Genomic DNA, 142,115 nt, shown 5'->3' with positions numbered 1-142,115 from the left:
AAAGATCAGTTCCCCAAAGAATTAGAATCTATTAAAAATAATTGAGTGGAAAGATACTCTAGAACTGAAAAATATAAGAATTGAAATTAAGAATTCAGCAGATGGGTTTACTTAGTATAACTGACAAATTAACTGGAAGACAGATGAAAATATTTAGTCTGAAAACAAGTGGGAAAAAAAGAATGGGAAACAGGAGACAGTATCAAACCTGAAAGAGTGAAAAGTTCCAACATCCAGATTATTGGAGTCTCAGAAGAGACACAAAAAATGAGACCGCAACAATATCTGAATTATGTCTAAGAAATTTCCAAAATTGATTAAAGACAACCCACAAATTCAAGAAACTCTGTAAACCCCAAGCCAGAAAATAACCAAAAGAAACCCACACTAGGCACATTATAGTAAAACCACTGAAAAATCTTAAGCAGACAGCAGGGAGGGGACGGGGTTGTGGGGAATTTACTTTCAAAGAGCAACAAAAGGACAAGATAGATGAATTTTTAACAGAAATGGTGCAAGCCTGGAAATAATAGAATTACATCTTTAAGCTGGTTAAAGAAAAACGCAGGTGAATTTAATAGAAAAAAGAATAAACTAGAAAACAATTTAAAAATTACCCAAAATACAGCAGTTATAAAAAATATGAAAACAGGTTAAGAACTAAGAACAGTATGATATAATCTAATTTACATTTAATCCAAGTTCCAGAAGGAACACAGAAAATATTGAAATAAAAGAATAAAAATAAAATAAATAAAATAAAATAAATTTTAAAAAAAGAAAATATTAAAATAAAATGATTTAATAGTTTTCCAAAACTGAGTAAAGATACTACTGTACACTTTCAAGAAACGTGAAGACTATCAAACAGGGGAGGAAAAAACCCACCAATCATGCCAATAATTTTGTTGTTTCTCAACTCTAAGCGAATCTTTCTATAGTCTGCTGTTATATTGGAGTTGCAACTCCATAAACTGTGTTTCCCATATTCCCTTACCAGCTGGCATCCTGTTAGGTTCTGCCAATGGAAGATACTAGAAGATTACATGGTATTAGGTAAGTAGCAGGTGCCCAAATCCAAGAATTTTTTTCTTTTTGGAAGAGAGATAGCTTTATATATTAAAAACCACTGAGGTTTAGAGTTTTTTTTTGTAAAGATTGATTGATTGATTGATTTATGATAGACAGAGAGAGATAGAGAGAGAGAGACAGAGACACAGGAGGAGGGAGAAGCAGGCTCCATGCTGGGAGCCCGAAGTGGGACTCGATCCCGGGACTCCAGGATCGCACCCTGGGCCAAAGGCAGGCACCAAACTGCTGAGCCACCAGGATCCCCAGGTTTAGAGGTTTTATTATCAATGTAGCATAAGCTTATTCTATCCTAACAAAATACATAAGAATTTAAGTAGACCCTTGTACCAACAAAAATAAAACCCAGGTATATGAAAGACAAGATTATAATGCTTTTGGAAAACATAGGAAATACCATGATCATTTTGGAGAACAGAATAATTTCTTAAGATATAAAAAGCATAAATCAAAGAGGAAAAGCCTGATAAATCTGACATAAAAATCAAGAACTTGTGTTCATCAGAAGACAAAACTAAAACTGAAAAGACAAACTAGAAAAAGGAAAATAGGGATGCCTGGGTGGCTCAGTGGTTGGGCGTCGGCCTTCAGCTCAGGTCGTGATCTTGGGGTTCTGGGATGGAGCCCCACATTGGGCTCCCTGCTCGTGCTCGATGGGGAGTCTGTTTCTCCCTCTTTCTCTGCCCCTTCCACTGCCTGTGCTTTCTCACTTGCTTTCTCTCAAATAAATAAATAAATAAAATCTTAAAAAAAAAAAAGGAAAATAACTTGCAAAACCTATAACCATCAAAGAGTTTATGTCTATAAGATACTAAAAAATTCCAATCAGTAAGAAAAAGACTTGAAAAGACATTTAAAGAAAACTAATGACTAATAAAAAGGTATTCGATGTCATCAGTAATTATGTTAAAATAGATAACACTGGGGCACCTGGGTGGCTCAGCAGTTAAGTGTATGCCTTTGGCTCAGGATGTGATCCTGGGGTCGTGGGACAAGTCCCACTAAGTCTCTGCCTCTCTCTGTGGGTCTCTCATGAATAAATAAAATCTTTAAAAAATAAAATAAAAATAAAATAGACAATACTATGCATGTAACAAGTTAGCTAAAATGGAGAAGCAGGACAGTACCAGATATTAGAGAAAATTGGGATAACAACTCTCATTCACTCCTGGTGAGAATATGAATAACCACCCTGGAATATGTTTGTTATATGGTAAATTTGAAAACTACCAAGACTCCACATTTCTACTGCTAGATATATATTCTTCAGAAATGTGTTTATGTGTACCAGGAATCATGTATAAAAATGCAAATGGCAGCATTACTCATAACATACAAAGAATGAAACCAATTCAAATATCTTATCAACAGTATACTGGCTACATTAAGTACTGTCCTACCATATACATTTACAAAACTGAAGCAACTCTACAAATTAAAACAAACTAGAGCTATTTAACATAAATGAATCTTAAAAACAACTGTCAAACAAAAGAAGCCCAACACCTGCAAAAATAGATGATTCTATTTACAAAACATTCAAAATCAGGGAAAACAAAATAATCCTTAATTTAAGGATGTAGACACAGGTAATAAAATTACAAACAAACAAAGGAATAACTCCCACAAATCACTAGACAATGGTTACCACCAAGGTACCAGAAGCAGGATAGGAGGTATGATCCAGGAAAGGATTACAAGGGTCTCCTGAGGTACAGATTTGAAAACGATCTCTTCTCTAACCTGGTCACATCATTGCTCATGTTCACCTTCATATTCTTTACATTGTATATTTACGTTTCATAAACAGTTCTGTGTGTATCTTAACATTTTTAAGAAATTTCAAAAAAAATATTTCAAATTCTAACAGCAAAATAGTCATGAACATACACGATCACTATATTCTCTAAAAGGCAAGGTGAGACTATTTCCCTCACTTTCCAGAAAGGATACTGAAGCTTAGAAATATAAGTGTTGAAACCACATCTAGAACCCAAGGTCAAGGTTTTGCCACTAAAGTATTCACTACCCAGATTCTGCCTCTACAGAGGAGATGCATAGGAAAGAAATAGCAAACTTGGTATAAGTTCCCCCATATTTAAAAAATACTCCGAATAAGGCTTTTTAAGGCTTCCGGCAGGGACATTTTATTTTTTGGTTAAAGCCACATTGATAGAAATGCCATAAAAACAAACATGTAAACAAGGTATCAGAACTTTGGTTCACTGAAACACCTCACACCTAAAACATCTGAGGTACAAAGGCACCTTGCTAGGTGCTAGACAGCCTTACTCTGCTGCAGCCACTCTGACCCAAGGTGGCCAGAGGTGGCACAGGCTGACCAGAGAGGTCGGGACCCAGGTCACCCAGGACCCTCCCCAGTCGGCTCTCCCTTTGCTCCAGACAAACATTCACTCCAACAAAGACCTGAGTGACAGGGCCTGGAACATACAAGGGTGTCTGTCATGTGGAACTTGAGGACGACATGGGCTGTGGGGCCGGGAAGGGCAGAAAAGGAAGTCAGTCAACTTCTGTTGATCCACATGGCCTCAAGAATTCCTGTCCTCGTTCATGGAACCACTTATTGGAGACTGTGAACAGAAAGAAAGTATGTTACAATCCTGTTGGTTAGTTTAGCAGCCAAAATGAATGACTCCTCCATGATGAATCCTGCACTGGGCCCTGGAACTCAAACTTGAGTAAGATATGGTCTCAAACCTCAAGTTGCTCATGAGCTGGTAAGGAAAACCTATGTATAAATAGATAACTGTTCAAAGGTCTGCCCATGAAAAAAGATAAATATGTGTACATTGCCATGGAAACTGAACCAAAGGACACCTAACCATGTGAGGGAAGAGGAGACTCCAGGCTGGGACATGGTGCTGAATAGGAGTTATCCAGGGAAGAAGATGGATTACCAGATGATTCATGTATCAATGGGGTCCAGGAAGTGGGAAGAGGATGAGAAAGACATCAAGACATGAATAACCGTGATGTATATCAAGGACCCCAAGCAGCTTGATATTATTGATAAAGAACTAAGATATAGAAGCTAAGGATGAGGAAGTCTGTCAGGACTGTGGAGGGCCTGGATGTCAACCTCAAGACCTGTGGGTCAGCAGATCTGGTCTGTGTGCTGTGGGTAAGAGAGCAGCAGAGCCAGTGCTAGCACTGTCAGTCACCTAAAGCTGAGCCTCAAATCCACAGGAACCATTATTTCATTCCTTAACACAGACTCTTAGCATGATAAATAATGCACTACTGAAGCCATAGAGCTTTTAAAATATAAATGTATTTAGTTGAAAAAAATTAAACTGTCTACAAAGCTTATAGTGATAAATAGCAATCTCCTACCCACCCGCCCCTTCCCGCTGCCAAACCCCACTTCTAGAGGACACTCAACTCCTTTAGTTGTTTCTTTTGACATTCAACCACATATTTCTTTTTTTTTTTTATAACCACATATTTCTAAATAACATGCTGATACTGCTATCTCTTGACTTTCAATTTTGGAATTCTTCTATACTACCCCTAAGACACATTACATCTTCTATCTCCTCAATAGAATTAAATCACAAATTTTAATTACATTATCATTAATTGGGCAGCCCAGGTGGCTCAGCGGTTTAGCGCCACCTTCAGCCCAGGGCGTGATCCTGGAGACCCGGGATCCAGTCCATGTCGGGCTCCCTGCATGGAGCCTGCTTCTTCCTCTGCCTGTGTCTCTGTACCTGCCTATCTCTCTCTCTCTCATGAATAAATAAATAAATAACTTTAAAAATAAATAAATAGGGATCCCTGGGTGGCACAGCGGTTTAGCGCCTGCGTTTGGCCCAGGGCGCGATCCTGGAGACCCGGGATCGAATCCCACGTCGGGCTCCCAGTGCATGGAGCCTGCTTCTCCCTCTGCCTGTGTCTCTGCCTCTCTCTCTCTCTCTCTGTGACTATCATAAATAAATAAAAATTTTAAAAAATAATAAAAATAATAAAATAAATAATCATTAACTGCTTACATTAGCATATCACATAAATGTTGCTCATGCCTGAGTCACCTAATAGTGTACACTGACATTTCTTGTACAATTCTTTCTTTTCCCTAAAGTCAGCATTTGCTTCATTTAGATTCTAAATGCTTAATTTTCTGTGAACCTACCACTATTATCCCCAAAACTCTCCATGAGGGTATAAACTCCTCTCTGCAATCACTTCCTATCATCCTGGTTCAAGCCTCCCCCTCACTCACCACAGCTGCTTTCAGAACAAAGCTCAAAGCTCTAATTTCAGCCTCCATGGTCTGGTCCCAGCCTCGAGCCTCATCTCCAGGCCCCTGTACCATAGTCCTCCCCTTACGTAAATGACAAAGGCAGCTGGTCCCCGAACCCAACATGCTGGTTCCATGTGGGCCTTGCTTGCCTAGGAGACCTCTTCCCCATTCTGACTCTCTCCCACTGTTCCCTCAGAACCCCTACCAGAGTCTACTCTTCTGGGAGCCATCCTGGGCCATAAGCAACGCTTATGTAGCTATTCTCCTCCTTGTAGCCTCCTCAGCTCTTGTGGACATCTCTGAAAATATTTCCAACCAGCTGTCCTGGCACAGAATCAGTTTTGTGGACAGCTACATGGCTGGATGAAACAACCAGTTAGCAGGAAAAAAAACGAAAAACTCAAAAAGGAAGACATCTTGGCACTGTGAAAATACAGCAGCAGGTATCTCCCAAATCAGAGTCTGACCAAAAGTGCCCAGGCTAATCCACTTACCCCACTTGCAGCCCACAAGCACGGGACAGGCAGCGTGTCTTGTACGGTAGTCACCTTCCCCACTCCGCAGAAGGTTGTACCAGAATACAGCTGTACCCTAGGAAAAAAAGACAGCCCATCAGATAACACCTCCCTAAGCAGAAACACTCTCACTTTCCCATGTACAAAGGGACAGGACTCTGGGATTCCAACAATACAGAAGTATCCACCCTTCATGGTGGGGAGGATATTTAATAACCAAGCTTCTCCCAAAGGACTTCCCTTCCCGAACCATCTCCCCAGATGGACACTAAAGCCAAAAAGTCAGAGCTCAAGCAGGAAGGGGATAAAGCCCCTCACAGTAAGAATCAAGCAGGCCAGGGAATGGAACTGAGAGACATGAACAAGGTCTGAGCTATGCTCCAACCTGTGACCCACAAAAACTAGAACTTACCTTCTTAGGCCAAATTGCAGCCCCCAGATCAGGAAAAACAGTGGCACCACCAGCTTCTACATCACTCATCTGAGAATACAAGGCAAAAGATTGGCCCTTGTACTCAAAGTTCTCAGAGCAAGTGAGCCACAAAGGACCCAAGTATGCAGATTACCTTTCTCTGAGCAGGAGTGACACCACTTGAAGGCTCTGGTCCACAGCTGGCCCTCCCCCCAAGAAAAGCTCATCCCATACCCTAACCCTCCTAAACCCTGCTTAATCTATGCAGTTTTATTGGGATAGTCCCATGCCAGGGGTGCTTGAGAGCCGTAGCCCTGGGGAAGACCCATATCCTGGCCATCCTCAGATGGGAACAATCTGAGAGTGTACACGGAAAATGCCAGACTGATGCCTGCTCTTGAATCCCCATCCAGCCTGCGCCATACCTAAGGCACTCTGCCCTTTGAGCAGCTCTACCCTAAAGCTCCCTGCTGCTCCCAACACCATCTGTAGCCCCCACTGTGGGCTTTGTTTCTCTGGTTCTAGTGCCACCCTCACCTTCCCAGAACAGCAGTCCTCCCCGGGGCCAGCCAGGTGAGCAGACAGAGAAGGCTCCACAGGTCCTGCTTTCTCCCAGTGAGGCCTCAAACTAAGTGGAACACAAGTTCCATGGAAGGGAGGCTACATTTATGCCCACAAAGCGTGCCTCGACTCATGCCCCAGGCACCAGTTCTGTCTCAGCTGGCTGTCTTCAAGTTTTTTGTCTATAATATAATAAAATGTGGAGTTTTAAAAATATTTCCACAGGTTGCATGCCAGACAGACTAAAGAGCACTCAACAGGCATGTGGTAAACGAATAAGATGAAAACCTCTGATGGCTTCTCACAGCCCTGGGGATCAAATCCAGGCTCTTTTCTAGAACCCAAAGCCCCCGTCTGTCTCAGCAGTCTCTCTCTCTCTCCACCCGCTCTCGTCTCAATTACTACCTCTGAGTCACACCAGTCTTCTTCCATTTTTCCAACATCCCCATCTCCTTCCCTCTTCCAGGTCTCCACACATTCTCCTCTCTGCCAGAAAGCATGTTCCACCAACTAATTTCCACTCAACCTTCAAGTCTCCACCAACATATTACTCCGCAGGGAGGCCTTCTCTGAATCTCAACCCTGAGCCACTTTTTCAAGGCATTTGTCACTATGCTAACTAAATGAATTACTGGCCCTATGGTTAAAGCAAGTCCCTCATGTTAGGCTGTAAACCCCACGAAAGACCCCACATGTCCTGCTCACTAGCATGTTCACAGCCAGCCCCAGAACATAAATCTTAACTTAAACAAGACACCAAAGGAAAAGATGGCCATGGGCTGCTGTCTCTAAGTTACCTGACAGTTTGTATGCCTCTTTAGAATGGGCTAAGCAGAGGGGAAAGCAAATTGCTCCTCATATAGGATGTAAACCCAATGGCCTGTGGCTGGAGGATAGGCAGCAGATGAGAGGCAGGCCACCAAGCTCTGGGAAAACACAGGGAGCTTTCATTTAAAAGGGCCTCATGGCAGCCTCCTCACTCTTCCTCCAAGGAGGGGACTCTCCAGGGCACTCACCCCAAAAATCCTGACTAGCACTGGGCCCATCAAAAGGAGCCAGGGATATGAAAGTCAGGGGTGTGGGTGAGCACACAGATGGGAACATCTGTGTCAACTCCCTACTCCAGCCAAGAAGAGTGCTGAGGGCCAGAGGGGCCCAGCCACGGAGCAACAGCTGATGGTGTCAGCCCTGACAGGAGTGGATCTAATATAGCACTCTGGCCTAGGTTCCCCGAAGGCCCATTTATTATTGCATGCATCATACTTACGTAGTTTAAGAACGTGGCCACACGATTCCCCGTCCCTAAACGCTTGAAAGCATCTTGCTCATTTTTCTATAAAATTAAGTGAGAATGAACAGGTGGACCTGGCCCCAGTACTTACATAGTTAAGAAACGTCGCTAACCTATTCCCTTCCGTTTTGAGGCCGCTGTCAAAAGGTCGCTGCAACAAATAACAACTTTCACCCACATTTGCAGATAATTCCACCCCCCAACTCACAAGACTGGGGCCAAAAGGGTCAAGGGAAGGCAATAAGCATGTATTCCATACATCAGCCTGGACCATGGGCCACGGCTGCAAAGGAAACCCTGGCCAGGGCACAGGGAAAGGGGGGGCAGGAACCAGGAACAGCTTTCACAAAGATCTAATGAGGTCCTATGCTTTACAGGGAAATAGCCAGGGTGCACTGGGTTCCACAGGCCCCAGATTTCCTGATTTAGACTTTTCCAGTAACAAAGAGTTGGTCCTGGTAAGGTTTGTTGGGGGGGGGGGGGGAGGTTGCCTAATATAGAGACTGAAGTGCTCAGAGAAGCTCCAGCTTTCTCAAAACAGCTGGAGCAGCGCCCTCTAGAAGTAGCCATGGTTTGGGCCTTACCCTAGAGAAGTCAAAATGTGGCTCATATTGTCCTCCCATTCCATAATTAGCAACCTGGTGGGAAAGAACAGCATCAGACCTTGTCAGCAGGATGAACAGTCCTGAAGCAGCCCATCTCCCCAGGAAGACTATCTCCCCACAACAACAGAAAACACCTGTACCCCTTAATAACCAGAACCCCCAAGTGCATCTTCTCTAAGGTGGATGGTAACTATGCCCTGCCAGCACAGGCAGACCAAATGGTTCAAATGTACCTACAGTCATGTCCAAGAGTAAGGCCACAGCATAAATGGGGTTTCCCAAACACAAAATGGGGAACCTGCAGACAGCCACTGTGGAGAAACTCCAGCCCTTTAGGGACACTCAGATGGCAGCAGAGAGAGCTTTCCTTAAGGCAGGGCGTGGCCTATGTGTTTGCAAGACAATAGGAAGGTAATCCAGAGGAAAGCCAACAAACCCAAGACAGGAACTTTTTTCTTCTGCTAGTTTGGGAGCTCCTCAGTACCTGACACTGCTCCTGCCACCTGTGTCACTGTGCCCTGGTTACTGTTCCTGGTGAAACTGAGCAGGGAAAATGTATCCCACTCCCTTTCACAGTGGCTCACCGCATAGAGCAGTTCTGCATCCAAGTGAAACAGCAGGACAGGCAGCCGACAGTGGTCCCAGTGGGAGCCTGGACCTGAAGCAGCACCTGAGCCATCTTAGCTTCAGCAACTACCAGATTGGCATTGATTAGATTATAAACTATAAACACCTGACTGAGCAGTTTATCAGCACAATCTAAGTCTTAAGTCACAAATGGTTATTCTAGCCGCAGTGGTCAGAATGAGACAAAATTCAAGATGAAGTACAGAATTTGACATGGAAGCTGACAGATAAAGTGGTACCACCAATGTCCATCTGGGAACATCTGGCTACTGTTTCTTATTGAAGCCCTAAAAACATCTGGGGCTCAGCTATTAGTCTTCAGGAAGTTGGTATGTTTTGCATATCCTTTTTGGCGATTCCAAGAGTCAGATGTGAGATTTTGTAAAACTGGCAATAATGAAGACCTATAGACATGAGGGAGAGAGAGGGAGGGGGTACTTTACAAGAAAGAAAATCCTCCTATTTAAAAAGAAAGCAATATGCATCAAATGTGATGTAGTGCAGAATTTGGAAAGCATGATTTTCAGTGTCCACATAATTTAAAACTTTGGTATGAAGAATCAGTGGATGAAAATATACTATCATAGGCTGCTTTAGCCTTCAAGATTCCTGCACCAGAAATACCTGGAAATTCTATCAACAGTGTGAAGTGGCCAGGTTCAACAGGTGGCCCTAAGGCTGAACGTATATCTAAGGAGGGAAGTGCTACAGCAGTTGATAAAGTGATATTGCAAACACTTTCTTTGGGTCCCGTTGTTGAAAACTTGGAAGAAAATTTTAAAGATAACTGGAATTATCATGCCAATGCACTATGCAAAATTTGATCACCGCTTACTGCTGGAACTACAGGGTATGGCTGTACTTTCTAATATTCCCATTTGTGGGATGGGATGCTTTAAACTTGTAGATCCCTCGGAGAGAAAGAAGCTGCATTGCTATAGCAGGTTCATCTTTTTAGTTTTGGGAATCACATTTGATCGTCTGCTGATACTATTGTGTCTATACTATTTATTGTCCACAAAGAATGCAAGTGTCATAGGGGCTTCTGGATTTGCAATCAGCTTCACCATCTGGGCAAACTCAGAACTTTAATAACAAGCAACTATCAATCAAACCTGATTCCTTGGCTAAAATTAACAAGTCAGGAAATGATAGGTGTTGGAGAAGATGCGGAGAAAGGAGAACCCTCTTATACTCCTGCTGACAATGCAAGGTGGTACAGCCACGCTCAAAAAGTTGAAAATAGAGCTACCCTACAACCCAGCAATGGCACTACTAGTATTTACCCCAAAGACACAAATGTAGTGATCTGAAGGGGCACTTGCACCAATGTTTCTAGCAGCAATGTCCACAAAACCCAAACTATGCAAAGAACCCAGATGTCCATTGACAGATGAATGGATAAGGAAGATATGGTATACACACACACACACACACACACACACACACACAATGAAATATTACTCAGCCATTTAAAAAAAAAGAAATCTTGCCATTTGCAATGACATGGATGGAACTAGCGAATATTATGTTAACCAAAATAAGTCTATCCAGAGAAAAACAATTATCATATGATTTCATTCATGTGCAGAATTTAAGAAACAAGACAGAGGAGCATAGGGTAAAGGAAGAGAAAAATAAAACAAAATCAGAGAGGGAGACAAACCATAAGAGACTCTTAACTCTAGGAAACAAACTGAGGGTGGCTGGAAAGGAGGTGGGGGGGGAATAGGATAACTGGGTGATAGGCATTAAGGAGGGCATGTAATGTAATGAGCACTGGATGTTTTATACAACTGATGAATCACTGAACTCTGCCTCTGAAACTAGTAATATATTATATGCTAATTAACTGAATTTAAATTTATAAATAAATAAATCCCCCACCCCCTCCCACCACAAGAAAACTGATTCCTGTAAGGAAGCATTCATTTGAATCTTTAGATGTGTTGTTACGAAAGTAGAAGAGCCAGTCATTTGAAAAATGGGTAATTTATGATACTGAGATCAGAGTGAAGACCAAAAACAATGGTCAGAAATTACTCTTTTAGAAAGGCTGAGACATCCAATCAGAAGTGCCCTCAGAAAGGGACACAGAACATAAAGACTTCTAACTCTGGGAAATGAACTAGGGGTGGTGGAAGGGGAGGAGGGCGGGGGGTGGGGGTGAATGGGTGACGGGCACGGAGGGGGACACTTGACGGGATGAGCACTGGGTGTTATTCTGTATGTTGGTAAATTGAACACCAATAAAAATTAATTTATAAAAAAAATAAATAAATAAATAAATAAATAAATTTAAAAAAAAAAAAAAAAAAAAAAGAAGTGCCCTCAATCTTAGAGAATTCCTTCAGTGTAGCATCAGACAAGCCTTCATCCAATTCATAAGAAAGCCTCAATTGCTCTTTTTCTTCCAAATGATCTAGTGCAAACACATCAACTACAGATGAAAGAGTGTCAACAGGGAGCAGAAGAACCAACTCCTTTCCAGATCCCTAACATTCTGAGGGACCATGGAGTACCGGCTCTTGCTAGTGCCTAGGCACTGACTATACGTCAACCAATCCACAACAAATAAGCACTTAGAAGAAGGTGCTGACACCCAGGTTCTTGTCCCCCAGACCATGTAGGGTCAGGTCAAAGCTTTCAACACTGTTGGCTGGCAAAGGAAATGCCAAAATAGTTCACAGAAGAAGAAGGCAAACAAAAATAGGGCTTCAGCCCCTAGACAGCTATAGTCTGGGTCTTCCAGAAGAGCCTTGATTTTAAGAGTCAAATCCACAGGGAGTCCTGGCATTCAGATCCCACTCATTACAGACCTACAACATGATGAGCCAAACAAGATGGAGCCAGGGTTGTGGCAGAGAAGCTAGTCCAAGTTTTATACTGCCTTCTCAGCTGCATGTGAGATAGGGTACAGAGGGTGTAGCCCGGGAGCCAGCCAAGATAGCAACAGGGGCATAGATCCCATCTAGTCTTCTCAGCCCATTGGTCCAGGGTATGGAATCAGCCAATCAAGCAGAATGCTGTCCTCCATGGTGGTGGCCATGAGAGTCCTAACACTGGCTCTGAGAGTGGCAGATGTGTTAACAACAACAGATATGCTCCATGAATATATGAATCACAACAATGCCAACAGAAATGAACTTAGTGCAATGAGAATCTCTACTGCTCTTGAAATGGTGCAAGTGGGAGATGTGGCAAAAACTCCCTTCGATGTACTTATTTACAGAACTACTTTAAAATTAAATTAAGTTTGTGGTGCCTGTGTGGCTCAGTCGATTAAGCACCCAATTCTCGATTTCGGCTCAGGTCACAATCTCAGGGTCATGAGATCAAGCCCCATGTCAGGCTCTGTGCTTAGCACGGAGTCTGCTTGAGATTCTCTCTCCCTCTGCCTCTGCCCCTCCCCCTGCTTGTACACGTACCTGCACAGTCTCTCTCAATAAATAAATGAAATCTTGAAAGAAAGAAAGAAAGAAAGAAAGAAAGAAAGAAAGAAAGAAAGAAAGAAAGAAAGAAAGAAAGAAAGAAAGAAAAATGCCAGTGAAACTTCTCTGGAGGTGTCTCAGGTCAACACTTTACAACAGAACCCAGATGTTCCAATGTTCAGAAGGGAGCATGGCCAAAACTGGGTTTTTTTTTTTTTTTAAGATTTATTTATTCATGAGAGAGAGAGAGAGAGAGAGAGAGGCAGAGACACAGGCAGAGGGAGAAGCAGGCTCCACACAGGGAGCCCGACGTGGGATTCAATCCCGGGTCTCCAGGATCACACCCTGGGCCGAAGGCGGTGCTAAATCACTGGGCCACGGGGCTGCCCCCAAAACTGATTTGAACTCAATATATACCAGAAGATACATTATTAGGAGCTCTACCCAGCTGCCATGTCTTCACAATCACCTTTGAAATAAAGGCAGAAAGCCAGGGTTCCAAAGGGGCTACTTTGAAAAAAGCTCCTCACTCTCATCAGCCTCTTCAGACCTCACTTTTTCTACCAATGGATCACAGAACCCTTTATTTACCTCTAAGTGCATATGAACCATAGGCATCAGAACTATGACCTTTGCAGATATTTATAGCTCTCTTAGCAGTGTCTCTAAAACAACTCAGGATTTCAGCTTCCATAGTCAAGAGAGACAAATGGGTCTGCCATGCCCACCACTGAACCCTAGCTCCTAGTATGATACTCAGCACACAGAAGACAACCAATATCTGTTGAATGATAACTGTTGGAATGACAGTAGGCATGCTTAATTCTGGCTTCCCTGTGTGAGATCACTCCATATTCACAGCACTGTGCAGTCACACAGTTCACTGGGAAAGCTTCCCAACGCCTGGCTTGGGGCACCCTGGGAGACCATCTGCCCAGAAATGTTCCCACTTCCCAACTATAGGGTCCAGGCGTACCTGCAGCAGTTCTGCAGTCTTTACTGTCAGTCCTGTGATGTGCTGCATCCGAAGATTCACTCGAGCCACAACAGGGTCATCATCTTCCTCCAGCCACGAGCTAAGCCAAGAAAAGGAAAGTGGAGAAGGTAGCTTAGATGAGGTCTTACACTCTCCCCCTAGAGTCAGGGCCAGGACTACCAGGCAACACAGGGTGTGTATTCTAAGTAGGGAAATACCGGCAAGTAGAACAAGCCAAGCCAAGCTCCCTTCAGTAGAAACTAGGAAGCCCTGTAGATAGGATTTGAGCAGCCATCAACCCCCACCCCACCCCACCCCACCCCCACCCCCACCATCACCTCTGCTAACCTTTTGGAAACTCTGTAGCTGGCAACAGTGAGGACGCCTGTCTTGGGATCACGGACAGTGGCTCGTGCAAGCTGGAAGGCAGGAAGAGAGGGCAGACTTATCTTTCTTTGCCTTGAGTGTTTTCCTAGAGAGACGGGGACCAGATCTGCCATTCCGACCAACTGGGAAAACAAGTTTCTCAGGCAGTGGCACTAGACAAGGCACCATGATCCTGCAAGCCAGGGAAAAGCAGTAGTCTCAGGCCTCCACGTTCCTGTTCTGCTGTGAGACCCTGGCCACTGCCATGCTAAGTCACTGCCGAGCCCTGCTCCCACCCAGGTCTGTGCTGTCTGCAGAATTATGCCTATGGAGTCTCCTTTGTCCATTCACCATCTGCCTGGACAGATTACCTTCTCACCAGGCATACATACCGCCCCTGCCTGAGCACCACCTTTGCTTGACCTGGTCCTTTTGAACCACAGCGACCTTCTCTGCCAAGAAACTATCATCCTGCTGCAGCACCTCCCACTGGGCTTCCACCACTGTGAAGAGCAAAGAAGGGAGGCACACTTTCTACTCAGCAGCCTCACAAGATCAGATGGTAGAATCTAGAAAGGATCATACAGGCTGAAATATGTGACCTGCTGCCTGGAAGCCACTTATCTCACATGTATGCTAATGTACACACATCCACCAACACCCCTAACCTACCTCATAGGCTCTGAATCTCCACAGACAGGTACAATGATGCTCCCAGGAAGCACCTGATACTCAAAGCCATCTCTGCCATGATTCAGCTGTGTACTGTCCTAATGACCTCACATGGGTGGAACCAAAGACCCAGATACCCCCACCCCTACAGCACTTCCCCTTAATTTCCATAAATACTTAATGAGCACCTACTACGTGGCCGGCACTACACCGGGTGACCAAGACATGGCCCCTGTCCTCATGCAATTCCGTCAAGTGGGGAAGGCAGAAAACTAGCTGCCCAACTGCAGCCCAACATGAGGAGAGCGGCAAGTGGAGTCAGTTTAATGTTTGCAGGAGCTCAGTCTATACTATACTCAGGAATGGTCAGGGGGAGATCACCTAGCTGAAATATGTGCCGGGTAAGCAGGAGTTAGCCAAGTAGGGGAACATGACAGGAACAGGGAAGGAACAGCAATGCTGAGGCCCAGGGATGAAAGAGGGTGTGTGATACCATGACCGTGGATTAGATGTTAGAGGAAAGAGATGAGAATAGGCCAAAGAGGCAAGTGGGGACTGGGCCTGGAAGCAACCTTGTGGCAAATAACAAACAGAGAAGGCAGGTAAGGGACACTCACAATCAGAATGTGGACACCTCTGGGAAAGCTGAGTAACGTAGGGCAAAAGTGGTAACAAGGCAGCCAACGAGGAGCTCAAGCAGAGATCAAGGCAAGAGTTGATGGTAGAAGGGATGGAGAGGTGTGGCTGGATCAGAAGATTGGCCAGGAGATCCCGTAACCAGGATGCTGCACTACTGCAGCAATTTCTGGCAACCCAACAGTGTGCCCAGGGCAGAGGGCTTCCCCAAGCTCTTGTGTACGATTCCTACTGATGACAAGTGCAGCTGCAGCCAAACCCCCTCCAAATATCTGAGTCTCAACACTGGCTTGACATCCACAAGGAGGCTGTGGGGAAGTTATGTTCTGCTCCCAGAGACAGGCAGAGCTATTCTGAAAGCAGGCCAAGGACCTAAAAAAGCAGCTGCCAGGCATTCCCTGCAGACTAAGGTAAGCTCATGGGCCCTACTTCAAAGCCAGAATAGCATGTGTCCCTCACAGGTTCCAGAAAGGAGAGGTCAGCTTGTAGTGGCTCATGTCATGGCTTCAATTCAAAGACAAGTTCTCCCAACACTCTCCCCACACTGCCCCTGCCACACACATATGCACACACACACCCCACATGAATACACACACAGAAATGTTTCAGTGCCTTGGCCTGAGGGACAAGTGAGGAATCTCTCAAAAGGTCCTGGCATAACAAAGCTCTCTCACCTGACAACCAGGGAAACAGTTTTCTTCCTTGGAGGACTTTGCAGCTAACCCAGGGAGTGGAAAGGGTGGGTCTGGGTCCCCATTCTCCACACACTTTGGCTAGACCATCCCTCAGCAACCTCAATGATTGATTCTGGGCACTAGATGTCCTTGTACCTCAAGCCAAGGTCACTTCAGGATGAGGTGCAGAGGCCAGGATAGGGACCTATTTTCCATCTCCCCACGAGTGTAGGACCTCTTGCCACTACAAGTCTATTAGAAGCAGAGTAATAGGGGATCCAGCTAAATCTCCCCCACCCCCCACCGCCCTGTAATCACCAGAGATAGGAAAAGGGTGTGCACATGGCAGGAACTGGTTCTCTTTAAATGACGTCAAATGTGAACAAATCTTCCATGAACCAGAAATACAAAAATAATTTTATAGCCTGATGACGTACGTACAAAACCAACAGCCAACTGCATACTTAGCAGTGAAATAACAGAGGAATCCCCAGGAAATTCAGAAACAAGACCAGGATGCCAACAGTTAACAATGCTCAAGGAGTTCTGAGCAGTTCAACAAGATGATAAAAACAATGGAACTATAATGATTAGGAAGGAGAAAACAAAATTTTCCTTATTTGTAGCTGATGATCATGTCTGAACAACCCAAGAGAATCAGCTAAAAATCAAAAGAGGAAAAGTGAGTTGAACAAGTGGCAGCAATCTGCACAGGTCTGTTTGCTTGTGGGTAAAATGAAGACAGTGACACAACACAGTGTGCTTAACAGACATGATACTTAATATATGTTAAGCATTTAGAATAGGACCTGTCACACCTAAGAATTCAGGAACACAGGGGCAGCAGGGTGGCTCAGTCGGTTAAGCATCCAACTCTTGATTTCAGCTCAGGTCATGATCTCAGGGTTGTGAGAAGGAGCCCTGAGAAGGCTCCGCGCTCAGCGGGAGTTTGAGATTCTTTCCCTCTAACCTCCCCCCACCACATTCAATCACATGTACTCTCAAAAAAATTAATTTAAAAAAAAAAACCTCAATAAACATTAGCTGTGGGGGATCCCTAGGTGGCTCAGTGGTTTAGCGCTGCCTTTGGCCCAGGGTGTGATCCTGGAGTCCCTGGATCGAGTTCCACGTCAGGCTCCCTGCATGGAGCCTGCTCCTCCCTCTACCTGTGTCTCGCCTTTCTCTTTCTCTCTGTGTCTCTCATGAATAAATAAATAAAATTTAAAAAAAACATTAGCTGTGACTATAAAATATATTTTATAATTAATACTTCAATATATAATAGTAAACTAATACAACATAACCAGTAAAAATATGGTAATAAAAAAACAACAAAAAACATACCTAGGAATAAACTTAACAAGAAATGTACTAGGCATTTATGAAAAAGTTTACAAGATATAAATAAATGAGAGGCCTGGAGTGCTTGTGAATGAGAAGACTGCATACTGTTCTTCCTCCAAGTCAATCACTTCTTCACAGTACTAACTGGGACCTCCATATGACCCAGGCTGGCAGCATCTATGGCAGTTCCCCCAAAACTCACTCACACACCAGTCCCCACCAGGTGAGCTGACACTTCCTGCTGTGGACAGGCCCTGCTCCCAAGGAGTCCTTCTGTCATAGCACTCGGCTGTCCACATTGGTTTCTTCAGTTTTCTTTGCCACTGGACCATGAACCCAGAAAGTCATACTGAGTCTGCAGTACCAGAGCACCTAGACAGCAGACTTGTGCTAGGTATCAGCAAAGGCCAGAAGAGTAAGCAAACAAACCACCCCATGATACACCCCATGATACAAGGGATTAGGAACCCAGGAAGGAACTGCAGAGATACCTACTTTGGGTTTCGCGATCTCCTTGATCCTCTCGATTTCCTCATCAGACATGACATCATAATACCTGACGATATGCGGGCTGTCCCACTCATCCTCCTCTTTGAAGGGGGCGATGAGCAGCTGTGGCGTCCCGTTGCCATGGTGGTACCTACAGAAAAGCCTCTTCTGCCTCCGGGGAGTCTAGGGAGCATACACAGCAATAGGCTCTGAGCATAGTGAGTCCTAATCCTGGGTCCCAGGCTGGCTGGCTGGCTGGCTGCAGGTATAGGTCTCACACCCCATGTCCAGCAGCTGTCCCTCCTGCCCCACCACAGATGGAAACAAAAGCCTTTCAGCTTGAATGAGAGAAATGATACCCTATAAATCATGTCATGTTTTCTCTCTTGCAAGGTCCTGTGGCACAGGATAATCCCTGATCCTTCTCACAGAGATATGAGTAAGTCAGAAGGGCTGAGGCATGAGAGAGGCCATTCTAGGTGGAGAAGCCACTGGGAGGAATGTAGATATGCAGGGACAAGGCCCAGAAATCATCTCATACCTGAGCCTCCTGAGGAAGCACTAGGATCCAAGGACTTTCAAAAATCAGTGACACCAGAGACTAAGACTAAGCCGTTAGGTACTGCTGCATCTTAACCAAAGACCACAGTTTCCCATGGGGCACATCCACACCCATGGTTTTCCTCACAGCAGGAGTTGAGCAGAAGGTAGGCATGTTGGGGTAGGGAGAGGAACTCAGAAATAACTTAAGAGGATCTGAACTCTGCCTGGGACATCAGGGAAGACAATATCCCATCCTACACCTCAGAAAACACCCACCCATCAGTCTCACCAGACACTACAAAGAACTGGACAAGATACTGAGGAAACAGCCTATACACAGAGAAAAATCCTCCCCAAATCTGTCCATCCAGAGCCAAAGTCTAGATCCATATGTGGGACCTGGCCATGTGTCTCACCAGTTTGACACCCTCCCCACGACAGAGGCTCTCATAAACATCCCTCTCAGGCAGGTAGTCCACAGGCCTCTCATAGATGCTTTCCTGCGTGGCCAGTCCGGCTTCTGTCTGATTTAATAACATTTTTTCTCTTTCTTCCTCCAGCAACCGTTCAAAGTACCGCAGATTCCCTCCAGCTCGTTCATGGCTTGGGTCTTAGAAAGAGCAGAGAACAAGAAGGGAAAGGAAACCACAAACATCTGTTAGGTCATTTAAAGACATTACTCTGTAAGTGGTTTTATCTCCCAGCAGCTCATTTGCACACAGCATTTTGCTTTCCACGGCACCTAACCAGGGCTCACCGGTCAGAGCAGAAAAGCCAATATGGGTCTCCCCACTCTGTCACAGATGGGAAGGGAACAACAGAGGGGGTTGCTTAGCCAGCCGCACAGGGGACTCTCCTCTCAGACCTCCCTGGAGGGCCTAAGGGCACAGGTTGAGAAAAGCACCCAGACTCCTGCCGCCTCCTCCACACTTGGCTGTGAGTCAGTTCATCCATCCTCGAGAGTACATCCATTACTGGTGACCACATCACATGCTGGCCACAATGAGAAGGCAGGCTGAAATTCTGGCAAAAAGAACAGCCACGTGACAATGCCATAGCTTCATTGTGTGGGCTCCCAACACAAAGGAGCAAGCTTGGCAGGATTACTGTGCCACTCCATAGATGAGGAAACCAAGGCTCGAAGATATTAATAGATTTAGGTTAAGGTTATACTGAACAGGAAGCTAGGCGTCCTGACTCCCAGGACATGGCTCTTACTAACATGATAGCATCTACAAAGCTCTCTTCCCATATCAGTCTTGCAGGACACTTTTATGTTAGCTGGCATCATATCAGACTCAAGTCCCGTGAAAAGCAACAGCAAAAGAAAGTCTTTGCTAATCTGTGAAATTCCAGATTATGACAATCCCATATATTAGTAAGAGGTGGATAGGACAGATAGGTTTTAAAGACACAGTGCTGGGAAGCCTGGGTGGCTCGGCGGTTTAGCGCCGCCTGCAGCCCAGGGTGCGATCCTGGAGACCTGGAATCGAGTCCCACGTCAGGTTCTCTGCATGAAGCCTGCTTCTCCCTCTGCCTCTCTCTCTCTCTCTCTCTCTCATTAATAAATAAAATCTTTAAAAAAAATTGAATAAAGAACAGGGCTTTTAATCTACTTCAGTCCAACACCACAAGACACTTAAAATACTAATGCTATAGCAAGTTCCCAGGAAGACCTCAGACCTCTAAGGGGTCAGGCCATGGTCACTGCAGTCATTCTGTAGCACAACTTGCCTCCTGAGCTCCTTCTGACAATGTGAAGGCTCACCCTGCAGAGCGGCAGATGCACTGCAGCACTGGATTCCTATTTTAAAAGGGAGTGTGCAGAGCCACAGGTCAGAGTGTATCCATAAGCAACTGGGCAAGGGTTAAGGCCAGAAATGAGGCAAATAAAGAGCTAACTGGCAGCTAGAATGGGCCTGAGAGCAGTAAGGCATTGTCACTGGCCAGACTCCAACCCAGGAGAGGGGCCAAGTAGTGGCTAATAGAATGACCAGTTCTCTGTCCAGCCCCGCATTGGCTCTGACCTTCCCCTAGAACTTCCTTACCAAGAGAGAGCAGGCGGCGGGTAAGCTCCAGGGCACGGTGCAGGTCACCCAACTGGAAGACAGCATAGCTCAGGTAGTCTAGCACCTGGGCCTTGGATGTGGTGGCCTCCTCTCCAGCATCGAGCTGCTTCAGTACCTGCTCCATCCACAAGACTGTGTGGTAATAGTCGCCTTCATTATAGGCTGAGCGGCCCATCCCAAAGCAGTCATCCACACTCAGCATGGCCTGGTACTTGGTTCCTGCAGCAGGAGAAGCAAACAGTCAGGCTCTAAAGAGCCTCTGGAAAAAAATAAAATAAAATAAAGAGCCTCTGGGCTAGGGAGAATGATTCCCACACTGAGGAAGCCTGCGTCATGGGGAGGGGGGCATGATCCCAGCAGAGTCAGGGCTTTACACCATGCACTTCAAAGTGAGCACAACCAGGCTGGGCCTGCCTTGGACTGGGGTTTGCAGCCAACGTCCTGGCCACAGACTCCCCTTCTCCCATGTTGTGAAGAAGCCCAAGAAATAGTAGTATACAAGAGAATATGAAGGTCCTGTGAGCCACAGAGGAGATGTCTGCTGGGCAGCTGGCCATATGAGTCTGCAAGGTAGAAAAATCAGTTGAATATAAAAAACAGAACTGGGATGCCTGGGTGGCTCAGCGGTGAAACATCTGCCTTTGGCTCAGGGTGTGATCCTGGAGTCCCAGGATCGAGTCCCACCTCGGGCTCCCTGCATGGAGCCTGCTTCTCCCTCTGCCTATGTCTCTGCCACCCTCTCTTTGTGTTTCTCATGAATAAATAAATAAAATCTTAAAAAAAAAAAAAACAGAACTTAAGTGGCAGCTAAAGGCATGGATGAGTACAAGCAGTTCCAGCAAGAGTGTGAGGAAACAGTAGAGAAAGTGGCTAAAGCCAGAACCTTACAGACCACCTAGAGAGATAGGACAAAGAGTAACAATGAGAAGGACCTAAGAGGTAGCACAAACAGAGCAAGAATGGTGGGACAGATGCCAAGAGAGGTCAGAGCCAAGACTGCATTGCCAGCTTTGACCAGTAGGTGGCGGGGACATTGCTGAGCATCAATTCTGCAGGTCCTGTGACGGACCACAGGTTATTTGCCATGAGCTCAACACTGGAAAGTGACCTTGAAGATAGTCTTAAGTCAAGAAGGATGAAATATAATATGCTACCTATAGGAAAAATGTAGGATTTAGGGTAGGGGTAATATGAGAGGGACCATGAGTGTATTCCTCAGGGACGATGAAAAAGCAGGCCCCTTGAGGAGGTAGAATTCATAGGCCTCAGGATTCTGACTTGGGCTGCCAACGGATGGAGGTACTTTTGCTCAGGCAAGGGGGGAGTAGACATTTCAAAAGGCAATGGAGGATTTCAGTTTGAAACATGTGACCTTTGAGGAGCCCAGAGAACACCCAAGTAGAGATGCCCCACAGGCATTTGCCCTCACTGGTTGGAAGCTTTGGCGATAAGCCTTGAGAGGAAACACAGATGTGGATGTCATCCATATACATGTGATGGAAATGGCTGGGCTCACCTGGAGAAGGTGCTTAGGGAAAATTCTATGTAAGGGAATCCTAGGGATTAACTCCCTTCCACCCCTCCCTGCCTCTCCAGGACATGCAAGAGTCTGTTAACTGAATGTACAAGGTCAATGCTTGAGTGTGTCTCCCTCACCCTAACAATCACTCTACAGCTACAAGGTGAACACACCCTGCAGGTGCCCTGAGGGGCCTTCTCTCACTGGCTCCATGACCTGGCTTGATCAAACATGACTGAGGCAGAAGTATAAACTCTTTCCCTTCCCACTGGCTCACCATACTCCTCAGCACTAGAACTCCAGGCCTTGACAAGCTGACAGACAATGCCTCTTTCTCCCACACTTTGTGATTCCTGGTTTGTGCCTCCTCCGGGGTCCCCATGGGCAAGTAGCATCCAAAGTCTAATAGGGTCTAACTGAACCACTGGGTTTAGTGACCTCTAACAGTCCCCCAAACCCAATATATCTTCTTGTAAGCATACTGAGGCAATGAGGAGAAAGGGGCCTGTTTAAAAAAAAAAAAAATAAATAAATTTAAAAAAGATAGTAGAGAGCCGAAAAGAGAAGCAATAGAGATCAGTGCCCCAGAATTCAAAGGAGAGAGAACATCAGGAAGACTGGGACAATGAAGGTGCCAAATACTACTGAAAAATTAAAGAACATTATCTCTGAAACTCATCCACTGGCTTAGCAGCTGAGTGGCCACTGGTGACTTGGCAGAGGCAGGATCATTGGAAAGTGGGCAAAGAGGCCAGACTCTGCGTGTTCAGGAGGACCCGGGAAGCAAGGAAGTGAAGAGCAAGCAAGGAAGTGAAGAGTGTGGATGACTATCCAGCAGCCTAGCCAGGTTAGGCTAAGCAAGAGATCATTGAACAGCAGAGACTCAAAGGGCCTTGGATCCTGAGGGAGGGGTTTGTAAGATGATTAAGAACCCAAGGTGTGGGATCCCTGGGTGGCGCAGCGGTTTAGCGCCTGGTTTTGGCCCAGGGCGCGATCCTGGAGACCCGGGATCAAATCCCACGTCGGGCTCCCGGTGCATGGAGCCTGCTTCTCCCTCTGCCTGTGTCTCTACCTCTCTCTCTCTCTCTCTCTCTCTCTCTCTGTGTGACTATCAAAAATAAATAAAAATTAAAAAAAAAAAAAAAGAACCCAAGGTGTGTGTGAGCTCAGGGGGAAGAGCCAAGTGGGGTAGGCCAAGAATGAAATGGGTAGAGGCTTGTAACTGACGACACACAGGACACAGGGCTAAATCCAGAGATCAGCCTTTGTCAAAAAGAAGTCAGAGGGTGTGGGGACAGAAGCAGGTCTAGAAGCAGATCTAAGTGGTGCTCTGGGGGCAGAGGCCAGGGCGTCCTGAGCAGCAGCCTTGGGCTTCTCTTAGAAGAGAAAGGAGAAGGTGTGAGAGGAAGAGGAAGGAGCTGAGGGGAGATGGCTGTCATGGCGCAGTAGGGGGTGGGGGAAGACGGGCCTGGCACCAACTGGAAACCCAAAAGAGCATCACTGCCAACAGTGATGGTGTGCCTGAGAGTAGAGACCACAAGATGGCAGTGGCTCCAGCCCTGTCCAGACACCATAGGAGACACACATGCACTGGATGGGCAAAGCCTGAGGTGGTTAAGGTACCTGGAAGTTGCCCTTTGGAAATTGTGTCTGGATCCAGCTTGTATGTGTCCTGAAGTCTCATCAGGGCCTTGGCGGCTCCCATTTCATCCTCGTCCGTGGGGAAGAACTGCCGCTGCACAGAGAGGTTGGCAATAAAACCTTCCAAATGAGAGTGAGAACAGGAAGTTACCCTTGATCCAAGGGCACAGTTCCACCTGGGATCAGAAAGGTATCCACGGGACAGTTTCTCCCTGCCCCTTCCCTCAAAGGCTGTTTCCCCTTCCTCCAAGAAGCCCTCCCTGATGACTCCAGTCCATGGAGATCTCTTTCTTCCTCCTCACTGTACGGAATGCCTGTACTACTCATTTGGAATTGAACAAAGATGGCCCCACAAACTGGCTAGCAGGTCTGAGAGTCTTGGCTCCAAAGTGCTCAGTCAGATCTGGAGGAGATAGAAGGGACAGAGGACAGGAATGGTAATTGAAAAGGACTCAGGGAGGATCTGTTGATCACTTAATGGAAAATGAATCACATGAAAAACCTTGATCCAGGATCATTGCAGGGGGCAGGGGGGCAGAAAAACAGACCTCCGGCCCACATTCCAGGTCAAGAAGCCCAAGTGACAGAGGTGATTAACTCAGGGAACCTAGCTAGACACTCATTATTGACCACTGGCACTTACCATCCAGAAAGGTAATGATGACAGTCTCCGAGGGGATCTGGTGCTGTCTCCACCCCCCAGATTAAGGACTAGGGGACCATCTGGCCAGAACAAGCACTGAGGTAGGCTGCTCAAGCCCAGCATGGTACCCTGAGAGATCACACTGGCTCTTGTTCTTGCTCTCAAGAGGACTCCTACTACTCAAATCTGCAATGAATTCAAAAGGCATGAGCTCTCTGAATGTAGTGTTCAAGACCATAGCCTGGAACCTAGGCTAGTCCCTGACCAAAGAAATATCCAAGGAGGCTGTTCGAGGACTCCAAGCCCTGGCTCTGAAGCAAGACATGCACTCTTACAATCTCAGGTCTCCAGGTGGAGGCCAGGCCCTCTCAAACTGATTCAGGGGTTTTAATTCTGACTGTGAACTAAGAATTTGGGAGGGGAATGCCATGGGCCCTTCTTTCCTGGCCTCTTCCTCAGGGCAGCAGCACCCACAGCCACCTACTCTCAGGACCTCAGGCTCAAACACCCACTTCAAACCATGCCAAACCCAGGCACCAAGAAGCTGTAATCCTGCTTTTCTCCTGGCTGCACAGTCAGGGATTCTAAAGAGTCTGGAATTCAGGAAAAAGAAAACATGCCCCCAGAAAAAGCCACACCGTCAGCAAGTCCCCCTCATCTCAAGTCGGAGGTAAAAACAACCTATTGCTCTCTGGGCCAGTCCTGTCTGCCTTCTGTTAATTATAAGGTTTTCTAAAAGAACCAGATGTTGACAGGGGCTGGGGGGGGCGGGGGAGCTGGTGGTGGAAAGCAAGACCAGGGAGCGGAAGGTCATCCGGGAAGGCAGGCTTATTCTACTGCAGTGCAGTGCCTGCCCGCAGAACAGCCAGTTCTGAGCTACAGCCCCAGGCTGGAAGACAGGGGGCTGGGAAAGGCAGCCATGGCTTCTGGAGGCGGTGAGCTCACTGGGCACAGTTCCAGCCTGGCTGAACTCACCAATCCCTCCCCAGAGGCCACCCTGCCCCCAGCCAAGCCCAGCCCAGTCTGGCCACATGGGCTGAACTGCCTCAGCCAGAGACAACTAGTCTGAAGTTAATCAGAACTCCCAACTTGGGGAGAAGAGTCACTGAGTTCAGGAGGCTGAGCCCCAGGCTGGAGTCAGGAGGGCCCGCAAACATGCCTGCCCGACCATCTCCTGCTGAGAGGAAAATGTTAGAGCATAGAAAAATACCAGCATAGTCAAAGACATTAAGCACAGTTAAAACTTTGAAAAATTTCATACTCTGACTTCCAAATACCACTTCTAGGGATTTAAACTAAGAAAAATAATCAAAGGCAAGGCATAAAGATGTATATGCACAATTGCTGATAATTTACAAACCCCACATCCACTAACTTGACCAGTTTTATACTATATCTGTATGACTTTACCATACAGCCATTAAAGTCATGTCGTATAACATTTAATGGACATATAAAGAAGCTGAAAATTTCAGGAAAACACTATATGCTTATGGCACAAATCTGCCTACAGATAGGTTTTCTCTAAAAGTTATGAATGGGAATGGATTTAGATGAGACCCATAATCCCTGGCTTACAATGGCCCCATCACCCAGCCTGACTCACTTTTTGTTAATTCATTTGGTCCCTCAAAGCAAGTGAGTCTGCATTTCCTGCAAAATATGAATGGGTCCATTTTTTCTTTTAATGTAAATTCAAGTGTAGGAAGACTGGAATTTTAATAGCGCTGATCACTAGACAACTGGTTAAGAATTCTAATTTTCAAGGTGCCTGGGTAACTCAGTTGGTTAAGCATCTGCCTTAAGCTCAGGTCATGATCCCAGGGTCCTGGCATTGGGCCCTATATCAGACTCCCTGCTCAGCAAGGAGTCTGCTTCTCCTCTTCTCCCTCTGCCCTTCTCTCCTTCTCATGCTCTCTCTAAAATAAATAAAATCTTAAAAAAAAAAAATTCTAATTTTCTTACATTATTTTGTTTTCTAACTTTTCTACAAGAACACATTAGTAAAGCATTATTTAAAGAAGTATTTAAGGGGTTCCTGGGTGGCTCATTCAGGGGAGTCTGCCTTGGGCTCAGGCCCTGATCCCTGATCCCATACTGGGCTCCCTGCTCTGCAGAGGGGGGGGAGTAGCCCCCCTACTTCTCTCTCTCTCCTGCCCGAAGTTCCCCTTGCTTGTGTGCATGTTCTCTCTCTGTCAAATGAATAAAATCTTTTTAAAATAAATAAATGAATATTTTTTAAAAAAGGAAATGAAAACACTAGGAAAAGGCCAGAACTGATTATTCTCACATATTAAAAACAAAGACAGCCAAATGCTGTCCCTACAGAGAAGGGAGATGGCTACAGGAGTGGCAGTGTGCATATTCCCACACTGCCCGTGCCCACCAAAACCCCCACACCCAGGACAAACTCAGACACACACTCCCCAGACACAGGCACAGGGACATTCTGGCTCCCAAGCACCTGCTCACCAGTCCTCACCTGCAGCCGAGTTCTGCAGGACCAGATCCTCCAGTGCAGGCCAATCTGTGTTGAGCCGCTTCACAAGTTTATAGGCATTCACGGGGTGAGCCAGGTAACCTTCAGGGTCAGCAGCTGACTTGCTGGTCAAGGCTTCCATCTTGTTGGCCCAGCTGTGGAAACAGAGGAAAAGGAAGACTAACACGCCCCACCACACATACCAGTCTTGACCAGTAATTTTGCTGGTGAGATTCAGGACTCTTTTCTGTGGAGAGGCAATAAAAAATGAACACAGCAACTCCTCACTGACACTTGCAGTTCCTTAATCTAGAGAAGAGGTGAGAATCCCAATGTACATAAAAAGGCTTTTAAATAGGGAAACTAAGGTGTCCTTAGCCCATGCCCTGAGCCACTCTGGGGGACTGGCATGAAGTAACCTCCACAGCAACCCCTCACTGCTCTCTAAAGGGCACCCTGGATGGGTTCGGGGGTGAGGGTGGGGGACTTAGGACATCGGATACCTCTTAATCTTAGAGAGTTTGGCTTCCTCCACAAGGATGTACCCCTTCAGAGACTGCACCAGGTCCTTCTCTGCATAAATTAGGTCAGTCATGTGCCCTGTAGGGAGAGAAAAAAGGGCAGTAAGAAGTGGATGAGGGACGTCCATCCCCCTTCCTTGAGGCACAACAGCACAAGTCCTCTGGGCCACTGGCATATCACTTCTCTTGGGACCTTGAGGATTTGGGAGTTTAAGGGGACCTAGGCACTCCCACGGTCCTGGACCCCAGCTTCAATAAGACAGAGATGGAGGCTTCAAGGGGATGGTGAGATGAGTGCAATAGGAGTACCTAAAGGAAGAAGCCCTAATTCTCATTCACCTACTGGCACCCAGGTGGGTCATGGCACCAAGGCATGGACATCATAAGGGCTTCTTTGCTCAGAACCACTCTCTGAACAGAGATGGTCAGAGAGGCCAGGAAGCCCAGGAGCAACCTGCACTTCTCAGGGAGGAAACCTAGTTGAGACAGGTGGCTCCCAAGAAGGACATTCAGGTCATCGGGGCCTCAGAAGGGGAAACAGCAGCTCTGTGAGCCCCACTTTCCCCAGAACTGGCCAAAACCAGTGGATGAGCCATCCCACCTTGAGTGAGAACAGGCTTCAGGTGGTGACATTCCCTGGCACTTGAGCCAAGGATTGCTCAGGTAGATGACAGTCCTGTTGGCACATACCAATAGAAGTGAAGAATTCAGCCTGCACACAGCCCAGGACACCAAACCAGGCCACCAGCAATGTGGACACCCAGCGTTTCATGGTCACAGAGAGTAGGGTCCGCAAGGCATTCAGTGACAGCCACTGGATCAACGGGTGAAAAAAGCAACTTAGATGAGGAGATACATACACAGGACACACAGACACATACGGCCAAACATGCCAAAACTCTGACTAGGACACAGAAACTAAGAATATCCTGCATCGGCAGTGCAAAGAGGCCAGGATGTGCAACCAGTGATGTGCTCAATGCCGGCCCAGTGGGAGAGCTCGCATCCTCCAGATTCCCAGTAACTGCCAGCAACCACGGAAAGGCTGAATGGTGTGGGAGACTGTCACCTCTGATTCCAAGAGTCAGTCCAAGACTGCCCCACCCCTTCTCATTTCCCAGACTGCCTGTCTTATTTCTGTCTTTCTTTCCAACACACATGTCAGGATGGGGCCAGGTGCTGGAGACCTACAGGTAACACGTAACTCGTGCCTACAAGAAGTCTGAAAGTGTAGGAGAGACAACAACAGAAAGAGAACTTGGCACAATAGGCTCCAGGGAACCCACACCCCAAATGAGGTGTATGGCAGATGGTTGGCCAGAAGGGGAATAAAACTGCCCCCCGCCAGTCTGCACCTGGCCACAGCAAAGGCAGGCTGGGGAGCAGGAACCCTGGGCAGACACTGCTCTTCCTGTCTGCCACCACAGCAGACACCATTCTCACTGGCAAGGCACCATTCAAAAATATTTACTGAAGATCCACACAGGCTACTCACTGAGCTAGGCACCTGGGATTCAAAAATGAATTGGCCACACAAAGCCAAAACCCTGGGACAGGCTGGCCTGTCGACAGGGATGCAAGACCAGTTTCTGTCTTCTTGTCAGCCTAGAAATAGCCAGACTCAGCCATGAAGGCAGCAGGCACAACTTGGGGCAAGCCCCACTGGCAGCGGACCTAAGTACGTAACGGAAGCTTTGGACATGGTCTCCCAGCTCAGCCACGCAGCCCAGAGCATGCTGGAGCCCCAGCTCAGCCATGTGGCCTAGCAAGCACCTCAGCCTGCTCTCCCAGTCCCTTCTCTTCCTGTTCTACTTCAGCCAAGCCCCACCAGAAATATATGAAGAAAAAACAAGGAAAACAAACAAACAAAATACAAATGCTTCTCCCCAAAATGTAAGCCTAACCTGACAAAATTTCAAATCTGAGGTAATGCCAGTTCATCAGGGTTTCACCTACTATGGGTGATCATACAGTCAGGTCTACGACTCCTTGCCTCTGAAGAAATTTCAATCCACTGTGGTTCCATGTTAGGCTCAGAAAAGCCCAACGACAAGGCCCAACCCCAAACAGATTCCTCTATCAGAAAGAGGAGAGAATAAGCGAATGGCTACATTTGTTCATATCCCTGCCAAATGCCTGCAAAGCCATCAACATGCTCATCACTGCCCTAGCTGTTGGAGGCCAAGATACACAAAGCAAGATCTTTTGGGCCTGAACCTGCTACAGGGCACAGAGTATCAGGCTAAGGGATGGATTATGGAGTTAGGGCAGCAGAGGAAAGCAAGTCACCAAGAGAAGGTGAGCAGACCATCAGCCCTGAGGTGGAGCACAGGTCCTCCTTGTCCCAGCCACAGGTCTGCTCCCAGGCCTTACAACCTCTGCATCTCCAGCCCAGGATTCCTGAAGGCCTCTATTCTTGCTTACATAAGCCCCTTCTATAGGAAGTAGTGCTGTTCCTCATACCTCAAGAGGTTTAACTAACTCAGGAAAGCATCTTCTATATGTGAAAAGAAGGAAGAGTAAAATCCAGGGGCAAGGAGTATCTGTGGAAACTGAGGGGCCAGCCAACTGCCTGTCAGGCTGGGATGGTGGGAGAGCAGGGCCCAGGCAAGAGACCAGACCAGACACGGTTGGAAGAAGGGGAGACCAGCGCTTCTCCCCTGTTGTGTCACCAGCTTCAGTGGTATACCTCTTCAGAGATCAGGTAACAGATTCAAGGCAGGGAGATGCCTCTCTGTTCCTTTCAAATCCTCCTGGTGATACTGACCATGGTTCAGGCCTTATAGCATTCAAGAAAAAGCAGCCAGGTTCCTTCATTACATGAATACCAGCTGTCATTTCTCTGGAATGCACTATCTGGCTTAGACTAAGCCCATCCACGAATACCAGCCCTGGAGGCAGAGCCCCAAAGAATCACAGATGGGGTTCTGGGAAATGGCTTGTCAAGAGCCTGCAAAGTCCTGCTCTGCTGGGAGGAGGGGAAGACAACTCACTGGTCAGAGAGCTAGGTACCCTCAAGCAGCCCTTAGAACACCACCTCAGGCAGGGATGCCCTAGAGTCCCAACATTTCTCCTGATCCTGACCCTGAACACTAAAGACTTTGTATAAAAAGTTACTTTATCAAAGACAGGTTGGGAAGAGGCAGCATTCAAGAAGGACTGTGCCACAGTGTGGGAAAGGCCAAGCACCTACTTGCCTTCCCCCAATCCAAACTCATAACTGTACCCAGAGCTTACCTAGGACAGAGCAGGTGGGAATGTGTGTGCATACCCAGCACCCCCACGAAGTGTCCAGTGCTGCCTTTAAAAGCCCTTCCAGGACCCCTCAGAAATCCTTCTGGATTTCCAGAATAGGCCAGGAAATGGGCAACGTCAAATCTCCTTTTATGAAAAACAAAACACAAAGTGGCACCAACCCTGAGGAGAAAAACCAATACTTTTATCTGTGATGCATCCCAGGTTTAGAACAATGTCTGGCCCGTTATCATGTACCCAACAAACAATGCTTCACCACAGACTTGTTCAAGTTAGAAACAACAACAGAAGATTTTACATTTTTTCCACTCAATGGATTGTTATGGATTGTTAAGAATGGATACTGTATGCATATTAAGTCCCAAGTTTGGACCCCAACAGAGAGGTCCAACAGAGAGGTCCTCCAAAGCCCACCAACACCCCAATGACAGTGATTCACTCACCAGGTGACCAGCACTGTTTCTAAGCACAGGCAAATTCCAAGACATACAATCAGAGCCCCAACAAGCCTGCTCTTTGGAAAGGACATTTACAATCTGGCCAAATGGCCATAAAAAGTTTCCAGCTGCAAAACAGCAGCGTCCTTAGCTTCTCCCCTTACCTCATCAGGCACCGATCCCTGCCAAGCTCCCAGCTGCAACCCAAACGCAACAGCTTGACTTTTAACAATGTATTTAACAGCCTAGAGACAGAACATGGGTTTGCTGAGTACAAGCAGGTCTTGCCTGGCACTCATCAAGAAGCTGCCTGCCTTCTGTGAGGGAGCAAAAGCTCTCTAAAAAGGGCGCCCCCCCTGTGGCCCTGCCTCCAAGTGGTGTAGCCAACTCTGGAATGATAGCCCAGAGGACCTGTGCGTTCTGGAGGCCCCAGAACTTAGGCACGTGGATGTCCATTCATGCTTAGAAGCTCACCCTCTGGAGAGAATGGGAGCTACCCCTCCTCACCTGACGTCAGGCCTCAGTCATCACCCTGGTGTGAGCCACCACCAATTCCCCCCCACAGCCATCCTGGCCCCTGTCGGCATTGCTCTCTCCTCTCATTCAGCAGCCCTCCCCCGCCCCCCCTGCCAGCTCTGCTCTACAAAGCTGCCAGCATGGCTTACTGCAGCTCCTCGTTTGGTCTCTCTCTCCACTGCCCCTGCAATAAAGTCTAAACTCCTTAGCCCCCAAAGGCCTTCCTGACTCTATATGACATGGCCCTCCAGCCCTCTCTAGCTCTATCTCATGAGTCTACATTTCCTAGCTCCAAATGCTTACCTTCCCTGGAAAATATTCTTAACTGAGGACTTTCTTCACAGAAACCTAGATGTTCATCTGCATCCATCCTTATACTTCTCTATCAGGTACAGGAACACATTGATTTGTACTTCCCACTTGGGTACCATCAAAACCACAAAGTCTCCTGCTTCAGTGGCCAGGCAAAATCAACATGTAAAGACCAAACTGGACTTTCACTCAGGGTCTTGGCAGAGGTTTGGCAATCTAAGTGAGAGTAACTCATTAGAAGGGACTACACATGAGGACAAAATCCACAAAGCCATCTACAGAATGCCTCCCATGTACCACTTCACAGTCTCTTGGCCTCACCAAGAGGCCAGTCTTCTGGGCCCTGGGTTTCTTCCTGGGCCTCAGATTCAGTGGAAGCATGTGGGCAAGCCCCATATCTCTGGCTCCTCCTGCTACTTTCAGAAGTACCACACTGGCCTTCCCTGTGGCTACTGGAGGACCTTGCTAGTGCAACCAAGGAGCAAGAGGGAGCTAGCTCCGAGGAGGCAACTTTGACCAATGAAGACAGAAGACAGGAGGAGGCCAGCAGATAAATTCCTTCACCAGGCCTCCACTGCTGAACTGTTCCGTGGCATGGAATTTCTGCAGAGCTCACCCAGAGATAACCCACATGGCTAAACAACTACTACATCTCTGTACAAACTGACCAGCTTGCTAAAGCACTACCTTGTGCTTCCCATCCTTCTTTCAAGTTTCTTTTCCCTTACCCTTGCTGTATTCCACCCTCCAATAAAGCATTAAGCACTGCCCCAGGTTCTGCTTTTTTGGCAACTAAGCTAACCACTATTCATATTTCCAAAAATCTTTCAATTCTAGCATCTAATCCTCACCAAAACCTTGTAAACTAGATAATCATCTCCATTTCAGATATAAAAACTAGATAAATAAGGCTGAGCAAGAGTTTCCTGCATACCTGACATGCTACCACAAATCAGTATCAGAGCTGAGACTCAAACCCAAAACACACTTTCCACTAGGTATCGCAAACATTCAATCCTACTCAGTAACATCTACTGTCTTACAACAGAAGGGTCTCCCAAAACGACGAGCAGGCCTGCCCAGGTCAAGGACTTTATCATGGTTCACAAATCAGCTCCATAACAAACCAGGCTGGATCCCCACCAAAAAGTCTTTTTTTTTTTTTTTTAGATTTATTTATTTATTCATGAGAGACACACACAGAGAGAGGCAGAGACACAGGCAGAGGGAGAAGCAGGCTCCATGCAGGGAGCCCGACGTGGGACTCGATCCAGGATCCTGGGATCATGCCCTGAGCCGAAGGCAGACGCTCAACTGCTGAGCCACCCAGGTGTCCCCCCACCAAAAAGTCAACAGCAACATGGAGCCTTGAGTTCGGGTGAGAGCAGTCACTCCAGCCTCAGACATCACAGCACTCAGAAATGACCAATCAGCCCAGCTCAGGGCAAGGTAGTCCTGTATAGTCAGGTGTCAGATAATCCCAACTTCAATCTCAGCTCTACCATCGCTTCCTAGCTTTGTGACTTTACACAAGTTCCAGATCTTTCTGAGCCTGTTTCCCATCTATGTAATGGTGATAACATTAGGACCTATACCTCACAGTGAGGACTGAATGAGATGACAATTATCAGTGTGCAGCCTACCATCAAGCACACCTATTCCACATATCAGCACCAAGGGTACTAGAGGAACACCAGTAGACCTTAAGTGGCCAGCTGCCTGGCTAATCCCTGGAAATGAATACAGTCCAGTCTAGGGGACAGTGAAGATGAAAACAAGCAGATATTGGGCAATCTCCACATCCCACAAGGACCAAAAGAAATGAAATATTACTTTAGGAGAGAGCAGAGTCAGGTATAATGCAGCACATTGATCATCAGGAAAATAACTCTGGAACAGGTCAATCACTGGCTCTATAGCTCATCAAGAAAATAAAGTTCTCCAGTAAAAGGCAGGGGATTGGACTAATACTCTAGGATCTCTTGTATTTCTATGCCTCTGACGTATTGGTTCCAAGTTCCTACAAGTACCAGGCCTCAGCTCAGGATCTCAGCCACACCCTGGTCCTCAGAAGTGCCAGGTACAAAGCAAACTATACTCCAGCAAGCACTTCCTAAAAGGGTTAAAGCAGGTACTGGACTGTGAACAAGCTCAGACAGATCCAATCTGAGCTGGAGAATTCACTACCCATATACTTAATCCTCTTGCTGGCAATGACACCACTTGAACAAAAACTCTCTTCTAAGGCTTCAAGAAGTCTAGTCCAGATTTTTCATTTCCCTCCACCCCTTCTGAGAATAAAAACTATATCCTTCATTCCGTATCCCCAGCAAAAACCCCAGAGACCACAGGCACCACTAGCCCTCTCCCTCTAAGACAGGCTGATGTCCCACTCTGGGACACTTCAAAAGTCCAAACTGCCAGATTCAAGCAATCAAAGTTTAACTCTCGCTCTAGCATTCTGTCTAGGCTTGCACGTGCCTGCATCACAGCATTTCCTGCCAATCACCATCTGCATAAAATTAAACTCTTGACAGATCCCAAGAGCCAGGGACACACCCACCAACCCAATGTACTATCAGCCAGCGTGGCCACAAATCAGCCAAGGTCTTGCATCCAGCCTCAGAACCTCCCATGGATGTGGGAGGGCAGAGTAAAAGTGAGGCTCTATCAGGAAATGAGTAGATCCCAGATTCCCTCATCCTAGTCATTCCTCAGGGCTGCACCCACACAGTCTCTCCTTCTGATGAATATTCACGCTTTGAGCTCTTCCTCTGCCACATGGCCAGCTGCCAACTTGAAGCAGCAATCTCAGGCAGACTATGAGTTACCCACCAGCAAGGATAGCGTCAATACCACCTCCCTCTCCTCTCCCTCCTAATTCCACCCCTAGGCACGCTCCAAGTAGAAGCCAGGCACAGGGTAGGTACTCAAGGAATGAAGAGAGATATCAGCTGTGTACGGGTTATAGCAGTGGCTAAGTAAACATTTTCCCAGGCAGCCCATTTCAGAACCTCCTACTGGGTAAAAGGGTCTATCACAAGTCACAGGCAATGCCTAGTTGTCATCATGTCTGTCTACTGAGCTCTTGGAGAATGAGGGTGGCCCAATAAGACATCATCTCTGGGATGAGGCCGCCAGCCAACTCACTCCATCCTTGCTACGTGGCCTCCTTGGCTGGGGATGCACAGTGGACATACTTGGCCATCTGAGAATAAGAAAAAAAAAAAACTAGAAGAAAAAAGGATTCAAAGCATGCTCCTGTGAGTATGTTGAAATGAACAGAAGAAGCTGGGCTCGGCTCTGAGTCCCAGAATCACAATGAGAGGCTGTACCCTGGACACTTCAGGGGCAGTTTAAACATCAGCCAAAGGAAATCGTGGTTCATTGAACAGAGGAGTAAATCATGGAACCTGTTGTTCCATATGTGTTTTTGCAGCAGCAGCTTGCAAAAACATTCTACAAATTCTTAGGTGGACAGTGGATTTTGGCAAAATCTGGGACAGGTGAGAATGCTCTCAGCTACAAAATGATGTCCCCCAACCCTTGCTCTCAGAACCAGCATCTCCTGCAAGAAGGCTAAGGCTCTCAGGCTTCAAAGGGTTTATAGTAAGAAGCACAAGCTTGGGGCACCTGGGTGGCTCAGTGGTTGAGTATCTGCTTTTGGCTCAGGTCGTGATCCTGGAGTCCTGGGATGGAGTCCCACATCAGCTCCCTGTGGGGGAGCCTCCTTCTCCCTCTATGTCTCTGCCTCTCTCTGTGTGTTTCTCATGAATAAATAAATAAAATCTTGAAGAAGAGGAGGAGGAGGAGGCCGCGGTGGCGGTACAAGCTTTAACTGGCACTCTCCAGCAGAAACACCAGTCTCAGTCTTGGGAGGCACACTAATGTGCTACACCATCTTAAAGATGTCACATTAGAATACAAGGCCAGGGGCCCAACTGTCCCGAGGTAGGAAGTGCCCTGATCTGTGCTCCTGCTGAGCAGCACTCACATGCACAGCACAGTACTAGGCACTGCCCTCTCACTTGAAACCGTAGCGCATAGGGTCCACCTGGCAGCTACCCCCTTAAATGTCCCTTCCTCAACCCCCCTACCTCTACTGGAGTGCCCCGGCCTGCTCCCACTCACACACACCGTTGCTCTGTCCAGGTTACCCTTTCTTCAGCCTTCCTCCACCATTCCGCCTCCTCCAGGAAGCCCTCTGGCCTGAAGCATCCTGTCCTCTACCAAAGAGCCACAGCCTGGTTACTCCCTCCCAGCACAGCACTCACCACACTGTTCTGGGTCTGGACTTTCGCAGTCTTCAATCCGTCCGCCCCGGCGGGCTGGCAACTCCTCGCTGCGCGACACACAGAAGGCGTCGTTATTTGAATTCGTTAACTTGCTACCACAGGTCTGCCCAGCTGCTAAGGAAAAACAGCGCACGTTGGAAGCAGACGTCTAGAGGGGAGGAAAAGAGTTTCTCAACCGACAGCCCGTTTCCTGAGCACCAAGCCGGACCCCGCGGGGCCGGGGGCTCCAGCCCTCGGGAGGGAGCAAGGCGGCCCGCGCTCACGCTAAGCGGTCCCCGGGGGCCCGGCCGACGGCCCCGCCTCCGCCCCAACCTCCGCCCCCGTTCCCGGGGAGCCTGCCGGGGCCGGGCGGCCGAGTGCCCCGCCCCGCCCCGCCCCGCCCGGCCCGGCCCGGCCCGGCCGCCGAGGGACCGGCAGGAAGGGCGCCGCTGACCTCACCGCCCCGAGCTCGGGGAGGGCACGCGGGCGGCGGGGCAGGAACCCGGGCGGGAGGAGAAACAGGGCGGCGGGCTCTGGGCTGCGGCCGCACTGAACGCCCCCGGCCCCCAGCTCCCGCCGCCCCGCCAGCGCTCCAGCCCGGCCGGGCCCGGGCGGCCGCGCGGGCGGGGCGCTCACCTGGACACGCGCGGCCCCCGGCGGCTCCGGCACCTCCCGCGGCGGCGCCCACCCGCTCGGCGCCTCCTCCCCGGGCGGCTCCGCCTCCCGCCGCGGCCCGGCCCCGCCCGCTTGAGCCGTCGCCACGTCCCCACCTCCCGCCCCCCCCCCCCCAGCACGCCGGGCGGCCCCTGCCCCGGCTCCGCGCCCGGGCAGCCTCGGCCGGGGGTCGTCCCCGCCAGCCGCCCGGGGGCTGGGGGGGGGCGGGCAGCCGCGCGCGTCGGGGCCGGGGCCGGGGCCGGGGCCGGGAGCAGGCTGCGGGCCGGCGGGAGCCGCTCCCCGCCCGTCATGCCGCCGGCAGCTCGCCGCACGTACTCGGCGCCCGCCTCCCCTCGCCCCGCTCCACCTGCGGGCCCCGGCCCTCCCTGCCTCCCAGCCTCCCCGCGGCTGCAGAAGCGCCCGCGCGCGACCCGACCCCGCGCCGGTGCCGTGGGGACTCCCCGGCCGGGGCTCCTGCGCATCTTCTCGGGGGTCCTGCCGGGCACTGGCTCCTGCAGCCCCTCCCCATCGTCACCACTCCCGAGTTACAGGGCGGGGTGGGGCCCCCGGGGGGCCGGGGCCCGGGCATCCGTGGAATGGACAGACCAGTGGAGAAGACCTTGAAAAATACGGGGGACCTGGGGTCCTCCCCACAGGACCAAGCTCCCCCAAGGGTTTCTGTCCGTCCCCCGCTCCAGAGTCAGGCACTCCTCCTGGTGACGTACTTACGGGTGATGGGTTGATGAGAAGCGGCCCAACCAAAGGCTGAGGTGGGGGGTAGCATATTGGGGCCAACTCTTGGTTTGCCCAAACCCCTTCATTCAACAGGGGCCAAGAAGAGTGGACACCTCATTTACCTAGCCCGGTGTGTGAGGGAATGGAGGCTGGGATGCCGCAAATCTCCGCCTGAGTTGGAGGAGGCCCTGGCGGCCAAGCAGGTTCCCACGCCTGCTCTGTGAACCTTCCTGATCATGAATGAGGGGAAACACGGTCTGAGAATCTCATCAGCGAGCTAGCCCAGAGTGGGAGGTGCCCAGCCTCCGCCCAGGCTGTGTGGGGATATTCCCTATGGCACTCTGTCCAGGCTGGCGGCCCAGACCTGGGGAAGGCACGAGCATAGGCATGGAACTACACACAGCACACATTAAATAGGGAACCAGCCACTGTTCCGGCCTGCGTCAGCCACCAGCCAGAGCTCAACTAAAACCAAACAGAAAGCTAACTGCGTCTGCTACATCCTGTTATGCGGAGGAGCCTCCCTCTGCCTGCCCAGATTTCCGAATCCTACCCCCTTCTCAGGAGCTTGCCCTGTGGATCATCCCTTCTCTCTCTTGAATATTCAACTGCCCCCTCCCCTGAACTGGATTCTTCCCTTGACCTATAAATACATTTAAGCCTCTAGTGTGAAAATGAAACCCTCATTCAACTCCACCAACGACTGCAGTGTCTCTCTCCTCAATCCCAGCAAATCCCCAGAAAGAATAGTCTGTCAATCCTTGTCCTCGTTTCTCCCACCCCTCAGGCTCCTACGCTGGACTTTCTGGTGTCCTCACAACACCAAACCAGGTCTCAATAAACTTTCTGTAACTTCCAAGTGTCAAAATTCAATAGCCTCTCTTTAGTTCTCATCTGCTGAAACCCGGGTCAGAATTTGACTCTCCAGTAGTATCTGACCACCACCTCCCTGGAATGCTCATTTTCCTGGTTTCCACCCATCAGTCTGGCCACCACTTCCCCCAGCGTTTTCCCTCCTAGGACATCCTCGCCTCCCCCTCTCCTCATTAGTCAGTAAGGTTTGGGGGTTCCTCAAAGCTCAGGCCTGAGCATCCTACTTTCTTTCCTCTTCTCTAATTTCTTCCTTTACATCAATGATTCACATATTTCTCGATATTTACCCTGACTCCTAAGCTCCAGACTCAGAACTACCTGCTGGGTCTACGTCTCCAATTCAGTGTCCACAGGTACTCCATCCACAACATGCTCAACACTGAATTCATGGTCTCTCTCCTTCTCCTCTCCACACATTTCAACTCCCTGCTTCAGTAAAGGAGCCACCTCCCGTCCCCATCAGGCACCTAACCAGAAGCCTAGCAATCACACCCAGCATCTCCCTCTCTGCCTTGCCCCCAGAGCCTGTCTTTGCTCTGGGGGCAAAGATCCCATGTCCATTCACTTTTACCGCCTAAATCTCTCACCAATCTGTACACACTGCAGCTCTGGTAGTCTCCTCAAAATTCAGGTCTGAACCCACCACAAACAGCTTAGTAAATGGCATGGCTCTTAGGAAAAATCCTGAAGGTAGCCCGTAAGGCCCCACATGGTTTGGGCCCTGTTCACTTCTCTAGTCACGCTGACCTTCTTCTCATCCCTCTAACTGACCATCCTCTCTCCCACTGTACTGCCAGGCCGTTGCACGTGCTTTTCTTTTTGTCTAGAAAATTCATCCTTCTCCTCCATTTAAATCCTTAACATCCCCTTAGAAGGATTTTTCTCATGTCCCTTGCCAGGTCAAAGCCTCCTTTATTAACAGCCTCTCGTGCCCTGTGTGCCTTGTAACACTTGCCACAGTTAATATAGTTGAATGATCGTTGGATTAATGTGTGCCTCCTCCACTGGCCCAGGGCCTCCAGGAGTACATTACTTGTGTATTTTCACCCATGATCGTATCCTTGGCTCCAATCACAGAACTGAGCTCAATAAACACTGGCCGACTATGTGAAAGGATAGATGTCTCTTTAATGCTCCACTGCACTGCAGTACCCAAAGACCTGGCTAACTCCTCCACAGGCCCTCAGAGTCCTGGACCCCATTCATTCCTTAGTGCCTGAATCTTCTCTCCTGTCTCTTATAGGATACTTGCCATTGAATTTAGGGCCACCTCAGTAATCGAGATAATCTCATCTCATGATCCTTAATTACATCTGTAAAGTCTCTCCTTCCAAATAAATTCACATGCATAGGGGCCAGGTATTAGGACATGGTTATATCCTTTTAGGGGCCACCATTCAACTCACTACCCATGACATTCCGTCATACCTTCCAGGAACTACTAGGCCTGGGTAAATCCATGACTCTCAGGTCTGAATCTCTAGCCCAGGCCCACTTAGACCCACATAGCCTTTTATTTGCAGCCACTTGATGAGTGAGTTAATTATCATCCCCCTCCTTACCCACAGCCCAGAACTGTTTCTGCTCTAGCATTTTCTGTGTCTTGGGAAATGAAATTAACATCTCCCAGTCATTTCTATTTTCTTCCCCAACACATTTCCCCATCATAGATGTTACTTGGTAGACTAGACTTGTCTGCCCACCACCACCATCCCAAGGGAAGGACCTGGTGTCTCTCCAGAAGGGATGGCAAAAACACTGGGATACCACCTATGTGGTGGATAGGTAACTGGATGAGGTGTGTGGGTACAGTGCTTCATTCTAAACAGAGGCCTCCTCAGACTGACCCTGATTTCCCCCAGTTTACCTGTGATCTCTGGGGAAGGGGGGTGTGGGGCAGGATACACCATTTGGCACTGAGATCTCCCTGGCTGCTAATGACTCTTGCAGACCCTGGCAACCACACAGCAGCTGCGGTGGCATGGTCCGGATTTATAAGCACCTGGTCCCACCATGAAATTCCCCAGAGCAGTGCCCACCACCACCACCCCCGGCCCCGGGTCAACCAATGCTGCACAGAAGGCCTTGTATATGTTGACACACATCTGTACACTGCAGCACATTCAGCATACAGCTGTCCACTGGGCCCTGGGGCCACCACCTTTACCATTCCAGTTTCTTCCCTTTAGGTATTAAGGAAAGATTAGATGTCTCAATTGACCAGTACTTGCTTCGAGACCAGCAACAGAGTAGAAGGTGAAGTTTGAGTGGGGCCACCTAGTGGTGGCCCTACTGCTTCAGAAATAGAGCCTCCCAGATAGTCTGGTCCAGGACCAGCTTGGTGCATGACCCCGGAGAAGGGAAAGAGAATCTGGCAAAATCCCCCAGAACTCTGAGGGGCCATCCTTGAACAAAGCCAAGTAGGTCCCCAGAAAGTGCCCTGCAAATCCTTAAGCCCATTGTGGTGCATGCAAAAAATAAGACAGGCCCCATAGAATGTCCCTCCCGAGCTGCCTCCCCTGTGGACCTGGCCCAAAACAGCAGAGCCAGCACAAGCTAGGCTGTCATTACAGGGTGGAGAGAGGAGTCCCAGGGCCTTCGGAGCTGTAATTACCCAGCAGGTCCAGGGCAGGCCCTAGTGATAAAGATAGCAGGCTTAGACTTTGGCTTCCTCCCTCACGGTGCCCTCCTCCCTTCCATCTTTGGCAAGAAACTTCAGCTAGTGCAAATGCCCAGAGGACCAGTAGTCAGCTAGGTATGGTGCTTACCAATCCTGATCTTTTGATATATACAGATAAATCACACTTTTATTTATTTATTTTAAATATTTTATTTATTTATTCATGAGAGACACAGAGAGAGAAAGAGGCACAGGCAGAGGGAGAAGCAGGCTCCATGCAGGGAGCCTGACGTGGGACTCCACCCCATGTCTCCAGGATCACGCGCTGGGCTGAAGACGGCGCTACACCTCTGAGCCACCTGGGCTGCCCAAATCACACTTTTAAAATTTACTATGATTGTAACACAGAAGCCCCTCATTCCTCCCCTCTCCCTGCCCTGAACCTTGAACCCAAATTGAGACTTGGTGGGGATTATGGATGAGTGAGGATGGGATGAATGTTGGGATAGCTATTAGACATCTGACTTAGCTACTTTCTAAAAGGCTGAAAGTACAGTGGTTTTAGTATATTCTCAGATCTGTCAAAATGTCAGAAAGCCAGCAGAGAAGGAAAGGGAGAAATGAGTGGTAAGGCTGCAGAAGTCCCAGATGAAGATCATCTGAGAGGAAGGAGCATTTAGGTTTAGGGAAAGCACCCTGGATGTCTACCGCTGAGGAGAGGGGAGGAGCAGAGCCCAGAGGTGATAGGGAGGGAGGTGGCACAGAGTCTAGATGGCAGCTGATGGTGGCCTGAACTGAGAAATGGCAAGGCATACAGGGAGGAGAAATGGGTAGACTTGAGAATTATAAAGTGCTAAATAGGGAGGGCTTTTATTCACTCATTTTTTTATTCAACAAACAGTTATTAAATGTTCTGCTCCCTATTTTGAGCTCTGTTTTGGGGATAAGGACCTACCTCCTGTCCAGAATGAGGACTTTTCACCCTTGGCTTCCTCTACTCTGCTCCTAGAGCAGGGCCTGCTGCAGGGAATCAGTGGCAACCCCCAGACAACACAAGAGTAGGGAGCGAGTTGGATACCCACAGAGAACACATCAGCACCCTTCAAGGTTTCAGACTTGAAACCTTCAGAATCTTAATCACAATGTCTGGTTTCCTTAATCACCAGACACCTCTCACCATAAGGTAACCATCCATTTAATGATGGTTTTGACACTCACTCACTAATGCTACCCTTCCTCTCCCTGTGCTTCATATGCCCTCTTATGTTTCAGTGAATGTATCCCATCTTGCTATAGTGATACATGTTTGCAAGGCACCTCATATCCTTTTTGCAGTGAGATGGGTGTCAGTCAATGCATCTGTGAGTCACCCTGTGAGTCTAATTGTGCAAATTCTGTACTGTGTAAACCAGGGAGCTCCATTCACATCACAGACATTACAGATTTACATATTTGTTACAACAACCTTCCAGTAGATAAAAAACAAAATGAGTTGAGGGCAGCCCTGTGGCTCAGTGGTTTAGCGCCGCCTTTGGCCCAGGGCCTGATCCTAGAGAACCAGGATCGAGTCCCACGTCAGGCTCTCTGCATGGAGCCTGCTTCTCCCTCTGCCTGTGTCTCTGCCTCTCTCTCTCTTTCTCTTTGTGTTTCTCATGAATAAATAAATAAAATATTAAATAAAATAAAATAAAATAAAATAAAATAAAATAAAATAAAATAAAATGAGTTGAAAAGCAGGTATCCTCTGCTAATTTGTACAAAATCACCATAAGCTTTTGTAGATCTAACTCCACAAGAGCCTGTGTCACCCATGTGACTGAGGTCTGCTTACACCTGTCTCAAAGACCTCACCCTCAGGGCACCTGGGTCACTCGGTGGTTGAGCCTCCGCCTTTCACTCAGGTGGATTCCTGGGGTCCTGGGATTGAGTCCCACATAGGGCTTCCCTCAGGGAACTGCTTCTCCCTCTGCCTACATGTCTGCTTCTCTGTGTGTGTCTCTCATGAATAAATAAATAGAATCTTAAAAAAAAAGAAAAAAGATCCCACCCTCGCCTGTGGGCTCTCTCCTGCCCTCAACTTGCCTACCTGTATCAGGTCTGGTTGTGGCTCCAAACTCTCCCCCTGTCCCTTGAGTAGACACTATCATCTAAGCTTGCTGATGAGCCCTGTCTGCTGCCCCCGTGGAACTCTGCCTGGGACTCCAACCTACTTACCACTGAAAGGCCAGAGCACACATTCCTCTAGAGGCCCTAACTACCTGACACCACATCAAACATATTTTAATGCACCCACATCCCACAAAATTGTGTTTTATACTTATCCAGCAAACACCTGGCTGAAGCACCTTTGACCAGTTTCCATGACATAATGTTACATTTGCTAGCATTGAGTATTTATACTTTCTTTAGATAGTTCTCCTTTTTTTTTTCCTGTCTCCAACATTTGTGTGAACCTATGCGAAGCCTGATGATCCCTATACCTCTGGTACCTGAAAGACACAACAACTTGGCCACAGCTTTTGGTGGGAGTGTCCTTACCCACTAGACACACATGCACAGAAGAATGTGCATGCATGCACAAACTTATGGAACTTGGCCTCTCACACAAGAAGGAAGAACTCCTCTGTTCTGTACTCTGGCTCTGCCCTTAACCTTGACTCTGACTCAGAATCTGATGTTGACTTTGAACCAGAATCTAACATTATCCCTGATCACAAACCAGCCAGATAAGGCTTGGAATCAGGAAGATTTCCACCTCTATCATTTGCAGGAAACAGAGCCCAAAGAAGAGCAGGAATGGCTTGGACAAGGAGTCTCCCTGGCTGAGGAGTAAGTAATCTAGGTGGTGAAGGTGGAGAGATGGCTTTCCCACAATGGCTGTGCTATTAGACACTCACTTTTCTGCAGTCCTAGGGGAAAAGAGTGCTCTCCCATCCCAACACTCCAGGCCAGGCTGTTCCCTGCCCTCTGCAAGATCTGGGATTTTTCTCTGTGCTCCCTCCCAGGACACTAGCAGTTATCTGTGTCCACAGGCAAAGATGCATCAGGGCCTCAGAACCCTTTGGGGGGGGGAATTCTGGTCCTGCCCAGAGAGCTGCAGCTGCAAAAATGAGGTTGGCCAGCAGAGGGTGCCTGGCGCCCACCATGGGACACCCAGTTAAAGGAGCAGTCCCAGTCTCGTTGGAAAAAGCCCCGCAGGGCCTGACCCAATGCCATATCTCTCCAACCTGGGAAGGTTTAGCCAGATCCTTTGCTTACAGCTACATAAGCGTGAGCAACTGGGGCAGATAGAGATATTTTCATAGACAATGACCAATGCAGCGACCCCTAGTGGTGGGAAAAGCAGGGAGGATGTTCGCAGGATCCCAAACCCCTTACTCAGCCACGGGTGATCAGGGCTCTTCAGAGCCAGTGAAGCTAACTTACAGCTTTACAGGAGGCTCAGGGCATAAGAGCCAGCAGGCCTAAAGAACAAATAAAGGCTAATAGCGCAGTGAAGTTAGGGAAGGGGCTGGGGGAGGCAATTGACAGGATTCTGGACATATCTAGAATATTCTGGCTCCTGTTGAAGTGAGACCCTGGAAGAGAGGGGCTAGGAGAACAGGAACAGGCAGTCCTTATCTGGGTTTCTCTGATGCTCTCAGCTGCTTCTGGGATTGGGCAGTTAACATATGGAGCCCTTTCCCTGTACCAAGTATAAATAACACTTGGCAGACTTGGACATCTTCTACTAGTCCCTTTGGATCCATCTTCCTCTCCCCACTTTGCACCTACTCTGTGCCCTTGGCAGCTAACCTGTGTGGATGACATCAATAGGTTCTCCTGCTTCTGTGACTTCTAATTGGGTCCAACCAATGGGGAGTACCAAAAAAATATCAGCCAGCGGGAAGAAATGGATTTTGGAGAAGTTGCCTACAGCTTACACTTATGGGCCTGGCTCAGTGACCTATGTTAGCTTCAAGGCTGTCTTTGAACTGCCCTGGCCATCCTAAGGAACAGACAGGGCCATCTGCTCTAGAAGGGCTTCCACAGTAGGTCTACTCAGCCTGAGGCCTCAGAAATCCACTACACCCTCATTCACCCATAAATTCAAAGACATTTGTTCACTGGGCTCCTTCTTTGATATTTATCCTCTGCCCCTAAATTTTAGCCTCTTTGGCATTCCTGAACTCCTATCCCCATCCTGTCTGGTAAGACTGGTGCTTTCTTCGTGGTCTATTCCCTCCACCATGCACCAGTGCAGGAAATGCAAGGTAAATGTAGAACATTTATTATAACTCCCTTTTCTCAAGAACCATAATCCTTCAATCTTTACCTGTACTGGTTGTTCTCCAATGCTCTCAAATAATTGTTTTTTACATATTTTGTTCAATTTTTATAGTTGTTGTTGGAAGGAGGATTAGTCTGATACAATTTACCATTATGGCCAGAAATGGAAGTTTTATTCAATACAATTCTGATGCCAGATTAGAAAGAACTGGAGATGGGCAGCCCCTATTGACACAACTGCTTTCAGCTAAATTAGATTTCTAGACACGTGTGGCATCAGATCCACATCCTGAATTAAGGCTCCCCATTTTCCTTTCCTTTCCTTTCTCCTTTTAAATTTTTATTGGATTCCAACCATGACTGAGTAATTGGTAATAAACTTACTTCCCTAATGTAAACAACTATAAAACTAGATAAAACATTTATAGCAACTGATTACAGGCATTGGACATCAAATAGCTTTCATCCTTGAGAAGAAAAACAAAAGATGAATTCCACATTCACTAAGGGTTTTGCCTGGGGCACTTTGGCACTAAGGCACCATGGCAGAGGGAAGTGGAACCCAAATGGTGCAATGGTCTCACTGGGTGGAAGAAACAGATAATAGAGATAAAAGATGAAGAGTTGGCTGAATCTGAGGGACAGGGCATCAAAGAGGAGGGAACCACATGGAAAAGGAGATCTAGAAATACACATAGAGGTCTTGAGATCTCGTCTAAGTTGCACGTATGCAGGGAAAGGACCTACAAGGACTGGTGGATTAAAAACTCTGGATCTCTAGGGTGCCTGACTGGCTGTCAGTGGAACATGTGACTCTTGATCTCGAGGTTGTGAGTTCCGGCCTGATGTTAGGTATGGAGCCTACTTAAAAACAAAACAAAACTAAATAAGGGTTCCAGAGGTTACACAGTGCTGAGAGCTGTTCTGGCCAGCCAGAGTGGCAAGACCTTGCCGACCACCCTGTACATTTAATTAAAATCATAGAAAGTCCATGCCTTAGGAATAGGAACTGCTCTAGCCATTTTGTATGCACTATTTTACACTAACCCTAACAAAGCCTGAAATCAAGCCTCAACAGGATCATATCAAGCCTCAGGTAAATTTACTGCCTACCATTACAAACTCAGCACTCTTTAAAGGAGACAGCATAATCCAGGCTCTCAACAATATACCTTCTACAATTGCCAGCATATGATCAAATATTACCAGGCACATGAAGAAGCAGGAAAATATAGTCCATAACCAGGAAAAAAAAATGAATAGAAACAGATCCAGAGATAATAGAGATATTGGAATTAGCGGATAAAGACTTAAAAAAATTATTGTAATATGTCCAAGAATTTTAAATGGCAAGATGAATATAATTAATAAACAGATGAGTCATCTCAGCAGAAAAACAGAAACTAAAAAGGAACTGAATGGAAATTCTAGAATTGAAAAATACCCAAAATTAAAATTTTACTAGGTAGGCTTGAGAGGAGAAACTGAAAAAACAAGTTCAATGAACTTGACATCAAGTCAATAGAAACGATCTAAATGGAAACATAGAAACATATACAACAGGGGCACCTGGGTGTCTCAGCGTTTGAGCATCTGCCTTTGACTCAGGTCGTGATCCCAGTGTCCTGGGATCTAGTCCCACGTCGGGCTCCCCAAGGGAAGCCTGCTTCTCCCTCTGCCTGTGTCTCTGCTTCTCTCTGTGTGTCTCTCATGAATAAATAAAATCTTAAAAAAAAAAAAAGAAACATATACAACAGAAAGAAAAGAACAAAAACACAACAGAACTTCGGTGAAATGAATTTAAAACAATATCATGACATCTAATGTATATAAAATTGGAGTCCCAGATGAAGAGAGAGTGAAGCAAAATTAAAAAAAAAAAAGGGTGTGTGTGTGTGTGTGTGGAGAATTAATTCTAAATTTGATTATAAAAATTATTAACTCACCATCAGAAGAAGTTTGGGATTATAAAACCCCAAGTGGGATAAATGCAAAGGAAACCACACCTAAGTGCATCATAGTCAAATATCTTAAAGCCAAAGAGAATATTTAAAAACAATGAAAAAAACACAAACATATTGTATTAAGAGGAAAAGTGAAAAAAAAAAGTGATAAGGATTACTATTTACCTCTCACCGGAAATTAAGCAAGCCAGGACATCTGGGTGGCTCAATCAGTTAGGTGTCTACATCTGGCTGAGGTCATGATCCCGGAGTCCTGGGATCGAGTCCCACCTCCAGCTCCCTGCTCCATGGAAATCTGTTTCTCCCTCTGCCATTACCCCTGCTTGTGTTCTCTCTTTCTCTCTGTCAGTAAGTTTAAAAAAAAAAAAAAATCTTAAAAGAAAAAGTTAAGCAAGCCAAAAAACATGGAAATATAGAAAAATATATTAAATAATAAATGTGCTATGAAGAAAAAATAAACCAACCTAGAATTCTACATCCAGAGAAACTGTCTTTAAAAAGGGAATGAAAAATAAAGATATTCTTGGACTAATTAAAAATCATAATAGGGATCCCTGGGTGGCGCAGTGGTTTAGCGCCTGCCTTTGGGCCAGGGCGCGATCCTGGAGACCCGGGATCGAATCCCACATCTGGCTCCCGATGCATGGAGCCTGCTTCTCCCTCTGCCTGTGTCTCTGCCCCTCTCTCTCTCTCTCTCTCTCTCTCTGTGACTATCATAAATAAAATTTTTTTAAAAATCATAATAAAAGCTGAGAGATTCATTCCCAGTGGACCTGCCTACCAGAAATGTTACAGGAGATTTTTAAGGCTGAAAAGAAGTGATACCTCACAGAAATTCAGCTCTAAAAAAAAATCAGTAAATATAATAAGTAGAAACAAAATGTTTTCTCATTTCTTAAGTTATTTCAGACGACTATTTAAAAACAGTAACCACATATTGTAGAGTTGATGACATTTGTAGAAGTAAATGTACAATGACACTAAGATAAAGCAAGAGAAAGGGAAAGGAAAGTATGTTATTGCAAGGTTCTTTTTTTTAAAAAAATGTATTTATTTATTTTTTTAAAAAAATGAGAGACACAGAGAGAAGCAGAGACACAGGCAGAAGGAGAAGCAGGCTCTATGCAGGGAGCCCAATGTGGGACTCGATCCCAGCACTCCAGGATCACACCCTGGGCCAAAGGCAGGCGCTAAACCACTGAGCCACCCGGAGATCCCACAAGGTTCTTACATTATATAAGAAGCAGTATTTATCCTCTATTCCTTGCCTTTATTTTCCATAATATTATCATTTTTCTAGTTACAAGTATAATTCAAATTTATCTTATAAAATTAAAACTGTACTAATAACCTAGAAAATGCAAATGTTCTGAAGTGCTATTGTCAGCAATAACAACTATCAATAGTTTATACTGTATTTTGGCTACTTTTTATCTATATGTAATAGAAAAACATATTTAAAATCTTTACCTTGCTGGGCACCCAAGTGGCTCATGGCTCAGGTCATGATCCCTGGATCCTGGGATAGGGCTCCCTGCTCAGTGGGGAGTCTGCTTATTCCTCTCCCTCTACTCCTCCCCCCATTGTTCTCTATCTCCCTCTCTCTCTCTCCCTCATTCTCTCTCTCAAATGAATAAGTAAAATATTTTAAAAGTAAATAAATAAAATGTTTACCTTGATGAAAAAGATATTCATTATAAAAATATTTATCTATATTTTCTACCAGCCCTTGTGTTTAAGTATATAAATAGTTTATGAAAATACACATGTTGCAAAGACCGTGAATCAATCTGTAATTCACTTTATAGCGTGGAAAAATATAGAGTATGTACAATTGTGTGTGTAGATAATAAATAAACCTAATTTATTGAATAAACTACTCTATCCTCTGAATTAAAATGCTTCCTTTATCACTTTCTGGGAACTTTCGTTCTGTTGATGTATTTTTTTCCCCATGGAACCACCACATTCTTAATTACTTTAGCTTTATCACTCACCAAGTGACTATAAGGATAAATCTTACCTTATTAGTCTTTTCATCTAATTTCTGGTTTTTCATCTTCTTTCTGTGTTGCCAAACCCAATTCCAATGTGAAGGGATCTCCCTCAACACAACAGCAAGTGATTCTCAGACATCAGCAGTGTGTCCAAGAATTGAACTCAACTCTGACAGTAACTACCCAGAGATAGCAAGAGATTCCACAGGTTAAGGGCTCAGGCATCCAAGGTTGCCTTCCACCCCTTGCTTCAGGCCCCCATCATAAGCCCCAGACTTCCTGTGTTTCTGATCCACTGGCTATAGACTGTTGACGTTCAATCGACCTCTTCCTTAGGTACTTTTAATTTGCTAGAGTAGCTCACAGGACTTAGGGAAACACTTACATATACCAGCTTATTAAAGAATACGATAAATTATATGAAACGGCAACCAGATGGAGAGATATGTAGGACAAGGTATAGGAAAAGGGTGTGAAGGTTCCAGGTCCTCTGCAGGCACCTGCTCTTCCCCACCTCCCCGTGTGTTCACCAACCCAGAAGCTCTCAGAACCTAGTCCTTTTGGCTTTTTATGGAGGCTTCATTGCACAGTCATGATTAAATAAGTCATTGAACATTGGCTACTTCGACCTGTCCCGGTCCCCTTTCTGCTTCCCAGAGTAGAGGAGACGGGTAGGACCTTCCAATCTTCTAATCACACGGTTGGTCCCCCTGGCAACCGTCTGGCCCTTCTGCCCCGCCTCCTTGGGTGGAGACCAAAAGTCACCTTCATTAACAAAACAAAACACATGCTTATCAGCTTTATCACAGGAAATTCCAAGGGTTTTAAGGTGCTAGCGGGGAACACTGGATGAAGCCCAAATACAAATGAGAAATAGATTTCAGTCATTTGAATGACCAAATATATAATGTTTATAAATCACAATACTCACACCATATTCACTCTTTCGATTGATCTTTAGGATCATCTTATCAATTCCCTCCACTCAAATGAAGCTTGATTGGAATTGCATTTCTCAACTAATAAATTTAAAATACTGAGTTTTCCGGGTATGTGACATATGCATCTATTTTATCTTCTTTTATTTTTTTAAATCTTTTATATCCATCCTAGGGCAAAGTTTTTGTGCCTTCCATGTGCCCTAAGTGAATTTTTAAGTATTTCTCATGAGTCACAGATATTATGAATGGTAAATTATTTTCATCACATTTTCTAATTAATTGTGACTTAGCACTTTTAAAAACTATTAAAATCTGTATGCATATGCTAATTTATCTTATTCTGCTCCACCTGACTCAATACCCCTAATAGTCATATTAGTTTTTCACTCAATTCTCCTGAATTTTACGGAGGCACAATCATATCATTTGCCAGTAATGATCATTTTGACTCTATTACTTATTACTTATTTCTTTTACTTAACCATTTTTTCTTTATCTCACCTTTTTGTCCTACTGAGGACATCCAGAGCAATACTGCACAAGAGCAGTGAAGAAGACATTGAATCTTGACAAAAGGGCAGCCTGGGTGGCTCAGCAGTTTAGCGCCACCTTTGGCCCAAGTCGTGGTCCTGGAGACCTGGGATCGAGGCCCACGTCAGGGTCCCTGCATGGAGCCTGCTTCTCCCTCTGCCTCTCTCTTTGTGTGTCTCTCATGAATAAATAAATAAAATCTTTAAAATAAAAAAAATAGTAAATAAATCTTGACATTAATAGGAACAACCATTTTAGAGTGTTAAGTCCAAAACTGGCTTTTGCTTTCCAATACATGTTCATTAAAATGCCAAGAGCAGGGGTGCTTGGGTGGCTCAGCTGGTTAAGTGTCTGCCTTTGGCTCAGGTCATGATTTCAGGATTCTGAGATGGAGTCCCTGTCAGGCTCCCTGCTCTGCTCCCTACCACCACCACCAAGTGTATACATGCACACTTTCTCTCAAATAGATGAAAAAAAAAATTTAAAACAATAATAATAAAATTAAATGCCAGGAACATTTCTTCTTCTTCATGATTTTCCAACTTTTTGCTGTGAATGACTGGTAAACTTTATCAAATGCCTTTCCAGATGATCACAGGGTTTCTTTTTTTTTTCCTTTTAATCTATTAGTCCATGGATTTTCTAATATTAAGCTAACCCTGCAATCCAAGAAAATCTCCAAGTTGGTAACTATTTTAACATGAAATGGAAGCCAATTTGTTGTATTCACAAATTTGGCAAATCTGTCCTTTTTGTTGCAGGGGCTTTCTTGGTGTTGGGATAATAAATAGATGTTCACAAGGATTATGGAAGCTCCTCATTTCTCCCTGGTTCTAGAACATCATGGTTCTCTGAGGGAGAATGTTTGTACTCCTTCTCTGGGCCAACAATGCTTCATGCTTGAATGCCCAGTGTCACAGCTCTTTGTGGTCAACTTGTCTTAATCCTAGACAGAGCTACTTCTCATGGACGGCTGGTCCTGGGGTTCTCGCAGCACCCATTCCAGCACCCCATGCATCCCTAGTCCAGACCTGCTATTTTCTTTTTCTCTTCCCTGAAATGAGAGTTCTTGTTTAATTCTCAGCCCATAGAAGTTGTCATTATACATTCTTTGGAAGCAATCCTGGCTTCTACTGTGAGAGAGGCATGTCCATCCCCTCCCTGTTGCTTAGGCAAGACTGCCTTCCCACAAATTCAGTAATCTCATAAGCAGCAAGCAATCTGATCAGGAGTCCTCTCAGTGAAAGCTTAAGTCAGCCATATGCTTTTGCCATTGTGGATATGTATGAGACGTAGGGTATGTATGAGTGCAGCCCCAGCCCTGGAGGCTCTGCTGCCCACTCCCCACTGCTGAGCCAGGCCCTGCACAGCTATGGACTTAACCTTGGGAAGGAAAAGGATTTTGAAGATTCTTGGGAGCCAAGGAAACAGCCACCCAGGAATGAGACTGCCTCATGGGTCCTGCTCCAGTCCATTCTCAACATGGGCCCAGAGCAGCCTCAGCCCAGCTTCACCCTTGCAGGCCTGAATCTGGTTCTTCCTGCTCTAATCCCTGTGGCCCCCTGCACCTGGATTCCCAGACTCCAGGGCCAGCCGGCAGCTGCTCCACACTGGTGGCACAGCTCTGCCCCACTCTCTCAGAAACACAGGAGGCCAGGCTCATAACAGGTGGCCACAGCTGGGGTGTCCCACGGCCAGGCCCGGAGGTGAGGTCAGTCCAAACATTCCTGCCAGCCTGTGACTCAGCCACGAGACGAACCACAGGCAGCACTGGGCAGTGCTGGGCACCACTGGGCAGGACATTTCACCAAGACCAATCAGTGACTATGCCGGTGCTACATAGCAGAAGGCAACCATAGGATGTAGAAAGGACAGGGCTGGAAGGACAGGCTAGAGACAGGTCTAGGTCGGACTGCCAGTGAAGTCTTTGCCGCCTCCACCAATCTCATTGTGGGTCACAGGACCCCTCAGAGCAGAGGACAGAACCTAACCCACACCAATGAGAAAATCATGGGGGTGAGGGGGTGGGTGCCTGGCTGGTTTAGTTGGTAGAGCATGCAACTCTTGATCTTGGGGTCACGAGTTCCAGCCCTATGTTGAGTGTAGAGATTACTTAAATAAAGAAAGATAAAAGAAAATCATAGAGGATGGGGACTCTGGTGGTCCAGCCTGAGGAATAAGGCCAGGAAGCCTAGAACTTAAATCTTTGAAGTTATCTCCAAATGATGCTATACGTTTTGTGTACATGTTACAAACACTTAATTGTTCAATTCTGACACATAAAAGGCTCTCAAAGCTATTTGAGGGACTCCTGGGTGGCTTAGTGGTTGAGCGTCTACCTTTGCCTCAGGGTCCTAGGATCCAGTCCCACATCGGGCTCCCCACAGGGAGCTTGCTTCCCTCTGCCTAAGTCTCTGCCTCTCTCTCTGTGTGTATCTCATGAATAAATAAATAATTTTTTTTAAAAAAAGCTATTTGAATATTTTGAGTAAAACTGAATAAAATGTTTTGTTGAATAAATGAGCAAAGCATAAACAACATAGGCCATAATTCTTAAAACACTATTTTAATATTATTTCCTTTTTTTTTTTTTTTTCCTGAGAGCCTAGAAATATGGAAGTGGCCTAGACCTCTTTAACTCTCTGTGGTGCCCTATATATCAGCTCCAGTGGTCAGGAAGAGGAGGAGGGTCCTCAGTCAAAAAACCAGAGTACTCTGGCTAGGGCACTTCTGAATGTGTCTGTGGCTGTGTTGAACTGGGGCAGGGCTGCTGTCCTGGGCCAGGCAGTGAGTCCCAAGCTGAGTGGTGGTGTGTATATGAGGACCCCCAGTAACTGGATTCCATGCATCCCATGCTTGTTTCATCTTTGTCATCCCTTTGCTTTTGGTGGAGCCTTACCCACACCTGAGAGCCACATCTTCTCTGGGCTGAGAAGGAGGAAGGTCCTGCACCCCTGCTTGTGCCAGAGCATGCTGATGATCAAGCCAAGGCCAAGAGTGTCCAAGACACAGGACGAGCACATAGTCCAGTTGCTCCCCGATTCTTCAGCTGCTCCACCTGGAGGAGCTGAGTTATATAAGAAGGTACCTTCTCTGCACAGAGACCAGCATGGCTGGCTGATAGAAGCCCTCAACTGTCAGGGGAAGCTAGAAACCTGAGAACCCCTGGGTTGGGCTTCTGTTTGGAGGATACAGGTAGTATTGAGACATCTGGTGCCAGGGGAAGCTGGGTAATGCAGGACAGGCTGCCTGTACCCTCTGACCTGAATGAGAAGTAGAATGGAAGGAGAGGATGGGAGCATCCTTGTAGCAGAGCAAGACCATGGTGCCTTGATAAACTGTGTTCTTTGGGCCCCAGCGGCACAACACTCAATCTGGCTCAATCTCATCCCCGCCGCCGACAGCCTGTTCTGTCACTTCCCTGCCTGAGCTGCCTCTGGCTTTCCCACTGTCTGCTGCCTGCCCCTTGTGTGAGATGGCACTCCTCCCAACATCCTCCACTCCCAAGCCTCAGGGCTGGGGCCTCCCTGGGCCCAGCTGGGTAAACCTGCCCCTGCCCTGATGCCTGGCAGCCCCTTTGTTGGGACCCAGAGTAGACAGGTTTTCTCTGTGAAAGTAGACACAAAGCAAGTCTGACAGGGGTGTTGTTGGGGGTTGCAGGTATGGTGGAGACATGTCCAGTCCCTGCTGCAAGAGGTCTGGCATAAAGCCACTGGTGTAGGTCTAAGCCCCAGATCAACTGCTTAGAAGCTATATGAGCTTGGGGTGGTCACTCACCCTCCCCAGGGCTAAGTTTCCTGACAGGAATTGGTTCCGCTTTTGTGTCTGTCCTGGAATCTGGCTCAGAGCCAGGAATAAGACTTCAGTTGTCAAAATCAGCTTGGTCTCCATTTGGACCCTCAGAGAATGGCTCCCTCTGGAGCCTCTAGCCTCTCAGCCCCCAGAGGAGATGTGGCAGGGTGGGGAGTCCCCACCATACTTCCTAGTCCTGTTAATCAGGTCTAGGCTACACGCACAGCAGGTACTTGGTATTTGTTGAGGGATCGAATGGCACAAAACTAGAGCTGGGAAACTCCCTTGGTCACAGGCACACCCTCCCCTTTGTGTTCTGTCTCACCAAACACAGCTCAAAGGCCAGCTTTGTTGCCTCCTTGACTGAGTCCTGTCAACCCAGGATGTGTGGTGCATCAACCCTCAACTTGCCTTACAGGCTACATGACCCCAGATTTCCTTCTAGGTACTGCCTGCTGCTTGGATGCTTCTCCTCCTTTCAGAACCCCTTAAACCCTGCCTAGGGTCCACCTTGGCTCCCTATTACCGTAGGGCCAAATCCTGGCCTTACAGAAGGCCCATATAGCTTCTCCTCATCCAGCCTTCCCAGACTGCTGTTCTCTCTACCCTACAGACTGACAGACTCCTAACCTTGACCAGCAGACCCCTTGGAAAGCAGCTGACCCCTAGGTGATCAGAAGCTATGGGACCTGGAGCTAGGCCAAACAGGCCACCCTAAAATAGAGGTTTCTCAAGTTCTTCTTTGGCTCTCCTCTGGGGCCCTGCAGTAGTCCCTACTGTGGACTGGGTATATCTCATGAAGAGGGGGATGCCCCATCAAGGATTTCAATCCCCTTGGAATCCAGGCTATTGACTGGGGTGAGGAAGTTGGGCCTACAGAGAAAGATGTATTGGCTTGAGAAGCTGAGCCTGAATGGGACAGACTCCACCCAGAGACCTGCGGCCACTGGGTCAGGATGAGGCAGAGCAGGGCCTGAGCTCTCTGACCAACCTCCAGCATCTCACAGGAAAGTATCCTCATGGGCAGCTCCATTAGCTTCACTCTACCCCCTGCCCAGGTCTGCTTCCCACACTGGGTAGTCCCCTAGGTTGGCCTGAGGTTGTTCTTGTCCTACTGTTTCCCTCCCCTTCATTGTAGCCTCAGCCCCAAGGGCACCTTCCAGACGTTTCTGATCCTGCTGCAGCTTGCCAGCCCATTGAGGAAAAAGCACTGTGGTTTCTCTTGACCTTGGCTGCTCACAGAGAGCCTGGACGTAGAGCGCTGAGCCACTTGGGGCCCTTGACTGTGGCCTCCAAGACAGCAGGAGCAGACCCCTCCTCTGCCCCTCATGCCCTCCCCTGCTTCTCTCTGGGTGGAGGCCAAGGGGTGAACTGAGATAATATTTCCTATAACAATGATAATGCTATTTAATAGCAAATGTTTTTGAACACCCTCTGTGTGCCAGGCTCTCTGTGAGTAGCCAAGGTCACAGCTGGGTACTGGGAAAACATAAATAAGATAGACACAGCCCGTGCCCCCATGGATGCCTTGACATCAGCCCTGGGCAAGCACAAGTCAGAGCATATGAAAAGCAGTCAATACATATTGGTTGAATGAATAGAGAACGCATGAAATGAACAGTCTGGTTATACCCAACAGTACAGATGCCTGGTGGCATGTAGTGACAAGTGAAGTCCACAAGGACAGAGGTGAGGCATGAGCTAGCTGCCACTTATCCCCACCTTGGAGAGGACTCCTAGACCCTGTAATTGCCCTGTGATGTGGTGCCCTGACACGATAGGGATTCAATAACATAATAACGCCCAGGAATAAGACCATTAAGAGTGAATGGAAATTCTGAAGGCTTCCTAGAGGAAGTATCACGGATGATTTGTTTGGCCAGCTATTCAGGACACGGGCTCCTTCAGGAGTAAACCCACAGTGTGGCTCCTAAGGTCTGTCCCCAGTCTCTAGGAACACAGCCCGCCCAGGCTGTGTCCTATGGCAGGGCACTGTCCGAAATGGGCCTTTGATGCCTTCCTAAGTCAGGGATGTCATCAAGGACCTACTGTGTAGGATAATTGGCACGGACCCTGGAACTGACCCGGAAACTGCACATTGAAATGAATAACTTTATGTATAGATTCTAAAAGAGCGACTCCCTACCCCATCCCCATCTTCAACCCTGCAATAGAAACCCTCACAGATGGATTACACTGATCAGATGATAAAGGGCTGGAAAGTCATATTCAGGAGGACTATATCTTGAAGGGAGTGATATGCTTCCCCCAAAAGGGAAGTAAACAGGAAGGCAGTGAACTGATTTCAGGATGGGCAGTGTGGGGGGTGGGTGTTTACAGTCTCTGGAGGTGTGTAAATTGGGTAAAGGAAGCAGTGCTAAGGAGGAGTTTCAAGAATCCACTATGGGATGTCTCAGGTAGGAACTTCCACAGATTTTTAAGGCTTCCTTTCCCCCAATATGACTCTGTGCCACTTATAGTCACTATAGTTCTTGGAATCTAGATAAGGGGTCTCTGACTACCCAGCCATTCTGTGCATCTCACCCTTGGACAGTCTGTAACAGGTGAGATGGTTGTCCCCACTCTCCATGTCACTCAGTGGGATCCAAGGTCTGCAAAGCTTCTAGCCTAAGGACCTCTGAGAGACCATTTGGAGACCAGCTCTCCTGCTGGCTCTTCCACTCTGTCCAATTCCACTCTTCAAGTCTGTATGGGGCTGAGCAGAAACCTCCACCTCACAGGATTCATACTGTGGCTGGCACTCTGTGGAGATGAACACCTCCCCCCCCATAATACCACTGCCACACATACCACTCACCTTTCCCTGACAGCTGAACCAGTAGTAGTACTCTACCTGCCAGAGTGGAATCCACATCCCACTGTGAAGGCACCCCACCCTCCATCCCCCACCCCATTCCTTGGACTTCCCTAAGTTTGTGTGTGTGTGTGTCTCTCTCTCTCTCTCTCTCTTTTTTTTTTTAATTTTGTTTATTTATATGACAGAGAGAGAGAGCATGAGCAGGGAGGGAGAAGCAGGCTCCCCTCAGAACAGGGAGCACCATACGGGGGCTCAATCCCAGGGCTCCAGGATCATGATCTGAACCAAAGGCAGACACCTAACAGGCTGAGCCACCCCGGTGTCCCGTTTGTGCCTCTTAAGTGGCCCTCCTTCTTGGGGCTGAGACCCCATGGACATATCTCACCCCATAGCCTGTTAAATCTCCTGAGGGCAGAGACCTTACCAAAAGTTGGCCAAAAGAGCACACAGGCTTGTCAAGAATGGCTAAATCAGGGGCCTCCTCAGAACCTGACGAAGAAAACAGTGCTGCCCTGACACAGCTAGACACGAAGTGTCCAGGGGAACCAAGCCATGGCACCTGCAAGCGTCGTTCAAGGATGTCCCTGGACAATGGCAGAGAGTGAAGACAGCACCAGGAAGTGCCTCCAACGAAAGCCTGCCCTCAATTCCGTGCTCCTCAAACACATCACTCCCCTTCAGAGGTGCAGCTACTACCCCAACCACCCTAGCTGTTCCTTTTCTAGGAAGCCTGGGGAAACAAAAATCTCTGCAAAGGAGGATTGAGAAGAGGCTGTGCAGCCGGGCAGATGGCCTGGGAGAGAAGGTAAGGTGGAGAAGCAGTGACACTTGGAAAGACAAGATGCCCCCTTGCTTCTAGACTCAAGCCAGGGGCCACTTCTTCCTGGCCTCAGAGAACGAGGCTGGGGCCCTGTCTGTTCTCACCCCATACTTGGCACTGCCTGCTGTGGTCCTGGGTCTGTGTGCCTGGTCCAGGCCTCCTCAGGCCGGAGGCTGCCAGGCTGCCCCTCGGCGCTTTGCTGTTCAGAGGACTCCTCGCACCACCCCGAAGGGTAGGGTAGGGAGGCAGGGCGGCCTGCCAGGACCTCGAGGAGTTCTCGGAGCCAGGCACGGCCCCATCCCCCATCTGGGCCGCCCCCCGCCCCTCCTCAGGCTGGGACTCCAAAGGGCCCGTGCCTGAGCTTCTGCGGCCGCGCTCGCGCTCGGGTCCCCGCGGTCCGAGCGAGGCCAGGGCAGGATCCCGGACGTCGGGGCGGTCCAGGTCGCGGGGTCTCGGCGACCGCGGCAGGGGTGCGGGCTCCGCGCGCCGGGGCCGAGGGGCGGGTCCTCGCGGCCCCCCGAGGGGGCGGGGCGGGCCGGCCGCGGGGCCAATCCGGGTGCTAGGGGAGCGGGGGCGGGGGCCCGGTGCAGGGGGGTTCGGGGGCGGGGCGCGGCGTCCAGGCGGAGGCGGCGGCGGCGGCGGCGGCGGCGGCGGCGGCGGCGGCGGCTCTTCGGTGTCCGGCTCCGGCTCCGGCTCTGGCTCTGGCGGCGGCTCCGGCCCGCGATGCCCCACTCCGTGACCCTACGCGGCCCGTCGCCCTGGGGCTTCCGCCTGGTAGGCGGCCGGGACTTCAGCGCGCCCCTCACCATCTCGCGGGTGAGTCCGGCGGCCACGGGGCGGCGGGGAGGTCCTCGATAGGAGACGCTGCCCCTGCGGTCCACCCAAGACCCGGATCCCCGACGTCCCTGAGGCTCGAAAGCCAAGGATTGGCCAGGGCGGGACACAGGCTCTAGAGGCTTCCAGGCAGGGTAGATTGGGGGCCCCCAGCCCCTCCCAACTGCCGCCGGGCCTGCCAGCCCTATCCCTTGAAGGATCCCCCCCAGGTCACACACCAGCCTCTCTGCTGCTCTCGTTCTGGGGGAGTCGCTACGGGCTGGTGAAGGACCGCGCTGGGCCAGGGGTCTGGACAGATCTTCAGAGGCCCAGAAATGCTGCTTAAACTGAACCCAGCCTGAGCATTTGGGGCAAAATGATTGAGAGCCCCTTCTTCTATCAGAGGTCCCTGCCAGTAGAGCTGGGTGACCCCAGAGAGGTCTGGGGTCCTCTCTGAATATGACATGATCAAGATCCACCTACTTCCTCACTCCACTTTTGGTCAGAGTCTCATCTATGAGCTCAGTCCTCCTAAGGGGAAGTGACCAAGAGGAATTTGGGGCTTTCAGGGGAAGGGGTTGTGAAGGGACACGAGGCCAGGGGCCAGAATAGCCTCTGCCCAGTTCGTCCAGTTTCCATGGCCAGACATTGCCCCAAGGCTTAGGATAGAGGGCAAAGAGGAGTGGGCACAACCCTGGGTAGTGGCTAATCTAAGGAGGAGAGAGGAGCAGAGGAAGGGATTCAGGCCCTGTCAGAAGGGGTGCTCAGTCTCAGCAAGACAGGATCCTGGCCCAGCCTTGGGGTCTCTTGTTTCAAAGGGCTAAAAGTGAGAAGTCAGACTCTGTTTTGGAGGTCCCAGACCAGGGGACAAAAGAGGACAAAAAAACCCCAGGTCCTGCCCTTGAAGTCTCTCACTCTGGTGGAAAGAGCAGAGGGGAGCAGGAGCCATTTGAAGACCATCCTTTATCTCCACACAGACTGCTCTGATCTTTGCAGACCTGAGTCAGGAGAACTGAGAACTGCACTGCCGCCTTTCTCCATGGAGCCTGGACCAAGCTGGCTGGGCTTTCTGAGACTTCTTTCCCCTACTTGGGAGAGGCTGTGCACCTGGTGGAGCAGAGAATCATGGAATCCCACTTCTGGGAGCCAGGGTGACAGGCAGGCCCAGCTGTCTTGGGAGGCTTCTCACATCTGCCCTTACCCCACGGCCACCAGGTTCCTGGGACTGAGTGAGGTGGGCCTTTAACACATCCGGGAGCCTTTCATCTCCCACTTCGCTGAGGGAGACTGCTGGGTGTGTGTGTGTGTGTGTGTGTGTGTGTGTGTGTGTGGGCGCGCGCGCGCCCCTGTGTCTGTCTGCATGTATGGCTTGCTGTGTGTCCGCCAAGGCGAGCTGGTGGGGGTGCTAGGCCAGCCAGCAGGCCAGGCACTCTGGGCGTGAGGCCGCTGACAGGCTCGGTGGTGGTGGCTGACGGCCACAGGCGGCAGGGAGCAGAGACATCTGTTGCCCACGCGGCTGCCTGCCTGTGGAGGAAAGGCCTCAGCACGTCACAGTGGCAGCAGCGGCGGCAGCCTTGTTTGGAGCTGACTGGGATGCAGGCTCCTGGCAGGCAGGCAGGCAGGCAGGCTGAGAGAGGGCTTGCCAGGAAGAACCCCTCCTTGTCCCCCAAAGTCATGCGGCAGCAGCTCAGGTCCAAGGAATCAGGATGGCTGAGCCTGGATTTGGCTGGGATCTGGGAGGATCTATGGAGCTGGGGAGACACAGGCCACAGCTTGCCCCACAGGTACCTCAAGGGCAGGGTCTACACTGATGGTCGGTCGGAGTGTCTTTACTGAGGGGGTTCAAGACCCAACCTCTTCCATGCTTCCAGAGCCTCCCCCTGCCCACCCTGCTGGGGGGACAGCCACACTCAGACAGGGAGGAGGCTGGCTGCCTGGCAGATTTGGGGCCTTAGAACCTCAGCCCTTGAAGCCTCAGGGAGCCCCCCAGAACAATGCTCTGGGCTTCTTCTCCTATGAATTATAGTGTTTGGCCCTGGCTAAGCATCCACAGCATTCCAGGCCCCACCCTAATGGGTGTTGGTACCAGGTCCCCAGCAACCAGAGCCTGAAGTGAGCACCACCATGTGCCCAACCCGTTGTGGGGACTTTTTGCCCTGATTATCTCGGGTAGTCCTCATAAGAGCCCTTAGAAGTAAGGACCTCTCTGGCCTCACGTTATAGATGGGGACACCAAGGCCCAGAGAGGCTAAGGTAGTGTATCCAGAGAAGCAGAGCAGGGACAGGAATCCAGGCCTGTATGGAGCTTGCTGTGACTGTATGGGACAATATGGCACCAAACTCTGTGAGTTCCAGCCTATTACAGTGTCTGAGCTGGGCAGACTGAAGCAGGGCCCAGGAATGGAGCTGCTACAGGTGAGGGGGCTGGCTCATGCCCCAGCCTCCGAGCTGACCTCACTGGATCCCTCTGCCTTCATTCTGCCTATTTATCCTGTACTCAGCAGCCAGAGGGATCAGCCTGAATTAAACTGTGTCCTGTGACTTCCCTGCTTAGAACCCTCTGTAGTTTTCAACTACCAGGAGGAATGCCGGCTTCTCACCTGGATCTACAAGGTCTGCAGATCTGGTCCCTGCTTCTTCTCTGACTTCTCTCTCCTCACTGATGATGCTTCAACCCCAGGAGCCTGCTTTTATTCTCTCTCCCAGATGAGCCATTATCCATGCTGATCTTTCTACCCATGACTCTCTCTCTCCCCTGGGCGCACTCTCCCCTCACTCCCTTTTGCAGAAAATCACACAGTGGTTAGTGGATAAGACACGGAACCAGTCAGCTTGGAATGAAATCCTATCTCTGCCATTTATCTTTTTTTTTTTAAAGATTTTATTTATTTATTCATAGAGACAGAGAGAGAGAGAGAGAGAGAGAGAGGCAGAGACACAGGCAGAGGAAGAAGCAGGCACCATACAGAGAGCCTGATGTGGGACTCCATCCAGGGTTTCCAGTATCACGCCCTGGGCTACAGGCGGCGCTAAACCGCTGCGCCACCGGGGCTGCCCTCTGCCATTTATCAATTGAGCCTCCTTCTGCACTTATCTGGACCTCAGTTTCCTCACCTAAGAAATGGGCATTCCTGGAGGATTAATAAGACAATGCATATAAAGGCAGTTGGGGGAGTCACGGTTTCCTGGCCTCATGCCCTCTCTGACCAGAACTCCCCGAGCTAGTGGAACTGGCAGAGTCCCAGCCACCCCTGCTTTCAAGAACTTCCTCCACCCACAGGGGCCTGAATGCACCCCTTGTACTGGCTGAGTCATCCTGCAGCCAGCCGCCCCCCTGAAGAAGACTTCTCTCCCTCGTGGGGACTGGGGCAAGGTGTCCCTTCCCCCAAGCCTCCCTTACTTCATCTGTAGGAAAGAGAATAGCCTCTGTCTCATTAGGTGGTTGAAAGGTTGCCATGAACTAGTTCTGGGTAAAGCACTAAGCTCAGGCTGTGTCACAGAGCATGTGTCCATGAAGGAGAGGGTTCTGGAGCAGGGCCTTGAGTGGAGGGTGGGATAATGTCTAATGGGTCCTAACCACAGGATGATAGGCCTGCACAGGTGCCGAGGCCCTGTGAATTAGTATTCATGGTGGGCTGAAGGTGTCATGCTCCAGAAAAATATTCCTTGGGGCAGCCTATTTTCAGGGCAGGTCAGTTTAGGCACTGCCCCACACCAAGACTCCAGCCAAGGAGCTGCCAACACCTCAGCTTTGTCCACTCACTGCTAAAAACTGGATAAGCTGAGCTTAGCTGGGCTTCTAGGAGCTCCCAACCCCAGCAATAGGAACAGAGTCACTGGAAGCTCTTAAGGGTTCCACTAGAGAGGCTGGGTAAGAATGAGGGTGCTTATGGGGCCCTGGCTGGCTCAGTTGGTAGAGCATGTGACTCTTAATCTCGGGGTTGTGAGTTTTAGACCCAGGTCAGGCACAGAAATTACCTAAAAAAAATTTTTTTTTCAATGAGGGTGCCTGAAGTCTAATTCCAAAGGCTCTGCTGAGATGGGGGATAAGGTGAAGAGTACCCTCTTGCTTGAATTCCCCTGGGCTCCTTACTCAGGCCTTCTATGAGCTTTTCCCAAAATTTATGTGACCCTCATCAGGGGACCAGCATTGTAAGAGGCTCCAGACATGGACACCATTGGCTTGGAACGAATAGTAGCACTGGGGTGGCCTGAGTGAGTGAGTGTCTGTCCTGCAGAGGAAGCAGAGGTAAAATTTGGCTCAGGAGTACAGGCAGGCAGCTGGAAGGAGATGGTCCCAGACATGCCTGGGGAGGTGATGTCACAGGCGCAGAATGAGGCACTAGCAAAGTGGTAAAGGAGGTTCACAGAGTTCCATGAGAGCCCACAGAGGAGGCTCCTAGAGGAGATGGCTCCTCTGCTAAGACATGAAGGTGAGGAGGAGGAGTAAGCTGGTAATTAGGGTTGGAGGTCAAAGGAAAGAGTGTTCTAGGTAGAGAGAATAGCATTGGCAAAAGTGTGGAGGTGAAACTATCTGGCACTATCTGTAGCCCCTAGATATTCAACTGGTATGGGTAGGTGGAGGTGAATGTAGGGGGTGGGGATGGGAAGAAACAAGTAGGGAGACAAAGTCACTAGGAAATGTCAGGTCAAGGGGCTGCTGTGCAATGGGTCGGGGTAAGGCACTATCTGTGTAGGGTATTGTGACATGCCCATGCTTTGTATGTATCTGGGAGCACATGTGTCCCTGTGTGTCCCTTGCACGTCCGTGGGTACATATGCAGGCTCCTTGCATATCCCACTTGTCTCAGTCCCAGAGAAGGCCCTCTTATATGCCCTCACACTCCATTGGTCCTTCAGGTGCTAGAAATGAGGGTGTTTAGAGCAGAGGCTATAATAAGACCACATGGGAACTCAACCAGCCTCTGGGCTTTCCCACTCACAGGTCATGTGGGCAACAGGGCCACACAGCCCATGTTCTGAGGTTAGAGGGGGTCTAGAGCAGACTACAGCAAGGTCACATAATGACTGATGCCCAGCCTTCCGGCTTATCCATCTTCAGGTCCACGCTGGCAGCAAGGCTGCATTGGCTGCCCTATGCCCTGGAGACCTGATCCAGGCCATTAATGGTGAAAGCACAGAGCTCATGACACACCTGGAAGCTCAGAACCGCATCAAGGGCTGCCATGACCATCTCACACTTTCTGTGAGCAGGTACGCACAGGGTGGGGTGGGCCAGGATGATGGGGTGGGGAGGGGGCAAGGGGTGGAATTAAGAGGAGGATAAGTTAAGACTGGCCAGCATCCTGGAAGAGCCGGGCTTCCCACAGTCTCTCTGCCTCAGATCTATGGCACCCCGGCCCTGGGAAGCAGTGCTTTTCTGGTGGCCTGCCAGACACCGTTTGGAGATGGGGGTGATTTAAGAAGCAAAGAAGCCCCCTGTTAGTTCAGGGCTGGAAGTACATTGAGGGACTTATGGGGAGGGGATAGGCAGCCCAAATCAGTGTTGAAATAAGACCTGGGTAGCCTCTGGGGTGGTGAGGGATTTCACTCTTCTCCCCACCCCAGAGTGATCAGCTTGATGACCATTTCAAAGTGTTTTCTTGTCCAACACCTCAGTTAGCCTTCAAACCTGCTTAATTGGGTGGCACCTGGTATAGTCCCTACACTACAGATGAGATAGCTGAGGCTCAAAAAGGTTAGCGGTGTCTGAAGTCACACAGCAAAGGAGTGGGGAAGCAAAACTTACTCTAGGGTCTCTCTCTCTTCTAGGAGTGGTTGCTGACCTTTCCTATCACCCCGTGGCTGCCCTGCCTCGGTCGTCCCCGCTAGGGCCCATGTGTCTGCCCTTGTTAAATCTGGATGCTGTGGACTGTATAATGCCCTACAGCCTACATGAAGGGGAGGTTGGGGGTTCTCCAAGCCCCTTCTGTGCCATAAAATGGTCTAGGATGGAAGGGCCACCTGAGGCGTTTCCAGCGCTACTCAGGCCCTGGGTCTTTGTTCAGCTCTAAAGGCAGTTTGCCAGGTCCTGGCTGAGTGGGATCTCCCTTCCCCATGTCTTACTTGGAACGAGAGAAGTCAGATAAAACTGTGCAGCTCTGCCACGTTCACTGCTCACAGGGACTTTCCATGCTCCCCCTGTGGATGTGTGTCGGCAAAGCCTCCCCAAACCACAACACAGCTAACTATGCGTTTGAGCTGGCAGGGCTGGGAGCCATTAAACGTGTCAGGAAGGCTTCTGACATTGCCTCCATGTGTGTCTGGCCTGGATCTGGGTCCAGGTTGGGGTCAGGACCCTCCTGACTGTGCTCTTGGAGCTGAGTGAAACTCCAAGGCTAGAGCAGGGAGTTCAGCAGAGCTGGTTCTCATCCAGACTCTGTGGGATCTTAGGTATACCAGATGACCTCTATGAGCCTGGGTTTTCTTCTCTACCAAGCAGGATCACATTCATCACCCTCTCCCAGACTGAGGCTATAGTCTGGTTGGGGGAAATATCTGCACTGCTCTGTCCATGAGTAGCCTCTGCTGCCACCCCACTTGGCTGATTTCCTGGGCCCTGACTCACCTCCGGCCTTGAATTTGCATGGCTAAAGAAGGGAAGCCCTGGTAGTAGTGGGATGGAGGAGGCAGTAGGGGGCAGGGGGGTGTTTATAGGGGGCCTGAGTCAGGAGGTTCCCAGAGGGAATAATGTCAGGGGAGGGTAGCAGGGTAGGGGCAGGGTGGAGGTCCCCCTTCCTTCCTTCCTTCCTTCCTTTCCTGGTCATTTGTTCCAAGCCAAGCATGGATAGAGCCAGGGGTCCCCTGACCTGTTCTACTCTGCCCCTAAATGCTGTCTGGCCATGGAGAAGGTGAGAGCACATTCTCTACTATCACAGGTCTGGGTTCAAGTCCTCGCTCTGCACTTGAGAACTGTGTTGTCCTCTAGCAAGTGATTTAATCTCAAAACTCTCAGTTTCCTTTCCTTCCTTATAACTGGGAGATTGAATGCTTATGATGTACTTACTGGGTCTGTTCAGGGTGTAAATTTGGGGCTCTGTCCTCCATTCCCTATTCCCAGTTCTCACACATGCAGATTCTGGAAGACCAAGACATGAAGGCCACTTTGACCCTCTGGGTCAGCATTTTTTTCTCCTGGGCAACATCTCACAGGGTCTCTCTAACCCTGCTCTCTCTCTTACCTGCTATGCCAGGACCTATGCTCCAAAGATCCCCTCAACATGGTTTCCATGGAGGATCAGCTTGGTAAACTGGCTGGAGAGAGCTGTTCTGTGCCTCCTCCCCCATAGCTCTACCCAGACCATTTCCCTACATGCTATCTTGTGTACAGAGGGCTCTAATCCTCCATAGACTTTTCCATAGGATGAAAAGTGAGGGAAAGGCCGAGCTTCCCTGCTATGCTTATTTTGTCTCCAACTCAGAGCCACTTATCCAACAATCTAAGCTAACCCATACTTTCTGGACAAGTTCTGTAGGCCCAGAGCCTTCCTGGCATCAGCTTCAACCCTGGGCTTCTGGTGAGATCTGTGTTGCCTATTGTGTGTTACAAGATACAGTTGCATGGTCCACCCTTGGGCTGTCATTTTGCTTAAAGATGGTAGGTGTTGCCACCTGTCCAGCCTGAAGTGAAGACCTAGGGATGGAGATTGAATGAGCCCTTCATTGTGATCTGATGCCTTGTGCCACACTCTTTGCTCTGGCTGCTTTGTGCACTCTGACCTTCAGACCTCAGGCTTGTGATTCTCTTCTGGACAAAACTTCAGGGAAATATAAGGCAGTATAGCCACATGAGATGTCCTAGATTTATCCCAGCAGAGTTCTGAGTGGGTAGAGGTCACAGGTAGAGCTGTTGAGTTAGGGGAGTCACTTGGGAGGGCTGGGGCCAGGTGCAAGTGGGGATGGTATTGCCCTAGGGCAGCAGAGCCTTGGTCACACATAGGCCTGCAGAAGGCTGTGGGGAAGAGAGGTTAGTCTGTACCAGGTTAAGGAACAGACCAAGGTGAGGAAGTGTAGAATGAGTGTGGTTTACAGCTGTAGACAGATAGTTAAAATCCTTCAGTGAGTGGGGGTGAAAGAGGCCGTGTTGAGCTGCTGACCCAGTGGTGAGACCTTGGAAAGCCCCAGGAGGCCTTTTGAAGTAAGTGGGGGACATTATTCCACTTCCGTGTAACTGGCCTCACTTCACACCCATCTGTCAGTCCAGGGTCCATGCACCCTCCTGCCTTGCCTCCTCGCAGGGCTACTGAATGGCAGGACTGGGCCCCAGGCCCATAGCCTCTGCCTGCCCCGCCTGCCCCGCTTATGGCAGGTTTATGATGTTTTTCTCCCTCCTGAGTGGTGTTTGGTTTTTGGTTTCTATGGTGAAGCAGGAATTTCCTAATGGCCTGTTTCCCATCTGGGCTGGGCAGACATTGGTGATGACTCTGCCGGCAGCAAGAGGGGAGGTGCACCCCTCCCCTCAAAGGCTTTATGTCACCTCCCCCAGAGCCCATGGATGCCTGACCTCCAGGCTAGGCCAGAGGCTGTGGATGGAAGAGGATAAACAGATGGGATCCTAGCTGATCAATGTGTGAGGCCTGGTGTGCCTTGCTACAAGCTTGTCTTCTTTTTGCTGAGGCCATGGAAAGGGTGAAAAAGTGAGGAAGCTGCAGGGCTTCTGTTGCATCCTGTCTGGGAATGAGACCAGAGAGGCATGGAGCAGCTGGTGTGGATGGAACACACCGCCTCGCCCTAGGCAGGTGGCAGATCTAGAGTTATGTGTCCTTGCCACAACGGCCAAATTCTGATGCAGGTGCAAGCACTGTGGTGGTGTCCTCTGCCATGCAGGGTGCCAGAGCCCAGCCCCTCTTGGTCCTGGTCCCAGTCATGGTAAGCACAGTAAGCAGACATATCTGACTGTCCTAATTCCTTGTCACAGACCTGAAGGCAGGAGCTGGCCTGGTGCCCCAGAGGACAGCAAAGCTCAAGCACAGAGAATCCACATTGACCCTGAGGTCCAGGTATGTATGGACAGACACCGCCTGGCCTGGCCTGATTCAGAGCAAGCCCAAGACAGAGGAGCCAGGCCTAGTCCATGGGCTTAATTGTACTAGATGTCTTCATTGTAGCTTTCAGATATCCAGGCCAGAGACTGAGGCAGCAAATTTCTCTGGGCCATGTCCATGCCCCATCTTCTGCTCCCCAGGTGATGCGTAGCGGCTGGGGGTTCTATCTGTACTCTAGGCAGCACTTCCATGTCTTATTTAAGACTAAAGTTTTCTCCTGGCCATCCTGTGATTGCACCTCGTAGACCTCAGGCCACAGTCACCCACCTTTGCATGTATGATGGGACTCATAACTATGATACTGTCCTCAAATGGGGGAAAGGGGCAGAAAGAAGCTATTTTAGGGCCTTGTTTTGCCATGGACTTAATGGGTAACCAAGTGGGCAGGGCTGACATATCCAGAGCCAGCTCAACATCTCTGGGTTACAGAGTTTGAATAAGGTGGAAATTGGACTGGCCTGTGATGGAGCCAGAGCTGTGGGGCTCAGCATGTGGGGCCATGGCCTCCTGGGCCTGCTTGTATCTACTTTCTCACCATGAAGCCTTCACTGTATAGAAGGCCATCTCCCTCACCATTTATTCCCAATCCTCTTGTTCTGATATTTGTTCCCTACCTTGATTTTGCTGGAATCCCCGAGGCCAGATGCTTACTACTTGCGAGGAAGTACCCGTTATGAAAAGGAAGAGGCACTTATCAATTCTGGAATGGCAGAAGCCAGGGGCCAAGGGATTCCAGAGTAGGCACATGATTCACCTAAGTGTTCAGAGAGGGCTTCCTGGAGGAGGGGATATCCAAGCCAAGACCCAAGGGCTAGGAAGAATAAGGCCAGCAAAGCAGCATAGAGAAAGGAAGCATACAAGGAAGCACATACAAAGGCACAGAACTGAGATTGTGCATCATAGGTTCAGAAAAAAGAAAGCTCCTGTGGGTGGGAGCACAGAGGCCAGGGATAAAGAGACGGAGCGGAACCACAGACAGTCTCTTGGTTTTCTCTGCCCAGGACCTCAGCTGTTCCTGCAGAGATTCATGGCTACATTTGTGTCTCCAAAGCTTGCCCTGGTGCAAGGGGCCAGGGGTGAGCAGGGGTTGACAAATCGGCCAGGCTTGACACAGGCCAGGTGGAAGGCAGCAGCACAGTGCTGGCCCCCAACACATATGGGAGGCCAGCTGTCACGTGTGAGTGCCGGATGCATAGGGCAGGAGCGCCTGAGTTTTGGAACTTGAATCTCACCTCTATTCTGTCCTTCAGGAAAGGCTCAAGGCCAGGGTTCCTGGGGGCAGGGGGTAGGGGGCTGGTGAGCAGCTGCCCTGCCCCCACACTTCCCCTTACTGACCTCCTCAAGGGCCAGGCTGCCAGTGCTCAGCTGGAGTCAGAGGGATTTTCTATAAGCAATCAGGCTGCCCCTCAGCTGCCGTCCTCCTCTTGTACTTAAAAGTCATGAGCTCCATGGGTGGTGACAGAAACACCCCCACCCAGCCCCCGCAAGGCCGTGTCCTCAGGAACACAGACACAGGGCCCATTGTCCCTACAGTGCTCCCACCCTCTGCCTGCAGCGAGGAGTGGGTGGGCCCAGCTAAAGACATCAGGGAAGGAGAAAACCACAGCTGTCCCTAAGACCACAAGGTACCCTGGGATGCACCCCCGATGCACATAGGGTGTGCAGGTCATGTAGAGCCATAGGAGACCCTTTTTCCCTCAGGCCTTACTTATGTGGGAACAGAAGAGGTATTTGGTCCATTGGGCAGAGGAAGGATGATGATCAGGAAGGTTTCCTGGAGAGGATGGCATTTAAGCTGAGAACCAGGTGAGCCAAGTAGAGCAGGCATTCCTCACACACTCAGCCTGTCCTCTCCAGACCAGCAGAGAGCTGGAGTTTGGCCTCCCATGGGCGCCACCTGCTCATTTGGACTCAGTGCCCATCTCCATCCAAGCTGAGTGTCCCAGATTCTGACCACAGTCATGTGGGAGCTAATGAGCAAGCAGGCAGTTACCTCCATTCTGCTGATTATCCCACTGAGGTTTCAACAACCAAATCAATGGCTGGCAGATACTCGGAGAGGGCGAGCACATAGCACCAGGTGCACTACCACACAGTGGGGTCAGGCAGGGGTGAGTCTAGAAATAGGAATAGGAACTCAGGAATGTCCATGCCAGCCCTTCATCTAACAAGCATTTGTTGCGTGCCAAGCACTATGCTAGGTGCTTTATGTGCAACTGTCTCATTTTATTCCCACAAGGAACTTAGGATGTAAAGGCTGTCACATTCTCCATTTCACAGATGAAGAAACAGATTCAGAGAGGTGATAGAGCTGAGATTCAAACTGAGACTGAGGTCACCATGTGTGTCTGAACCACCGAGTTCAGACCTAGAGAGGCGGCTGCATGGGTGGCCATGGGAGGGGGAGGGGCAGTGGCTCTGATGACCCTGCAATGGACTCCCACACCCTGCTGGGTGAGTGGGGGCTCCTTCCTCCAGAACCTTCTGACTCCCCTTCCTGTTGAAACCTCCTCTGTACCAGCCCCAGCCCTGCCCCCACAGCCTGTGTCCCATCTGGTCCCCATTACAGGCCAGGCCAGCCTTGCCTGCCTGTCTGCCCTGCAAACACATGTGCAAAAGTGCTCAGGTTTCTCAGGGGCTTTTGTTTGGCTAGTGGGGAAGTGGGTTTTCCTACTGCTATTGCCTCATTGATAGAGGCCCACCTGGGCAGCAAGAGACCCTCCCTTTGTCTGTTGAGGTAGGGGAAATGGGGGCACCACTCCCATTCAGCAGCTGGTCCGCCAATTCCCCAAGCTCCCGCCCAGCTCAGAGGCTGCAGAAAAAGCTGGAGCGGTCCAGACAAAGCTCTGCAGGCTCCATTTTGCCCCAGTGCTGGAGGCTGCCTGAGTCCAATACAGGCTCTTTCCCCATAGAGTAAGCATCTTCTCCCCACCACCTAGTCTCCTCGTCCCCAGTGTAGAGCAGAGGAGAAATTTACATGTCACCTCCCAGGTTGAGGCTGAGACCCACCTTCATGGCCTGGACCCTTGTGCCTCATCTTTAAGTCGGCTGCTCTGGCCACCAACCTCATCCCAGCCATGGAGGCTGCTACTATGGTCATCCCCAGGGTGACCAGCACTGGCTCTGAGTATATGAGACTGTGTATGTGTGATTAGGTATATGTCAGTGGACTGGCTGGTACTTGTATGTTGTCTTCATGCTTGTGTTTGTCTGTGAAAGTTCTTTGAGAGTGTGTATGCCTGTATATGCCTGCAAGCTAAGGACAACATAGTCCTGGGCTCAGCAGAGACAAAGATCCCCAGTCTCCATTAGGATCCATACCCAGGGAGACACTGTTTTTTTCTCCTATGCTGTGGAGGCATGTTCAAGGCATTTCCCCAAATGTTTCAGTCAAGGGCACCAGGCTGGCCATGGAGAAGTAGAGTGGGGATCCTTAAGCTCTGGCCCAACCACTGCCTCTCACCTGCTATGCCTATAGCAGGCCATGCATATTGCCCTGGGGAGCATGAAATGGAGGCAGAGGTACAGGCCTAAAGGGGGCTGACCTCACAATGATGGCTTTGAACTTCAGTCTGCACCCAACCCATTGTGTGCTTTGGGCACACAATGATTGATGACTCTTCCTGGCTTCAGGACAGGGGTTTCTTTTTCATGTTCCCAGTTATGGGCCCATACAATACCCAGCACAGTTCTGGCAGGCGAGAAGGCCTGGCACTAGGACCATCTCTGCAAGGAAGCCACACACTCTGCTCTAGTCACGCTGGCCTTAAAAGGCTAGTTGGAATGGTCATGCCCCAATACCATCTGTCATGGACACTGGTGGTCAGAACCACCACATGGCTCATGTGCCAAGGTTGAGACACAGTTACTCAGGTTTCTGTGTCTGATTTTCCTCAGGCATTTCTCATTTCTTCTGGGGCTGAACCAAACCCAAGTTTCAGCCCTTCCCTGGCTGGGCATCACAGCTCAGAGATGCCAGAGCAGGGGTAACCAGCCAATATCCAAGAAGGTCTGGCATAACAGGCTAAGGATGGAATGTATAAGGAAAGGCCAGAAGAATGGCCCTACCCCAGATGGTTTCTCAGTGCCTCAGGCCCCTCTCTCTTGTAGGATGGCAGTCCAGCGACCAGCAGGAGGCCCTCAGCCACCGGGATTGGGCTAGAAGATGGCAGGCCAGGCCTGGGATCTCCTTATGGGCAGCCATCTCATCTCCCATTCCATCACAATGGCAGCAGCAGTGAGGCTACTTTACTGACCCAAATGAGCACTCTGCATGTGTCTCCACTTCACAGGTAGTACAGAGAAGTGGCCTTTGAAGCCACACCCACATCGCATTTTAATCCCAGATCTCTCAGATCTCACTGGGTCACATCTTGACCCCTGACACTTGATCTGTGGGTCTCAGCTGGTTTTATTTTGAAAACCTCACCAGACCCTTGAGCTAGCAGAGGGAAGGCGGGTACCACAACCTTGTCCCTTGGTGCATCTCTTTTGCCCAGCCCTGACACAGCCAGAGGCCTCCCGCGAAGCCGTGACTGCGGAGTGGACCTGGGCTCAGAGGTGTACAGGATGCTGCGGGAGCCGGCTGAACCCTTGGCTTCGGAGCCCAAGCAGTCAGGCTCCTTCCGCTACTTGCAGGGCATGCTAGAGGCCGGGGAGGGTGGTAAGACTCTGGCCACCTTGCCCCGGATCTGCCTACATCTATCCCTCGGGTGCCCTGAATAGCCCCGCCCCGACCCCACCCTTTTGCGACCCCCACATCCTGCCTCCCAGTGATCCGCCCCAGCGCCCCAGCATCCCCACACCGCTTGCTGGGCCTCAGGGTCCGAAATCCTGCTCCACCCCTTGTTGCGGCCCCTCCCACTCCCACCCTGTCCCCAGTCGCAGTGCTGATAGTCCTGGACGCTGGGTCTATCCCACACCGCCCAGAGGTAGTTTCCTTTTCTGATCTCGGCACTGGACTCATGCCACTTGCGCTCCGGCTTTCAGGAGAGCGGCTGGGGCCTAGCGGTCCCCGCAACCCCAAGCCCACTGCCAGCAAGCTGGGCACTCCGCTGAGCGGCCTGCAGGGACTGCCCGAGTGCACGCGCTGCGGCCACGGCATCGTGTGAGTACCCTCCCCTGCTTTCCCCCACCCTGACCCCCGCACTCTCCTGGCCCTGCCCGGCGCCTGCGAAGGGAGCGTGCTCGTGCTCGGAATCCGACAGTCGCTGGAATCAGCCCTCTCCCCGTCTCCCTCATCAGGGGCACCATCGTCAAGGCGCGGGACAAGCTCTACCACCCTGAATGCTTCATGTGCAGCGACTGCGGCCTGAATCTTAAGCAGCGCGGTTATTTCTTTCTGGATGAGCGGCTCTACTGCGAGAGCCATGCCAAGGCGCGCGTCAAGCCACCTGAGGGCTACGACGTGGTGGCGGTGTACCCCAATGCCAAGGTGGAACTAGTCTGAGCTGCTCCAGGAACCTCCCGTCCCCGCTTCTGCTTTTAATGCCCCCGCGTGGTCCGTGTAAATATGCATTTGCCCTCTGCCTCTCTAATAAATTCCCTCTGCTCAGCCTTGAACATGGCAGTGCCTCTGTTCAGCTGGCAAGCACGTCCTAGGCCCTGGGTGCATCGGTGAGCAACCCAGCGGCTGTGCCGTCCTCAAGGAGGCCACAGGCTAGATGCAAAGCAGCCATAAATCACAAGGCGAGGTTATATTAACAGGGAGGTGAGGTCTGGGGTGCTATAAGTGATGTCACACCAAGGGCTCTGACCTCGGTGGAGGCAGGAAAGGTCAGCAGAGAACTAAGGGATGGGAAGGAGATTAATTGCTCTTCAGGGTGAGGAACTGTGTGTGCAAAGGTATGACAAAGGCGAGCACAGACAGGAAAGGTCCCGTCTGGCCACCAGCAGGTGCAGGAAGTATTGCGGAGCGCGGTAAGATCATCAGGACTGTCCTGGGCGGTTATCCTCCTGCTGGCATTCTTGGCGTTCTCACGGGTTTCTTCCTCTCTTCTCTCCTGCCCCCTGTCACTTTATTCTTGCCGCGACCCCTTTTTCTTTCCCCTTTCCCTCTCTTCCCACCAGGGGGCGCACTTAGAGTTTGTTGGGGAGGGGCAGTGAGAGACCAGAGAAGGCGGCCGGAGCTGGAGGGCCTAGGGCTGCGGCCTTCCCTTAGCTCCTATCCCCAAAGCCAAGGGTAAACACAGCCACTTCTAAGAGGCCTGGGGGTTACAGGGCGGTGGGGTGACCTGGAGCCTTTCATGGCTCTGTTGCACATGCTGGTACAGACTCACACTTTTGAAAAATATAAATGATATCAGAGTGGTTGAATTATAGCTGTTCACCTGCAACAGACTCTCCTGAGCTCCGGGTCACATGGAAACAGATCCCCACTCTCCACAGCTTGCTCCTGGCCAGAAGCAACCTCATTCACTTAGTCCCCATTTATTTAGGGAGTCTCGACTAAAGAACGTTTATGCTATTTTCAATTTTGCACTATCGAAAACCACAGAAGACTTATCAGTTCACAGTCTTACCATCAGCACACGACAGCACCCATTTCTTTCAGGCTCTTCCTAACACAGGATATTCTCTCTCTCTCTCTCTTTTTTCGTTTTTGGCAATCTGATAAGTAAAATACGATATGTACTTGCTTTAATTTGCACTCCTTTGATTACCCGTGATGGCATTCATTCGACAAGTATTTCTTGTATTTGCTGTTGGGCGCTGACTGAACAGTGGGGAACAGAATGGCCTTCTCCATCCAAGAGTTCTTGAGTGAATTGTCCTAAACCTTTCATTCGTTTTTTTCTGAGACTTACTTAACTTCTTAGTGATAGGACCTTTTCATGTTTTTGTTAGAGTCTCTGTTACTGGACTCAATTCCATTGACACTATCGCATTGATTTAATTACTACTGTTGTACAGTTTAATATGACAAGTCTCTCCTTGTTCTTCGTTTACAAACTGATTTACAAGTCTGTTGTGCATTTCCACTTGTCAAAGTTAAGACTCTGTCAGGCTCTGGAAAAAGACACAAACAAACAAATCTTTTTGAACTGTGACCCTAACTCGACACACTCATTTGGCAAGAACCAGCGTAAAAAAGTAGAGTTCTGTCCTGAAGAATACTGTGATCCGTGCTTACTCTGCATTTTTTCAGGGGTTGTGTACACAAGCTCGTAAATTTTTATTTCTGCTTGCCTCTCAGTAGTAGACATTGTGTTCCTGCTTTAATTCGCTCTGAGAGCCGCCTTCCAAAGGCTCCTCCCGCCGTCGCCTCCCCTCCCTGACCGAGCACAGGCCGGGCGGCGGGCAGGTGCCGGCGGCGAGCGGGGAGGGAGGGAGGGGGCTGGAGACCTGGGACCTGGGACCCGGGCCCCGGGCCCGAGGACGACCTCCGGCGCCGCCGCCCGCGCTGGTCTCCCCGCGGCCAGCCCCCCACCCCCCGACCCCCCCACCCCCACCCCCGGCTCGGTCTCGCCCCTTGAGGCTGCAGGGGAGTAGGTTGGGGAGGTGGAAGCCTCTGCCCCTTCTCCCCCACCCCGCCTAGCCCGACGACGAGGTCCGGGCCCCACCCCGTCATAGGCGGGAACGGAAGCGATGACGGGCAGCCAGGGAAGCCATTAGGCACGGAAGCAGACGGAAAATCAATACCGGAGCCACGGGGACAGGCCCCCACCGCTGGGCCAGGCTCACACCCGCGGAGACTCGGCCCCCCACCCCCACCCGCTGCTGTGGATGCAACCTGCCACCTGTGCTAGCCTTAATCCCAGAACGTGCAGTCACTCTCAACCCCCACAGAGACGACCCACTCACCCCAGGGGTCCTGGAGCCTCCTTGGCGCCTTCTGCTGCCCCAAGACTCACATCTCCAGCCCGCAGGGCTGCAGCAACCAAGATCGAGGATCCCCGATCCACAGCGCCCTAGCCCACCTGACCCAGACGGAGTACTCAGAACTGATCCCAAACCTGGCCTGACCTTACCTCAGAGGCCTTCAGATCAGAGATTCGGACACCATCTGCGTCCTCACCACAGTTCTCACATCCTATCCATCACTGTGTCTGGGGTCCTGCCTCCTCACTATTTCCAGGGCCTATTTCGGGGCAGCTGGAGCAACTTCCCACTCCCTTGTTTTGTGGACCCTTTCATGGCCCCCAGGGCCCTCAGGATGGGATCTGTGGTCTATCAATTGTAAGCCTCCCATTTAAAGCCTCTCTGACTCCTGGTCTCACTTCCAAGTCTCACTGCTACATTATATCATTCTGCATTTTCATAGCTCTCAGATCTTCTCCCAAACTCAAAATGCCTTTATTCTTGCTTCTCCATTTAGCTAATTCCTGCTCACTCTTTAAGGCCCAACTCCACCACCCCCATTGTCCCCTCCCTTAGAACAAAGCCTTGGCCCATGCATCTCCAGGCAAAGTAAGAATTCCCATCCATATGCCCTCTACCCTACCCCTTCTGCTCCTACCCCATGCTTCTGGGCACAACTGTTATCTCCGTTGTCAGAGCCTGGCCCAAACCTACTTCTGTCCTGTCCAGACCCCAGGCCATGAGGGGCAGCACCTTGCAACCGCTCCCCTACACACGGGTGCACATGCGCGCGCGCACACACACACACACACACACACATGCATATCCACACATTCTAAGCCTCCCTGCCTCCCACCTTCCTCCTCACCTTGCTGCACTGGTTTCTGCTGGCATACTTCCTAAACCCTCAATGGGAGATAAGGCCCAAAGGGCAACTACATCCTTCTTATATCCTCAGCCTCCCCCTGGCATCCTTAGGCTCAACTCATTCACTCAACTAATTATTTGCTAAGAATCTACTATGTTCCAGGCATTGTGCTTCATATGTGGAAAACATTTTGAACAAATATAAAATAAGTACAGATTATAAGCACTGCCATAAAGGAAATAAATTAGATATTACAGTAGAGAATTAGTGATCCCTTTGTATAGGAAATTGAGAAAGATCTCACAGATACAGGAACAATTAAGCAAAGACCTGTGTGGATATCTGGGGAAATTGCTTTGCAGGCAGAGGGAGCAGGAAATACAAAGATGGTGGGTGGGGCAGAGGGAGGAGGCTTTCACTTGCCACATTCTAAGAACAGTGAAGAAATGGCTGGAGTAGTATAAGGGACATGCCCAGGAGCACTAGCTGAGGTCAGAGTGGTGTGGAGGCAGTAAAGCTGACTCTGTTGACCTTGTGAGCCACAGGCAGGACTTTGGCTTTTACTCCCAGATGAGAAGCCAGGGGAGTGGCATGACCTGAACTTTCACGTTTTAACCAGGATCACTCTGGCTGCTCTCTGAAGAATAGACTGTAAGGGGCAAAGGTGGAAGCAGGGAGACCAGTTGGTAGGCATGACTGCATTCATCCCTAACTAATCCCTAACCAGCCCATTTCCCTTTACCTCCATAGCTCCAGCCCCAATCCAGGCCCCACATTCTCTTGCGTGGGTGCTGTACCTGCTTGACCTTCCTATCTTTTGCTTGACCCCTCAATCCTTTCTCCAAATCCTCTCAGCAAAGGGAGCTTTTTAAAAATGCAATTCTGATTATGTCACTCCCGTCTGTTAAAGCTTCCATAGCTCTCCATTGGTTTTAAGACAAAATCTAAACTCCCAATCCCAGCACACAAGGCCACACGAGGTGCAGCCATTGCTGATCCCTGCTGACAATACCTGCCTCATACCTTGCCTGCAGTCGTGCTAACCTGTAAATTTAATTCATCAAGCTCTCCTCCAGACTCCTGCAGCCTTCCTTGACCTTCCAAGAAGCTTAAAATGAAAATGGAGTCCTTCTTCCTAGTTCTCTGTGTGACAAGCTTTATTTGCCCCCCCCTTTGTCCTTGAGATTCAAGAAAAGGAGTGAGGGCAGGAAAAACGCACATGTCTCTTCATGCCAGCCCTCCCTTCTAGGCCAAGGACCAAGCACTCTGGGGGCCCCATAGCCTGTTGCTGAGTTCACAGCCAATGAACAACTGAGTTGGGGGATGTTGTGACCTGCACTGTGATGCCCCATGACTAGGCTGTGGGCCCAGAGTCTCACACACCAGCATCTTCACCAACAAAGGCAGCAGTAGAAGGACACTCAGTTGCTGTCCAGGGCACTCTTGGCCTAAGGGCATATTCTCACAGGCAGTTAGAACACAGCCACAGACTTAGAAAATGAGATGAATGCTGGGTAATAACTCTAATAAGAGCTGATGTGTTCCAGGCCTTCATCCCCAAGTCCTTAGTGAACTGATATTATTCTTTAATCCTCATTCATATCAACTCAAAAGGAAGTTACTATCCTCATTGTATGGATGAACTCAGAAATGTTGAGAAACTTTCTAGTGTCACGGTTTGACTAGCTAATCTTGGTGGCAAGGGCACCAAGAGCAACTATAAGGATTCATCTTCACTGGAGAACGTTGCCTGCCCTACCAATGTTCTGGTGACTCCCACCAGGTCACTTCCGAAGGGTGCTCACCTGTCTCTGCTTAGCAAGGTTGCCAGAAGAGGCCAGAGTTCAGGCTTCAGACTCCTCATATAGGTGAGCTGAGCTTCTGTCCCTCCATGGGGTACAAGGGGATGGAAGCTGAACCCAGGTGACCCCTGAAGCTTTGGGTCTGAGTGCAGATGAAGCTGGTGTCCACATCATCTCATTATAAATTGTGGCATGCATGAACCCACCCCCAGCCTGCTTCTGGGGTGGGGTCATGACTCCTGCTAAACAGCTAGCTGTTGGCTGCCCACCAGCTCTGCAGTGGTTCTTGGTGCTAATGAGAGAACTGGTGATGGCTCCTTCCAGCTCCCAGGGCTCTTGCTCTGACTGTTGGAGCCTCCTTCATCACCCACAGAGACATTCCTGGGTGGGAGCAGTCTCTTGCTCCTCAGCCCCTCATCCTATGTCCCTGCTCCTCTCCTACCTGTTCTGGAGGCACCGGCTGCCTCAAGGCTCTGGCCCAACTCCTCCTGTCCTCTCTAGAAGCTCATTTTCTAGAGTGGCTTGGGTTGTTTGGGCTGGGTTGTTTGAACTAGATCCCTCCCAAACTGGCCTTCTATCTTTTTGTGGTCCCACCTCATCCACTGCATTTGGTCGGAAGGACAGAGAACAGAGGCCACCCCACCCCAGGCCAGGGGGAGTTCTTTTTCTAGGCTCGATCTGAAGCAGACCGTCCTGCTTGGACTCCACTAAGTTTATTTACTTCCCCAGAGCCACCTCCATAGCAGATTTCTGCTTATTCCTGCCAGATGTCCAGCTTTCCCATCAATTCTCTGAGTCTGCTTGCAGCCAGGCGCCCTGACTGGCTCTGCTCTCTGCAGCCATGAACACTCCCAAATATGTATCTTTATCCCAGATCTCTGACTGGGCACACATATCAACCTGGATGTCTCAAAGACACCTCAAACTCAAAACATCCCAAACCCATTTCACCACCTTCTCTCTAATCTACTTTTATGCTTCCATCTTAGAGAAAGACAACACCCAAAATCAGGCATCTCTCCCTCCCTTATGTCTACATCCAGCTAATCATCAAGATCTGTCCCACCACCTCTTTAACAGCTCCTGAATTCACTTATTTCTTGGCTACCACCATCCATCACCCTCAGCCACCTACAACAGTCTCCCTGATGTCTCTGCTTCTACCCTAGCTCCCTTCCTTGCATTCTCAATTTGGCCACCAGAGGGAACTTTCTAAAATGCAAATCTCATTAGGTTTTGCTCAGACTCTCATTGGCCTCAGAATGAAAACTGACTCCAAGAAACAATTAAGACTGTTTAAGATCAAGCATGGTATAGCCTCTGCGGTCAGCCTCTCCAACCTCATCCCTCTCCGCTTTTTTCCACTCCTGGTTTAATGCTCACATGGGCAAGTGTCTGAGCTGGATTGGATTGTTTCAGTGCCAGGAGGTTGCCCACAGACCCACAAGTGTTGATTGCAGACCTTCTTGGCTGGAAAGAACAGAAGCAGGAGTTCACTTTGCCAGTGAGACTGCCAGGGGCCTGCCTTCCTCATGGTCCTGAGGAGCATCCAGCAAAGGGAGGCACAGGCCGCATCCTCCCCAGGCATATAGGACTGGGAAGACTGAATATGGGACCTCCTCCTTGGTGCTTCAGACCTTCCCCCTCCAGAATTACTGCTTCCTGCAGCCAGTGATAACGGCAACCCGTTATCAAGGTGGTCCAATCCCAGGGCACTGTCACTTCCCACTTGCTACTCCTGGACTTCTCTGCCCCTGAGGCATGGAAACACATACAGAAACCTGCTCAACATTCACACATGTGCAATTTGGAAGTGTGAGGGAACACCCAAAGGGGGACCCCTGAGCCAATGAGGGATAGAAACCTATGGATACATGTTGCCTACTTGTGAACCTGACACAGACATTTCTTAGACACCTTCCTACAGTTTTCCAAAACTGTAAACAACTCTCTTCTTCACACTTCTAGTAGCTTTTCTCCTCTCTTTCACTCTCTGCAGTCTCTTCTTCCTGTTCCCTTAGGTCCATTCCCAGATGGAAGACAGACTTGCAAGGAAGGGATTCTAGAATTGGAAAGTTCCCCTTTTGGACAAGGCTGAATGGCCCATTACTGTTAGTAAGTAGACTGGTGATAATCCCCGGCACAGAGTGGCAAAACTCCCATCCACAGGAGATGACAATGAAAGAGTAGTGGAGAGTGAAACATTGGCTGGTGTCAGTGTTTTTTAACCAGGGCTGATATACCCACCAGTGGACATTTACCAATGTCCAGGGATTTTTTTTTTTTTAATCACAACTGAAGTAACACTTCACTGGCATCCTGTAGGTAGAGGTCAGAGATTCAGATAAACATCCTGGAATGCATAGGACAGCCCTCACAACAAACAATAATCTGGCCTAAAGTTTCAATAGTACCAAAGTTGAGAATCCCCGATTATGGCACATAGAATGTATGAGAAGAATGGTGATTATAAGGAACATGGAGCTGGATGGCTTTTGCTACGTGCTTTAGAAGCCTTGAAAAAAGAAAATGATAGGCCCAGCAGGGCCTGGGTAGCTCAGTCAGTTAAGCAACTGACTGTTGGTTTCAGCTCAAGTCATGAACTCAGGATCATGGGATCAAGCCCACGTGGGCTATGCGTGCAGTGCAGAGTCTGCTTGGGATTCTCTCTCTCCCTCTCTCTTTGCCCCTTCTCCTGCTTGCATACTCTCTCTCCCTCTCTCTCTTTCTGTCTCTCATATGCATGTGCACACACACACTCTCTCTCTCAAATGAATAAATTAATAAAATCTTTTTTATAAAAAAAAAAGAAAGAAAATTATAGGCCTGGGTCAGCATCTAAAAATTCAAGGCACTCAGTGTAAGCCAGTAAACCACCATGGCAGCTCTTACAGAAACCCTCATTTCCTGCAGCCACAGGGAAGGTTGTGATGGAAGTCAGGCCCAGGATTTAACTGATTTAGTTGCAAGAGTAGGACGGCTACATAAAAAGAAAAAAACTGCATGCACAGCCTCTTTATTTCTTTCTTTCTTTTTTTCTTTCTTTCTTTCTTTCTCTCTCTCTCTTTCTTTCTTTCTTTCTTTCTTTCTTTCTTTCTTTCTTTCTTTCTTTCTTTCTTTCTTTCTTTCTTTCTTTCTTTTTAGGAGAAAGAGTATGAGAAAGGAAGAGGGAGAATCTTAAGCAGCCTCCACACCTGGCGAGGAGCCTAGTGTGGGGCTAACTGGATCTCATGACTCTGAGATCATGACCTGAGCAGAAATCAAGAGTTGGTTGCTTAACTAAATCATCCAGGTGATCCTGCATGCACAGCTTTGTTGGGTGTTCTATGGCAAAGTCATGGCCCTGATAGGAAATGCATAGAGCCCTGGAGCATGGAGCAGAGACATCTGGATAAACCAATGTGAGAATTTTGAATTCCTGGATTCCTTTAAACCTTCAAGCTCAGCAGCAGCTCTCCTCTCGTCACTATAGGAGAGCAGCCTCTCCTTGTCTGGAAACCCTACCAAGACTCCTCCAGAGATAAGTGGATCTAAAGATGATGCTTGCCTTCCTCAAGATCCTCCCCTACCCACCCCACACCACTGCCTCCAGACCAACAACTAGGGTGAAGTCTCAGCACAGCTTAGGGGAGGAAATACAGTCCCTGATCCACAAAGAAATGGCATACATGTTGAAAAAATAACATGACCTATGTTTTGGTGGAAACGGGGGTAACATGTGGAACTTTATTAACCTAGGAGCGCTCTGTCATTATACTGGGCTCAACATCCAAGCAAGGGTACAGAAAAACATCTTCATTTGCTTCTGAGATGGCTCTTTGAAATTCTGACACACTTATGGTCTATTGAAATAAGATGGAGATGCCAGAAGAGTATGAAAGGAGTCAGAAGGCTTGGGGGAGTGAGAGTGCTAGATTATATTTATGATGCAAGACCAGAGAAGCTATCACCAGATAGCTCCCTTCTCTAAGACAATATAAAATGCACAGGTGAGGATTCCTAGTGTCAGTGAGGATAAGTTTCTAGAATAGCAGAGGTAGGATGGTGACACAACCAACAGAGGCAGGGTAGAGGTCATTTCAAGACCAAAGTAGCAACCAGCATGCTTTGACCTACAGCCAGGTGGTGATGACTAATTGACCATGGTGCTCCTAGGAGTTAAGTGAAAGGATAGATGATCAAGTGTTACATGACTTGTGTAACAGACTCACCTCCAAAAGTAAGAGCTGGTAAGCAGAGGGCTGATGGCTGCTGCCACAATGGGAAATAGTATTTTTCATAATTTCCCCAGATCTAGACCACTTCATAGGCTCAGACCCTATTGATTGAAGAGGAGGCTAAGTCTTCTTAAGGAAAAACCTGCCTATACTGCCAGAAGTATATATGTTCATTATTTTTCTAATCTCTTCCCACAAGGGATCTATGGCTATCTTAGTCTGCTCAGGCTGCCATAACAAAATAGCACAGGCTGGTAGGCTTAAACCACAGAAATTTATTTCTCATGATTCTGGAGGCTGGAAAGTCCAAGATCAAGGTGCTGGCAGATTCAGTTCCTCATGAGAGTCTTCTTCCTGGCATGTAGATGGCCACCTTCTTATGAACTCCCTGGTGTGCCTTCTAATTCTATGGTAAGAGCCCCACCCTCATGATCTCCTGTAAACATAATTAGTTCCCAAAGGCCTCATCTCCAAATATGTTTGAAAGTTAAGGTTTCCACATATGAATTTAGAGATAGACAGTTCAGTCTATACTAGTGATCTTTTACCAGAGCAACTCTGGCCTGGGGAAAAGGAAAGTCCTAGACCTCTCAAGGGCTGTTGGATTCAGAGTATGAGCTAGCCTTGCTCCCGGGAGATAGGAAACACCATCATGGTCCCTCCAGTAAGACTGGAGGCTCATGAAAGCCAGGTGGTAAATGGAGTTCTCATTCAAACAGGTCTAATGGTTGTAAAGATCCATACTGTTCTTAAGTGCATAACTGGTCCCTAAGTGTATAACTGGGATAGTAGTCTTAGAAGGTCGCAAGACCCTAATATTTACTCCCTAGAGCCATTATGTAGGTAGGGACAAATAGATGCCTCTAACATGCCCATATGTCTGACCAATTTATTAAATCAAAAATAAATGCCATCCTGGGAGGAATTGCAAGATTAGCACCAACAGCATGGATTTTCTTTTCAAAATCCTTCAGTAAGGAGAATCAAAAGCTATTTGGTTTTCTGTGGGATGAATAACAGTATATACTCACTTTCTTGCCTCTGAGCTATGTCAATTCTCCTATTTTGTTACAATATAGTACCTAGTGACTTTCACTACCTTGATATTCCCTAAAACATGATAGCCATTATGTATTGATGACATAATGCTAATATGACCAATGAGCAAGAACAAAAATGTACTCTAAATATCCTAGTAAGACCCACACATGCCAAAAAGTGGGGGATAAAAAGTATGAAGATTCAGGGCCTTCCATACTGGTGACATTTTCTTTTACCTTTTTGTTCTGGAATAAGTTAAATGCGTATAAAAACAGACAAACTAGAAAATGAATGCTTAGACCCAACATCATGGCCAATGTTATTTCATCTATATCCTCACTTGCTCCATCCATATTATTTTGAAGCAAGTTGGTAAAGTTATTAGAGAACCAGTAGTATGGAGTATGCCACGTGATCCCCTGTAAAGTTGTACCCTGTACTTTCACGACTAATAAAGACATAATGCTTGGTGAGAATACTACTCTGACCCATTTATTCCCTGCCTTGGAAGGCTCCCAGTTTTGAGCAAAACCCAGAGCAAGAGTGAGCTCTACAGTGTGCCCAACTATAGTACAAGGTTCTCTGCCATTTGGCCCAGCAAGATCAATAGTGCTAGAAGTGTTCATGGTGATAAGAATGCTGGGTAGCCTCTGATAAGCTGTAATAAAAGAATTTCAGTACAGATCTCTAGAGTTCCAGAGTAAGCCATGTCTTCTGTAGCAGAGAGCTATTTGTCTTTTGAAACGGCAACTATTTAGCCACAGTAAAAACTAAGTGTCTAGGAGTCTATGCAACCAGTGCTCGCTTTGGCAGCACATATACTAAAAATATAATGATACGGAGAAGATAAGCATGGCCCCTGCACAAGGATAAAGGGTCTATGCAACCAGAAATGTCCAGTATTAGCTGAGTATTGTCAAGTTGTAAGATTAAGCAGGCACATTAGCAATCCATCACATAATAGAAATGGTAGAGTCATGGCAGGCCTGAGCAGGTCCGCAGAGCTCATGTCAGTTTATGAGCAAGGGGCTCAGTTCAGTGACACCTCCCTCAGCTATACCAGCCCTTTCCTCTCAACTCAAAACTATGGTCTTGGGGATCCCTGTGTGGCTCAATGGTTTGACCCCTGCCTTCAGCCCAGGGCATGATCCTGGAGTCTCAGGATCAAGGCCCACATCGGGGTCCCTGCATGGAGTCTGCTTCTCCCTCTGCCTGTGTCTCTGCCTCTCTCTCTGTGTGTCTCTCATGAATAAATAAATAAAATATATATATAAAAAAAAAGAAAACCTATGGTCTGATGGGGATGGTTCTCTACAACCAAATAGTAGGGGGGGGGGATCAGCCCTCACAGATGGGCTAGCTTGATACTAGACCAAAATATGGATGATTACTGCAACACAGCCCCACTCAGGAGAGGCCTTAGACAGTGGTGAAGGGAAATCCTCTCAGTGGGTCCACGTTAAGCAGTGCACTTGGGCTTTATTTTGTATGGAGGACAAAATGACTCAAAGTATAGATTTACATATACTGATGGGAAATGGCAAACAATTTACTTGAGCAATGCCTGTTCAACTACAATCTGGAAGTGCAGGGCAGGTGACCAATTAGGAAATAAATACTTCCCCATTGTATGGCTCTTTACACAAGGTCCCAGCGAGATTGGCCTAATAGGATCCCAGTCACCCATAGGAATGAGGTGACCCAAAGGCTGAGGCAAAGGAAAGTAGTGAAAGTTTGTGTCAGATGGAAAATTTAAGGAGGCACCAAGAAATTCAATAATCAAAATAAATAATATTTTAGTATAGTATTTTTAAAAACCAAAATCTATATAAAAATCCATGATCAATAATATCAAAATTTTAAGAAAAGGTAGGATCGATATTATTAATTTTTTCCTTTGGCTTCAGGATGCAATATATTTCAGCACAGCATAATCACTGACCCTGGTACTAATGACCTACTCAGTGACACAGTGTTTGCTGGTCTTACCTTCTCCCCTGTTCACTGTTCCTAGCCTCTCACTCCTTTTCCTGGGATCACTACTTAAAATGAACCATCGCCAATAAATCTTTATCTTTGCTTTTTTATTGGGGGAAAAGGGAAGGATGGAAAGTCAAGCTAAGTAAGACAATGACCACATAAAATATTGTTCAAAGGATATATTTTTTTAAAGATTTATTTGAGCGGGGTGGGAGGGAGAGAGGGGGAGGAGACAGAATCCCAAAGCAGACTCCCCACTAAGCATGAAGCCTGTGTGTGTGTCATAAGGATCCCACCACCGTGAGATCATAACCTGAGCCAAAATCAAGGCACCTAGATGCCTCAAGAATACTTTTGAAAGTAAAGGGGTGTGCTAATAGTAATTTCACAGGACTAACAGGTATAAATCAGACCTGTCCTGGCACATGAGGACATAGAGTCTTATCACAGAAAAGGAAACAGATCCAAGGGAGTGAGAAGCCAGCTAAGGAAGGGTCAGACTGCAAGCTAGAAGACTGACCAGAAATGTCCCTCAGCCTCTTAACCTGGGCCTGGAGAAGTCCACACACTTGTGTGCGATCTCCAAACACCTGAGGTCTTCTGCCTGTTATCTGATGGCCTCCTGAACTCCAGGACTCAGGCTGCAGCACCCCGCTAGCTCACACAACAGCGGAGGGCCTGAGGCCTGGGCACTGAGCAGTCTGTGGTCCCTGCTCTGGTTTCCCTGCCAGATCTGGCCAAATTGGACCTTCTCCTCCTCCCTCCCTCTGTTCCCCGAGTGGGGGCGGTGCCTTTTGCAACCCAGAGGCCTTCCGATCCAAGACGGCTCTGGCAGCTGCGGGCGAAGAACCCCGGGGCATGGGGAGAATGAAGGGGGCTCTGGCAGCTGCGGTGAAGAACCCCGGGGCATGGGGAGAATGAAGGGATTCGGGTCAGAACCCAGAAGTGGTGACAGGAGCGCCATTACTGTGCTGTCACGAAGGGTCAGGCTCTGTGTGGAAGTCCTCCCCAGGGGCCCCAGCGGGATCGTGGGACCACCCGGTAGCCCCTGCCTCCTACGTCCCCTTCGTCTGTCTCAAAGTCTCTCTCTGAGTGTCTGAGACACCGCAGTGTGACCTTGCTCATCCCTTCTGGCTCCGGGCATGTTCCCCTTTTACTAAAGGGGAGGCTCCGGGCTGCCCGGAAGACGCTTTCCGCTTTCCCGAGCGGCGCGGGTTGGTGCCTGAGTCAGTGCAGCCCTCCTCGGACGGGTGGGGCATGAGCGCCCGGTCGCCTGGTGCCAGCCACCGCGCGGAGTGCGCGCCCGCGCAGAGGTCGCACTTCAGCCACCCTTGCGTCCACGGTGGCTGCCCCCGAGCACGCGCTCCACGGGCTCGCAGTCCGCGCTCCGCCCGAGGCCACCTGAACGCAGTCAGACTCCGGATTGGAAGGCCCGGGAGAGACGCCTGCCCGGGCGAGGCCTGGGGCGACGCTCTCCCCCGCTCTGGGAGCTCAGCATCGGGGGTCGCGGCGTGCGCGGGCACCGAGCTTCCCCTCCCGCGGCCGGGAGGCACCCGGAGCGGGAGCGGGCGCGGCGGCGGGGTCGCGGGGGCACGGGGAGGGGGGGCGGAGCTCGAGGCGGGGCCGGCGGGGAGCCCCACCCGGGCCGCGCCGCCGCCCTCCTCCGCCCGCCCCAGCCGGGATGGGGGTGTGGTCCCGGGTGCCTCCGGTGGCTTCCAGCTCCGCGACCCGCTGGCTCCCGGGAGCGTTCCGAGGCCCGCAGCCTGTTTCCGGGGAACGCTTACCCGGCCGTGCGCCCCAGTTTCCCGCAGCCTGCTTGGCCTCCGGGCGCATCTGATACCCTCGGGGAACGCCCTTGAGCGCGCGGCTCTGCCGGGAGCAGTTCTTAGCGCCGCTTGCTGCAGCCGCGCAACAGCGGTGGGAAGCATGCGGGACTACGACGAGGTGACCACCTTCCTGGGCGAGTGGGGGCCCTTCCAGCGCCTCATCTTCTTCCTGCTCAGCGCCAGCATCATCCCCAACGGCTTCAACGGAATGTCAGTCGTGTTCCTGGCCGCCACCCCCGAGCACCGCTGCCGGGTGCCCGACGCCGCGAACCTGAGCCGCGCGTGGCGCAACCACAGTATCCCGCTGCGGCTGCAGGACGGCCGCGAGGTGCCGCACAGCTGCCGGCGCTACCGGCTCGCGGCGATCGCCAACTTCTCGGCGCTCGGGCTGGAGCCGGGGCGCGATGTGGACCTGGAGCAGCTGGAGCAGGAGAGCTGCCTGGATGGCTGGGAGTTCAGCCAGGACATCTACCTGTCCACCATCGTGACCGAGGTGGGTGTGCAAATGGCCCTCCACCTACTTCAGACCCCTTGAGACTCCCTGGCGGCGGCCCCTGGGTGGGAGTTCCCCGCACCCCGTCAAACCTGACTGGCTGCCAACTGTGTTACGCTTCCAACACGTGTGTGCCCCCCAAGAGAGCAGGACTCACGGGAGGCTTATCCGTGGTGGGTTCTGTATAGTACGGAGGGGATGGAGCAGGGAGTGTTGTCACCAACTGTCTTTCCCTTTAGAGTTTCATAACAGATGAAATTGTTTCCCAAGACGCCCGTTGCAGTATGCTCAGATATAGAGTCTGAGTCAAGTTCTTGCTACTGGCAGGAGGAGGAATGTGGGGATTTCTGCTGAGCCCAAGTGTGGACACAGAGAAGAGCCTTGCTGTCAGGTGGGCCATGGGCAGGTTTGGCCTGTTCCCTGGCCACAGACTTCTGGAAGCATCAGGGATTCCACTGCTCTGCCACACACCTTTTGGTGAGGCTTGGGGTCCTATCTTGAGGCTCCAATTTCTCTGAAAAGGAGCAGAGGGACTCCTGATGCTGACCGGATGCAGGGAACCATAGGAGCCATAACCCTAGCCCCAATGTACTGATGAAGAGACCGACTCACACAGACCCTTTTGAGGATAGGATCCAGTGGTGGACAGGGTTCCAGCTTATGCCATTAGTCCTTCAGGTTCCTAAGTGGTTCGGTGGCAAGTTGTCTGAGTTTCAGGAGTCAGGCTACCCACATAACTTTGTCCCCTATACTTCTTACTTTGCATCTGGTAAGGGCCATGAGACATTGGATCCTTTTGAGGAGGGTATACCCAGACTAGTTTTCTTCTGTTGATCAGGCAAGTAGGATTTCCCAGGCCCTTCCTCCAACTCTGTTTCTCCCCTCCAAAAAACTGAATGTGACCCCTATTAATTCTCTTCCCTCAGCACAATGTGGCAATCATCAGACATCACGACTGGCCTTATGCTGGACACTAGACTGTAGATATCTGGGGTTTGGGGCTCACTTTCAAAGCTCAGATGCCCATGGGGCATACTAGCCATACTACAGAGAGGGCTAACATCAACCCTGGTTAGTAATAGGGTTCTGGAGCCTCAATTCAAATTCTGGATGACTTGCTCTATGACCTGGGGCAATATATTACCCTCTCTGTAGGGATAACAGAGTGAGGAAATTCTCCTAGAAGAGGTGTTAAAATTTGATCTGAGTCTGGAAATATGAGTAGACCTTGACTAAGCAAAGATCATGGCAAATTCTGCGGGTGGAATTCCCAAAGATCCAGGTTGCTGGTGGTCAGAGAATTGCACCTGACTACCAGCCACCTGGAACTATGGGAATTCGATATGAGGCTAGAAATGCCAACAGATATCATTTCGCAGTGGGCGTTGTAGCTGAGGAATTGACTTTATTCTGAGGAAAGTGAGGTAATAAGATTCTTTTTTTAAAAAAAGATTTTATTTATTTATTCATTATATATATATATATATATATATATATATATATATATATATATATATAAAGAAGCAGAGACACAGGCAGAGGGAGAAGCAGGCTCCACACAGGGAACCTGACGTGGGACTCAATCCTGGGACTTCAGGATCACGCTCCAGGCTGAAGGCAGGTGCTAAACCGCTGAGCCACCCAGGGATCCCAGGTAATAAGATTCTAAGCAAGGGATAGCATGGCCAGATTTGGCAGAAGCTTACTCTACCTGCTATGAAAAGCAAGAGGACCAGCAAGGAATCTGCAGGAGTTTCCTTGGCAAGAGCCTGGTGGCCAACTGGGAGTGGTGGCTATAGAGTCTATAGAACCTGGGAAAAGTGGGCTTATCCTGTGGACCACTTCTGGATCCCCCCTGCATTGTCACCATGCCTATCTAGGGCGCTGAGTTGACTATGATTCTCTGGCATTGTTCCCTAGCAGAGGCTCCAAGTATGTGTCCATCTCCTGCCCACAGCCTGGTATTGGGGCAACTGAGACTGAGGATCAGCTCCTTTCAACTCAGTTCCTCCAAGTATCATCAGAATCTGAGCGGAGCTGGCCCTAGTAGCTGCAGCACCCTCTGACAACTGGTTTGACCTCTTTGCCCTTACTTGCTTTGCCCTTCCCTTCTTTCCTTCACCTCAGGGTGTGAAAAATGGGTAGCTGTTGGCCTCCAAGGCCATAGCTCCCTCTGTTGGGCTCTGCTTAGGGTCCTGTGGGCATCTCTGGGGATTCACACATCGCACGCTCACATTCATGCAAAAGGGTTTACTTTCTCAGCAGCCTTTCCCTTCCTTGCTTCTTTTTTGGGTTGTGGAGTAAAATAAGAAAGGAATGAGTGCTGGTGTTTGGGAGGGAGGAGGGGAGAAGCACCAGGGTGAGTAGGGGGAGATGGCTCTCTCCAGAGAGATGGTGGCACAAGAAGTCCTGGAGTTAGACTGGAGGGCCAATTCTGACTGCACCCCTAGCCACTTGGCTCACATCAGCAGGTTACATCACTGCTCAAAGCCTCAGTTTCCTTAACTATAAGAGTGGACACAAGTATATGAAAATATGCTCAATATTACTAATTATTAAAAAAATATATTACTAATTATTAAGGAAATCAAAACCACAATGAGATACCACCTAACATCCATTAAGATGGCTACTATAAAAAAATACAGAAAATAACATGTGTTGGCAAGGATGTGGAGAAATTGGAATCCCCATGTACTGTTGGTAGGAATGTAAAAAGGTGTAGCCACTATGAAAAATAGTGTAGCAGTTCTTTAAAAAATTAAAATTAGAATTACCATTGAATCCAGCATTATCACTTCTGGGCCTATATATACAAGAATTGAAAGCAGGGTCTCGGGATCCCTGGGTGGCGCAGTGGTTTGGCGCCTGCCTTTGGCCCAGGGCGCGATCCTGGAGACCCGGGATCGAATCCCACGTCGGGTTCCCGGTGCATGGAGCCTGCTTCTCCCTCTGCCTGTGTCTCTGCCTCTCTCTCTCTCTCTGTATGACTATCGTAAATAAATAAATAAAATTAAAAAAAAAAAGAAAGCAGGGTCTCAAAGAAGTATTTGTATGCTTATGTCCATAGCAACATTATTCATAATAGCCAAAAGGTAAAAGCATCCCTAATGTCCATCAATGGATACATGGATGAAGAAAATGCGGCATATAGATACCATGGAATATTATTCAGCCTTAAAAAGGAAGGAAATTCTGACATATGCTACAATACAGGTGAATTTTAAGGACTTTATGCTAAGTGAAATAAGCCAGTCAGAAAAAAGACAAAAACTGTGATTTCACAGATATGAAGAATAGTCAAACTCAGAAAAACAGAAAGAAGTAGTTACTAGGGGCTGGGGCAGGGAGAAATGGGGAGTTGTTGTTTAATGGGTATAGCGTCTAGTTTGGCAAGATGAAAAGAATTCTGGGGATTGCATAACAATATGAATATATTTAACTCTACTGAACTGTATACTTAAAGACCATTAAGATGGTTAACTTTGTGTTATGTGGTTTCTTTTTTATAATTTTTTAAAAGTGAGGATCAGGGCAGCCCGGAGGGCTCAGAGGTTTAGCGCCGCCTTCAGCCTGGGGTGTGATCCTGGAGTCCCAGGATCAAGTCCTATGTCGGGCTCCCTGCATGGAGCCTGCTTCTCCCTCTCCCTATGTCTCTGCCTCGCTCTCTCTCTCTTTCTCTCTCTCTCTCTCTCTGTGTCTCTTATGAATAAATAAATAAAATATTTTTTAAAAAGTGAGGATCATAAGAGTACACAGCTTCTCTGAATTGTTGGGAGGACTCGGTGAGGTGAGGCCATGCCACACCCTCAGAACCAGCAAATGGGGATCATTGGCCTGTGGGTAAGGAGAGGTAAGGGCAAAATCTCATCACCTCTGGCTGTACAATGTGAGCATTGTGGGAGCTGTGCTAAGGTCCAGGATGCAGCCAGAATAATGGGTGATGAGACTTGCTAGAGGCTGTGCCCCTTAGCTCCTGGGAAAGTTCCAGGACCTACAGAATAAGATATAGGTCCACATCCACACTGACTTGGCCACTGCTGTGGGAGAAGTGGCCCCAGCTCAACCATAGGGTCAAGCTCAGGGACCCTGACCAGGTTCTCTGCGTCCCAGCTGGCATGATCCAAGTAGAGGAACTGTCATCAGATGGTTTCTTCTTTAGCCCGCCATGCAGGATCTCTCAGTGGGCATACCCTTGGGGACAGCTGAACCAACACGTGACCCCCACAGGGATGGCAAGGTCAGCCAGGAAACCAAGGATGGCATGTTCTGCTTGGAAATGCCTCTCATAGAATGCCACGAGGCAGGAGTGTGGTTTTTGAGCTGGGACTTGCATAAGTGTGTCTGTCTGTGTATTTTTGCATAAGGTGGTTTCCTTCCTCCAGGGCTGTTTGTAAAGTCCAATTGATGATTCTTTTATAGTTATTAAGAATTACATTTTTACAAACTTCCTTTTGAATGAGTTTTTGACTTAGAGAAAAGTTGTCAAAATAGTATAGAGAATTCGGGCAGCCCAGGTGGCTCAGCGTTTTGGCGCCGCCGTCAGCCCAGGGTGTGATCCTGGAAACCTGGGATCGAGTCCCTTGTCAGGCTCCCTGCATGGAGCCTGCTTCTCCTTCTATCTGTGTCTCTGCCTCTCTCTCTCTGTGTCTCTAATGAATAAATAAATAAAATCTTAAAAAAAAGAGAGATTCTCTGTCTCCCTTTAAAAAAAATAGTATAGAGAATTCACATATACCTTTCAACCAGCTTCCCTTATGTTAACAATTTACATAACCATAATTCCTGTATCAAAACCTGTATTAGTTGCTCTATAATTAACTAAACTACAAACAGTATTTGAATTTCACCAGTTTTTCACCATTTTTTTTTCTAGTAATATTCTCCCCCCCCACCACCAGTAATGTTCTTTTTTCTGTGTTTGATCCAATCCAGAAGCTCACACTGTACTTAGTTGGCCTGCCACCTTAGTCTCTTCCGATCTGTGACCATGCCTCTCAGTCTTGCCTTATCATTCATCACCTTGACACTTTTTATGAGTCTATCAATTATTTTGATGAATGTCCCTTGGTTTGGATTTGCATGATTTTTCTCATGATAAGATTGAGCTTGTGCAGTTTTTGGTAAGAATATTGTAGAAGCAATATGTCCTCTGGGCATCATACCAGTGGGTCTATGGTGTTGATAGGGCTTGTGATTGGTGATGTCAGCTTTGATCACGTGGTTAAGTGGTAGTCTGCTGGGCTTTTTCACCATGAAGTCAGTATTTTTCCCCTTCATAATTGATAAGTATCTTGGGGGATATACTTTGAGACTATTCAGATATCCCGTTTATCCTCAAACATTTATCCACTGATTTTAGCATCCATCTCAGGACCTTAACAGAAACAAGGATTACTGTGGTGTTTGCCTAGTGGTAATTTTGCATTTCCCACATTCTTTCCAATTTATTAATTGGAATTCTTCTCTAGATAAGAGCTTCCCCTTCACTCCCATTTATTTATTTATGCAATTATTACTTTGGTCCAGCTTAAACCAAGTTATTTTTCACTTCAAGGATAGCGATGGTAAAAATCCAGGGTAAGGTCCTTCATCTGTCTCTGGAGTCAGGGCTGGAGGAGCCTGTATTTTCCCTTGCAGGATGGAGTGCCAGACACCTCTTAGCTATGTTATCTGCAGGGTGCGCAGCACAAGGACAGAAGCAGGGACTAGTGGGATATGGCCCAATGGATTGAGACTGAAACTTCTGTTGAGGAAGGAAGGGACCCCACACATCACCAAACAGTCTGTCTGATACAGAGTCCTTGCTGCTGAGACCTACTGCAGTGGCGAGACCAACCTCAGTGAGCATGGCTCTCTGTATAACCCTTCAGTGCCACAAACCCCAAAGAGAAAAGGTCTATGTGTGAGAAAACTCAAAGCCCTCCTGCCCTACAGCTGAAGGAACAGAGAAGGCAGCAGATATCCTGATGTGCAGATTTATCAGAGTCACAGGGCAAGGGCCACAGGGCAAGCAGTAGGGGTGAGCCTGGCTCATGGCCAGGGTGTAAGCCTGGGTTGTCTTTTTCCTCAAACATGCCCACTTTTCTCTTGGAACATCATTAGGCAGACTTGATACCCTTCAGTCCATAGGCTGGGAAAACTAGGCAGTCACCTCTGAGCTGAGTACTGTTTCTCCTAGGCCCCGTGATCCAGAGGCCCTGTAACAGCCTTTTTGTTAAGGACCAGATTTCTGTGTCAGGCTCCCAGTGGCCCAAGGCAGGCATGCTGCTCCATCACATGGGCTCCTTTCCTCTTCTAACATGGTTGCATCCTTTATGAACCCACAGGTGGAGCTGCTGGTAGGTATACAGTCTCCAGCAAAGGGCCTGGACCTCTTGAAGCACCAGCCTTGTGCCATCTTTCTTGGGACCTGGGTGGGTGGGATCAGGGCATGGACAGAGCAAGACATATTGATTCTCTACCCATAACTCAAAGGTATGAGGTCGGAACCTGGAGGCCTCGTCCTCTGCTATCAGGGCACTTATGGGAGGCATTGGGAGTAGCAAAGGAGGAACAATGACAAACTAAGGCTGGTACTTGGTTGGCTACTACATGGGACTCCATACAGCAGCTTCCATGGGTGTGACTCATCTGAGGCCCAGGTGGGCTCTGGCGAAGGTAAAAATTTTGAGCAATAGGCAGGCATAGGCTGTTTTCTTTCTACCAGGCCTACAAGCTACCAGGAAATGCTGCTGGCTAGTGTGGGGACTGGCAGCTTAGCTGTCAGGACAGCCTGAATGTTAGCCAAGTTCACACTCAGACTAGCTCTCTGTCAGATTCCAAAGGGGAGGTGTTGGATCTCCGCCTCCAGGCAACACTGGGGAGATTTTCTAAAAGTTTTTTCCAGAAAACAAATAAAGGAGACTAAAGGAGTTTTCCCTTGCTCTGGTATGAATGTGCTTCCCTGTTTGTTTAGCAGTTGCACCCCCAAACAATTTCCCTTGTTCCTTCTCAGTTATGATCCTCTGACAATGGCCACAAGGATCTGAGTGTGCTTTTGTCTGGAGGCTGCTTCACCCACATCTCCTGCCAAGTTTCTGGATAAACAAACTTTGTCCACCCCTCCTGGTGGGCAGTAGAACCCTCACACAGTGTCCAAGAGGTAGGATGGTGTACTGACAAAAACAAAGCTTTGGCAGGGTGGGTCAGAGGAGCTGCAGGTGCCTCAGGCCTCTGCATGGACAGTAATTTGCATCAGGCTAAATTCAGTTTATGTTCAAGGCTAATACAGGGCTTCTGTGTTGTCTGAAACCTTGGTCTACTGTTAAGCATACCTCTGAGCCCAAAAGAAAAACAAGGATTCCCATTTGGAGTTGTGACAGTGGAGAGAGAATGGAGGCTCTTGGGAAAGGCTGGGTTGAGTCACATGCCTTGGCAATAAGCACAGATAGCCCAAGGCTGGTGACTTTTGCTGTGTATTTGCAGGTCTGGAGGGCAGGTTCACAGTGGCACCTTCCAGAGCTTCCCCTCCATACTGGGAGGCTGACACAGACCCCATCCCATTTACTTACATACCCAGAGTAGAGCAGTGGACATGTGGTGGATCCAGTGCCAGGATGCAAGGGGGAGAGCCCGGGCTCTGAGTGCCCCCTCTACTTCCCTCACATTCCGACACCCCATCCTCACCATCCCACTCACACCTACTGGGTCTTTTGCTTTGATTCAGCCTTCAGTGACCGTAGAGTTCTCCACTGAGACCTCCCCAACTCTGGTTGCTTTTTCTTTACCTCTAATCTGAGAAGAAATGAAAACATTTTAAGGTTTAGCCACCTCCCTGGATTCCGTGAGCTTTGAGTTGTAGAGGCTTAATTCCAACTGAGAGATTGGGGAATCCCATCCTCTACTTGGCCCCTACTCATATAGTGGCAGCTCTACCCCAGATCCCACAGGCTGAGAATACTAGGACCCTGGTTGTGCATATCCCAGATTGTTTGTAAGATAAATGTTCCATCCCAGGAGAGTCAAGCCGAAAAGATAGAGGCTACCACTCTCACCCAGTATCCAATTAATAAACCAAGGCATCACTCTGGCGGGCTTCTTTGCCTGCCACCAGCTCTGGAGCAAGGGCTCAGATATTTTTGTCCAGGGGGACAGGTAGTCCCTAAGAACAGAGAGCTCGGAAGCTGTCCCCACAGGAAATAACTTCATTTGAAAAGAAGTTGAAGAAGAAAAACACTAATCTATATAGCTCAGAAACTCAGTGAATTTCAACTAGAAAAAACAAAAAATTCCACACACTGACATATTATAGTAAAACCACTGAGAGCCAAAGAGAAAGGAAAAGTGTTTGGTTTCTTTTTTAAGATTTTATTTATTTATTCCTGAGAGACACAGAGAAAGGCAGAGACACAGACAGAGGGAAAAGCAGGCTCCGTGCAGGGAGCCTGATGTGGGACTTGATCCCGGTACTCTGGGATCACGCCCTTAGCTGAAGGCAGACACTCAACCACTGAGCCACCCAGGTGTCCCAAAGGGAAAGTTTTGAAAGCAGCAAGAAAAATATGACTTGTCACATACAAGGGAACCCTAATAAGTTTCACATTTGACTTCTCATCAAAAACCAAGGGGCAAAAAAACCCCAAAAAAACTAAAAACAAAAAAACATAGGGCAAGAAGGCAGCAGAATAACATATTCAAAATACTGAAAGGAAAAAGATGTCAACCAAGAATCTTATTTCCAGCAAAATTATCTTTCAAAAATGAAGTAAAGATATTCTCAGATACAAAAATAAATAATAAATGCAGCGAGAAATTTTGGTAGCCCTGCTATCTTACAAGAAATACTTAAAGAAGTTATTCAGGAATACAATTTTTTTAATGTACAACTTAAGCTCCAAAAACTAAAAGAAAAAAAAAACTTGAAAGAAATTAAAGGAGACCTAAATAAATAGAAATACATGTCATGTTCTGTTCACAAAGCAGAAGACTTAATATTGTTAAGATGGCAGCACTCCTCAAATTGATCTGTAGGTTCAACACAAAAGATGTTCAGTGTCATTAGTCATTAGGGAAATGAAAATTGAAACCACAATGAGACACTTCCTAACACCTGCTAGGATGGTTAAAATTAAAATGACATACAATAACAAGTATTGGTAGGAATATGGAGAACTGAAACCCTCATTCATTGCTGTTGGGACTGTAAAACAGTGCACCCACTTTAGGAAACAGGGAGTTTGTTGAAACTTGGCAGTTGTACTCCTACGTATATGCCCAAGAAAAGTGAAAACATATATCCATGCAAAATCTTGTCCACAAAAGTTCATAGCATCATTCTTCATAAGAGCTGAAAAGTAGAAACAGCTCCATTGTCTTATCAACTGGTGATTGGCTAAGTTAGATGTGGCCTACCCATACAATAGTATATTATTCAACCACAAAAAGCAAAGCACTGTTATGTGCTAAAACAAGATGAATAAACCTTGAAAACATTATGCTGAGTGAATATGTGTATATGTTGTATATGTTCCACTTATATTAAATGTCCAGAATCGGCAAATCTTTGGAGACAGCAAGTATATTACTGGTTGCCAGGGGGTGGGGGAAGTGAGTAGGAAGTGACTGCTAATAGGTATAGTGTTTCTTCCAGAGGTGATGAATATGTTCTAAAATTAGTGCTAGTGGTTGAGTAATTCTTGGAATATACTGAATACTACTGAATTGTACACACATTACAAGAGTAAATTTTATGTGACATGAACTGTATTTCAATGAAGCTATTATAAACAAAAAGACTAAAAATGCCAGATTTTCCTACCCTACTCACTCCCTGCCCTATCGCTATGGTGGCCAGGAAAGTTTTTGCTTATTCACAACAAAGTTATGAAAAAAGTGTGTTCTACTGTTAACTACTTCCTGAGTTTCCTCCTGGAATGAAAAAAAAAATGTGTAAGATGACATAGTAGAAACCTCTTTTCATTTTTTTTTTATGATAGTCACAGAGAGAGAGAGAGGCAGAGACACAGGCAGAGGGAGAAGCAGGCTCCATGCACTGGGAGCCCGACGTGGGATTTGATCCCGGGTCTCCAGGATCGCGCCCTGGGCCAAAGGCAGGCGCCAAACCACTGCGCCACCCAGGGATCCCCCCTCTTTTCATTTTTAAATGGACTATTGCTAACTTTTCATTCACAGTCATCTCTGAGATTGATACCCATTATAAAAGGATTTTATAGTTTGTGTCAAAAGCTTTTTCAACTGTTGGTCATTGACCAGGAAATTCTTATTTCTAAGAATTACTGTTACCACAAATTTAAGTGTAACTTGCTTTACTTATGTATTCATGCTGTTTGTTCTAAGTCATGGCCATGAGGACAAAGGCATGGGCTCCATAGAAAGGGAACTACCATTTAATGAGGTCTGAAACATGTCAGACACTGTGTTAAACACTCCACTTATATTTCCTGTCCCGTGCTCACTACAACCCCAGGAGGGGTTATTATTGTCATGTCTCTGAGGATGAAAAGGGAGGCCAATCTAGGTGGGTGAAAGCCTAAAGTCACAACCAGAAAGTGGCAGAGCCCAAAAGAGCCTGTGCTCTGCTCAACATCAGGCTGCCATCTGGAGTTCTCAGTTCTATGGAGATCATTAGGGATAACTTATCCTTATGGTCCTTGATGGCTTTGGTAAAGGATAAAACTGCTAGACTGGCTACTTTGAGAGTTCAAGGCTGAGGGTGATTTTCAAAGGACAATGTGTGATGTCTCACATTTCCCAAACCCCTTTTCCATTACATCTGATTGTTCAGCATTCACTCATCAGCAGTTTGTTAAGAGTCCACCATGTGCCTAGCCACATGCGAGCATTAGTTATCTAAGATGAGTATCTGAACGAGTTCAGGTTTTAGAACTCTGTCCATCTGGAGGAGGATGAGGTAGGGGAGGCCTCTTTTCCTCCCTAGCCAGAGAACAAGGACACAGTGGCCCAGAAGAGAGCCTGCCCTGCCCAGGACAGCCAGGCTCATGCATGCACAATATGCACACTTGATCTGTCCTGTAAAGAATGCTTGACCTTGAGCTTTGTGGAGGTAGTAACCATGTCTGTTTTGTGCCCCACACAGAGTCTGGCCCAGAACAGGTGCTCAATGACGGTTGAATAAATAATTAAGCAATTCCTTTTACTAGTCCACTAGAACTTGGGCTGGTTGCTTCATGGCTCCAGGCCTTCATTTCCTCATTTGAAAAATTGGGATAAAGAAAGTACCCATTTCACATGGCGACCTTGAGATCACATGAGATAATGCAAGGCACAAAATGAGCATCCAATATACTATAGTTGTCATTTCTGTTAGTACTGCTCAGTGGCATGAGAGGCATATTCTTCTATGTCAAGAGTGACCTCTCGTCTTCTATTACCTTGTGACCTGGGTTGTTTTTTCTTAAAGCAAAGCCAAAAGCTAGATGGCCTTTGTGCAGAGTTCATATTAGACCAACTTAGAATGTTGGTCTTAGACCGTGAGGATCAGACAGACACAGTAACCCTGGGAGGGCATATCCAGTGCCCCCACACTGCACAATTTGGGGCCTCTTAGTTCCCACAATCCACTCTCTACGCAGTGTGTGTGTGCGTGCACAGTGGAAAAGGGGATTATGTTTTAGAAACATTAATGCTTGACCTGAAAGCACAGCTCCAGAGCAATGCCAGCCAGTTCCTTAATAGACTGTCCACCACTAGCCTCTGAGCAGACCACATATGTGTATGTTTGTGTGTACATGCATGTGTGCATATGTGCAGAGATACAAGGGACAGTTCTATCTTATTTAGGAAAAGACTATCTTCTACTGGGTTTACAATGTCACTGTCAGCCACAGGGAGTTCTCTGGGCTCTGGCTAATGGAATCCCAAAACACACCCTTCAAATCCCAAGGGGCTGGTCCCAGGTAGGACCCGGCCTTCACTAGAATAACCCCTTGGAGAAAAGGGCCCTTCTTCAGGCTGGCAGCTGATTTATCAGACTTCGGTCCCATGACTTACTTACAGCTGGAACTTTGTCTGCTGATCCTGTGTCCTATTACTAGGGCCTTTGCAGCTTCCCAAAAAGATTCTGTGGCACAGTAACTCTTCAAGAGAGGGCCCAACCTTGAAACCAACTATGAGTAGCCATGACATCAGCTGCCTTCCCCTGCTGGGTATGAGCAGGATTTCCAAAAACCAATAGCACTCTCCATGGGCTTGGGACAGGTGGCTGCTGTGTGCACGTGGCTACCACCTGTGCCACAGGATGCTAATGGGGATTTGGGACACCCCTCTTCAGGGAGGAAGAGGAACCTAGAGCCGTGGCTGCATAGGCTATAGTAGGGAGTGATGGGGTGCTGGCCCATACCTCATCCTTCCTAGCACCCAGTTCAAAACTTGCCCTGCTCCCTTCCCCAAAGAGACAAGGCTCGACCCACTACTGGGCCATCTTTATAGGTACACAAACTGTGCAGTTATATGGGGCTCCACACTTGGTTGTAATGCTCTGCTACTGATGTCTTGAAATTCTTCATAATTTTTGAATAAGAGGTCTTGCATTTTCACGTCGCATTGGGCCTACAAATTAAGTAGCCAGTCACTACACTTGCCACATAATCCCTGGTGCCACAATCTTCCTCTTTCTTTTCTGTCCTTAAGTCTTATTTATCCTGCCTTTGGGCAAAATCCTGACAGAAAATACTCAAAAAAACACAAAAGAAAGCACATTCTCTTTGGAAGAGCTTTCCTACTTGATTGGAAATGAAATGGTGACAGTGGATAACAGATACACTGATACCCATGGGATTTTCTCACATCTGTCCAGTTCTAAAGGCTGCTAGTTTTCTTACCCCTAGTCCTAGCATCTCCCTTGAAGAAACATAGTGGATGGCATTTAATAAGCTCATTTGTCTGACCTTTAGAATTCTTGCCCAAAGCATAACATGGGTAAAGGTTGAACTCTAAGGCCTGAGTTGGTATTTAGCAAGCCTATGTACTTGCAAACAAACACTAGTCTCTGAGCCTCATTTTTGTGTTTTTTTTTTTAAAGATTTATTTATTTATTTGAGAGAGAGTGGGGTGGGGCCAGAGGGAGAGAATCCCAAGCAGGATCCATGCCCAAGCACAGATCCTAACACAGAGCTCAATCCCACAATCCTGAGATCATGACCTGAACCAAAACCAAGAGTCTAATGCTCAACCAACTGAGCCACCCAGGTGCCCAAGCCTCAGTTTACTCTAAAACAAAACAAAAGGGCAGCCTGGGTGGCTCAGCGGTTTAGCGCCACCTTTGGCCCAGGGCGTGATCTTGGAGACCCAGGATGGAGTCCCATGTCAGGCTCCCTGCATGGGGCCTGCTTCTCCCTCTGCCTGTGTCTCTGTCTCTCTCATTCTCTCTGTCTCTCTGTCTCTGTGTGTGTGTGTGTGTGTGTCTCATAAATAAATAAATAAAATCTTTTAAAAAAATTTTTAAAAATTAAAAAAAAACAGACAAAACAACATGTTATGAGGCTTAGGAGTCTCAATCATTAATCTGTTTGTTAGGGCAGATTCCAAGCTCCTTTCTGATACTTTGGGCAGCAATCTTTGGAAGTGGGTGGCCATTAATTCGGGTACATGTCCTGTCTATGCCTTCTGACCCAAGGCATGCCAAGGCACATGAATCTGGGCATTCAGTTTTGGAGGGTTTGTCCCCTCTCCCCTGAAACCCCTACAGGAACCCCAGTTGAAGCAACTGTTCTCTGAGCATGGTCTCAAATGCAATCTCTGATTGTGCTTGAGGAATAGAGAGCTGAGGTCTTGGCCCACTTTGTTTTTCCTCTGCAGAGCTGTGCTTAGACATTCTGCCTGTAGCCAGCAATGTGGGTGCCAGGAAAGGCAGCCTCATGAATCTTGTTATTGTCTTTAGGACGGCGGTGTTTGCAAGGACATTATCCTCAACATCATGGCGTGACCTCTTTGTGGAAGGAAGTATATAGGAGAGACTTCTCTTAGGTCTTAGTACTTAGAAATACTAGCTTCTGGAGAACGAGTTTATTGCTTTGCATACAGGGATTCTGCAAGCTGAGCCACTGCAATCCTCAGAGCCTGGCAAGCAGGCAGGCCCCTGGGCAGGATGACTGGTTGTCAGTCTTACCCTTGGCTTGGTTATTTTGCAATCTCTTCTCCCCTGGGCTGTTTGCCCTGATTCCTTAGCTTTTTGTTTTATACTTTCCCCTTGTATGTGTCCTTATAAACATCCCTCTCTGCTACACAGTGAAGTGTGATAATAAACATGGGAATTCATTTTTAAATCTACTTCAGGGAAGTTGTGAGGATTAAGAACTGAATGGCTTCATGAATGTCAGGGAAGCAGCACAACCACCCAGTTGAGGTGGGATTCAATAGGAGGCAGAGTTTTTTTTTTTTCTCTAGACTGGATCATCTTGCTACACATAGCAATCCCCTGATCCACACAGCCTCTATATATATATATATATATATATATATATATATATATATATATATATAGAGAGAGAGAGAGAGAGAGAGAGAGAGAGATGTGTATATGTATGTATATATATATATGTGTGTGTGTGTGTGTATGTGTGTGTGTGAGAGAGAGAGATATATACCTCACCGAACACACTTTGAAATTTTTGCAACCTCCCTTGAGATTTTGCTGACTTGACTTAATTAAAGAGCTGAGAACTAAAATTCTTCCTGAAGCCCTCATTTTATGGGTCCACCAGTAGGGACTTGTTAGGGCTAAAACAGCTCACAGGCTTGAAGCACAGGAGGAACCACCCTTCTGGGAAGGCTGGGTGGGAAGGAGTGTGGAGGAGGGTAGAGGAGATAAAGAGTGCTGGAGAGGTGCAGATCCCCCACCCCCATGGCCACACAGTGAGCCCTGAATTCATGCCCCGTAGGCTTGGCCTATGGTATGAATGGAGCAGAGAGAACAAGGTTTTCAGAAGGAGTCTGCTCAGAAAATATAATCACAGACCACTTGGACTTTTCAGCAGGGAAGAGGAAACTTTGGCTTAGGCCCTATGCCCTGGCCCTGGGGAGTTTCAAACACCTCTCCATGCTTGGATGTCTTCTGAAGCAGAAATATGACCTTGCTTCATAATGCTTCACAGTGGAGGGGTCACCAGGCACAGCCATGGCCTTGGCAGGCTTCTCGCTATGTGACACAAGCAAAGCTGAGGTATTACCCTCTCTAACCCCTAGAAGAGGAAGGTGAGGGGCGCCTGGGTGTCTCAGTGGTTGAGCGTCTTGCCTTTGGCTCAGGGCGTGATCCCAGGGTTCTGGGATCGAGTCCCGCATCAGGCTCCCCAAAGGGAGTCTGCTTCTTCCTCTGCCTATGTCTCTGCCTCTCTCTGTGTCTCTCATGAATAAGTAAATAAAATCTTTAAAAAAAAGAAGAGGAAGGTGAGTCACAGGGGGACAGTGACTTGGCCCCCAGGGCATGGCAGAATCAGGAGTCAACCCCAGGGCTGTGGAACCTCTGCCCTTAGCACAAGGGCAACAGCCTGTCGCAGGAGAGGAGACCCTGTTCCAGCTGCCATGCTAATACTCCCTCAGATCTGGGCTGGGGCTGGGCCTGCTGGAGGGCTGGGCTCACACTTCATGTTGTCTTCTCTGGCAGTGGAGTCTAGTGTGTGAGGATGATTGGAAGACGCCCCTCACCTCCTCCCTGTTCTTTGTGGGTGTGCTCCTTGGCTCCTTTGTGTCTGGGCAGCTATCTGACAGGTAAGGAGGCTGGGAGGGAGGAAAGCTGGAATAGGGCCCCTTGTCAGTTCACTGCCAATCTTGGGGTGGGAGTAAATTTAAGGCATTTCCACTCAGAAAGAGAGGACCCCCCCCCCCACACACACACACACACGCCAACAAGTCAGTGAAAGGAGGAGCCATAATGTCTCCTGTTTCCTGTTCCATCAGCCCCTTGCTGGAACCTTCTTTTGTTCAGTTCTCCCAGCCTCAAACCTCCAGGGATTTGGCCAAGGGTCAGGAAGACTCAATAGCCTCACTGGAAACAGATTCTTATATCACCAAACCTCTCAAAAAAAAAAAAAATACACTGCTGCCCTCACCACTACTGCCCCACCTTACTTCTTACTCTTAGATGACGTTTGGTCTGTCCACAAACAGCCACCCATCAGTCAGAGGAAGGTCCAGACAGCCAGGACCCACACTGCTGCTGTGGGTCAGGCCCCCAGCAGGGCACCAGGGCCGCAGAACTGACCCATGCTGGTTGTGGGCCTCCTGAAACTCAGAGTCTAGAGGAGACAGCGAAAAATGCCTCACTGGCCCCTGAATGTCCTAAGGGCACCAGAGCAGGCAGGTGGGAGTGCTCAGTAGCAGGGTTGGGAAGGCTTCCCAGAGGACTGCCTGTCCCTCCTTCAGTTACAAAGTCCCAAGGGACTACAAGCCCAAAAGCCTGAGACCTGAATTTGGAAAATGTGGAAGGAGACTGTTCTGCTCACACCTGTGCTCCATTCTACCCATTGGTCACCATCAGAAAGTAAAATGAGACTTAAGCCAACTCTTGCATCATATTTACTGCTGCAAGCTACACTTCCTGTAGACGATTCCCACACAATTTTGGTTGCACATTAGACTCACCTGGGAAAATTGATTAAATCCTAATACCCAAACTGCATCCCAGAAAATAAGAATCTTGGGGGGTGGGGTGCTGGCCCCAGCATTTTTTGGCAGCAGGGGATTTCAAGTGCAGCTAAGGTTAGATACCACTGCCATAGAGGTAGATCCTCATTCCAGATTGACAGAACTAGATACCAGATTACCTGCAATATGTACTCATCATTTTCCAGAAATGTGGTGTCATCATCACATGTACTTTCATTTTCCAGAAATGTGGTGTCAGCTTCTACCTGTGGCTTGTTCCAAAGAGAAGATTTCTCTCTTTTTTTTTAAAGATTTTATTTTTATTTATTTATTCATGAGAGACCAGAGAGAGAGAGACAGAGACACAGGCAGAGGGAGAAGCAGACTCCATGCAGGGAGCCTGACAAGGGACTCGATCCTGAGTCTCCAGGATCATGCCCTGGGCTGAAGGTGGCACAAAACTGTTGGGCCACTGGGGCTGCCCTAAAGAGCAGATTTCTCTGGGGACCTGGAATGAGCTGCTCTATGCTTTCGAGATATGGGGCCTCCACAGAAGTTTTAGGATCTCAAAAGGCACCTCCTGGGGAGATGGATGCCTGAGACATCACAGAGGAAGAACTCAGGAAGATAAGGCCAAGAAAAGTTGTCACAGCCCTAAAAACAAAACAAAGTCTGCAGTGATAAGTGACTCAAGGCTTGCCACATGCCCTGAGTTACAGCTGCCGTGACCTGCATGTGCCATGTTTTGTGCTGTGCTATATTCTACAGGTTTGGCAGGAAGAACATCCTCTTTGCAACCATGGCTGTGCAGACTGGCTTCAGCTTCCTGCAGATTTTCTCCATCAACTGGGAGATGTTTACTGTGTTATTTGTCATCGTTGGCATGGGCCAGATCTCCAACTATGTGGTGGCCTTCATTCTAGGTAGGAATGGCTTCAACTCTCAGAGCTTCTCCTTCCAACCGTCTGAGAGGCCTCAGAAAAGGGGGCCACTAAAGAGGGCATAGGGAGTGCTCTTAGCACAGAAGGAAGCACCTCAACCCATCAGCTGTCCTTCTAAAACAGGATCAGCCTCAGATATACATGTGTTGGGGAGGGGGCTGTAGTCTCAGGTTCTTGGATCTAATCACAGACAAGCAAGTGCTCACAGGGAGCCAGCTCTGTCCTGGGCTCTGAAATGCGGTAGTGAATGCCACCCACACAATAACTGAGACACATCTCGGGAGCATAGGGCTTGGGAAAGGCACAAAGTTGGGGTGCTGGAGGAGGAACCACCTAGAGATGTCTTTGATCTGAGTTGTGAAAGCTTGGAACTTCGGTCTGGGCTATGGCACAGTGTTTCTGGCAGCTGTGCCTGGGCCCTGGAGGGACTAAGGGTAGTTGGTGTGGCCAGTACACAGGTGGAAGACACATGTGCTGACAGGAGTTCAGTGCCAGACCGCCATCACTGGGCAGGTCTGGCCTCACCCTGAGTCACAGTACACCCCAGAGCATATCAGCTGCCTGCAGGACGAGTGCTGTTGATAGTACTCCTGTCTTGCCAGAAGCCTTGCTTCTGGAGTCTCAGGCAGCATGAAGGGGACACACAAGCTAAAAAGGACATGAGGAGGCCCCCAGCGCTCTCACCAGCATTTCCCCGGAGGAAGTGAGGTGAGCTCCAAGCAGCCTGGCCAGGGTCACCCACAGGAGCAAGTGTCCCCAACATGCTCTCTTTGCCAAACTGTTCTCTTCCCCGCTGAGTGGGGGTGTGGGGAATGAGGGGCCCCTCTGGTACAACACATACCAGTTCCCATAATCTCTTGTGTGATGTCATCATTGGCTCAGTGCTGGCCTAGTTTGTCCCTATTGTCACACTGTAATTATTAATAGTGCCTATTTATTTATTTAAGATTTTATTTATTTATTCATGAGAGACACAGAGAGAGAGGCAGAGACACAGGCAGAGGGAGAAGCAGGCTCCATGCAGGGAGCCCAATGTGGGATTCGATCCCAGGTCTCCAGGATCACACCCCGGGCCGAAGGCGGCACTAAACCACTGAGACACCAGGGCTGCCCAATAGTGCCCTTTTAATGTGAGTCCAACAATTCTTTTTTTTTTTTTAAGATTTTATTTATTTATTCATGAGAGACACAGAGAGAGAGGAAGAGACGTAAGCAGGGAGAAGCAGGCTCCCCACAGGAAGCCCAATGCAGGACTCAATCCCAGGACCCCAGGATCATGACCTGAGCCAAAGGCAGACACTCAACCACTGAGCCACCCAGGTGCCCCTGAGTCTAACAATTCTTAATGTCTCAAAAGTCTGAATCTGTGAAGATGGATTCTGATTGCTTTTAAGAGTCTAAATGACTCACTAGCTTGGGAGATGCTGTGTTCTCTTAGTTGAGGAGGTGTACACTCTCTGTGAGGTTGCCAAGATGGGATTGCTCACATTCCACTGCTTTAATCATTTGTGAAGAGCTCCTTGACACAGCCAAGTTTTCTGGAGGGGGGTTCGGGGGGAGGGAAGAGCACACTGAAGCCACATGGTCCCGGCCATTAGCACCCTCTGTAACAGGTCCCAGCAGGAAGGGGGGGGGAGCCAGATGTTCTTAAAGAACATCCTTTTGTGTTAGAGGACACAGAGATTAAGGCCAGTGGTGCTAGAAACTAAGGATTAGAAGAATTCAGGATGGAGACTGCAAACTCCTAAGGCCTCATGACACCAAGGACACAGGGCTCTTGGGTAAAGTCTATTTGTTCTCATGGGCAACATTTCCCAGAATCTATATTCCTAGTGGTAATCCTCCCTAAACCCGAAAAGTCCAATTTGTGGCCCAGTTTGGGACAGACACATACCAACATACAGGTACATACAGACACATCCAGGACTAAACAGGCCTCCTCAAAACAGAGGACTCTGCCTGAGGCGGGCAGACCCCTCTAAGGAGGACCTAAAGGACAATCTGGAATGGAAGGGCAGAAAATCATGGTGAAGCAAGAGAAACCCTGTCACTGGGATTGGGAGCCAGGTGGGGTTTGCGCCAGCATGGCATCCCCCAGGTTCTACTGAATGGCTAGTGTTGCGTCCTTCCTTTCCAGAGGCAAGGGCGCTTCTGGGGCCTTGGAACCTCCCCTGTGAGTAGGTGAGGCTGGGAGAGCCCACCCCAGCCCTCCTGCGGGGAAGTCCTGCCCAACTGGCCCTGACACTACAGCCTGCTCCCCTCCCAGCTCCCCATGCCAAGAAGAATGATAGGGCCAAGGGGGAGAACAAGATCTTGTAAGATCGCGGAGGTCCGAGACTTCTAAGCCAGCCATCAGTGAGCTGGACGCTGGGTGCTGCAGGCTCCCCATCAGCCTGGGTCCCAGAGCCTCCCTGGCTGGCGTTTCACGTCTCTGTGCTCTAAAGGGAACTGCTAACGTTTGTGTCCTGGTAGGAGACTCTTTGTGTTGGGTTTTCAGGTTTGGACATTTGAGAATGTCGCTGAAAACCTATCCGCCCCCTGCAGTAGCGGACTCCGGAGTCCCGGCCTGGGATGCCCTGGGATGCTGCGGCGGCACCAAGTGCGAGGGCTGGGCGGCGCCTGGCTTCCCCACAGCGCAGCAGCGCCCCCTGGCGTTCCAGGGCCAAAATGGTGAATTCTGGGTTCTGAGTAAAATAAAAGAAAGCTTGAGAGATGCGCCTTCAGTTTTATGCCCTCTGGCTCTGGGGAAGGGTTGGCGAGAATCTGTGATAATAATCCCATTTTAAGAGGCTTCACGTTAATTCAGGAAGCTGAATTGCTGCCATTCTCAAAACGACGCAGAAATGGACCTTCCTGGCTCTACTTTTTAAAAATTGTAAAGCCTGCCAGAGTCCTAGGGGACAAGGGAGGGAAAGAACAGTGCTAGCCAAAGGAACATAAAGTGGATTCACCTGATAGTGAGGGCCTTGCCGAAAAAAATGCTAGTTTAGGAGGAAATGACCACTCAGGATGGATGACCCCGACTCTGCCCACACTCCAGCTCTCTCTCACCATCTCCTACTGTTTCCCAGAAATAGTGCCTCACAGCTGTCCACAGTCTTCTGGGTAAAAAGCCAGAGGCTCCTCTGTTATCCCTCATAACTACCTGTTCAAATTTATATTTCACAGTTAACTGCTTTCCTGTCTCGACCGATCCACTAATTCAGTATTTTCCTAGTGTTTCTAACATCAACCTCCTGTGCAATATTTGTGCTACTATGCTGACTTATTTAAAACTCTGCTTCCTCTGGTGTCTATATATGTTCTTCCTTTTTTCAAAAGTATGTGATTAATGGCATCCTCCTCTATAACTCTGGCTACCAGAAAATTCAGGCAAAATTGAAACTATCAACCATGCAGTCTTTATCAGTCACACATTTTTTTTATAAATTAATTTTTATTGGTGTTCAATTTACCAACATACAGAATAACACCCAGTGCTCATCCCGTCAAGTGTACCCCTCAGTGCCCGTCACCCATTCACCCCCACCCCCCACCCTCCTCCCCCTCCACCACCCCTAGTTCATTTCCCAGAGTTAGAAGTCTTTATGTTCTGTCTCCCTTTCTGATATTTCTCACACATTTCTTCTCCCTTCCCTTATATTCCCTTTCGCTATTATTCATATTCCCCAAATGAATGAGAACATACACTGTTTGTCCTTCTCCGGTTACTGTGGCCAAGTTCAAAAAGGGTGTTGCCTGAATTCTTCTCTGGGATTTTGATGGAATCTTGTCTCACATTTAGATCTTTCATCCATTTTGAGTTTATCTTTGTGTATGGTGCATGAGAGTGGTCCAGTTTCATTCTTCTGCATGTGGATGTCCAATTTTCCCAGCACCATTTATTGAAGAGACTGTCTTTCTTCTAGTGGATCGTCTTTCCTCCTTTATTGTATATTAGTTGAGCATAAAGTTCAGGGTCCACTTCTGGGTTCTCTGTTCTGTTCCATTGATCTATATGTCTGTTTTTGTGCCAGTACCACACTGTCTTGATGAACACAGCTTTGTAGTACAACCTGAAATCTGGCATTGTGATGCCCCCAGATATGGTTTTCTTTTTTTAAAATTCCCCTGGCTGTTTGGGGTCTTTTCTGATTCCACACAAATCTTAAAATAATTTGTTCTAAGTCTCTGAAGAAAGTCCATGGTATTTTGATAGGGATTGCATTATACGTGTAAATTGCCCTGGGTAACATTGACATTTTCACAATATTAATTCTGCCAATCCATGAGCATGGAATATTTTTCCATCTCTTTGTGTCTTCCTCAATTTCTTTCAGAAGTGTTCTGTAGTTTTTAGGGTATATTTTGAGAACCATTTGAATGGTAAATGGTTCTCCAACCTTTTATTTTCAGGTTGTAGGTGTCCTTCTGTCTAAAATGAGTCTCTTGTAGACAGCAAATAGATGGGTCCTGTTTTTTTATCCAGTCTGAAACTCTGCGCCTTTTGATGGGGTCATTAAGCCCATTCACGTTCAGAGTTACTAGAACTTCTTCTTAAAGGGGAGTTTTAAGAGTCCCCCTTAAAATTTCTTGCAGAGCTGGTTTGGAGGTCACATATTCTTTCAGTTCCTGCCTGTCTTGGAAGCTCTTTATCTCTCCTTCCATTTTGAATGAGAGCCTTGCTGGATAAAGTATTCTTGGTTGCATGTTCTTCTCATTTAGGACCCTGAATATATCCTGCCAGCCCTTTCTGGCCTGCCAGGTCTCTGTGGAGAGGTCTGCTGTTACCCTAATATTCCTCCCCATGAAAGTCAGGGACTTCTTGTCTCTTGCTGCTTTAAGGATCTTCTCTTTATCTTTGGAATTTGCAAGCTTCACTATTAGATGTCGAGGTGTTGAACGGTTTTTATTGATTTTAGGGGGGATCTCTCTATTTCCTGGATCTGAATGCCTGTTTCCCTTCCCAGATTGGGAAAGTTTTCAGCTAGGATTTGTTCAAATACATATTCTGGCCCTCTGGCCCTTTCGGCGCCCTCGGGAACCCCAATTAAACGTAGGTTTTTCTTCCTTAGAGTGTCGTTCATTTCCCTTAATCTGTGTTCATGGTTCTTTAATTGTTTGTCTCTTTTTTCCTCAGTTTCCCTCTTTGCCATTAACTTGTCTTCTATGTCACTCACTCGTTCTTCCACCTCGTTAACCCTCATCGTTAGGACTTCTAGTTTGGATTGCATCTCATTCAATTGATTTTTAATTTCTGCCTGATTGGATCTAAATTCTGCAGTCATGAAGTCTCGTGAGGCCTTAATGCTTTTTTCTAGAGCCACCAGTAGCTGTATAATGGTGCTTCTGAATTGGCTTTCTGACATTGAAGTGTAATCCAGATTTTGTAACTCTGTGGGAAAGAGGGCTGTTTCTGATTCTTTCTTTTGAGGTGAGGTTTTCCTTCTAGTCATTTTGCTCAGTGCAGAGTGGCCAAAAACAAGTTGTATTGGAACACGGGGGAGTATCACTGGTCCGTCCAGCTGGTCTTCTGGGGGAGGGGCCTGCTGTGCTGATTTTCAGGTGTTAGCACTTGGGGGAGCTGCTCTGCCCCTGCCTGCTGCCGGGCTCAGCGGGGGTTGTTTACCCCGTGGGACCCAGGGAGGAACAGCAGCAGTTGCTATGGCAACTCTGGAAGCCTGGATTCAGCCTCCGCAGGAACTACGGGGCTCGGGGCTCTCGGCTCTCCGTCTGCAGGGCCTGGAGGCTCCGGGGCGGGGCCGCTGATCTGCTCAGCTCGGGGCAGGAGCGTCCTTGCTGTCCTGGGCCCTCCCGGCCTCTGCCTGTCCCAGGGGGAGGCCGGATCCTGGGCTGTGTCCCGGCGCCCTGTGCTCCGGGGCCTGCGCTGTGGGATTCGCGCTCCCGCCCTGCAGCTCCCTCCCTGGATCCGCTCCCGAGCCCCTCCGAGCTGCTCCGTGCGCGCTGCAGCCCTTAGGGAGCTCGGCGCACTCTCCCGGGGCGCAGGTGTCTGTTAGTGTCTTAGGGAGCCCGAGGGCATCCCCGCGAGCCCCTTTCCGCCCGCCCGGGAAGGTTGGTGCAGCTCCTGCTCCTCCGGGACGGGGCTCTCCTGTCCTGGGGACACTCGCCCCGGCCTCAGCCCGGCTCCTCGCGGGGCCCCTCCCCCTCGGAGGCCTTTTGTTCCTTTATTTCTCTTTCCCCGTCTTCCTACCTTGATAGAAGCGCGGACTCTTCTCACTGTAGCGTTCCAGCTGGTCTCTCTTTACATCTCAGGCTGAATTCGTAGATTTTCAGGATGGTTTGAAGGTTATCTAGGTAACTTGGTGGGGACAGGTGACCTGGGGACCCTGCTCTTCCGCCATCTTGCCCCTCCCTCCCAGTCACACATTTTTTAAATGTTTTTAAATTGAGATATAATTTGCATACCATACTATTCACTCTTTTAAAAGATGTACTTTAATGGTTATTAGTATATTCGCAAAGTTGTCCAACCATCAACTTTTTCCTACTCCAGAACATTTTCATCACTTCCTCAAAAAACCCTATACCCATTAGCAGTGATTCTCTATCCTCCTCTTTTCCTAACCTCTGGCAACCATTAATCTACTTTCTGTGTGGATTTATCTATTCTAGACATTTCAAACAAGTGGAAACATACAACATGTGGTCTTTGTGATTGACTTCCTTTGCTTGATGTTCTCAAGGCTGGCTCATGCTGTAGCATGGGAATCACTATTCCACTGAATGGATTGACTACATCTTCGTCCACACATCAGTTGATGGCCATCTGAATTATTTCCACTTTTTGACTATCAAAAATAATGCTACTATCATCATTTGAGTACAGGTTTTTGTGGATATGTGTTTTCAGGTCTCTTGGATATGTACCTAGGAATGGATTTGCCAGGTCATATGGTAATTTTATATTTAACCATTTCAGGAACTGCCATACTGTTTTTTCAAGGTGACCAGTTGCATATTTTTTGTCCTTTTCTCCAAGGCAGAACTTTTGCCTTTCTTTGTATTTTATATTAATTAATTACAGTAACATTAATGTTACTGTTATCTTATTATATTCAAATTATAAGGTACCTCAAAGACTTCAAGGGATTAGATGAGATATAAATATATTAAGAAGATCCAGAAATTTGCTGGATCCCTTGTTTGCACTGTACTGAGTGAAGAAAGACTTTTTGGGTTATATACAGAGAAAATAAAGATTACTTTTACCAGGATAAAAGAATTAGCTATTCCTGGGCACCTACCACATGCCAGATATTCTACTAGATACTTTACACATGGTATCTCAGTCCTTGAATAAGACATCCATGAAGTAGGACTTATCAAAGTCACTCTACTAGCAAATGAGTGTTAAGGAGCCCAGGCTCTCTGTAGATACCTCTCTGCACATGGCCTCTCTACTCATAACCCAGGGGTTCCTGGGTCCTACCCTATAGCCTGGCAACTGTACCACCTTCTTATTTCTTTCTTTCTTTTCTTTTTTTTTTTTTTTTTTTTTTAGATTTTATTTATTTATTCATGAGAGACACAGAGAGAGAGGCAGATACAGGCAGAGGAAGAAGCAGGCTCCACACAGGGAGCCCGACATGGGACCCAATCCCGGGTCTCCAGGATCATGCCCTGGGCTGAAGGAGGCGCTAAACCGCTGAGCCACCAGAGCTGCCCTCTTTCTTTTTTTAAAAAAAGATTTTTAATTTATTTATTCATGAGAGACACAGAAAGAGAAGCAGGTACATAGGCAGAGGGCGAAGCAGGCTCCCTGCAGGGAGCCCGATGTGGGACTTGATCCCAGGACCCCAAGATCACACCCTGAGACAAAGATAGACACTCAACCACTGAGCCATCCAGGTGTTCCCACCTTCTTATTTCTTGAGCTGGAGTCTGCTGCAGGCCTCTGTTTGGTCATTCATAGAAGACTAGGTCCTGCCTTCACATGGAGTGGATCCAGTGATTCTTGGGATAACAACCAGAGAAGGGCCTTGATCAATGTAGAAGTGAGCCTACCCCTCTCTGAGTCACTCCCTTTTGGAGAGAGTACTCTGATTGGAGTGGTAGTGACAGGCAATGGGCAAACACTCCTGATGGGGACATGCTCTTCGGCTTACATGACAGAGTTTTACTCCCAAGAGACATTGCAAGGTCCAAGCAGACCAAGACCAACCAGGAGCAAAAACCTAATGAGTAAACAGGCCAAAATAGGCTGTCACCGGTTGGGCAGCTATAGGCCATGGAAGGTCTGCAGGAAGCAGGGCTCCTCTTCTAGTGCTCCTCAGAGAGGTCTGGTCAGCCACCCCTTGGTTCAAAGACCAGCCCAAGAAGGGAATATGCAAATCCTCACTTCTTGCAAAGAGAAGATGGCCTGACCCATGTCCCATGAATGTCTCCCTTAGGAATTTCATTTGTAGCACTGCTTGATAAGGCCTGAGCTTTGCCTCCAGGTGATTTTTTTCTAGATGGTATCCATAGTTCAAACAGATCAGGCTTATATCCTTGCTGCCCCAGTTACTACCTACGTGTGAATTGAGGCAATTTGCTTCAACTCTTTAAGGCTCAGCTGATTATGTGTAAAACAGCAGTAGTATTAGTTTATCTTTTTTAAAAGATTTATTTATTTTAGAGAGAGATAGTGAGTGGGAGAAAGAGGCAGAGGGAGAGGGAGAGAGAAGCTCAAACAGACTCCCTATGGAGCATGGAGCCTGATGTGGGGCTTGATCTCACAATCTTGATGTCACAAACTGAGCTGAAATCAGGAGTAGGACACTTAACCACTAAGCCACCCAGGTGTCCCAGTGGTAATATTAGTTCTTTCATAATTATTGTGAAACTTCAAAGAGATAATGTATGTAGTCGAAGACCTGGCTCAAACCACCTGCTCAAAAGCAAATGTTAGCTATGGAGATGATGATGGTGACAGCAATGATGATAATGTGTCAGGAGAAGTGGCTCTCTAAAAGTCAGAGGGCAAGGAGTCGTGCTAACAAGGAACTCTTCAGATTCATGCCATCTGTGTTGCTCCCCGCAAAGACAGAGGGTTACATTTAGAAAGCTCTGTTCCCCCTTTTCTGTGCAAAGTCAGAACAACGCTGTTCTGGCCTGAGACCCGAGCTTAGAGACAGAGGTTATCCAGGAATCCATTGGTATCTCTTCTCTCTCTTCTCCTATCAGGGTCATGGAATCGTAGGGGGAGTTCCCTTGGCCTCACGATATTACAAGATTCTCACTTGGTCCTGTGCACTTGATCTTTTCTGCAACCAAATCCTCTGCTGCTTCACTGCTGAAACAATGCTTAGGGACAAAGCATCCCCCTATTCATTCCCACATCATGGTCATTACAGCCAAAGTGTTAAGAATCGTGGCAAGGTGGGTCTGCCTGTGGAATGGTAAGAGGGTCATTACTGAGGTAGGAAAAGATCTGGAAATACCACTCACAATCCTCAAAGAAGTCAAGCCCTATCTTTGGAAATTAGTAGAGAGGCTGAAAAGTGCCCTAGGTGGTTAGGCCTATTACCTACAGTCTGGAATGGGAGAGGCACACATTATTGGCCATGTCTATCAGTCTGGTGTTTAGAAATGGTTGTTCAAAAGGGAACCACTGAGGCACACATCTTAGTTATGATGAGTGAGGATGAAATGGGCTGGAGGATCAGGAACAAGTAGGCAGCAAGAATGGGAAACAAACCAACTATAATTGACCCATACCAATGGGGGATTGGGGCACTGACCACCCTTCACCCACACAGTCGAAAATCCACATATAACTTTTAATTCCTCAGATTCTAACTACTAATAGAGCCTACTGTTGATCAGAAGCCTTACTAATAACAGAAACATCCAATTAACACATATTATGTTCTATATTATATACCGTATTCTTAAAATAAAGTAAGCTAGAGAAAAGAAAATGTTATTATGAAAATCATAAGGAAGAGAAATACATGTACAGTACTGTACTGTATTTATTTAAAAAAAAAATCCTTGTGTAAGTGGATCCATGCACTGTAGTAATTATATGGCTCCTCTGGAATTTGCCCTTAATTCCTGAGCTTGTGCTCAGGGCATTTTAACACAACTGAGAAAATACTTTTTGAGAGACAAGCCTGAATGGTCCTTTGAATGGTCTGTTTTGTGTTTCCTGGGCTACTTTTCTGTAATGGTGGGCAGATCTCAAACAAAAAGCAAAGCTGTTGCCATTGGCCAGATCTCTGGCTCAGGGTCAGAGGACCAAGAGTAGACTCTGGAAAGGGCCTGGAGCTCCGTGACAACAGAAGGAGCTTGTTCTTGGACTCCCCCATCGCAACCAACCGAGAGCTCCAAGAGGCAGGCAGTATCTCTGGAAGACCTGTAACACTGAGCAGAGCAAAAGCCAGCACTCCACCCACCGCCCCCACTCCCTGCCCCTCCCCCCTCCCCACTCCTCCCACCCCCACCCCAGTGTTCTCTTTCCCAAAACAAAGCCCCACACCAAGCAAGCTTGGGCCTTTGTGGTGTCCTGGGAAAGCTCTGTGAAGTTTCCTGGGTGTGTGGCCAGCTCTAGAGCTGCCACCTGCTGGGCCAGCAAAATAGCTCCTTCTTTCTTTCCTTGGTCTGAATAGATGATGTCTGCCTGGGGCTGATCTCTGGGTAGGGTGGCCACAAGGAATTCAGCCCTGGGTGGCTGGGGTGGGGGGGAGGGTGTACCCCTCTGTGTACCTTCAGGGTCAGCTGGATCCTTTTTTTTTTTTTTTTGGATCCTATTTATCATTTCTCAGGGCCTAAGGGTAGCTAACAGTGTCCTAACACAACTCTATGAACTATGAACTTTCCACTGTTCCCCAAGATCCCTTGTCTGTTTGTTCATAGTGGGGAAAGGTGGGAAAGTCTACATGCATCGTGACCCCACAGAGCCCCTCAGAAGAGCCTCCTGGAACACCCTTTCTGCTCCTCACCCTGTGTGCTTATTTTGGAAATGTGGCTTTCTCAGAAAAGATTGCCTCTCAGGGCTGGGCATGATATTTCTGTGACATGAGACGGCCTTCAAAAAATAAATCTGTGGCTCCTTTAAAATCTCGTGAAAACTCATCCTTCTTGAAGGTGTCAAGTCTTGGGTCACTTCCCACTGTCCTTCACCATAATCATGCATCCTCTGGGCCCTAAGACAAATGCCTTTTCCCTTTCCTGAGTAATTGTAGTTCAGACCCTAACTGCCAGGTAATGATGTAAAACAGCAAATATTAAAGTGAGCTAAAATGCTAATACTCCTCCCTTGTTTTGAACAGGAACTGAAATTCTGGGCAAGTCAGTTCGTATTATATTCTCTACATTAGGAGTGTGCACATTTTTTGCAGTTGGCTACATGCTGCTGCCACTGTTTGCTTACTTCATCAGAGACTGGCGGATGCTGCTGCTGGCGCTGACGCTGCCAGGGGTGCTGTGCATCCCTCTGTGGTGGTGAGTGTGGTTCTGTCCCAGACAGCCCCCTGCTGCGGGCCAGCGGCCTGGAGCTGGAGCCTGGCGCCACCCCGCGCGGGGGCCCATCTCAGTGGAGCCCCCGGAGGCCAGGAGAGTGTTCGCCTTTCTGTGGGTGGGCCTGTTGCTGGGGTCTGTTGCTCCACACTGCGCTCCCACAGAGCACCGTTCTCAGGAAACTCGTCCCCACTGAGGCTCCCTCCACTCTCGGTTGTTGGTTGGTGATGTTTGCGGAGGTGGTACTGTTGGGCAGAGCTAGAAAGCTCTCCCTCACCTGGCTCTTTGGACAACTTTTGTCTCAGGAAATCTTTCCCCTTATGGATTCAACTAGTGTAATTTCTTTCTTTCTTTCTTTCTTTCTTTCTTTCTTTCTTTCTTTCTTTTCTTTCTTTCTTTCTTTCTTTTTTTAATATTTTATTTATTTGAGAGATAGAGCAAGCAAGAGCGGGGAGCAGGGCAGAGGGAGAAGGAGAAGCAGACTCCCCGCTGAGCAGGAAGCCAGACAAGGGAACTGGATCCCAGGATTTGGGGACCATGACCTGAACTGAAGGCAGACACTGACTGAGTCACCCTGGTGCTCTCAATTTAATACAAATTTAATACAATTTCCTCAAGTTTCCCTATCACAGGGTGATTAACATCTAGGTGTGCCTGTTTATTCTGCTTTGTCTTGAAGGTGAGAGGATTACTTTCATTTAATGAGTTTTAGAGAAATATTCTCTCCTTCCTCAATCCTGCCACCCAGTTTTGACACATTCATGCAGGTTTAAACACGTTTGGAGATACAGGCCCCAGTTTCACCCAATGTGATGATGTAGGAAATTTCAGGTGAGAGAAGACAGAATAATGGAATAAAGTCCCAGCCATACTTTCTTTTGGGAAACTCCCCATTTCTTTGTTTTGTTTTGGGGGAGGCTTATTTCCATATTTAAGCAAGAAGAAAGGGAATTGCTTTTTTGGGTGGGTATCTCTCTCTAATTCTTTTTGGTTTAGTTTCATGATATCAAATCTCCCAGCAGTGACAGGTTTCACTGAGCTGCTTGATCTCTACCTGCTTACACACAATGAAAGTTTCTTTGACCATTTTTCAATCTCATGGTTTAAACTAGCCCTCGTGGTTCCCTGTTCTTTCTACATAGCCTAGGAAGTTGCCAGAAGGTCCTTTATCTTGCTGCTACTGTTAGGCAACCATAGAGGCTGACAGGTAGCATATTTTGGCCTTGTTGGATCAGTTAGCACAGGTGGGACCACTCCCAGTTGCTGTCTTATTATCATTTCTAAGACTGCTATCATTTTTCAAAGTAAATTCTTGGCATGGATTGTGCCTGGGAGGAGAAAGCACTTTTTTCCTCCGTTCCCTGGAATTTGAGAGACAGTGTGTTAAAGGTTAGATACTCTTCTGATTTGGAGGTTTTTCTCTGGAACTCACCCTGAAGGTCAGAAAAACTTATGGTATGTAAGGACAGGCCATTCACTACACAGCTCTGTCTCCAAGGAAGCACCCCAGATTTACAAGAGCAGGGCAATTTTCTGGAATGAGAGCCATCAATATCATAATCATCAACATCTTCTTCATCACATCTTCTTTCCACAATTTCCTTGCTAACTGAATTTACTGTAAAAGATGTTGGTGACCAGAGGTTCTCTCAGAACATATGACAAGACAAGTCCAAAATTATTCTCTGCCTCCTCAGGCAAATGATGTTAGTAATCTATGATCCCTGGCTCCTGTTGCCATTTTGGTATAAGAGACCAGTATTTCTAAAATATGTTATAACCAACCTTTATTACTGTGTGCCTCTATCAGAGAGAGAGAGAGAGAGAGAGAGAGAGAGAGAGAGAGAGAGAGAAAGAGAAAAGGCCCCTGATGGACCATAAAAGATTAGTAGGGATTTCAATTTCAGCAGCTTAGACCTGTGTTTTAGATCCAAATTATTTCATCAAGGAACAAGTCTGATAGGTCAGCCCCTTCAGTTTCCAGTAAAGATGGTCCATTCCATGAGGAGCTGCCTTACTCTTGCCCTAAGGAGAGTTCTTCCTTTTGTTGTCACCTGGTTGGCTCATGAGCACTGCCAGCTGTTGGCACACTGTCCCAGGGACAGGACTGCCCCCCCCCAGAGGGCAGCCCCAGGGCCAGTGCTACAAGGCTGTGTGCTTGTCCTGAAAATTTAACACCAGTCTAATCATTTTCCTATAAAAACAAAACAGCTTTCTTAGGAACACCTGGTTCTGGAGGGTGGAGCTTCCGGAAGCCATGCTCTTCAGTCTAGGTGGGCTGGGGTCATGGGGGAGCTGGCTTCGGGCTGCTATGCTCCCTGCTACCTGCTTAGTGTGTGATAGAAACTTCCCAGCAATGCCTTTCCCCTGTTCTATTTGAATTCAGTCTGCAGAGAGGCTAGAGTGTATAGTGCTCCACTAACTTTTGAAACCATCAGCTAGACTTGATTCTCCATGCAGCAAAAAGCCATGGCAAAAGTAGAGATGGCAGCAGCCCTAAGTATGGTGGGCTGGAAATGAGAGTAGACCTACTATGCAGGGCCCTGAGGGTGGTTTGGGGATTTTTCATATCTCAAGTTCCCTTTAAAAGGTTTGGCAAGAACGGACCACAAGTATGTGTGTACAGGGTGGGGAAGGAGCCCGTAGATGCAACGTGGGGGAAGCTTTGCAATATCTAGCTGACCAAACATTAAGAACTTGAGGTTCATTATGAGCCTATGGAAAGAAAGGCAGGGCATTTCTAAGAACAACCTGGTGGGGGAAAGACATTGCTCAGATTTTTTTTTTTTAAGATTTATTTATTTATTTATTCATGAGAGACAGAGAGAGAGGCAGGCAGAGACATAGGCAGAGGGAGAAGCAGGCTCCATGCAGGGGGCCTGATGCGGGACTCGATCCGGGGACCATGGGATCACACCCTGAGCCAAAGGCAGATGCTCAACCACTGAGCCACCCAGGCGTCCCGACATTGCTCAGAATTAGAAGGGAAGTGTGCCTGTATATATACATGAAATATACAATGGCTGAAAAGTAAGAGTTCTAATTCTGCACTAACACAGTAGCCACTAGCCACATGCTGCTATTGAAATTCAAATTAATTTAAAGTGAATACTATAAAAAATTCATTTGCTCATTTACATTATTTACACCAGCTCAATAGCCACATGCAGTTTATTGGCTACTTTATTAGACAACACAGCTACAGAACACTGCAGAAAGCTTTCTCAGACAGCACAGCTCTGTTCACTGAAGGTCAATAACCTAACATCAGAGTTCCTACAGGGACCAACTAAAGGCATATTCCAAAATGGCCTAAATAGGGGATCCCTGGGTGACTCAGTGGTTTAGCACCTGCCTTCGGCCCAGAGTGTGATCCTGGAGTCCCGGGATTGACTCCCGCATCAGGCTCCCTGCATGGAGCCTGCTTCTCCCTTTGCCTGTGTCTCTGCCTCTGTGTGTATCTTTCATGAATAAATAAATAAAATCTTAAAAAAATAAATAAATAAAAAGGCATAAACTGGGTTCATTTTTCAACCCATGTGCTAGGAATCTGGGGAAGGAAGCTGAGGCTTGGCCATTTGATAAGCTGTGTTGTGTGCTGGGATTAATTCCTGTTGAGGCTCCAGAGGGGCCCATTTACTTATAGGAGGCCTCTGTATCTGCTACATGTAATTTATTTTCTAGGATGATTGAGTACTGACAGGTAAGAAAAACGAGAGCTGGAAGGAGAATGGCTAAGAAATGCTGAGAAATAAAAAGTAGGAAAGAATAGGAAAATATAAATAAATGTAAGTATGATAAAAATAAGTAGAAATAGAAAAAAACTAAAAAAATTAGGAAAGAATAGGGCAGCCCCCGTAGCTAGTGGTTTAGCGCCACCTTCAGCCCAGGGCCTGATCCTGGAGACCCAGGATCGAGTCCCACGTTGGGCTTCCTGCATGGAGCCTGCTTCTTCCTCTGCCTGTCTCTCTGTCTCTCTCTCTCTTTCTGTGTCTCTAATAAATAAATAAAATCTTAAAAAAAATAGGAAAGAAGTGAACTGTGTGCAATAAAAAAATGTTAAGTTTCTAGACATTAGAAAAAAAAAAAAGACAACACTGTCTCCTAAAAACTGATTTGGTTACTCACTGACCTGGGAGTCTGTTGAGAGCCATAGGGATAGCAGCTCATAGGAGGGTGTCCATATATACACTTTCTCCTCTGACTCCAGGAAAAACCCAAAACCACAAATGGCTCCATGGTAAAGGGCATCATCAGCTGGGGCACCAGGAATTCTCCAAGGGATGGACACACTAAAAAGACACTAGAATGTGTTTCTTTAAGAGCTTCACTGGCTATTCAGTTTGAAATGACTGTCCCCCAGTGCCTTGGCTTATGGCACCCACAGTTAATGTTACTCCTTATGGTTTGGTCCTGGCTTCAAGCACAACTGATGATCAGCCTTGTTATTTGATCAGAACTTTGAAATTTGGAGGTGCTTTATTATTTATTATTCCTGTTATCAACGGAAATCTTACGAGGCCTCCTTCCTGATTTTCTTTAAACAGACTTAAATCTTACAAAATAAAATAAAAATTTGGGGGGCAATTTATGGTGAATAGTATCAAACCTTGTGATTGTGAAAAATTATAAACCATTAAAAATGTATTCCAGGTTTATTCCCGAATCTCCCCGGTGGTTGATATCCCAGAGAAGATTTAGAGAGGCTGAAAATATCATCCAAAAAGCTGCAAAAATGAACAACATAGCTGCCCCAGTGGTGATTTTTGATCCTATGGAGGTAAGCATTTGCAGATGTGTCCTCCTAAAATCAGCTATGCATTTTTTATTTAACTTAATCCACTGTGTGCCCACTACGATCCAGGCTCTTTGTGAGTCCTTAGAGACACTGTGATGATTAAATACTGAGCTGAAACCCACCTCAGAGTGCTGTGTAGAAACTAGGTGCAATCATATATGTAAACTGCTTAGTATATAGCAAGTGTTGGTTAAATATGAGTTCCTCCTTTCCTTCAGCAAGTTTATCTCCAACTTTTTACTGGTATTGCTCCGTACCACTGGTGCACTTACATACTAGTGATTTTTGAATGTCCAGATTAAGTGGGGAAAATGTGGTTGAGGGTATTCCATTCATGGATTTCCCCACCATACTCTGAATTGTGCCAAAGCTGCCGAGGAAGCTGGGTATGCCTCTAGTCTTGGTATGTCGTGTCTAACAACCTAAAGGCGTGAAAGTGTAGGCTTGAGGGTTCACCCCTGAAGTCAGGAGGCCACGAGGAAAAGATAATATATTATGGTAGCAGCTGCACTTCCTGACAGTCATTGAGGACTCTCTGTCCATAGCCTCTGCCAGATCCTAAAGAAAATAAGAAAAATTAGATGCAGTTCCTATGCTTAAGGAGCATAGCATGTAGCTAAGAGTGTCAAGAGGATTAGATGTAACATGAATGATGCCAGGAGGGAGGGAGTGCTAAGTATCCAAGGAGTGGATGCTGTGTACCTGCAGAGAGCGCAAATAGATTGACTCAGGGCTGAAGAGGCAGGTCCAACCCAGGGGTTGGGAGACTTAGATGAATGGAGAAGATGGGGCAGGGCATTCCTGGCTAGGAGAAGGGTAGGGAATTGCTCAGGATACCTTAAGAAGACTAGGGCAGGGACACCTGGGTGGCTCAGCAGTTTAACACCTGCCTTTGGCCCAGGGCTTGATCCTGGAGTCCCGGGATGGAGTCCCACATTGGGCTCCCTGCATGGAGCCTGCTTCTCCCTCTGCTTGTGTCTCTGCCTCTCTCTCTGTGTCTCTCATGAATAAATAAATAAAATCTTAAAAAAAAAAAAAAGACTAGGGCAGCTGCAGCAACAGTATGCCTGCCCCACATTTAAGTCTGCATAGAATCAAGTCTGGCTACCCTAGAAAGCAGGACTCTGTGGAGGGTGGTGGGCATACCACGGTTCCACCATGAGGGCTTCCTCCATCCCTGGCCTTTGGGATCTCTGACAGAAACAGATATCCTGGCAATAGCTGAAGGATTCATTTCAGGGCCCTGAGCCCAAGCTCTGAGAGGGCTTCCAGTGCAAATATTTCTTAATCCTTTGCCCTTCTGATCAAAAATTTCATTCCCAGCCTTAAATAATTTATTTAAGGAGCATCCAGTGGACTCTTCTACATCTCAGGGTGGTACTGGTTGTTGGATGATATTTCTTGGCTATGTGATCTGATTCCTGTCTTTGAGGAACTTACAATTTAGTAGTGGAGATAAGACATACATGATTGAAAGCAGTCAAAAAACATAGAGGAGATAATTATGGGCAAATAAGAATAAAGTCCAGTGTCAAAGCACATGTGTCTGACAGCGCCTTGTTGTTGGTGCTCCTGTTGTTAGACACGTGGAGCCTTGACTGGACATGCCCGTTGAGGGAAGGGGAGCCTGTGCTCACCTCTACTGCTCCCCTCCTGGCAAAGGAGGTTGGGGGGGGAGGATCCTCTTTAGGAGGATCCACAGAACTCTGTGCCAGCAAATATGGTCTGCCCAGAATGACAATGGAGAGTCTACCAGGTGTCAGGCACAGTGTTCACCTTATTTGATGTTCATGTAAAGCCATAGCTAGTAAGCACCACTCTAGGCTCTTCTTTTCTTTTCTTTTTTTTTTTTTTAAGATTTTATTTATTTATTTATGAAAGACACACAGAGAGAGGCAGAGACATAGGCAGAGGGAGAAGCAGGCTCCCAGCAGGGAGTATGATGCGAGACTTGATCCCAGGACCCCAGGATCACAACCTGAGCCAAAGGCAGATGCTCAACCACTGCACCACCCAGGTGCCCCTATACAATATAAATTTTTAAAGATTTTATTTATTTATTTGAGGGAGAGAAAGAGAGCAGGAGCGGGGTGGGAGGTGGCAGGCAGAGGGAGAAGCAGACTCCCAGCTAAGCAGGGAGCCTGATGTGGGTTTCTATGTGGGGCTCCATAAGGGGCTCCATCCCAGGGCCCTGAAATCATGACCTGAGCCAAAGGCAGACACTCAAACACTGAGCCACCCAGGCGTCCCTAAGTCCTTGTTTTCAGGAGAGGAAACTGAGGTACAGAGAAGTTAAGTAATTTGCCCAGAACCACACAGCTAGAAGTCTCACTAGGCCTTTCTGTTGCCAAAGTACATATTAACCATGGTTCAAGTATGTGCTTAACAGCATATGCTTTCTTACCTTGTGTTAGAGGCAGTGGACAGAAAAATAAATATAGAGTAGTATCACCTTGGAAAGCTATCTTAGGCTTCTCTGGCTTTCCTTCTGAAGCACTTTCAACCTGCTCAGGGTGTCTGGTCCAAAGGTATTTTGGTGACTCCATACAGAGACTAGGACTGGACACAAAAATATTCTTGTCCTGAGGTTTCTAAAACTGGCTGTTATCACAATCACCCAAAAGGGGGGAAAAATCACCCAATGAGCTTTAAAAATACAGAGTCCTAGGTTTCAGGGTCCCAGGAAAGGTTCAGATTCAGCAGGCAAGGGGGGGACCTGGCAATCTGCATTTTCATAAGGGCCCTGTGGAAACACCAAGTGTTAGCTTGTGCCTGATGCACAGATCCTATACGTGCATGACACCACTTCCAGAACCCTCCGTGAAGACTTCAAGTTCCCACTAGTTTATGCAGGAGCTTTATTTGGGTTGTGATAATAGTGATATATGGCCAGGGGTATGCTCTAAAGCTGTACATTCCAAATAGTGTAGAAAAAGAAAGATAATATGTCTGCGAGCAGCAGGAGGGAGTATCTGGTTATTCTTAGAGAGAAGGATGCTTACATCTGGGGAGCATCTGCTCTAAAGGCAGTCTGGCAGTCTCACTCCCTCACAATAGACACTCCTTCTCAAGCCTCTTTATTACACACACACCATATCCCAAAAAGATCCCCTACCTCAGAGCCTTTACAAGTTTCAATAAGTTTGGTTATCTAGATTACTAACACATGGGAAGTTACCTTTAGTAAATTAAGAGTAAAGGAAGAAAGCCCATTGATAGCAGTAAGAAACTGCAACTAGCCAACTGGCTAGAATCTTTTTCTCAGTGTTGCAGTAATAGTAATAGTAATAATTACAGTTAAAACATATTGGGCATTAACCATGGTTCAAGTACTATACTAAGCTTTATATATGTGAGATCTCATTTAATTTTTTCAACTCCCAATTACTATACCTTTTTAACAGAGAAGTAAACTGATGCTCAGAAGGAGTGCATAATCACTTGCCCAAAGTCCCTCAGTTTACCCAAATCTGTTCTGACACTGAGACAACAACAAGAAAAGTCCAAAAAGCAGACATGGACCTCGAGGCAGGTTGGGGCTGTTTGGCACTACCCACTAAACAGGTCCAGAGGATCATAGCATCCTCTGCGTGATTAAAATCACCAGGGTGGTGACCATGAGTCAAGAAAAGGCTATTAGCAGTCAGGCTTTATATAAAAAGACAGTGAAGCCAATGTTATATATTTTAAAGTTTGCATCTAAAATGGGCCACAAGTATTTTCAAGTGTTAGAATTAGCATCATATAAGTAGATGTGCTGATTCCCCTCAAATTCCAGACTTCTGAGCATATTCAAGGTGAAATAGAGTCATATGCATAAGTCTTTCCCACCTTGCTGTAATACCTCCTCATTACCTCTTAATCTCATGGTTATTTGCATTATTTTAGCTTCAGGAACTAAAACTCCAAAGTCAGCAGAAAGTTTTCATTCTGGACCTGTTCAGGACTCAGAATATTGCCACAATAACCATTATGTCTTTGCTGCTGTGGTAAGTAATAAGTGATCTAGAAATGCGCTATGCAGCACACAAGTATACAACTGATTTTCTCTAATTCATAGCAACGTCAGGGCAAGGACGGACTCTTCCTAAAACAAAATTCTAAGTAATTTGGAAATGCCTCCATTCAATTCATGGAACTGGATACTAAAAAAAGTCACAGAGAACAATATTTATGTCTGCAGTACTATGGCCCACAGGGAAAGTGTCCCTCCCCTCCGAAAGCAATTGGGATTAATACTAATAAAATTGCTGAAACTGAGAGGCTAATTCAGCTTCCGCTTCCTGAAGCTGTACTGTCAACATAACAGTGACATTAGAACAACCTGAATCCCCACTGCCGGTGTGGGAGCTTTGATGAGCTTTTCACACTTGCCAATAGCAAACTACCAAGTGATTTTCAGGCGTAGAGGTAATGAATGGACTTTGTCTAGATTTAATAATGTATCTTCCAAGAAACGAGGAAGAAGAAAAGAACATCCCTACTCGCCAACAGCAACACAAAAAAATCAAAGGTTCAGAGACTGTAGTGAGTCTATTTTTAGGGCCACCCTGTTTTGCAGTTAGAAAAAAATCAATGACAGAGTTATGGCTCTGGATTTAGCAAATGTGTCCTAAGCAGGGCTTTCCTCCCTCTAGAACTCCTTACTTCTTCTAGGTCAGCATCTGTCATTGGTACAAATGTATCTTGCGCATCACTGAGCCAGTAATAAACTAGTCACTAGTTTTGCCTACAGTGCACTTATTATCAAATGTGAAACGCTAAGATCCTTAGAGCAATCAAGTTTAATTTTTTCTTTTGTTTTGGGTTAGCCCTGTACTACCCAACCTGGTAGAGTATGTATAAAAAGATCCAACAATGTTCCTGAAAACATTTTTGAGACATGAGCATTTTTGAGACATGCTCTGCTTTTCAGTCATGTTCAGTCAATTAGCAAATGTCTCTACAGAGGAGTCTGCAAAGTGCAGTTATTTTTGCCCAGAAGAGCTTTGCAGTTCTGTGGAAGTTGATTGTAATGATAGGACATGCAGTATGTACTCTGTGAAACATTGAACCATTGTGGGACTTTCATTCTTTTCCCTCAAGTGACTTTTAATAAACTGACTAGAATTCACTGAAAATGAATCCCACAGTATTTACCTATGTATCTTCATTTTTCTTTTGTATAAGAATAAAATCTGGATTTTGTATTCACTGATGTGACTGATGATCTTTCTTCAAATAATAATTATAAGGGCATGAGGATGTACAAACTGTTCAAGAAATATTGAAATTAATTAGATCAGGTTAGGTGTTATTGAATGTTGGTATATCTAAACTAGTGCTTTCTAATAGAACTTTCCACAACAATGAAATATATTATGTTTGAGTTGTCCATTATAGTAGCCACTGGTCACATATGGTTATTAAGCTGGTGAAGTGTGGCTAGTGTGCCTAAAAAACTGAATTTTTAATTTAATTTAATTTAATTTAATTGTTAATTTAATTTTAACGTATTGACCTTTAAGCAGCCATATGTGGCTAGTGGCTACTTGTAGGACAGAAAGATCTAAAGAATTTCTTGATTGTCATGGGATTATTGAATGGTTCAGGCTCTCCTTTTTTCTTTTGTCTTTCAGGATGCTAACCTCAGTGGGTTACTTTGCTCTGTCTCTCAATGCTCCAAATTTACATGGAGATGCCTACCTGAACTGTTTCCTTTCTGCCCTGATTGAAGTTCCAGCTTACATTACAGCCTGGCTGCTACTGCGAACCCTGCCTAGGCGTTATATCATAGCTGGAGTACTGTTCTTGGGAGGAGGTGTGCTTCTCTTAATTCAGATGGTACCTGCAGGTAAAAGTTAACAACCAATATTAACAACTTACCAAGAAAGATCCAAACCTTAACTAGACTAATTATTAGTCACTGCACCCTGTTTGTGTCACCTTTACATTATAAGATCTTCATAGGTCCACCAGACAAGTAATAGCTAACTACATAATCTTCTGTGGTCATAACTCCCCTGAAATGGGAGTCAGCTTTAGAGGACCAGAAATCACTGCCTGCCAGGAAGACTAAGGCTGTGAATCATCGCCTTGGTACTTTCAAACCTCTTCTCTAAGGAGCATATTACAGTGTTGCAGTGTATAGTACCTGCCGGTTCCAGTATTAAGTCCGTGATTTTTAGGGTCTGTAATCCTTAAGTAGTTAGAGCACAAGAAGATGTTTGCTTCTTTTTTCTCCTCATTTCTAACTTTCTCATTTTATTAATATTGTCAGTAGATCATTGATAACATAGTATTATACATAGAAATATATATTTCTTTAATAATAATAAACAGGATAGAAAGGATTGCTCCTTCTCGTTGAAGGTTAAGTTTAACTATATTAACATGCTAACAATTTCCATGAAACTGTTGTAACAGATAGAAGTGGACAAAGGTCCCTGAATGCATAAATGATCTTGAATAACAGTAGAACAAAACAGAAAGCAATGTGTCACTCTCCATCTTTGCTCATGTCCAGTTATTAAGATATTTGAGGAGAAAGTGTTACTTGGGGAACTTATTTTTTTAGAGCAGCGGGGAGGGAAGGGGTAGAGGGGAAGGGAGAGAGAGAAGGTTTTTTGTTTTTTTTTTAAAGATTTTATTCATTTATTCACGAGAAACAGAGAGAAAGGCAAAGGCACAGGCAGAGGGAGAAGCAGGCTCTCTGCAGGGAGCCTGATACAGGACTCGATCCCAAGACTCCGGGATCACAACCTAGCCGAAGGCAGATGCTCAACCATGGAGCTACCAGGCATCTCAGAGAGAGAGAGAGAGAGAGAGAGAGAGAGAGAGAGAATCTTAAGCAGGCAGAGCCCAACTCAGGGTTTGATCTCAAGATCCTGAGATCATTACCTGAGCTGAAATCATGAGTCAGAAGCTTAAGTGACTAAGTCATCCAGGTACCCCGGGAATATCTTTATATTCTAGAAACATTGCTATACAAGCAAAAAGGACAACAAAAGCAGCTGTTAACAAAGTCTTACTTCCAAAAGCACTTCTATTTACCCTGGGTCTCTCTTCCAGATTACAACTTCTTGTCCATTGGTCTGGTGATGTTAGGAAAGTTTGGGATCACCTCCGCTTTCTCCATGCTGTATGTGTTCACTGCAGAGCTTTACCCTACCCTGGTCAGGAACATGGCTGTGGGGGTCACATCCATGGCCTCCAGAGTGGGCAGCATCATTGCTCCCTACTTTGTTTACCTCGGTGAGATGCATCTTGTCAATTTGTTCTTTTTTTTCAAATATAAAGGAATAGATTTTTCAATGTGAAAAATGCAAACAGCACAGAAAGTACTGGAAAAAGTACAAGTTCACCTCTTCTCTCTCGGCTCCCCAGATTGCAGCCCTAGAAGTAGCTAATATTAACACTTTGGTGAGTAGCCCTTCAGACATTTTGTTTTGCAAAATATATATATATATACACACACACAATAAAATTAAAAACATAAACAAAATTATATATATTGTTTCACAACTTTTTTAACTTAGCATTGTTTCAGAATATCTTTCCATATTAGTATATAGAGCTTTTATCTTCTTTTTAGTTAGTATATGTTCTTCCAATGCATGTATATACATAATTTGTTTAACTAGGTTCAGTGGATGGACATTTAGGCCATTTCCAGGTTTTTGTTATAACAAATAACACTACAATGAACATTCCTCTATACTCCTAAGACGCTTTGTTCATTTAATTATGTACACTTGGATGCGTGGATCCTTGGAGCAATTTAATATTTTCATAGATATTGCCAAACTGGCCTCTAAATATTGTACTAATTTACAATCTGACTATCAGTATATGAGAGTGCCTGTTTCTCCATATCCTCACTAGCAATGGGGATTATCCAATTTTTTAATCATTGGTAATCTGTTATCTGAAAAATGGATATTATAGTTGCTTTCATCTCTAATTCTTTAATTATAAATAAGGTCGATCTTTTTTAAAAGATTATTTATTTGAGAGAGAGATTGAAACTGCATAAGCAAGTGCTCATGTGAGTTCAGGGGAAGGGCAGAGGGAGAGAATCTTCTGGCAGAAGTCCTGCTGAGTGCTGAGTCAGACTCAGGGCTCCATGTCAGGACCCTGAGATTATGACCTGAGCAGAAGTCAAGAGTCAGACCCTTAACCAACTGAGCCACCCAGGTGCCCCTGATTTGTGAGAGCTCTTTCTGATTAAAAGAAACTAGCTCTCTGCATATATAAATATGTAAATATTTTTCCTAGTTCATCATTTATTTTTGACTTTATGATATTTTAGGAGATTTTAGTTTTTATATAGTTACATTTCTCAATCTGGAATAACACCACATAGGGCCTTCAGTGGGTTGCTCAATGGATGTAGGATCTGACACTCCAAGCCTAAGCTCCATAAATACTCTGACAGTGAGAGATGTTAATACACCTCCTTATTCTTCCTATTTGTCTATTGGTTACTGGTTCAAACATGCACACAAATACTATATACGAATCCTTAGGAAAGGTACACCATCATATTTGCAGAGAAAGTGAAACATTTTCTTATCTTAAACATACTGCATACGTTTACCCTGAACAACCCCTAAGAAAGCACATTATTATTATGAATGATGTCATTTACCCTTTGTATCTTCCTATACTTTCAAACTATGCTCACTTGGTCTAAGGGCAGACCATTGGTACATAAGAAATGGAGGAGTCTGACACAGAGCTTTTCTATTCCACAGTAGCTACTCCTGTTAGTGACAGAGATGCTTCAGAGAAACTTCAAGATTAACATTTTCTCTCAAATAAAATTCTTGGGTATGTTGTTCCTCTGTAATCTCTGTTTGCAGAAAGGAAGCAAGATGAGGATCTATTATTCTCCTGTGCAAGTAATGCCAGATAAGGAAGAGGTGGAATGGTTCTTACAATTACATTACAAAACCAAGATACACAAATGTGCAAAAAGAAACCAAAGCCAGGTATAGGGCCCTCACTGTGCCTGACATTTAGTGATTGAAATTAGACTGAACATATTACTTAGTTTTTTTTTTTTTTTAAGTCTCCTGGCTCTTTGGACCAGCTATCCATTGCGGCCTACTTATTGGTTCAGGCAAAAGCAAAGGTCACACCAGTCATCATGGCTAGTACCTGTCCCTATGATATCCTTTTTCTCCTTATATCCTCTCATCTCTCATCTCCAATGACTTCCACCTTGAGAGGGAAAACTTGGTAGGCAAAGACTTCCATCAAAGGAACATCTGTCACACATGGTTAAATAGTGGTTTAGAGAATGCCAACTGGCATGAAAGACCTTTTGATAATGCAAAATCATGTAGGAAAATGATTATGGAAATCACAAAGGCAATGGCTTCTATCAAAAAGGAAACTGTGATATTTTGCATACCTTTTTCCTTCTGATAATGTTCAGGTTTAAAACTGCTCTCAAATACTGTTTGCCATCATTACAAAATGCTCCTTCCCAGGAGCATCTGGAGAATCCCTGTATCTAATTTTGATGTTCCTGTGCCTTATAGGTGCTTACAATAGAGTTCTGCCCTACATCGTCATGGGCAGCCTGACTGTCTTCATTGGAATCATCACCCTTTTTTTCCCTGAAAGTTTTGGAATGACTCTACCAGAGACCTTAGAGCAGATGCAGAAAGTCAAAGGGTAAGTGGAACTTTAAAAACTGATACCAAAATTCCTCAGAAGGAAGAAATATGCCAAGAATAGCCAGGAAATTTCTGAACAACCAGAGTGGTGGTCAGTAGAAAGCAGCTCTATCAGATAATAAAGTATATTACTAAGCAAAAGTAATTAAAGGTAATTAAATAATAATGATAATGATGTAAGAACAGAAATAGAAATGGTGTAGGAATAGAATGGTGTAGAGAGTTCAAAATTAAATCCAAGAAAATATGAAACTCAGTCTATGCCAAAAAGTAGCAATTCAAAATCAGTAAGGAAAATTAAACTATTCAGTAAAAGGTGTTAGAGAATTCAGCCAGCCACATTGGATAAATAAAAAACTTGAATCCTACTTCAGAATAAATACATCAAGATAAATTGCAAAGTGATTAAAAATTGAGGCCTAAAAATGTAAAATCATAAATGTACCAGAAGGATACATATATATTTTTGTAACATCAGAAAAGGCCTTTCTGAGCATGATATGAAAAGCAAAGAGACAAAGGATAAGATTGCTATGTCTGATTATGAAACTTTAGAAATTGTTGGCACAGCAAGAAAAGAAACCATAAATAAAAACAAAGGTCAAAAAGCCAGGGGGAAAATATTTGCAACACACAATATACACATGGGGCTTATACAGCTCATGTACAGGAAACTCTCAACAGTCAGTGGGAAAAAGACAGCTCAGTAGGAAAACTGGCAAAGGTCATCAACAAGCAGTTGACAGGAAAGGAAATTTCAGTGGCAGGTATATACACAAAATACAATACTTGTCCACATTTATAAAGAAGTATGAAATAAAACAATTCGACATCTTTTTTTGTTTGTTCGAGTGTGTGTTTACCTATGAGATTATGTGATTTTTTTCTTCCTGATACCAGCCACTTCTGACACTAACTAGGTGTCCTATAATTTCATTCAATTCAAATGCTAACCACCAGAGTTTGCATCAGAATCCACAGGTTTAAGAGAGTCCCACCACAAGACTGGCCTTCAGATGCCAGTGGTAAATATCAGGTCCTCAGTTATGCACACTTCTCTCCAACTTGGTTTCAAAGTCTGGTGTTTCCACAACCCCTGCCCCCCAACTCAAGTTCAATAATTTATCAGAATGACTCACAGAACTCATATACTCTTTCCTTACCGTTTCAGATTTATTATAAAGGATATATATGAACAGCCAGATGAAGAGGTACAAAGGGTAAGGTCCAGAAAGGTCCAGAGTACAGGAGCTTCTGTCCTTATACAGTTGGGGAGCACCACTATCCTGGCACATGGATGTGTTCACCAATTCAGAAGTTCTCTGAACCTCAGTAACCTCAGTGTTCAGGGTTTTGTTTTTGTTTTTGTTTTTGTTTTTTAAGATTTTATTTATTTGTTCATGAGACACCCGGAGAGAGAGGCAGAGACTAGGCAGAGGGAGAAGCAGGCTCCCCAAGGGGGGCCCAATGCAGGACTCGATCTCAAGATCTTGAGATCACGACCAACCTGAGCCAAAGGCAGACGCTCAACCACTGAGTTACCCAGGTACCCCTGTTCATGGAGTTTTATGGAGGTTTTTATCACATAGGTATGATCAATAACTAATTCAACCTCTAGCCCCTCGCCCCTCCTTGGATGTTGGGAGGTGTGGCTGAAAAGTTCCAGCTTCTAATCAAGGTCTGGTCTTTCTGGTGACCAGCTTCCATCCTGAAGCTATCAAGAGGCCCTCCCCAAGAGTAGTTGTCTCATTAGAACAAAAGACGAGTTGCTCCTATGACCCTATCTGTCAGGAAATGACAAAGGATACAGGAGCCCTGAGTCAGGAGCTGGGGACAAAAATCAAATATCTTTTTATGATATCACAGATTGGCAAACAATTAAAGACGAGTGGATTTGTAGAGGTTTAGATTCTAGAGTTGAACTGCCTGGCTTCAAAACCCAAATCTATTGCATAAATTTGGGGAAATGGCTTAATTTTCAGTAAACCTCAGGATTCACATTTATTATATGGGAATAGCTCATATGGCTATTGTGAGGTTATGTAAGATAATGTGTCTTTAGTGTGTGGCCATGAAGAACATAAATCTTTATATGAGTGGATTCTGATCCCTGACAGAACATATACAGCAAAATATGCCCCAAAAGTCGTTTTCTTCCAATGATATGACTATTTCAATACCAACTTTAGCTTGCTGAGAACTTCATATTTACCACTCTATCCTTTTCTCAGAGAAACTATAAAATTATAGAGTACAAAACTCTAGACTCCTAAGCTATTATTAGAATTATATTCATTGACTAGATAAATGTTTTTCAATGTCAGTCTGGCATTTTGGGGAGGAGAGTCTTGAATATTTAATTTTCTTCAGCACTTATTTTATTTTCAGGTTCAGATTTAGGAAAAGGACAAGAGATTCAGTGGAGAAAGAAGAAAATCCCAAAGTTCTAATAACTTCATTCTGATAAAGTTTCCACCTCACTTGGTGACCTGAAAACCACATGTATAAGACTCTATGAAGAAACCAAAGCCTTTCCTGAGGAATTGGACCAACGCTAATGATTAACACTAAGATAGCTTTGCTATTGAGAAATGCCTGTCATAGAGCACACTCTGGGCCACTCTTCCAATAATCTTCTTATTTTAAAAACCACATCATTTCTAGAGAGTCCACCTTCCTAATGAATTTGATGACATGGGTTCAGAAGATTTTTTGAAAACGTGTTGGGCAAAGACTGGTAAATCCATACAAAGATAAATACTCATTGCCAAACATACAAATACTATTCAAATAAAAAGAATGTCATTGCATTAACACAACTGTCAGGTGACAACAGTATGTGTGTGTGTGTGTGTGTGTATGTAAGGGAAACTGCACATTCAAAATTATAGTAGTTTTTGAAGTGAACTTATATACTGCCATAACTAAATGATGATTATAGGCAGTATTTCTATCCACAAAATTTTATACAAACTTTTGAAGGGAATTGATGGCAGATTTTTTAAAAAGATTTTATTTATTTATTCATGAGAGACACACAGAGAGAGGCAGAGACATAGGCAGAGGGAGAAGCAGGCTTCCTCTGGGGAGCCTGATGTGGGACTCAATCCCAGGACCCTGGGATCACACCCTGAGCCAAAGGCAGATGCAGCAACCACTGAGCCACCCAGGTACCCCGATGGCAGATATTAATAGTGTTTTACAAGTGAAATGCAGCAAGTGATCAAGTAGCCTGGCTCATATGACCTGTTGGCCTCTGAGAAGGGAACCAAGACAGCTCCCTACTACAATTTCAGTGGCTATAAACTCATGGCCTTTTGAATGGTCCACATTAGTTGTGAGTTTTTTGAGCACGTGTTTAAACTTTGTTTCTTTAGAGTGGCTGAAGAGGTATTTTGCTGGTAAACAGACAATCAGGAAAGCCACAAACCAGTTAGATGGGTAAAATGGTCTGTGTGCCCGGCACTAAGAGCTCTCAGCCCCAGGAAGAAGGCCATCCAAGCTAACAATCTTAAAACAGTTCTTTCCATTAATAGATTCCTTCCTAAGCAGAGTATGCAGCTGCTAGCCTCTCCATCCAGGAGTGCATCTGGTGGCAGTTCCACGAATGAGTGGGGGCGGGGGGGGTAGGTAATAAAGGCCACTACTGGGGAAATGTATTCTCCCAAGCACAGGAGATAAATGTCAGGTCTCAGTCTCAGCACGTTGCAGGCATGCTGAGATGACAGCAGAGCAAGAGGTTACTCTCAGAGACTGGGGCAGCATGCTCTCGTTGAAAGCGGCTTCTCTGACAGCAACTCGGTGGTAAGCTCCTGACCCTTTAAGATACCCAAAAATAAAAATCCTAAAAATAATTATGCCCAAACGTAAATGTTCACTATCTCTTAGAGGAAACTTGGATGTAACATTTTTTGACAAATAGTCCTTAATTTTTCAATTCTTTATCTTGAACTATTCTGATTAACCCCCAATTTTTTCCTCTGTTGCCCTATTTCTAACACAGATTTTATATCCTACTGACATACTGAGCCTACCGTTTGAGCATTACTTTAAAATCCACTAGAATATCCTAGAATAGTTTATGTTTTGTCACCAGAGACACAGGTGCATAGCTTCATCCACCCAGTGCTTTTACCTCCCCCGTGGATGCAGCCAGTCTGGATCACCTTTCAACCTGCTTTGCTGAGCACTAAGTAGCCTGTCCCACAGAGAGCAGGTCACGCCGCCTCCCAAGAAGCTCTTCTTAACTTCCTTCCCACCAGCAATGGCTGTTTCCTCCTCTGTGCTCTGTTACCTTCGTTGAGTTGGGGACTCTTGTCTGATTGCCCTAACCCCCAGCCTTTGGGAGGCTAGGGACTTATCTTATTTCTCTTTTTATCCTCTATAGAACTGTTTATCATAGTGTTTTCTTGCATTTAAGAAGCATCGATAAATTTTTCTTTTAGTTAAGAAACTTTATAACTTTAGTTTGGTGGAACTGTTTGTTTGATACAGAGACATTAAAGTTTTTAAATACCATATACACAATGCTCTCAAAGCTTTCTCTAAATAGAAAAAGTAAGGATGTGATGATTACCTTTTATTGCTGTTTGTACAGGAGCTTTATATTTTAAAATAGTAAGAGACAACTTTTTAAAATCTGTTTCTGTAAAGGCAACAAGTACACAGATGATCATCTCTTTGGTAGTTCAAAGACCAAGTAGATCAACACATGCCAAAATAGTATTTGGTTAAATTCAAGATCATTCTTGATTTTTTAAAATGATTTTATTTATTTATTCATGAGAGACACTGAGGGAGGGGCAGAGACATAGGCAGAGGGAGAAGCAGGCTCCCTGCAGGGAGCCCCTGATGTGGGACTGGATCCTGGAACTCCAGGGTCAAGCCCTAAGCCAAAGGCAGATGCTCAACCCAGGTGTCCCTACATTCCTGATTTTTATTTTTATTTTTTTATTTTAATTTTTAATATATATTTATTTTTTATTGGTGTTCAATTTGCCAACATATGGAATAACACCCAGTGCTCATCCCGTCAAGTGCCCACCTCAGTGCCCGTCACCCAGTCACCCCCACCCCCTGCCCACCCCCCCTTCATTCCTGATTTTTAAAAACTACATTTAAAGTTAGGTCTACAAGGCAACATCCTGCACTTGCTTGTGAGCAGCAATTTCAGACTGGCAGCCAATCTGACATTGCATATTTAAGAATCTAGTATCTACCTGGATTCTGTTAGCTTCTGAACCAATCTCTCCTCCTTGGTTCTGCTCCTTCTCTGCCTTGAGTCTATCTGTAGCACAGCAGCCTGAATTATCTAAATGAGATCATGTCACTTTTCCACTCAAAACCTTCCAATGGCATCCTCAGGTGTGCTTTTTTCCCCCCCTTTACGGTCTCACAGCACATACTTTTATTTATATGAGTTACAGTCCACTTCAGTCAGGTTTTTAAAAAAGTCAAAGTCTTTACAAGAGTCTATACATAGGATGATCACATGTCCCAGTTTTCCTAGGATAGTCACAGTTTCTGTCTATAAGCCAAGGGCGATAATGAATCACCCCTCCCCCACAGCCTTTCACTCTAAAAATGTCCCAATTTGGATGACGAGTTATATAGGCTCATCAGTTATAGGGTATTACGCATGTGTCCCCACTCTATGTCTTTGCCCAATAAACACTTACCTGACCACCCTATGTCTTTGCCCAGTAAACTTACCTGACCACCCTATGTCTTTGCTTAATAAACACTTACCTGACCACCCAGCTTTAAATCGTATCTTGTTCTCTCTGTCCTAAACTCATCTGTCCCTGGTTCATTTTTCTCCATAGTTCTTATTACCCTCTAATATCCTAACTAATTTACCTCTTCATTTTTTTTTTTTAATGTCCTGCTTTCTCATGGAATTTCCATGAGGAGCACTTCTGTATCCCCAGCGGTTAGAACAGTGCTTGGCACATAGTCAATATTTAATAAATATTTGTTTAAAAATGAATAAATATATTAAAATCATTATTATAGTTAAATTGGCAAAAGTAATTATTAGTTTTCAAACAAGAAAGCATTGGCAAATAGGGTGGTTCAATTGGTTAAGTGTCCAAGTCTTTTTTTTTTTTTTATTTATTTATCTTAGAGAGAGAGCATGTGCACAAGTGGGGGGAAGGACAGAGGGAGAGAATCTTCAAACAGACTCCCCCTGAGCAGGGAGCCTGACATGGGGCTCAATCTCATGACCCATGAGATCATGACCTGAGCTGAAAGCAGGTGTCGAAAGCTTAACTGACTGAGCCACCCAGCTGCCCTAAACATTCAACTCTTGATCTCAGGTCAGGTCTCGGCAATCTCAGGGTTATAAGTTCAAGCCCTGAGTTGGAGCATACTTAAAAAAAAAAAAAAAAAAGTTCTGCTTACAAGCAACTGAAAGAATAATAATTGAAGTGACAATGTGATACCATTTTCCATTTAACACATTAGCAAAGATTTAAAAATGATGATATTTAACAATAATGAGAGTATGATGAGATACACTTTCACATTCTTCTGGTGGGAGTGTAAACTGGATTATTTTTTCTGGAAAAGAAATTGGCAAAATGTTTCCAAAGCCTTAAAATACTTAGAATTTTTTTTTTTTAAGAGGGAGAGACAACGTGCACATGGGAGTGGGAGTGGGTGTGGGGGTGGAGTAAGGAGGAGGGGGAGAAGGAGAGAGAGAGAGAAATTCTTAAGCAAGCTCCATGCCCTACAGAGTTCAAAGAAGGGCTCAGTCTTGCAACCCTGAGAACATGACCTGAGCTGAAATCAAGAGTCAGAGGCTTGACCAACTGAGCTATCCAGGCCCTCCACAAATAGTCTAATTTAAAATTAGGCAAAAGATCTCAATAGATAGCTCTCCAAAGGAGATATACAAATGGCCAGCAAGCATAAGAAATGATGCTCATCATCACTAATCATTTGAGAACCACAAACCAAAACCACAAGACACCACCTCACACCCATTAGGATGGCTAACTATAAAAAGAGCAGAAAACAAGTGTTGACATGGATATGGAGAAATTGGAATATTTACATACTGTAGGTAGGTATGTGAAATGGTGCAGTCACTATGGAAAACAATATGAGGTTTCTCGAAAAATTAAAAATAGGATTACAGGGGATCCCTGGGTGGTGCAGCGGTTTGGCGCCTGCCTTTGGCCCAGGGCACAATCCTGGAGACCCGGGATCGAATCCCACGTCGGGCTCCCGATGCATGGAGCCTGCTTCTCCCTCTGCCTGTGTCTCTGCCTCTCTGTCTCTGTGACTATCATAAATAAAAATAAAAATAAAAATAAAAGATGAAGATCGAATCAAAGCGTTTTTAAAAAATAAATAAATAAATAAATAAATAAATAAAAATAGGATTACAATATGATTCAGCAGTTTCACAGCTGGGTATATATACAAAATAGTTCAAAGTAGAATCTCAAAGAGCTATTTGCACACTCATGTTCATCACAGCATTATTCACAATAGCTAAGAGCTGGAAGCAACTCAAATGTTCGTCAGTAGATGAATGGATAAAGAAAATGTGGTGTACATATACGATGCAACCTTCCATAGCCTTAAAAAGAAAAGGAAATCTTGTTGCATGCTATAACATGGATGAACCTCAAGGATATTATGCTAAGTGAAATAATCCGATCACAAAAGGACAAATACTGTATGATTCCATTCACATGGGGTATTTAAAATTAGTATGGTTAGTGGGTTTCAGTTTGTCAAGAAGAAGCTCTAGAGATCTGTGCATAACCATGTAAACTTACATAATACTACTGAACTGTACACTTTCAAATGGTTAAGATGGCAAAATTTAAGGTTATGTGGGTTTTTTTTTACCACAATAAAAAAAAGCTGTGTGGAAACAGTTAAATAAATAATGTGTGCTCTTCTGAAAGAATATTATTCAGCCTTTAAAAACAGTATCTGGGAATCCCTGGCTGGCTCAGCAGTTTAGCGTCTGCCTTCGGCCCAGGATGCAATCCTAGAGTCCCGGGATCGAGTCCTGTGTCGGGCTCCCTGCATGGAGGCTGCTTCTCCTTCTGCCGTGTCTCTGCCTCTCTCTCTCTGTGCCTCTCATGAATAAGTAAATAAAGTTTTAAAAAAATAAAAAATAAAATAAAATAAATTCTTAGATACTGTTTTTATTTTTTTAAAGACTTTATTTATTTATTAATGAAAGACAGAGCCAGAAAGAGGCAGAGACACAGGCAGAGGGAGAAGCAGGCTCCATGCAGGGAGCCCGATGTGGGACTCGATCCCAGGTCTCCAGGATCAGGCCCTGGGCTGAAGGTGGCGCTAAACCACTGAGCCACCGGGATGCCCTAAGAATTTTTTTTAAAGTTTTATTTTTTTAAGTAACGTCTATACCCAATATGGGGCTTGAACTCATGACCCCAAGATCAAGACTCACATGCTCTCCCAACTGAGTCACCCATGTGCTCCTAAGAATTATTTTTAATCACATAAAATACTTGTGATGTAATGCAAGCATTAAATAAACAGCACATAATAATATTAACTAAATAAAGAATGTATGCATGAATAAGCTATGTTTAAAACATGAAAAAACAACTAGAAGGAAATATTTCAAGGTATTAACAGAGGTATGTTTGGTTGGGGGATTATGGATAACTTCTGGTTTAGGTTCTTTTTTTGTGGTTTTTCCATACTTCACAAATGTTTCACAAAATATATTATTTTTTTAATGTATTACTTTTATAGTCATAAAATTAAAAAAAAATCAAAACTTTTATTAAGTGTCAACTATGTGTGAGATCTTGGGAAGCAAAGATGAAGAATGCAAAATTCTTGCTTGTAGTAGGCTCAGTGTAGCCAGATGATAAATTCCTGTTTGTGGCCTTGGCAGCTAGCCCAGTGCCCCGACCTAGGGCTGAGCTCTGTGGAGCTGAAACCCCAGTCAGTCATTTTCTCTCATCCCGACCTGGGCATATTTAGATCTCTCCTTTTTGCTTGAACAGCAGTCACATCTCCCCTGATTTGGTTTTACCAAGCCACACTCGCTCTTCTGAAGGAAATTACTTTATTGCTGAGATTATTTTAACAGATTATAAAAATGGACATAAAATGGATTATAAAAAATTATGCAGATTTGCAAAAAAAATTATAAGGATTTGAACTATCACTGCCTCTATGTTGGCACAGTAAGGTCTTAAACCTGATTTTGAGAACCTGGAGAACTTCTTTATCAAACACTGCAAATTTGACCCTCTTTGTCACTCTAATTCTGACTTCCCTCTGTGCTCCCTGTCCCTGCAAAGCCCACCACCTCACCCTCCCATTGTTGCCTTCCCCTCTACTGTGTTCCACTATGGACAGACATTTGTTGTCCTTCAAGTATATACCCCAGGGTGCTTTCTCCACATCTCTCCTAACAGAGACCTGGCTGCCCCCTGAGCACCCCGCCACTTCCGTCTTGGTCCTGTCTCAAATGGAGGCCATTTACTTCCAACTTCCTGTGATCTTCAAAGCCAGGTGAGCTCTCAGCATTTTCCCAGTTGCCCACTGCAGTTCCAGACTATAACTCTTTCACCTTCACATTCATGAAATACCTCCTTCAAGGTTTATGCTGTATCCTTTTTTTTTTTTTTAAGATTTTATTTATTTGAGAAAGAGAACACAAGAAGGGGCGAGGGGCAGAGGAAGAGGGAGAAGCTCCTTGCTGAGCAGGGATACCTCCCCCCACCCCCCGCTGAATGAAATGAGGGTCAATCCCAGGGTCTGGAGATCATGGCCTGAACTGAAGGCAGATGCCTGACTTACTGAGCAACCCAGGCACCTCTATGCTGTGTCCTTCTGGTTGCTGTTACCAACAATCTTCCCAGTTGCTTATTCACATTCTATGAACTCTCAGCAACCCAGCCTCACTTATCGATGACTTTTGTGCTCAGATGGGTAATCCTATACCTCAGTCTCAGATGCTTGACCTTTATCTGAACTTCAGTTCCTCTCAGCCTATGACACACCCTGGAGCTGTCTACCTCATTCCAATACCTTTTGTTTTCCTCCCAACCCTTCAGCTCTGACCTTGACACAGTTTGTTCCTTTTCCTTCTAGTTTATATTTCATGATCCCTTCAATTCACTCACCCACTACCCTGATCCTTTTGTGTACTCATCTTGCAAAATCTAAACCCAAAATAAGTCAAATTACTTTACTTTTCATACTCAATCCAAGCTGTTGAATTAAGTTATAGGTGAGGGAGGGGAGGTCTTCTGTGAGCTGGAGGAACATGTGGGTTGAGAAAGTGACAAGCAGGTTGAGGGTCCAGCTGTGACTGGAAATGTAAAAGTGTAGAGATTCTGATTCACATGGTTGTGTGATTTTCTCCAGTGCGGGGTACTAATAAAACACACATAGTTGAATTTGGGGGTTGCAATACAGATGATCAGAATGACAAGACAGTGGAGGAAGTAAGATTGACTAAAGCAAAGGACCATAAGATTTAGATTGAAGACGAAAGTGAATAAAACATGACAAAAAAAAACCAAAAAAAAAAACATGACAACATTCTATTGTCCTAGTATGCTGTGCCCATCTACTTTTTTCCCCCTTTATTTG

General features: G+C 47.1%; 3 protein-coding genes and 1 non-coding gene across 16 annotated transcripts; 3 read left to right on the top strand and 1 right to left on the bottom strand.

Annotated features, from left to right (window-relative positions):
• Positions 1 to 3,210: 3,210 nt before the first annotated feature.
• On the bottom strand, positions 3,211 to 37,620 carry P4HA2 (prolyl 4-hydroxylase subunit alpha 2). 8 transcript variants are annotated; one of them, XM_055301923.1, is made up of 16 exons: positions 37,545 to 37,620; positions 36,162 to 36,330; positions 28,058 to 28,181; positions 27,350 to 27,446; positions 26,850 to 27,001; positions 23,707 to 23,844; positions 20,544 to 20,783; positions 18,912 to 19,105; positions 17,959 to 18,135; positions 14,120 to 14,190; positions 13,772 to 13,871; positions 8,717 to 8,770; positions 8,109 to 8,174; positions 6,281 to 6,349; positions 5,848 to 5,944; positions 3,211 to 3,680 (listed from the first exon to the last, which is right to left on the bottom strand). In XM_055301923.1, exons 3-16 carry the CDS (start codon positions 28,137 to 28,139, stop codon positions 3,610 to 3,612), a joined length of 1,608 nt encoding a protein of 535 aa, XP_055157898.1. In that variant the 5' UTR covers positions 28,140 to 28,181; positions 36,162 to 36,330; positions 37,545 to 37,620; the 3' UTR covers positions 3,211 to 3,609. The 8 variants fall into 8 exon arrangements, with proteins under 8 accessions (XP_055157898.1, XP_055157896.1, XP_055157900.1 ...); XM_055301921.1 differs by lacking the exon at positions 37,545 to 37,620 and adding an exon at positions 36,798 to 36,879; XM_055301925.1 differs by lacking the exon at positions 37,545 to 37,620 and adding an exon at positions 36,798 to 36,858 and having other exon boundaries at positions 36,162 to 36,293.
• Positions 37,621 to 58,813: 21,193 nt separating this feature from the next.
• Positions 58,814 to 73,594, top strand: PDLIM4 (PDZ and LIM domain 4). 3 transcript variants are annotated; one of them, XM_055302682.1, is made up of 8 exons: positions 58,932 to 58,991; positions 59,985 to 60,222; positions 64,051 to 64,202; positions 67,906 to 67,987; positions 72,143 to 72,324; positions 72,532 to 72,695; positions 73,022 to 73,139; positions 73,277 to 73,594. In XM_055302682.1, exons 2-8 carry the CDS (start codon positions 60,028 to 60,030, stop codon positions 73,479 to 73,481), a joined length of 1,098 nt encoding a protein of 365 aa, XP_055158657.1. In that variant the 5' UTR covers positions 58,932 to 58,991; positions 59,985 to 60,027; the 3' UTR covers positions 73,482 to 73,594. The 3 variants fall into 3 exon arrangements, with proteins under 3 accessions (XP_055158658.1, XP_055158660.1, XP_055158657.1); XM_055302683.1 differs by lacking the exon at positions 59,985 to 60,222 and having other exon boundaries at positions 58,814 to 58,991; XM_055302685.1 differs by lacking the exons at positions 59,985 to 60,222; positions 73,022 to 73,139 and having other exon boundaries at positions 58,814 to 58,991; positions 73,277 to 73,482.
• Positions 73,595 to 84,557: 10,963 nt separating this feature from the next.
• Positions 84,558 to 84,665, top strand: LOC129495360 (U6 spliceosomal RNA). The gene has a single exon (XR_008661518.1). It is a non-coding gene; the product is annotated as a U6 spliceosomal RNA (small nuclear RNA).
• A 2,730-nt stretch (positions 84,666 to 87,395) lies between these two features.
• On the top strand, positions 87,396 to 136,586 carry LOC129495144 (solute carrier family 22 member 4). Of its 4 annotated transcripts, XM_055302539.1 has the most exons (11): positions 87,396 to 88,059; positions 103,682 to 103,785; positions 105,430 to 105,584; positions 116,858 to 117,029; positions 121,698 to 121,824; positions 125,731 to 125,831; positions 127,461 to 127,675; positions 128,893 to 129,075; positions 131,370 to 131,505; positions 132,679 to 132,727; positions 133,896 to 136,586. In XM_055302539.1, the coding sequence occupies exons 1-11, from the start codon at positions 87,667 to 87,669 to the stop codon at positions 133,905 to 133,907; spliced, it is 1,647 nt and encodes a 548-aa protein (XP_055158514.1). In that variant the 5' UTR covers positions 87,396 to 87,666; the 3' UTR covers positions 133,908 to 136,586. The 4 variants fall into 4 exon arrangements, with proteins under 4 accessions (XP_055158514.1, XP_055158516.1, XP_055158517.1 ...); XM_055302541.1 differs by lacking the exon at positions 132,679 to 132,727 and having other exon boundaries at positions 87,398 to 88,059; positions 116,927 to 117,029; positions 133,896 to 136,584; XM_055302538.1 differs by lacking the exon at positions 132,679 to 132,727 and having other exon boundaries at positions 87,399 to 88,059; positions 133,896 to 136,583.
• Positions 136,587 to 142,115: the final 5,529 nt, after the last annotated feature.

The sequence above is a fragment of the Nyctereutes procyonoides genome, unplaced genomic scaffold (assembly GCF_905146905.1).
Source record: "Nyctereutes procyonoides isolate TBG_1078 unplaced genomic scaffold, NYPRO_anot_genome, whole genome shotgun sequence".
In the NCBI taxonomy this organism is placed as follows: Eukaryota; Metazoa; Chordata; class Mammalia; order Carnivora; family Canidae; genus Nyctereutes; species Nyctereutes procyonoides.
This window is presented reverse-complemented; position numbering and strand designations above follow the sequence as displayed.

What these genes read in the sequence shown, in the direction of transcription:
- P4HA2 (XM_055301928.1), bottom strand. Translation starts at nt 28,139, where the DNA reads ATGAAACGCTGGGTGTCCACATTGCTGGTGGCCTGGTTTGGTGTCCTG. An exon ending in AAACTCTCTAAGATTAAGAG is followed by an intron (nt 27,002 to 27,349) that starts GTATCCGATGTC and finishes CTGTTTCCACAG; the next exon opens with CTGGGCCAACAAGATGGAAG. An exon ending in CTGCAATTTGGCCTAAGAAG is followed by an intron (nt 5,945 to 6,280) that starts GTAAGTTCTAGT and finishes TTTTTTTCCTAG; the next exon opens with GGTACAGCTGTATTCTGGTA.
- PDLIM4 (XM_055302682.1), top strand. Translation starts at nt 60,028, where the DNA reads ATGGAGCCTGGACCAAGCTGGCTGGGCTTTCTGAGACTTCTTTCCCCT. An exon ending in CATGTGTCTCCACTTCACAG is followed by an intron (nt 72,325 to 72,531) that starts GTAGTACAGAGA and finishes TCTTTTGCCCAG; the next exon opens with CCCTGACACAGCCAGAGGCC. An exon ending in GCTAGAGGCCGGGGAGGGTG is followed by an intron (nt 72,696 to 73,021) that starts GTAAGACTCTGG and finishes TCCGGCTTTCAG; the next exon opens with GAGAGCGGCTGGGGCCTAGC.
- LOC129495144 (XM_055302538.1), top strand. Translation starts at nt 87,667, where the DNA reads ATGCGGGACTACGACGAGGTGACCACCTTCCTGGGCGAGTGGGGGCCC. An exon ending in TGATTTTTGATCCTATGGAG is followed by an intron (nt 121,825 to 125,730) that starts GTAAGCATTTGC and finishes GCATTATTTTAG; the next exon opens with CTTCAGGAACTAAAACTCCA. An exon ending in TCCCTACTTTGTTTACCTCG is followed by an intron (nt 129,076 to 131,369) that starts GTGAGATGCATC and finishes TGTGCCTTATAG; the next exon opens with GTGCTTACAATAGAGTTCTG.